The sequence below is a fragment of the Lontra canadensis genome, unplaced genomic scaffold, assembly GCF_010015895.1.
Source record: "Lontra canadensis isolate GAN:19392208 unplaced genomic scaffold, GSC_riverotter_1.0 scaffold151, whole genome shotgun sequence".
In the NCBI taxonomy this organism is placed as follows: Eukaryota; Metazoa; Chordata; class Mammalia; order Carnivora; family Mustelidae; genus Lontra; species Lontra canadensis.
Window position 1 is genome coordinate 678,921 of NW_022631145.1, and position 144,179 is coordinate 823,099.

Sequence of the window (144,179 nt, forward strand, 5' to 3'; positions counted from 1 at the left end):
AATTAATAATTTGAATTATATCTAAGTGAAATTTAGCCTGAAGTAACCCTTCTTCTGAAATATGAGCACAATCCTGATCTCATGATATTATTTCAGTTACCTTAGAGCAGCAGACTGTGTGAAGTGTTTTTTCATCATACTTTCCTCAACCTTGCAGTACATCTGTTTTCAATTGCCCAGTTACTGCAATCATTTGTCTTAGTTGTGTGTGTCACTGCCCTAATATTCAAGGTACGAACCATTAACATTTATCAAGAACCCATTACAGGTGCTAGGCATACATAGATCACCTTATTTAATCTTCTCAATAGTATTAAGAGACAGGTACTGTTATTAGCTCCATTTTAGAGATGAAAAAACTGATACTTACAAAAACTAGAAAACTCATCCAGTCACACAGTTGACAAAAGATCCAGTCATTTGAATTCTATGTCTGTAGGCTAGCCACTGTTCTAGTCTGAAATATAATAGATACTGTTTAGAGAGGTCTATTGTTTGTATTTTCTCTAAGTCTCATTTGATGTTTTGCCCATTTTAGTTGTGAAATGACTAAAGGTTACTTTATATAAAAAAAAAACTTAACTGGACAAAACTGTATCATGTTCTACTAAGCTGTAATATTATCATCGATCAAGGGCCTTGCAGGATCAGGGTTACTACAATATTGTTGACTTGCCACAAGATAATGGAACTAGCACAACCAATAGCTACAGCTTAAAAGGCAACATGGTACCTAAAATCATTATGTGAAATAAACCACTCTCCTACTATTGCATAGAGTCCTGTTACTCATGGAAAATTTCTTATTGTTATGTTCAAATAATAGAACAGAAAATGCTTTCAAGTTCTCTAGGCCTTGTAAAATAAAAGAAACCTAAAGACAACTGTACTGTTGCTTTTGAAAAAATAAACATTTTATTTATAATGTCTATGCAGAAATGATACACTGATGAGAGTTGAAAATGATGATCAGAAAAACATTCCCTGTCTTAGTAGCAAAATCTTCCTATAAAGGTTTCTTTTAGTGCATTTTTTGTTCATGTGTGTAATTTAATAAGAAAGTTAAGAGCCCACATATTCATATGTAACACTCCCACTAAACAGCTGTGGGATTGCAGGCATATGAGGAAATTCCTAGACTTCAAGTTTGTCCTTTTTAAACACAAGTTTATCTTGATACTTCTTGGATTCTGTCCATCTCTAAAGGTTAATAATTCTAGCTCCTGTAAGAGAGCCACAGAAATAATATTGAAGATAAAATCATTTTTACTTGAAGTTAGGTAAGTTGATGAGGACTCTGGAAGGCTAAGGATGATATCATTAAAGATTTATTTTAATCATCAAAAGTAAAAACAAATTAAATTATAAAAGACACTCAGTTCCTCCACCCACATTCCCTCCACCAACCCAGAGACTAAAACTGCATCTTTCATTGACAGTCCTTTCCATGCTTAGGGCTTCTTACCTCAAGCACTTGGGTCTCTCTGACTAAGGACTTGCTCTAGACATTGAAGCATGCCAGCCAGAGGTATTAGAGAGTTCATACTTTGAGACACACGGAAATGGAGGATAAATACCCAAACATCTACACTTATTGGTCAGACAACTCTGAAATATGTTCCATACAGGCACTTAGACAGTTCCGAGGGAGTTTAAGCATTACTGCCCCATAAGAGTACACTGCTCAATAATACAGGCTTTACTGGATTTTCTCCTTTGCTCTTCTCCTTTCCCTACTCTCTTTCTGCATTTCCTGGGATCACATCCTAAGTGAAACATTTCCACCAGATCCTCATCTCAGAACGTGCTCTGGGAACAACCCGATCTAAGATACATGGCATGAAGGGCAGGCCTGAATTCCTTAAAGGTTGTACAATGTTGAAAAGAGTAATGTTTTAAATTCAAGGCAAGAATCATCACTGGCTTCTAAAACTAGTGTGTGAAGTTTGGTGAGTAACAAAATATTTACATAGTCTCAAGCTATCTCCCCCAATACAATTGTCAAGTACAGAAGGGAAAATGGTAACTTTACACTGAAGAAACAGGGCCCCTCACCAACAGTGTCCATGTTCTAATTTCCAGAACCCCTTTCTGTTCCTTACATGACAAAAGGGATTTAAAGATGTGATTAAGATTAAGGAACTAGAGACTGGAGATTATCTTGGATTATCCAGATACACCAATATAATCATAAGAACCATTAAAAGTGGAGAATCTTTCCCAGCTGTGGTCAAAGGGAGATGCTGACCATAGAAAAAAGGTCAGAGAGATGCAGTGTTGTTGGCTTTGAAGATGGAAGAAGAGGCCACAATCCTATTCGCCACCTCTAGAAGCTAGAAAAACAAGGAAAAGAATTCTTCCCTAGAGTGTCCAGAAGGAACACAGCCCATTGACACTAATTTTCATCAGACCTGTGTCTGATTTCTGACATACAGAGCTGTAATAAAATAAATTTGAGTTGTTTGAAGCCACTGAGTTTGTGGTAATTTGTTAAAGTGGCAAGAGGAAACTAATGCAATAACCAAGTACCTGAAGTTAACAAAAGTAATAGAGAAAATCAACATCATGTGAACCCTAATGTGATAGTATCATATCTATTATGTTCCTGCCACAAAATATATAACCTGAATCTCATCACAAAAAAAAAATAAGACAAACTCAAATTGAGAGATTTCCATTAAAGAATTGACCTGTATTCTTAAAAAAAAGGTTCTAAGAGACAACAAAAGACTGAAACATCCAGATTAAAAGACATTTTTAAAAAATAACCTTATAACATCATACAACACATGATCCAGGGGTTTATTTTCCAATAAAGGACATTATAGAAACAGTTGGTGGAATTTGATTAAAGTCTTCAGATGAGCTAATATTATTGTATAAATGGTAATTTCCTTTTTGATAATTACACTATGGTTAGTAGTACCCTTAACATTATATAAATAAATAAATATATATATATATATATATATATATAAATAAAACACAAATGCAGAGGGTACATGCCAATATTTGGAGAATATGATGGAAGAGTATACAAGAATTCTTTGTACTGTTCTTGCAACTTTTTCATATCATGTCTGAATCTATGTCAAAATACTTTTTTTAAAAGATTTTATTTATTTATTTGACAGACAGAGATCACAAGTAGGCAGAGAGGCAGGCAGAGGGAGAGGGAGAAGCAGGCTCCCTGCTGAGCAGAAAGCCCAATGCGGGGCTTGATCCCAGGACCCTGGGATCATGACCTGAGCCGAAGGCAGAGGCTTTAACCCACTGAGCCACCCAGGCGACCCCCAAAATACTCTTAAGGTAAAGTTTTAGATATATTAGCTGATTATAAAAATACACAGGATAACAAAACATGGAAATCTGGGATAATCAAGATATATTCTATTCTAGCCCCAAAAGATAGTGATTATTTTTAAATTAAGTTTTCCAACAAATATGTATTTAGTACATTACTTGTGCCACATCTACTTCTGCATTAGAAATTTAACTCTGAAAAAATGAAAAATTCCAGCCTTTCTAAAACTTACATGTTACGAGAGCTTAGATCTTACGGTGTCAGTGAACTAAGGAAGCCATTTTTCTAAGTGAATCATTTTTCATTACATTTTTAATTACATTTTCAGTAATTTGAAATAGTCTTCCAATGAAAATAACTCAAACAATTGCTTTGGCCTAAATATCATTCCCTCAACCCAATTTCCACAGTTATGACCTATATATGAATCATTTGAAAGATTTCTGGAAGTCTAAACTTTGATCATTTTTTTCAAGTTGATTAATGTGAGAATATATGATTTATTTTCTTCCTTGAATCAGATTGCTAACCCCCAAACACATTTGTTTTTAATTCTACAGTGTTTCATGTATTCGGAATTTTAAAAATTATTAATGTCATTATTAGTTATTATTATTATTTTTATTATTATTGGTACCTTTGAAAAAATTATTTTACCTATCACATATAGTTTAAACATTATCTACTTGGCCAAGAAAAAAAATCTAACTTAATTCAAATGTAATTTAAAAGAAGGGTTTGGAGGAAAAAGTCATTGCTAGGTATAGGGGAAGAATCCCTGACAGAGAACAGTGGTAAAGACTGCTCAGAAAAGAAAATATAAAACTATCTAAGGAAATGACAAAATGATTTTTTTAAAGGCCAGGTAATCCACACATGAGTCACCTGGGTGAAGTACAAGGAGATAATGGACCGAAGAAAGGAACATGGGCTCTAAAGGAAACAAGAAATGCTAATGCCATTCCTGCATTCCTGGTTACTACTTACAGCTTCAGTGCCTATGGTAGACAAGAGAGGGAGAAGCTGGGTACTTTAGTCCCAGACACCAGGCACCTAACATCACCAACAGAATACTAGGCTAGGAGTGTATACTTAGGGGTCACTGTGGCAGGGTACTAATTAAGCTTCAGAAATTAATATGCAACTTTTCAGTGTTGACACATATTGTATGCCATTTCTCTATTTACAGCTATGTCTCCCACAGGACAGAAACATATCAAAGTCCTCTGAATGACAGAGGAATCACCACCATAACCATCATCATCATCATCATCAACCTTTTTTGATAGACTTAAGTGACACCAAGTTTTAAGTACTTTACATGTATATCTTGTTTTTTTAATTTTTTAAGATTCTTATTTATTTGACAGAGATCACAAGTAGGCAGAGAGACAGGCAGAGAGAGAAGGGGGGAAGCAGGCTCCCTGCTGAGCAAACAGCCCAATGCAGGGCTCAATCCCAGGACCCTGGGATCATAACCTGAGCTGAAGGCAGAGGCTTAACTCACTGAGCCCCCCAGGCACCCATGTATAACTACTGTCAAGCTGAAAAGAACATCGTATTTGGTTTTAAAAAGAGAAATCTGAATAGCAGAGAACTAAATTACCCAGGGTTACACACCCACCGAGTGTCAGAGTCAGGAGCCAAACATAGGCACCAAAGAGGTGTTCTAGAGTGGAACTTATTCTCATACACTCTGCTCCAGGATCAGTGTCCTCTGAGGGTATTATAAGAAGCCAAGAGAATCTGAGCCACTGATGTGGAGCCCTGGCATAGCAAGCCTTTATTCTGCCCTCATCTGTGAGCTTCACATTATGTGAGATCATAAATTTGCTTATTGTCTCCCTTTATTTGCATTTGATGCAAGGTTGTTATCACTGGCAGCTGAATAAAATTACTCTTCCTTGATTTTCTTGGTCATACTTCCTTGCCTTCCCTCATCATCATCTTTGCAGAGCTGAAAATATGTGTGGTTCCGATATCTAGTCCGGATTACTGAGAAGAATAATTTTGGTTCTTTCTTTTCATGCCTCACTTTTGAGGTGTATTAATAGTCGGTATGAATGTTTTATGGCATTGCAGAGGGTCTGTCACTTACTACGGACACCACACAGTCGACTTCCATTCCATCTTCAGTCTGTGCTCCACTCTCTAGAATGCCACATGCACATTTAGCTTTCATTATTATTTTTTCCTCTGATTTTATCCTTTGCAAGACCATAAGATTTTACAGTGTTTTAACATTCTACCAGCAAATCTTGAAAAATGCAAAACTCTTCTAAGATGATATAAAAATTTAATGCCTTTTAAATTTTTATTTTATTTTGATTTCTTGGCCGACATTATCTTGCTGGGTTTTGTTACAGATTTTAGTCTTATTCAGTGATACACATTTTGGTTTAGATACTCTTCGTTGCAAAATCCTAGTTAGCAATAGAAACTCACCACACATTTAATTAAAGGATTATAAAAATTTACATACTTTTTATGGGTCACTAACTTCTTCAGGTTTTCTCATAAATGTATGAGACATTGACAGACATATCTTTCAAAGAAGGATTCTGGTTGGGGCCAGGGAAAAAATTTTTTTTTTCCTAAATTTTCACAGCGTCTTACAAACATATAATTTCCTACATTTGGCAAACAAAGTAGAAATATGTGGTTTATTATGCAAATAGCAGTGTCATGCCAGATAATTGCCTTTTAAAGCAAAATCACACCACCTACTTACTACTAACACCTTAGAAGTAAATAAAATACTTTCTCATACTAAGCATTCAAAAAACACTGAAAATTGCTATCAAGTTATTCCTGAGGAAAAGCATGCCTTGGTAACTTACACCCTAAGTATTTAGGTGGCAGTTCTGAAAAAAAGCAGCCTTCAAATTATTTTCTGTTTTTGAAATTTTGATGAAATACTATTTGGCCTAATCTTCTAAAGTGAATTCTGGTAACACAATTATTATAAAGTAAGTTTGTATCGGCTATTTGAAATGCTAAGCTCCAGATCCAAATACTGTTTTAAAGAATTATCTTATAGTGTGTGCCTAGACCAAAGCATATGTACAACTTCTTGCCTTCTTTTAAAGGACTGTAACCATTCTGATCTTCCTGTGAGAGTTGAAAGCATTTATAAGAATGAAAGATGTAAAGTCAGACTTCCTCAGTTCTTCCCAGCACAGTATGATCTAAGCCAGGGGTTTTCAAAGTATGGTCCCCAGACAGCATCATCAGCATTTCCTGGAAATTTGTTAGAAATGGAAATTCTTTGACCCCATCTCAAACTTACTGAATTAGAAACTCTCAGGGATAGAACCCAGCAACCTGTATTTTAACAAGCCCTCCAGAAGATTCTGATGGGCCTCCAAGTTTGAGGACCTCTGATATTAGACAACTGAATCAGTCGTGGTCTGCTGTCTTGACTTGCAAATTTATTTAACTCTGAAAAGCTGTTATAAATCCATAATCTGCATTCAACTTGAGGTTTTGCTGACTAGCTAGACTTCTATAGTATATTTTGTTTCAGTTTTCTTTCTTTTTTTTTTTTTTAAAGATTTTATTTATTTATTTGACAGACAGAGATCACAAGTAGACGGAGAGTCAGGCAGAGAGAGAGAGAGAGAGGGAAGCAGGCTTCTTGCTGAGCAGAGAGCCCGATGCGGGACTCGATCCCAGGACCCTGAGATCATGACCTGAGCCGAAGGCAGCGGCTTAACCCACTGAGCCACCCAGGTGCCCCTGTTTCAGTTTTCTTAGTAGATACCATCTGTATCTTGAATTATTAGTGTTATTTAGTTGCTTTTTCTAACTGCAAGAATTAGTCTCAAATTTTCCTTAACCTTGATATTATCCATATGTTGTACTTTCACTCATATGTCTAAATAAATAGCGTACACATACAATGGATCAATCGCTTTTCCTCCCTATTGTCTGCTTATTAAAGGCAAGTTCATTTGTCATTTTTCTATGAGAAATAGCTCAGAACTGCATTGCATTACATTGCAAAGGTTACTTTTATCTTACTTCTTGCCATATTCCTAATAGCCCAACAGTAGGTCTGAAGTGATGTTATGACTTTCTGAAGCTCTGCCAGGCTACCCACCTTAGGTCCAAGTAGTAAATTCTTTTTATCAGGTTTTGCTTCTTGATTTCGGTCTACCATGTGCTGCATCCTGAAAGTCCCACATATTTTCATTGAATTACCAGCTATAACATTGTACAGGCATTGATTTTACTTTTCCCAGAATGATTTGATCATAGTAGCAATTTATGAGTGTGAAATTGAGGACAAATAGCCTCTTAAAGTGGCAGATTAATAGAGTCATACCTATTTAATTTAGGCATGTTTATTTTTTAAGAGAGCTCAAAATCAATTATGTATAGATTCACTAGGTTAATGCACTTTACTTCTTATTGCAGACTTCCACTTCCAAGAATGATTACATACTAGCAAAGGGTGGCATGTGTTTTAAAATAAGATTCTATATATTTTTTCATCTTCATATCCTCAATAAAAGAGCATTCAAAAGAGTACTGGACATGATATCCAAATATCTAATTGTTTCTCCCATGTAACACACACACACACACACACACACACATACACACACACACACACACCCCTGGCGGCCACTGCTGTCATCATTCTAAAAATGAGAAAAACAAAGTCTCAAAGAGATTAAATTATAGCCTGAGGTCAGAGCTAATACTAGATTTTAAAATGTGGTGATTTTTCTCAAAATTACCTCTTTAAAATATGGGATACTCTTATACTCTAGATCAGAAATTTGTAATTTTTTTCTATAAAGGGCTAGACAGGGAATAGTTTAGGCTTTGTAGTCCATATAATCTCTCTTGCAACTGTTCACCTCTAATGTTGTGTTGTGAAAGCAGCCATACAGAACATGTAAATTAATGGACATGGCTGTGTACCAATAAAACTTGATTTATAGAAATAGATAGTGGACCAAATATGACATGTAGGCCAATAGTTTGCCTACTTCTGTTTCAGACCCATTACTTCTCAATTTTAATACGTATACTAATCTCCTTATGGATACTATTACAATGCACATTCTGATTCAATAGATCTGGGCTGAAGTTCAAAATTCTGGTCCCATCTCATGCTGGATGCTGCTAGTTTGCATGCAAGACTCTTATTTGAGTAGTAACGTTCGACTTTAGAAAGCCTTTTGTACTGTCTCAATAACTTTCATACAACATAGTCATGATCGAAGAAGACAAATTAGCCTGAAACTACCTTAGTCACAACTCCTTTTGGATATTTAAAATTTTAAACAGATTTAGCAAATTATTTAGCATAATCTCACAAGGGCAGTTGTTGGGCATCTTTATAAATAAACATTTTATAACTCACTTTTTAAAGCCCTACAAAAGTGCTTATGTTGTGAAGATCACAAGGGTAGACTTACAGGATAAATAAATTGAAACTCTATTAATGTTGTGGGAATAGATACTTAGGCCCAGGAATAAAAATTCTAGTGACAATATAAGTCATTCAAAATATTTTAGAAGTAAGCCGAGTTGGTATGAAGTAGAAAATGGATGACTCAAAAAATAGTTGCAGTAAAACTGCAGATAACATTTCAATTACCTACTGAAAAACAAACCATCTCTAAATTAAGTTAGGTTGAAACACAACTTTTTATTTTCCCAGGATTCTACAGTTTGCACCATTTTGCTGGGAATGGCTTGTCTCTGCTCCATGTGGCATTTCTTGGAGTTGCCAAGCATCTGGAAGCTTGGCCGGGGCTCTTATATCGAAGATAATCTCTCAACTTTATCATTCATTAGTCTGATGCAAGCATTATTCCAGCATGGCATCTGGCCTCAAAGAGTGAGCGGTCTACTAGGGTAAGCCTGAATATTCACATGTCACATTTTTATCAAGTCTTCAGTTGCATCACACTTGCTAAAGCTCCATTAGCCAAAGAAAGTAAAAAGACCAAGCTGAGAGGTAAATGATACTACACAAGAGCAGGTGGCATGGTATATCAGGGGTCACAAATATAACAGTCTCCCACTGTTAATGACATCTAAGATTTATGTGAGGAGTTGAAATAAACTTCTTTCATAAAATATGAAGGAAAAACTGCAGTATATCTAAGCCAATAATATTTATATAACATGTATTTAAATATGCAATTGAATTATTTAAATATGTCAAATAGTAGAGACAATTTCATCTACAAATTAGGGTATTCACAGTTTTCCAAATTGAAAACATATTCACATTGGAAAAAACGGGGAATTGATTTACATTCAGGATTTCTTTATAGAGTATGCTTTGTTATCTAAGACAAGCTACTGAGTTTTTGTTACCTCATTTCTAAAACAGGGATCATACTGCATTTGAGATGGTGGTGGGGATTAAAAGAAAGGAGGTATAGGAACTAATTAGGAATAAGATGAAGATATAGAGAAGCAGATTTGACAGTAGAACAAAGCGGTGATTTTTTTTTTATTTTGTGTTTCTATGTCACCTTGCTACAGTAGTAGATTGTAAGTAAATTCACTGAGTCTGAGTGATTGTGATAATAAATAGGATAATATTTGTAAATGTTATTTATTACTGCAAAGGGCTATGCAAAAGTAAAGCATTATTATGTAACTTCAGGAAAATGCTTAGAACAACTTTGCGTTAGCCTTGAGCATAATCATACTATGCTCTTTTAGGGCAGGGATGGTCATATTCATCTCCCTCTTAATAAAACATCTGCCAGAGCATGTAGTCAATATTTATTTATTTTCTAGATTGAAAGTAGATACCATAAAACTTACAATACTGTGAATTCATTCTCTTATTCCTAGAAGCACTCATGATTTTTGTGTTCTCATTGAATTATAATTTAGAATTACACACACAAAATTTTGAAAAATATTTCTACATTAGAATTTCCTTTTAAATGTCTAGTCACTTATATTAGCTCATTGCTTATAAAATAATTTAATTAGCCAAATAATAAACATTAGTACTGACAAGAGAATCATGAGGACATTGGTATGTATAAGGATTTTTTTTAGATTTATCTGCAAGGTTCTCATGCATTTCTTAATCAAATAACATGGAGGGATGCTGTCAAATAAACTTGCTAGGAATCATCCCGTTAACTTACACTTAACTCATTTATACCTGCATTATTACTGAGTACTGAAATGACCTCTGTTACTGTTGGTAATAAAAGAGGGCAAGTTTTCAATTTAAAATACAATGGAGTTGATTTTTCAAGAGTAGGTAAATACGAAACTTTAAATTTTGTAAAGTGATATGCACACATGAATAACATACATTCCATATCAAATACCTCAAACTTAGGAGTAAAGAATCCTTTTATTTTGTTTTCAGTTTGCTTTCCAGCACTCTTACATTCCCCAAACATATTCATTACTCGCCTATCAATTTACCACTTACTTAAATCTCTCATAGAACATTTATTGTTATTTCCCTTTCTATTCAACATTTCTTATTGATCCTTGAAATTTGCATATGAATTCTATGTGTAGTTTTAACTAGTCACCACTACTTAAAAGTAGAATAAAAAGAGGAAAATATATTACAGCTGTGAAAATAATTAACAACAGCTTAGTAATAGCCTAATTGTACTATGTCTTTTCTATTTTTATTTTTAAATAGAATTTATTCATTTACTTTAAGGGAAAGCAAATTGATTACAAAAGAAAATGTGTTTTACATGAAAGAAATGATTCTTCTAAGAGTTATCATACCCTAAAAGAGTCCTCTAAACCCAATATATTGTAGAAAATAGTAAGAGGCTGAAGTCATTATTTATTTTTTAACCCATGCTTCTGTTAAGATATTGGTCAACTCCCTGCTTTGAAAGATGAGATGAGTGCTCGCTTTTTTTTCCCCACACATCCTGTGATCATGTTAATACTATCTGACTAAGATTTGTAAATTTTACATTCTATTCTGTAACCCTACCAACTGTTTGGTATTAATTCTATTATAAAGGGATTTAATCATTTTTATCAATTTTATTAATTTCTTTCAGGGATTTTCATTTTAAGTTTTTCAATTGTCTAGATTTCAATAATGTCACAAATTATAAATTAATTTCCCCCTAAATACAAAACCAAACACAAAGCTTTACGGGTATTCTCCCTCACTTCTTTTATTAAAATGGTTGGGGGCACGTGGGTGGATCAGTGGGTTAAAGCCTCTGCCTTTGGCTTGGGTCATGGTCTTAGGGTCCTGGGATGGAGCCCTGCGTGGGGCTCTCTTCTCAGCAGGGAGCCTGCTTCCCCCTCTCTCTCTGCCTGCCTCTCTGCCTACTTGTGATCTCTGTCAAATGAATAAATAAAATCTTTTACAAAAATTTTAAATGTTTGGTTGATACTGTCTACAGTCCCATGCCTGACAATACATTTTTCAGTTAAAATTTTTTTAATCATTTTTTTAAATTTATTTTCAGCATAACAGTATTCATTGTTTTTGTACCACACCTAGAGCTCCATGCAGTCTGTGCCCTCTCTAATACCCACCACCTGGTTCCCCCAACCTCCCACCCCCCACCTCTTCAAACCCTTCAGATTGTTTTTCAGAGTCCATAGTCTCTCATTGTTCACCCCCCCCTTCCAATTTCCCCCAACTCCCTTCTCCTAACTCCCCATGTCCTCCATGCTATTTGTTATGCTCCACAAATAAGTGAAACCATATGATAATTGACTCTCTCTGCTTGACTTATTTCACTCAGCATAATCTCTTCCAGTCCCGTCCATGTTGCTACAAAAGTTGGGTATTCATCCTTTCTGATGGAGGCATAATACTCCATAGAGTATATGGACCACATCTTCCTTATCCATTCGTCCGTTGAAGGGCATCTTGGTTCTTTCCACAGTTTGGCGACCGTGGCCATTGCTGCTATAAACATTGGGGTACAGATGGCCCTTCTTTTCACTACATCTGTATCTTTGGGGTAAATACCCAGTAGTGCAATTGCAGGGTCATAGGGAAGCTCTATTTTTAATTTCTTGAGGAATCTCCACACTGTTCTCCAAATTTTCCTTCAGAAATATCTGGCCATTGGTCTGGATTTTTCTTCTTCAAAGTGACTTAATTTTTCTCTCTAGATGACTAAATAATATTTTTTCATGCTTCCACTTCAATAATTGAAGCACAATATGTCTCAGTGTTTCTTGGAATAAGGATTTTCCCCACTTTAGATTGTTCTCCAATTTTAGAGAAATTTTTATTTGTTTCAATCCGTGTTAATTGGGATTCTCTATTAAATTATTTTTACTTTGAATCATAGTTATCCACATTCTATATCTAATAGTTTTTTTCTAATGGTTTTAATCCCTTTGTTTTCAGTTTGATCCACGTTGACCATGATTGTATCAGCCATCTCTCCAGGTTAGTAATTCCATTTTCCATCATTTTTGTTCTGTTCTCTTCAGGTTATTTATTCTTAATTTATTTGTTCTGAATGGTATTTGTTTTTTCATTAATACATTATTTCTTATGATCTGTAATACTCATTTTAATCTCATATGAATCATCTCATCTTTGAGCTCTACTCTTATTGAATACATATGTTATATTATAGTGCAAAGGACATGGAGGGAATTATCTTTTCTTCCTTGGGTTATGCTTCATTCTAGGCTGACTAATTTATGTATTGCATTACCTGCTCCCCCTTCCTGCCTTCCTCACTTTCTTTTCTCTCCTTCTTTTTTCAATAGTTACCATGCTGTTTCTTTTCATCTTGCTGGTGATTTAGGACCCCCTAGATCTGTTTTTTTCAGGTATGCCCTAGAGGACAGTTTAACTCCATTTTCCCCACATCAGAGACATGTGTGTCACTCTGAGCTGCACCTTGAAGATATACTGCCTTCCCACTCTACCTGGCCACTTCTCCCATAACTTGAAATCACAGAAGAGGGGGGAAAATCTCAGCTTAGACAGTGACTTGCCTTTGTAAAAATATCTTAGACTCAGTTCATTGTTGTGAAAGTTTGTTAAATGCCTTGTTAGGATTTACTCTTTTTAGTTGGAGAGTAGTATATAACACTGATACAGAGGAATAACCCTGTCAAAGATAAAAACCAAACATTTGTTAAAAACCTATTTAGTAACTACTGACAGTAAAGGAGAGCTGGGCTCAGTTCTAATTTTCACAAAGCTTATTGGGTGTTTTAAAGGGAAATGAAGGGGGGGAAGGGGAGCGACAGAGATAAGGGTGTGAGGGGTCACTCAAGTAGAGTCAGGGAAGTAAAAAAATTACAAAGTGTTGGTCAGTGTAACTGTGATTAAGCCAGCTGTGTCTGCAAGCTGGTGATTATCTAAGTTAAGATTCTATCCATGCACAGAGACTGGGATACAGAGGCCCTATCCTTACTGATAGTTAATTTCAAAGAAACCGCTTTCAGATCCAAGAGAAAAATAGTTCTGAGTTATAGGAGACACATACATGTTATAAAAAAAAAAAGGAGGAAGGGTTGTGGTCCAAGATCTCAATGCAGGAACACTCTGATTTCACCTCTTCCATGGAATACAACAAATTACACCTCTTCATAGAGCACTTCTTCTTGAAGAAGAACTGGGGGCTGATGGAACAGCTTTTGTACAACAAAAGATAGAGAGAACAACAAAAGAGAGACAAAGCCTGGTGAAAGAGGAAACCTTCACCCTGATGTGAACTGTGGTAGGTAGGGATAGTACTGAGGGCCTGGGTGCAGATTCCTCTGTCCTAAAACAAAGCCATGATTTAAATGAGCAGCTACTATACAAAAGAACCAACCCTAGAATTCCACCAATGGTGGAGGGCATGCCAGGGAAACCTCTTTGGTTCGGAGGGACTGTAGAATGACATGGTGTATGCTCCCCCCTTCACCTTGAAAGTTCAGACAAGAGAAAGATCCAGATGTTACAGCCAACTTGCTCCTTCAATGAGCCCCCAAGTGCTCTAGCCCACACCAGCCCCAGACACAATGGGGCACAGAAAAAAAAGCCATGGCTTTAAAATGTCAACCAGCATATGAAAAACCAGCTCTAGAACGCTACCAAACTACAGTACAGGGCAGAGAGCTAATAGAACATTCTCCAGAGGGAGGGGCTTGTGGATACCATCTACCTCCCTCTACACCTTAAGAACTGTGAATGGAAGCAGAGCCCATATGCCCTAACCCTCTTGCTGCCTCAGCTAGATCCAAGTTCCCTGGCCCACACCAGCCCCACATGCCCTAGGACAAAGAAAAATGGCTTCAATTTAAAAGAACAAGTAGCGGGGTGCCTGGGTGGCTCAGTGGGTTAAGCCTCTGCCTTCGGCTCAGGTCATGATCTCAGGGTCCTGGGACTGAGCCCCACATCGGGCTCTCTGCTCAGCGGGGAGCCTGCTTCCCTCTCTCTCTCTGCCTGCCTCTCTGCCTACTTGCGATCTCTGTCAAATAAATAAATAAAATATTTAAAAAAAATAAAAAATAAAAGAACAACTAGCATATAAAAGAAGTACCCCTAGAACTCTGCCAAACAAGGAGGGAGGGGCTAGAACTCCCTCCATGTGGGAGGAGCTGATGGACAGGGTCAAGGCTCCCCCCTTCACCCTGAGAGCCCAGACCAGTGCATGGTCTGAACACCCTAATGAACATGATACCCTCATCAGCCCAAGGTTCCTAAGCCACACTGGCCCCAGGCATCCCACCAAGGCAGCCACAAGGCATTGCATACTGGAACAACACTGGGAAGTGCTCACTACAGTTCTTGCTTTCTTCCCAAGGTAACACAGAAGCCCAGCACACCAGAATGCCCAGGCCAACACCACTTTGACTTCAGAAGGCTTGCTAGAGCAACCTAGGTACAGAGCACCCCAGGACCTCCCAGCTGATGCCTGCTTCTGATCCAGCCACCCCACAAGGGTGACTCCTGCACAGGGTGCCCAGGAATCTCTGGCTCATGCCTGCCTTTGTTTGAACCACTTATCCAGTACACCCTCTGTGCAAAGGACCCTGAATATCCCTGCCCATGCCAGCTTCAGCTCCAGTTGTCCAGCCAGGGCACCAAGCACCCCAGCATACCCCTGCTGGTACCTATGTCAACTTTAACTGTCCTGCCAGGGCACATGTTGCATGAAGAATCCAAGGACCACACAGGACTGATACCACTTTGGGTTTAGCTGTCCTGCCAGAGTGCTCCCTATGCTGAGCACCCCAGGATCCCCTAGCCTGTAACCCACCTTGGCTCCATCTGCCCCTCCAGGGCACCCTCTTCCCAGAGAGCCCAGGAGCCCCCAGACTGCAACCACTACAGCTTCAGCTTTCTTACCAGGGTGCCCTTAGCACACAGAACACCAGGCTGCCTGTAGCTAATTCAGCCTGTATCCAGCCTGCACCCAATTCAGTTTCCTCTGTCTATCCAGGGTACCTGCTACACAGAAAGCCCTGACCTCTTGGTGCATACCCCACCTCAGCTCCAGACATAATGCCAGGCACCTTCTGTGCAGAAAGCCCCAGGATACCCCAGAAACATTCATTTGAGCCTCAGCTATGCTGCCCATGTGCACTCTGCATGTAGGGCCCAAGGACCAAACAGACCTGCACCCACTTCAGACTTAAGCCGTCTTGCCAGAACACATGATTCATGGAGAGCCCTGGGACCCTCAGCTCACACCAGCCACAGCCACAGCCAGTCATCAAAAATCGCCAAGCACACCCCTTGTACATAGGGGATGACCATACACAAAACCATTACTTTAAATTTGTCAGACATAGCTGTTCAGCTGAATGCATAGAAACAAACACAGAAAGTCAAGCAAAATTGGGGAAATAGAAGAATATGCTCCAAGACAAAGAACAAAAAATAGAACAGAAAAAAACTTTCCAAATTCATTCTAGGAGGCCAACATTATCCTGGTACCAAAACCAGATAAACACACTACAGAAAAAAAAAAGAAAAAAAAAAAACTACAGGCCAGTATCTCTGACAAATATAGATGCAAAAATCCTCAAACAAAATATTTACAAACCAAATGCAACAATACATTAAAAAAATCATTCACTATGATTAAGTGGGATTTATGTCTGGGATACAAAGATGGTTCAATATTTACCAGTCAATCAATATGATACATCACATTAACAAGACAAAGGATAAAAACTATTTTATCATCTCACTAGATGTAAAAAAGCATTTGACAAAGTACAACATCTAGTCATGATAAAAACTCTCAACAAAGTAGGTTTAGAGGGAACATACCTCAATATAATAAACTCCATATGTGAAAAACCCATAGTTAATATCATACTTATTGGTGAAAAACTGAGAACTTTTCTTCCGAGATCATTAATAAGGATGTCCACTCTCACCGCTTTTATTAAACATAGTACTGGAAGACTTAGCCCCAGCAATCAGACAAGACAAAGAAATAAGAGGCATCCATATTGGTAAGAAAGAAGTACAATTTTGACTATCCACAGATAACACAATGCTATATACAGAAAACCTTGAAGACTCCACCAAGAAACCACTGGAAGTTAAAAATGAATTCAGTAAGGTTTCAGGATACAAAATTACCACACAGAAATCTGTTCCATTTCTGTATGAAGTAGCAGCAAGAGAGATTAAGAAAATAATCCCATATGCAATTGCCCTCAAAAGAATAAAATATTTAAAAATAAACTTAAGTAATAAGCTTAATTTTTATTACTATTTTAATTTAAATATTTAAAAATAAACTTAACCAAGGAGGTGAAAGAACAGTACTCTGAAAACTATAAGGCATTGCTGAAAGATACTGAAGATGACAAAAACAAATGGGAAGATACTCTATGCTCATGGATTGGAAGAACAAATATTATTAAAATGTCTATACTATACAAAGCAATGCACAAATTTAATGTAATCTCTATCAAAATGCAAACAACATTTTTCATAGAACTGCAACAAATAATCCTAAAATTTGCATGGAACTAAATAGAACAAGAATAGCTAAAACAGTCTTGAAAAACAAGAACAAATATGGAACAGAATAGAAAATCCAGAAATGAACCCACAACTATATGCTCAATTAGTTTCTGACAAAGAAAGAAAGAATATACAATGGGAGAAAGACAGTCTCTTCAAAAAATGGTGATGGAAAACTGGACAATTTCTTACACCATACACAAAAATTAATTCAAAATGGATGAAAGACCTGCGAAAAATGCTGGTGGCATTTTGACAGGGATTGCATTAAATGCGTAGATTGTTTTGGGTAGTATAGACATTTTAACAATGTTTGCTCTTCTAATCCCAGATTGGAAGAAATTGGAAGAATGGAAGAATGGAAAAATGCTTTTCTATTTCTTTGTGTCCTCTTCAATTTTTTTTGGAAGTGTTCTATACTTTGTGGAGTAGAGATCTTTTACCTCTTTGGTTAGGTTTATTTATTGGTATCTTATAGTTTTTGGTGGAATCGTAAATGGGATTGATTCCTTGATTTCTCTTTCTGCTGTTTCATTACTGGTATACAGAAATGCAAGACAGACACCTGAGTGGCTCAGTCAGTTAAGTGTCTGACTCATGACCTGAGCCAAAAAAATGTTTCACAAAAACACAACAGATTTCTGTACATTGATTTTGTATCCAGTAACTTTACTGTATTTGTTCATCAGTTCTGGCACTTCTAAGTGGAGTCTTTTGCATTTTCTACATAGTGTATCATGTTGCCTATGAGTAAAATTTGACTTCTTCCTTGCTGATTTGCATGGCTATTATTTCTTTTTGTTGTCTGATAGCTGCAGCTAAGACTTCAAGTATTATGTTAAACAACAGTGGTGAGACTGGACATCCCTGACTTGCTCCTGGCTATAGAGGAAAAGCTTTTAGTTTTCCCCCATTTGAGTATGATATTAGCTGCAGATTTTTCATATATGGCCTGTATGATGTACAGAGCTAGAACAAACAATCCTAAAATTTGTATGGAGCCAAAGCGCTCTTGAAAAAGAAAAGCAAAGCTGCCACATCACAATTACAGACTTCAAGCTCTATTCCAAAGCAGTAGTGATCAAGACAGTATGGTAGTGACACAAAATAGACACATAGATCAATGGAAGAGGATAGAAAAGGACCCACAAGTATACAGTCAACTAATCATCATGGACCCACAAGTATATGGTCAACAAAGTGGGACAGAATATCCAATGGCAAAAAGACATCTCTTCAACAAATAGTGTTGGGAAACCTAGACAGAAAGATGCAAAAGAATGAAAGTGCACCATTCTCTAGACTACCTTCTTGCACCATACACAAAACTAAATTCAAAATGAATGAAAGACCTTAATGTGTGACCCCAATCCTTTAAAGTCCTTGAAGAAACATAGGCATTAATTTCTCTGACATCATCCATAACAACTTTTTTCTTGATAGGTCTCTTCAGGCAAAAGAAATAAAAGCAAAAATGAACTATTAGGACTACATCAAATAAAAAGCTTCTGCACAGTGAAGGAAAAAAACTAAAAAGCAACCTACAGAGTAGGAGAAGATATTTGAAAATTATATGTCCAATAAAGGGTTAGTATCCAAAATATATAAAGAACTTATACTACTCGACATCCCAAAACAATCCAACTTAAAAATGGGCAGAAGACATGAGTAGACATTTTTCCACAGAAGATGTACAGATGCACAACAGACACATCAAAAATGCTCAACATCAGTGATCATCAGGGAATGGAAAAACTATAGTGAGACACCACCTTACACCTGTCAAAATGGATAAAATCAACAATGCAAGAAATAACAGGCATTGGTGAGAATGTGGAGAAAGGAGAACCCTCTTGCACTATTGTTGGGAATGCAAACTGATAACAGTCACTGTTGAAAACAATATGGAGTTTCCTCAAAAATTAAAAATAAAACTACTCTGCAATCCAGCAATAGCACTAAAGGGTATTTATTCAAAGAATGCAAAAATATAAGTTCAAAGGGATACATTCATCTCAGTATTTATGGCAGCATTATCTATAATTGCCAAATTATGGAAACAATCCAATATTCATTTACTGATGAATAAAGACTGATAAAGAAGAAGTGGTATATATACAATGGTATAATACCCATCGATAAGAAAGAATGAATTCTTGCAATTTTAAACATGGATGGAGCTAGAGAGTATTATGCTAAGTGAAATATGTCAGTTGGAGAAAGAGAAATATCAAATGATTTCACTCATGTGTAATTTAAGATACAAAGCAAATGAGCAAAGAGAAAAAAGAGAGAGAGGCAAGCCATGAAACAGACTCTTAGCTATAAAGAACAAAGTGATTGTTCCAAGAAGGGAGCTGGATTTGGGGATGGGTTAAATAGGTAATGGGGCTTAAGGAGCACACTTTTTGTGGTGAGCACCAGATCATGTAGGGCAATGTTGAATCATTGTATTGTACATCTGAAACTAATATTGTACTGTGTGTTGACTAACTGAAATTTAAACAAAAACTTTAAAAAAATTAAAAATAGAATCAAGAAAGAAAAAAAGATTATTTTTCAGAATTGAAGGAAACAGAGTTTCCTAGATAAACATAAATTAAAAAATTTATCACCACTGAACCAGTTCTTAAAAGAAATGTTATTGGGTCATAACATTTAAGTAAGAAACAATGGCCATAATTAGACATCAAAACATTATGAATAAAAAGTTTACACAATAAACATGGAGAAGGGAGGTTTTTTTTTAAATGGGTTGGAATTTACATTACCATCAACTTCATAGGGACTGCTATATACTTACGATGTTTTATGTGAAAGTCTTCTTAACCCACAAATCTGAAATGTATAACAGATACACAAAAAATATAAAGAAAGGAACTCTAGCATAACACTACAGAAACTCATCAGAAAGAAAGAGAGCAAGAGAAGTAACAGAGAACTACAAAAAAAAAAAAACCTCAGAAAACAATGAAATGACAAAGGTACATATATATCAATATTTACTTTAAATGGGAATAGTCTAAATGATCCCTTCAAAAGACATAAAGTGGTGAAATCATTAAAAAAGAGAACCATCTATATAATGCCTACGAAAGACTCACCTCCCAACCAAAGACACATACAAAATGAAAGTGAAAGGGATGGTAAAACATTTACCATGCAATGGGTAACAAAGACAACAACAAAAGAAAAACCCAGGGTAGCAATACTGAGTCAAAAAAGACAGTTAAAAAAAACCTACAACAAGAGGTAAACAAGGTATTACATAATGATAAAAGGATCAATCCAACAAGATGATATAACAATTATAAATATACACCAAACATGGGAACACTTAAACACAATTAACCAATACAAGAAATTGACAGCAATAAAATAATAGTGGGGGAACTTAACACAACACTTACATCAATGCATAAATCATTAAAACAGAAAAGCATCAAGGAAACAGTGGCTCTTGAATGACACATTGGATCTGATGAACCTAACATACACTTAGAACATTCCATCAACAAACAGTGGATTACACATTCCTTTCAACTGGACATGGCATATTATCCAGAACAAATTACATGTTAGGCTAAAAGACTAGTCTCAGTAAATTCAGTAAAGAATGAAATCATATCATGCATCTTTTATGATCATAATGGTATGGAACTAGAAATTAATCACAAGAGAAAATCTGGAAAGAACACAAATACATAGAGACTAAATAAAATGTCACTGAAGAATGCACAAGTCAACAAAGAAATCAAAGGGGAAATTTAAAAATGCATGGAGAAAAATTAAATTGAAAACACAATGGTTCAAAATTTAGGGGTTCAGTAAAAGAAGTTTTAAGAAGAAAATATATAGAAACACTGGTCTACCTCAAGAAACAAGAAAAAAACTCAATCTAACCTCACACTTAATAGAACCAGAAAAAAAGGAACAAAGTCCAAGGTGGGTAGAATAAAGGAAATAATAAAGATCAGAAGAGAAATAAGTGACAAAGAGACTGAAAAAACAATAGGAAAAATGAACCCAAGAGCTAGTTTTTGGAAGAGATAAAACAAAATTGACAAACTTTTAGCCAGACTCATCAAGAAAAAAAGAGAAAGGATTGAAATATTAAAATCAGAAACAAAAGACAAGTAACAAGAGACACCACAGAAACACAATTTTAAAAGAGTACTATGAAAAATGATATGCCAACAAAATAGATGATCTAGAAAAATAGATAAATTCCTAGAAACCTACAATATTAAAAAACTGAATCACGATAAGTTAGCAAATTTGAGCAAACCAATTACTAATAATGAAACCAAGTTAGTAACCAAAAAGTTATCAAAAAATGTTTTAAAGTCCATGACCAACTAGATTCACAGATGAATTCTACCAAACATTTTAAGAAGTATTAATGTTTATTCTCCTCAAACTATTTTAAAAAATAGAAAAGGAAGGAAAGTTTCCATGTACATTTTATGAGGCCAGCATTACCCTGATACTAAAACCAGAAAACCACGCACACACACACACACACACACACACACCCCAAAGCAAATATCCCTGATGAACATAGATACAAAGATACTTTAAAAAATATTAGCAAACCACATCTAACAATACATGAAGAGGATCGTTAACCACAATCAAGCAGATTTATTCTGGGTATGCAAGGATGGTTCAATATTAACAAATCAATGAATGAAATACACTGAAACAACAACAAAAAAAAGGATAAAAATAATATTATCCTCTTAATAGATGCAGAAAAACCATTTAACAAAATTCAACATCTGTTTATGATAAAAGTGTCAACAAGGTAGGTTTAGAGGGACCATAACACAACATAATAAAAGGCAACAAATGAAAAACTCCCAGCTAACATCATATTCAACTGTGAAAAACTCAGAACTTTTCCCCCTGTGATCAGGAACAAGACAGGGATGTCCACTCTCACCAATTTTATTCAACACAGTACTAGAAGTCCTAGCCATAGCAATTAAGCAAACAAATGAAAAGAAATAAGAGACATCCACATTGGTAAAAAAGAAGTTCATCTGTCACTATATGCAGATGACATGATGTTATACATAGAAAACCCTAAGTACTCCACAAAAAAAACTATTACAACAAATAAATGAATTCAGTAAATGTACAGGATACAAAATTTATACCCAGAAATCAATAGCATTTCTATATGCTAATAATGAAGTAAAAGAAAGATTAAGAAACCTGTTCCATTTACAGTTGCATCAAAGATAATAAAATACCTAGGAATAAACTTAACCAAGGGGGGTTAAAGACCTGTTCTCTGAAAGCTATAAAATATTGACCAAAAAAATGAAGACACACAAATGGAGAGAGATTACATGCTCATGGATTTTAAGTAGTAGTATTGTTAAAATGTTAGTACCCAAAGCAATCTAGATTCATTGCAATACCTATCAAAATACCAATAGCATTTTTTACAAAACTTAAAAAAAAAAACCACTACAAGTTGTATGGAATGACTCCAAACAGACAAAGCAATCTCCAAAAAGAAGAATGACTGGAGGTATCACAATTTCAGATATCAAGATATACTACAAAACTGTAGTGATCAAACCAGTATGGTACTGCACAAAAATAGACATTTAGATCAATGGAACTGAACAGGGAATCCAGAAATAAACTGACACTAATATGATTAATATATGACAAAGGAGTCAAGAATACATAATGAGAGGAGGGGAGTCAAGATGATGGAGAAATAGTAGGCTGAGACTACTTCAGGTAGCAGGAGATCAGCTAGATAGATTATCTAAACATTGGAAACACCTACAAATCCAACGGGAGATCAAAGAGAAGAACAACAGCAATTCTAGAAACAGAAAATCAACCACTTTCTGAAAGGTAGGACTGGCAGAGAAGTGAATCCAAAGCGACGGGAAGATAGACCGCGGGGGGAGGGGCCGGCTCCCGGCAAGCAGCGGAGCAACGGAGCACAAAATCAGGACTTTTAAAAGTCTGTTCCGCTGAGGGACATCGCTCCAGAGGCTAAACTAGGGTGAAGCCCAGTGCGGTCAGCATGGCCTCAGGGCCCGCAGGGTCACAGAAGGATCGGGGGTGTCTGAGTGTCGCAGAGCTTGCAGGTATTAGAACGGGGAAGCTGGCTACAGAGACAGAGCCAAGGAGTGAGCCCTCAGCTTGAGGTTACCTTGAACAGGAAGCAGTCTTGGTCAGCTCAGAGCGTGGCTGGAAGCCAGGGTGACGGGAGTAATTGGGCGCTGTTCTCTGAGAGCGCACTGAGGAGTGGGGCCTGAGCTCTCGGCTGCTCTGAGCCGGAGACTGGGAGGCCGCCATCTTCATTCCCGTCCTCCGGAACTCTACGGAAAGCGCTCAGGGAACGAAAGCTCCCGAAAGCAAACCCGAGCGGATTACTCAGCCCGGCCCCTGGTAAGGGCGGTGCAACTCCGCCTGGGGCAAAGACACTTGAGAATCACTACAACAGGCCCCTCCCCCAGAAGAACAACAAGAAATCCAGCCAGGACCAAGTTCACCTACTAAGGAGTGCAGTTTTAATACCAAGGAGAGCAGCGGAATTCCAGAGGAGGAGAAAGCAAAGCATGGAACTCATGGCTTTCTCCCCATGATTCTTTAGTCTTGCAGTTAATTTAATTTTTTTCTTTTTCAATTTCTTTTTCTCTCTTCTTCTGCTTTTTTTTTTAACTTTTTACCCTTTTCTTTTTTAACGTTTTTAACTAGTTATATACATTTCTCTCTATATATGTATATATATATATATTCTTTTCTTTTTTATATTTTTTTTCTTTATTCGTTTTCTTTTTTTAATTGTTTCCTTTTTTTTTTTTTCTTTCTGAAGCGCTTTTTATCCCCTTTTTCCCCCTCATGATTTGGGATCTATTCTGATTTGGTTAAAGCATATTTTCCTGGGGTCTTTGCCACCCTTTTAGTATTTTATTTGCTTTTTCATATACTCTTATCCGGACAAAATGACAAGACGGAAAAATTCACCACAAAAAAAGAACAAGAGGCTGTACCAGAGGCTAGGGACCTAATCAATACAGACATTGGTATTATGTCAGATCTAGAGTTCAGAATGATGATTCTCAAGGTTCTAGATGGGCTCAAAAAAGGCATGGAAGATATTAGAGAAACCCTCTCGGGAGATATAAAAGCCCTTTCTGGAGAAATAAAAGAACTAAAATCTACCCAAGTTGAAATCAAGAAAGCTATTAATGAGGTACAATAAAAAATGGAGGCTCTGATTGCTAGGATAAATGAGGCAGAAGAAAGAATTAGTGATATAGAAGACCAAATGACAGAGGATAAAGAAGGTGAGCAAAAGAGGGACAAACAGCTACTGGACCACGAGGGCAGAATTCGAGAGATAAGTGACACCATAAGATGAAACAACATTAGAATAATTGGGATTCCAGAAGAAGAAGAAAGAGAGAGGGGAGCAGAAGGTATATTGGAGAGAATGATTGGAGAGAATTTCCCCAATATGGCAAAGGGAACAAGCATCAAAATCCAGGAGGTGCAGAGAACCCCCCCTCAAAATCAATAAGAATAAGTCCACACCCCGTCACCTAATAGTGAAATTTACAAGTCTTAGTGACAAAGAGAAAATCCTGAAAGCAGCCTGGGAAAAGAAGTCTGTAACATACAATGGTAAAAATATTAGATTGGCAGCAGACTTATCCACAGAGACCTGGCAGGCCAGAAAGAGCTGGCATGATATATTCAGAGCACTAAATGAGAAAAACATGCAGCCAAGAACACTATATCCAGCTAGGCTATCACTGAAAATAGAAGGGGAGATGAAAAGCTTCCAGGACAAAAAAAATGAAAAAAATTTGCAAACACCAAACCAGCTCTACAGGAAATATTGAAAGGGGTCCTCTAAGCAAAGAGAGACCCTAAAAGTCGTAGATCAGAAAGGAACAGACACAATATACCGTAATAGTCACCTTACAGGCAATACAATGGCACTAAACTCATATCTCTCAATAGTTACCCTGAATGTTAATGGGCTAAATGCCCCAATCAAAAGACACAGGGTATCAGAATGGATAAAAAAACAAAACCCATCTATATGTTGCCTACAAGAAACTCATTTTAAACCAGAAGACACCTTCAGATTTAAAGTGAGGGGGTGGAAAAGAATTTACCATGCTAATGGACATCAGAAGAAAGCAGGAGTGGCAATCCTTATATCAGATCAATTAGATTTTAAGCCAAAGACTATAATAAGAGATGAGGAAGGACACTATATCATACTCAAAGGATCTGTCCAACAAGAAGATCTAACAATTGTAAATATCTATGCCCCTAACGTGGGAGCAGCCAACTATATAAACCAATTAATAACAAAATCAAAGAAACACATCGACAATCATAAAATAATAGTAGGGGACTTTAACACTCCCCTCACTGAAATGGACAGATCATCCAAGCAAAAGATCAACAAGGAAATAAAGGCCTTAAATGACACACTGGACCAGATGGACATCACAGATATATTCAGAACATTTCATCCCAAAGCAACAGAATACACATTCTTCTCTAGTGCCCATGGAACATTCTCCAGAATAGATCACATCCTCGGTCCTAAATCAGTTCTCAACCAGTATCAAAAGATTGGGATCATTCCCTGCATATTTTCAGACCACAATGCTCTGAAGCTAGAACTCAATCACAAGAGGAAATTTGGAAAGAACCCAAATACATGGAGACTAAACAGCATCCTTCTAAAGAATGAATGGGTCAACCAGGAAATTAAAGAAGAATTGAAAAAATTCATGGAAACAAATGATAATGAAAACAAAATGGTTCAAAATCTGTGGGACATAACAAAGGCAGTCCTGAGAGGAAAATATATAGCGGTACAAGCTTTTCTCAAGAAACAAGAAAGGTCTCAGGTACACAACCTAACCCTACACTTAAAGGAGCTGGAGAAAGAACAAGAAAGAAACCCTAAACCCAGCAGGAGAAGAGAAATCATAAGGATCAGAGCAGAAATCAGTGAAATAGAAACCAAAAAAAAAAAAAAAAATAGAACAAATCAACGAAAGTAGGAGCTGGTTCTTTGAAGAATTAATAAGATTGATAAACCCCTGGCCAGACATATCAAAAAGAAAAGAGAAAGGACCCAAATAAATAAAATCATGAACGAAAGAAGAGAGATCACAACTAACACCAAAGAAATAAAATTATAAGAACATACTATGAGCAACTCTATGCCAACAAATTTGACAATCTGGAAGAAATGGATGCATTCCTAGAGACATATAAACTACCACAACTGAACCAGGAAGAAATAGAAAGCCTGAACAGACCCATAACCAGTAAGGAGATTGAAACAGTCATCAAAAATCTCCAAACAAACAAAAGCCCAGGGCCAGACGGCTTCCCGGGGGGATTCTACCAAACATTTAAAGAAGAACTAATTCCTATTCTCCTGAAACTGTTCCAAAAAATAGAAATGGAAGGAAAACTTCCAAACTCATTTAATGAGGCCAGCATCACCTTGATCCCAAAACCAGACAAGGATCCCATCAAAAAAGAGAACTACAGACCAATATCCTTGATGAACACAGATGCAAAAATTCTCACCAAAATACTAGCCAATAGGATTCAACAGTACATTAAAAGGATTATTCACCACGACCAAGTGGGATTTATTCCAGGGCTGCGAGGTTGGTTCAACATCCGCAAATCAATCAATGTGATACAACACATTAATAAAAGAAAGAACAAGAACCATATGATACTCTCAATAGATGCTTAAAAAGCATTTGACAAAGTACAGCATCCCTTCCTGATCAAAACTCTTCAAAGTGTAGGGATAGAGGGCACATACCTCAATATTATCAAAGCAATCTATGAAAAACCCACCGCAAATATCATTCTCAATGGAGAAAAACTGAAAGCTTTTCCGCTAAGGTCAGGAACGGGGCAGGGATGTCCGTTATCACCACTGCTATTCAACATAGTACTAGAAGTCCTAGCCTCAGCAATCAGACAACAAAAGGAATTTAAAGGCATCCAAATCGGCAAAGAAGAAGTCAAACTATCACTCTTCGCAGATGATATGATACTATATGTGGAAAACCCAAAAGACTCCACTCCAAAACTGCTAGAACTTGTACAGGAATTCAGTAAAGTGTCAGGATATAAAATCAATGCACAGAAATCAGTTGCATTTCTCTACACCAACAACAAGACAGAAGAAAGAGAAGTTAAGGAGTCAATCCCATTTACAATTGCACCCAAAACTATAAGATACCTAGGAATAAACCTAACCAAAGAGGCTAAGAATCTATATACAGAAAAATATAAAGTACTCATGAAAGAAATTGAGGAAGACACAAAGAAATGGAAAAATGTTCTATGCTCCTGGATTGGAAGAATAAATATTGGGAAAATGTCTATGCTACCTAAAGCAATCTACACATTTAATGCAATTCCTATCAAAGTACCATCCATTTTTTTCAAAGAAATGGAACAAATAATCCTAAAATTTATATGGAACCAGAAAAGACCTCGAATAGCCAAAGGAATATTGAAAAAGAAACCAAAGTTGGTGGCATCACAATTCCGGACTTCAAGCTCTATTACAAAGCTGTCATCATCAAGACAGCATAGTCCTGGCAAGAAAACAGACACATAGATCAATGGAACAGAATAGAGAGCCCAGAAATAGACCCTCAACTCCATGGTCAACGAATCTTCGACAAAGCAGGAAAGAATGTCCAATGGAAAAAAGACAGTCTCTTCCATAAATGGTGTTGGGAAAATTGGACAGCCACATGCAGAAAAATGAAATTGGACCATTTACTTACACCACACACGAAAATAGACTCAAAATGGATGAAGGACCTCAATGTGAAAAAGGAATCCATCCAAATCCTTGAGGAGAACACAGGCAGCAACCTCTTCCTAGGAACATCGCCAAAGGCAAGGGAAGCAAGGGCAAAAATGAACTATTGGGATTTTATCAAGATCAAAAGCTTTTGCACAGCAAAGGAAACAGTTAACAAAACCAAAAGACAACTGACAGAATGGGAGAAGATATTTGCAAACGACATATCAGATAAAGGGCTAGTGTCCAACATCTATAAAGAACTTAGCAAACTCAACACCCAAAGAACAAATAATCCAATCAAGAAATGGGCAGAAGACATGAACAGTCATTTCTGCAAAGAAGACATCCAGATGGCCAACAGACCCATGAAAAGTGCTCCATATCACTCGGCATCAGGGAAATACAAATCAAAACCACAATGAGATATCATCTCACACCAGTCAGAATGGCTAAAATTAACAAGTCCGGAAATGACAGATGCTGGCAAGGATGCGGAGAAAGGGGAAGCCTCCTACACTGTTGGTGGGAATGCAAGCTGGTGCAACCACTCTGGAAAACAGCATGGAGGTTCCTCAAAATGTTGAAAATAGAACTACCCTATGACCCAGCAATTGCACTGCTGGGTATTTACCCTAAAGATACAAATGTAGTGATCCGAAGGGGCACGTGCACCCAAATGTTTATAGCAGCAATGTCTACAATAGCCAAAGTATGGAAAGAACCTAGATGTCCATCAACAGACGAATGGATAAAGACGAAGTGGTATATATACACAATGGAATACTATGCAGCCGTCAAAAGAAATGAAATCTTGCCATTTGCGAGGACGTGGATGGAACTAGAGGGTATCATGCTTAGCGAAATAAGTCAATTGGAGAAAGACAACTATCATATGATCTCACTGATATGAGGGAGAGGAGATGCAACATGGGGGGTTAGTGGGGTAGGAGAAGAGTAAATGAAACAAGATGGGATTGGGAGGGAGACAAACCATAAGTGACTCTTAATCTCACAAAACAAACTGAGGGTTGATGGGGGGAGGGAGTTTGGGAGAGTGGGGTGGGGTTATGGACATTGGGGAGGGTATGTGCTATGGTGAGTGCTGTGAAGTGTGTAAACCTGGTGATTCACAGACCTGTACCCCTGGGGATAAAAATATATTATATGTTTATAAAAAATAAAAATAAATAAATTAAAGAAGAATACATAATGAGAAAATGATTCTTTAACAAACAGTACTGGGATAACTGTACATTTACATATAAAACAATGATACAGGAACACTTTCTTACACCATACACACAAATAAACCCCAAATAGTTTGAAGATTTAAATGTGAGACCTGAAATCATTGATATCCCTGAAGTGAACACAGGCCATCTGTCATTGGCCATAGCAACATTTTTCTAGGTATGTTTCCTAAGGCAAGAGAAACAAAAACAAAAATAAAGTACTGGGACTATGTGAAAATAAAAAGCTTTTTTATAAGGAAGCAAACCATCAACAAAACAAAAAGACAACCTACTGAATGGGAGGAGATATTTGCAAATGATGTGTCTGATAAGGAGTTAATATCCAAAATATATAAATCACTTATATAACTTGAGAAGAAAAAAAACAATCTGATTAAAAATGGGCAGAGGACCTGAACATTTATAGAATGAATAAGTCACTGGAATAAAAAGCACAGCACAGTGAATATAGTCAATAACACTGTAATAACATTGTATGATGACACATGGTACTAGACTTCTGATGAGCATAGCATAACTTATAGAGAAGTTGAATCACTGTGTTTTACACCCGAAATGAAAGTAACGTCGTTGTCAACTATTCCTTAAAACTTTCAAAAAAAAGCAGGGCACCTGGGTGGCTCAGTCGGTTAAGCCTCTGCCTTCAGCTCAAGTCATGATCTCAGGGTCCTGGGATTGAGCCCTGCATTTGGCTCTCTGCTCAGCAGGGAGCCTACTCCCCGCCCCCCACTACCTGCCTCTCTGCCTACTTGTGATCTCTCTCTCTGTCAAATAAAAAAATAAAATCTTAAAAAAATTCAAAAAAAGCAACAAAAGAAGGATTCATAATTACAAGCCATTTTAGTAAATGTTCTGAAAGAAGTAGGTCAGTGGCCTATCTTTAGGTGTTGGCTAGAAAGAACAGTAAATTCTTTTTGACAACCTGAGTTTTCTGAGACAAGAACCCAAATGTTCCAATTGATCATGGGAAACAAGAGTTCAATTAATGATTTATGAGATAAAGAATGAGAATTCTAGGGGCTCTGTGTCTGGCCTTATAGGTAAATAGGGCAGGACATCTATGAGTTTTTATCTAAGACAAAGGGGGAAGAATGTTTCTTTGCATTAAGCCATTTTCCAGGATACAAAAGACTGGGAGAATTTTTAAACATTGTGGTCTTCACAGGATTATAAGGTTCATGTAAAAGCACGGTATATAACCAAAGAAGTATTTTCCCCTCATATCTTGGTGTGTGTGGGGGAGTATGATTCACATTCATCTATTCTTCTCCCCATCAGACTTTGCACTTGTTTTAGTGTACTGGAATGCTCTTCCTCTAAACAACTAAATAAATGCTCTCCAAATTCTATGCTTAAACATTACTACTTTAGAAAGATAGTTTATTCCACCATATTTAAAATAGTGACATTTTCCCACCAATGAAATTCCTTACTTATTAAAACGGAATGCTTGTGCACTGTTTGTTATAATGTAAATTGGTACAACCATTGTGGAAAACAGTATGAAAATTTATCCCCAAATTTAAAGTAGTGGCACATCTGCCTGGCTCAGTAGGTAGAGTGTGTGACCCTTGATCTTTGGGTTGTGAGTTCGAGCCCCATGTTGGGTATAGAATTAATTAAATTTAAAAAAATCCTTAAAATTAAGATAGAAATACCACAGGATACAGTAATTCCTCTACTGGGTATCTACCCAAAGAAGTTGAAAATATTAATTCAAAAAGAGGCACCCTTTTGTCTACAGTAGCACTATTTATGGAAGCAACCTACATGGATAAAGAAACGGATAAGTAAATGGATTTCTTTATCAATGGATAACGAAAAGATGGTATACATACTGAATGGAATATTAAGCAGCCATATAAAAGAATGAGAGCTTGCCATTTGTAACAATATGGATGGACCTAGAGGGTATTATGCTAAGTGAAGTAAGTCAGTCAGAGAAAGACAGATACCATATGATTTCCACTCATATGTTGAATCTAAAAATAAATATATAAACAAAAATCAAAAATAGACCTATAATACAAAGAACAAACTGATGGTTGCCAGGGGGGAAGGGGTTAGACGGATGGACAAAAGGCGTAAGGGAAGTGGGAGATATAGGCTTCCAGTTACAGAATGAATAAGTCACTGAATAAAAGATACAGCATAAGGAATATAGTCAATGGTATTTTCATAGCATTGCATGATGACAGATGGTAGCTACACTTGTGAGGACAGCATTATGTATAAACTTGTTGAATCACTATGTTGTACTCTTGAAACTAATGTAACATTGTTTGTCAACTATATCCAAAGAATCATTTTTTTAAAAAATCCCTTTCTCCTTTACCATTTTTTATCTAATACACAGTAGGCACTAAATGAATGTTTGTTGTATGACTTCTTTTATACTTACCATCTGTTTCTTTATCTGTAACAAATCTTGTGTGAGTCAAATAAAAAATATTGGGATGATTATACATTTAAATTAGAGTAGTATTTCCTTACCCCATAAGTCCAATTAAAAGTAAAACTTTAAAAACTAAAAATGGTATGTAATGAGAATCTATCCTTAAGGATGATTTAAACCTTAAAGCCAAAATCTAATTTTAACCATATAAAACGTTTATAAAATGACAGGAAAATCTGTGTTTGTAGCAGAGTATCCAGATAGCCAAGAATGAGATAGAGGATTCTATTCAATCTGGGTTTCTCTATTCAACATATTCGTTTTTCCCTTCTGAAATTGATATTTTAAGATCATCTATTTATAAATATAGAAAAAAATCATAGTGAATGAAAAAATTTTTGAAGAGAAGAAAAAGTAGGCTACTTATTTGTTTTTCTTCAAGAAAGACTGGTCACTCATATTAAGCATAATGCATTTCTCTTTTTTTTTTAAGATTTGTTTATTTTAGAGAGAGAGACTGAGCAGGGGGAGGGGAAAAGGAAGAGGGAGAGAAATAACCTGAAGCAGACTCCTTGATGAGCATGGAGCCTGATGTGGGATTTGATCTCATGACCCTGAGATCATGATCTGTACCCAATTCAAGAGTTGGCCTCTTCACTAACTGAGCTACCCAGGCACCCCAAACAATGCATTTCTAATTATAGCTTTTCTTGAAGTAGAGTACATTTTACCTGCATATTTGGAGTCTTTTTTCACTTCTTGGTTAAGTTTACATATTGTATGAAGAGTAAATATGTCATTTCAAATGATGTACAAATATAACACTTGCCAAATTAAAATTGTTGTGTAACACCTTGCCATTTCTATGTTGATATCAGTATTAACTCCTGAAATCTAAGAAGCAGGCAACATTGTAAAATGACTATGCATCTGTTTTTAAGGACATACTTTATTTTTCCCTGAACAAGCCTGTTTTAAGAATTAATTAGGACATTTTTAATGCAATTTGTTCTTCCTCAGAGAAGGTAGTATCTCTTAAAGGAGCATGAATGACATGTAACTCTATTCATTAGTTCCAGTTCTCACAAAAGTTGTGAGAACTGTCCAGACAAGGGTTTACAGAAAGAACATTAAATAGATAAAAGATTTTATATCCCAAAGTGATTGAGGATATAATACAGAGTATGATTATCATTCTTTAATAGGACTTGCCTTTCAGGAATATAAATTCTATATAAATATGAACTAACTAAAACCTTCAAACTGCTCTTAGGAAACTGTCAAGTGCTTTGGCCTTTGTTTAAAGCTATGCAAACTAATGAACTTAAGGCAACAGAAAAATCCATGGCCACTTAAAATATTGCTTCCAAGAATGGTTTCCACTATGTTTTAATACCTTAAAGGAAGTGTACTTACATACTACAAAATTCACCAGTCAACTGATATGATTTAATGATTTTAGTAAATTAACAGTGATGTATAACCATCCAACAAATAGAAACTACCCAGCAAATAGAAATTTCCACTACTCCAAAAGTTTTCCTCATTCCAATCTTACTTAATCTTTACTTCCACACCCAGTCCTAGGTTACCATTAATTTTGTCTCTATAAATTTTCTTTTCTAAACATTTTCTTCAAATGGAATCATACTATATGCAGTCTTGTACTTCTGTCTTCGTTCACTTAGTGTGATGTGTTGTAGCATGTATCAATAGTTTACTTTTGATTGCTGTGTAATACTTCATTACATGAATACAGTACATTTTCTTTTCCCACTCAAGAGTTGATGCATAGTTGGATTATTTCCAGTTTTCACTTACATGTCTTTTTATAGTCCTACGTTTTCATTTTTCTTCGATAGATTCTTAGGGGTCCAGTAGCTGGGATGTATAGTATTTTCATGTGTAATTTTTTTAAAGAAACCCATTGCTTTCCAAAAAGTAGAAACCATCAATGCTCAAGGGTTCCAGTTTTCATATACCCAGTTAATGAATACATCTTTGGCCCTATATGTATTCAAGGAGGCATGAAGTTGTATTTCACTGTGGTTTTCATTTTTGTTTACCTAAAAAGTAATGACGATAATCATCTTTACATTTGCCTATTAGCTACTCCTATATCTTTGGTGAAATGTCTATACAATACAATTTTTTTTGCCCATTTTAGAATGTCTTATTGGTCTAATTACTGAGTCACAAGACTAGATATCTGGACTTAAGTCTTTTATAATACACAGGATTTGAAAATATTTTTCCTAGCCTGTAGCTTGTCTTTTAATTTTCTCAGTAGTCTGTTTTGAAGTATAAAAATTTAGAGTATTAAGTCCAATTTATGAAAATTTTCCTTGTATGGATCATGATTTTGGTATCATAACCAAGAAATTAGTCTAACTGAAGGTCACAACAGTTTTCCCTTACGTTTTCTTCTAAAGGTTTAATAATTTTAGCTCTGAAATTTAGATCTATGTTTCACCTTGAATAAATTTTTATGCACGGTGTGAAGTAAGAGTCGCAGTTCATTTTATGTTTGTGAGTATTCTATTCTATTAGCCCTATTTGTTCACATTATTATTCTTCCCCCAGTGAATTGACTTTATGTGCTCATTAAAATCCAGTTGGCCATAAATATAAGGGTTTATTTCTGGACTTTTAATTATATTCCAAAGTTTGACATAACTACACTTATGCCAATATCACACAGTCTTGCTTACTACAACTTTGTAGTTGTGAAATGGAGGAAAGAGAAGTGTGAGTCCAAATTTGCTCTTCTTTTTTAATATTGCTGTGGCTACTGAGGGTGATTTACATTTTCAAATTAATTATAGGACCAGTTGTCAATTTCTAAAATTATTCTTTTTTTTCTTCCAGAACAGGTAAGGATGTACTTTTTTCTCTTTAATCAAGTATACTTAATATAGTGCTTTATTAGTTTCAAATGTAAAATTAATAATTCCACAATTGAATACATTTCTCAGTGTTTATCAAGATAAACACTTTATTTCATCCATCCTCCCACCTACCTCCACTCTGGCAACAACCAGTTTTTTCTCTGTATTTAAGAGTCTGGTTTTTTTGTGTGCCTCTTTTTAACTCTGTTTTGTTTTTTATTCACACATGAATGAAACCATATGATATTTTCCATTTTCTGACTTATTTCACTTAGTGGTATACCCTCTATGTCCATGTTGTTGCAAATAGCATGATCTCTTCCTTTTTATGGCTAAGTACACACATACACATACACACCACAACTTTATCCATTTACATATTGAGGGACTCTTGGGCTTCTTTCATATCTTGGCTATTGTAAATAGTGCTGCCATTGGAGGGGTACATATATCTTTTTTGAATTAGGTTTTTTTATTGTTTGTTTTCTTTGGGTAAATATCCAGTAGTAGAATTACTGAATCCTCTGGTATTTCTATTTTTAATTTTTTAAGAAAACCCTACACTGTTTTCCACAGTGGCTGCACCAGTTTGCATTCCCACTAATAGTATATAAATAATCTTTTTTTTCCACATCTTCACCAACACTTGCTGTTTGTGTTTTTTTATTTTAGCTATCCTGTCAGGTGTGAGACAATAGCTCCTTGTGGTTTTGATTTGCATTTCACTGCTGATTCATGATGTGGAGAACCTTTTCATGTGTCTGTTGACCATCTGTATATCTTCTTTGTAAAAATGTTTGCTCCTGTCTTTGGCCCATTTTTAAATTGAAGTATTTGTTTTTTCGGTGTTGCATCATTTATGTTCTTTATATATTTTGGATGCTACTCTTTATTTAAAATGTCATTTGCAAGTATCTTCTCTTAATCAGTAGGTTGTGTTTTAGTTTTATTGTCTCTTTCACGAACCAGAAGCTTTTTATTTTTATGTAGTCCCCATAATTTATTTTTGCTTTTGTTTCCTCAGGAGACTTATTTACTAGGAAGAATTTACTATGAAGAATTTACTATGGAAGAATTTACTAGGAAGAATTTACTATGGTAAATTTTAGGAAGAATTTACTATGAAGAATTTAGTATGGCTGATGTCAAAGTAGTAACGTTGCCTCTGTTCTTTTTGAGGATGTTTATAGTTTCAGTCCTCACATTTAGACCTTTCATCCATTTTTTTTTTCTTTTTCAAGTTTTTATTTAAACTCCAGTTAGTTACCATACAACACAGTATTAGTTTCAGGAGTAGAACATTCATTCAGGAGTAGAATTCATTATTTATATACAATGCACAGTGCTCATCACAAGTGTCTTACTTGATACCCATCACCCACTTAACCCATACCCCAGCCTACTGCCCCTCCAGGAACCCTCGGTTTGTTCTCTGTAATTAAGAGTCTGTTTTGTGTTTTGCCTCTCTTCCCCCTCACCAAATGTTCATCTGTTTTGTTTCTTAAATTCCACACATGAGTGAGGTCATATGGTATTTGTCTTTCTCTGCCTGACTGCTTTTGCTTAGCATATACTTTCCAGCTCTATCCACATCATTGCAACTGGCAAGATTTCATTCTTTTTTATGGCTGAGTAATATTTCTTTGTACATACATACTATATTTTCTTTATCCATTCTTCAGTGGATGGACATTCGGGCTCTTTCTATAATATGGGTGTTGTTGATACGTTGTTATAAACACTGGGGTACATGTATCCCTTTTAATCAGTTTTTTTTTAATCCTTTGGGTAAATAACTAGTAGTGTAATTCCTGGATCTTTGGGCAGCTCTATTTTTAGCTTCTTGAGGAACCTCCATACTGTTTTCCAGAGTGGCTGCACCAGTTTGCATTCCAGCAACAATGTAAGAGGGTTCCCCTTTCTCCACATCCTCACCAAAACTTGTTGTTTCCTGTGTTGTTAATTTTAGCCATTTAGACAGGTGTGAGGTAGTATCTCATCCTAGTTTTGATTTGCATTTCCCTGGTGATGAGTGGTGTTGAGCATCTTTTCACGTGTCTGTTACCTATCTGGATGTCTTGCTTAGGAAAATGTCTACTCAGATCTTCTGCTAATTTTTTTAAAATTGATTATTTGTTTTTTTGGGTGTTGAGTGTAATAAGTTCTTTATAGATTTTTGGATACTAACCCTTTATCAGATGTCATTTGCAAATATCTTCTCCCATTCTAAAGGTTGCCTTTTAGTTTTGTTAATTGTTTCCTTCACTGTCCAGAAGCTTTTTCTCTTGATGAAGTCCCAATAGTTCATTTTTACTTTTGTTTCCCTTGCCTCAGGAGATGTATTTAGTGAGAAGTTGCTACAGCCAATGTCAAAGAGGTTACCACCTGTGTTCTCCTCTAGGATTTTTCCCATTGGATATTCTTTCCTGCTTTATTGAAGATTAATTGGCCATATAATTATAAGTTCATTTCTGGGTTTTCTACTTTGTTCTATTGATCTATGAGTCTATTTTTGTGGCAGAACCAAATTGTTTCGATTACTACAGCTTTCATAATATAACTTGAAGTCTGGAATTGTGATGCCTCCAGCTTTGCTTTTCTTTGAAAAGATTGCTTTAACCATTAAGGATCTTTTGTGGTTCCATATAAATTTTAGGATTGGTTATTCTACCTCTGTGAAAAATGCTGGTGGTATTTTGATAGGGATTGCTTTAAATGTGTGGATTGCTTTGTGTAGTATAGATATTTTAACAATATTTGTTCTTCCAGCTGATGAGCTTGGGATGTCTTTCATTTCTTGTGTCATCTTCAATTTCTTTCATCAGTGTTTCATAGTTTTCAGATTATAGGTCTTTTACCTCTTTGGTTAGGTTTAGTCTTTCACCTCTTTGGTTAGGTTTATACCTAGGTATCTTAGTATTATTTTTTAAAGATTTTATTTATTTATTTGACAGAGAGAGAAAGAGATATACAAGTAGGCAGAGAAGTAGGCAGAGGGGGAGGAGGAAGCAGAGACCCTGCTGAGCAGAGAGCCTGATATGGGGCTCGATCACAGGACTCTGGGATCATGAGCTGAGCCAAAGGCAGAGGCTTAACCCACTGAGCCACCCAGGCACCCCCCTCGGTATCTTATTATTTTTGGTGCAATTGTAAATGAGATTGTTTTTAATTTCTATTTCTGCTGCTTCACTATTGGTGTACAGAAATGCAACAGATTTCTGTATGTTAATTTTTTGTCCTATGACTTTACTGAAGTTTTGTACCAGTTTTAGCAGATTTTAGGTAGAGTCTTTTGGGTTTTCTACATACGTTATCACATTATCTGCAAATAGTTAAAGTTCAACTTCTTCCTTGCCAATTTGGATGCATTTAATTTTTTGTTGCTGTTGTCTGATTGTTGTGGCTTGATTTCCAGTACTATGTTGAATAATAGTGGTGTCTTGTTCCTGACCATTGAGGAAAAGCTCTGTTTTTCTCCAATTAGGATGATATTATCTGTGGAATTTTCATAAATGACCATTATTATGTTGAGGTATGCTCCCTCCATCCCTACTTTGTTGAGGGTTTTTATCATGAATGGTTGTTGTACTTTGTCAGATGCTTTTTTTCTGTATTTATTGAAAGATCATATGATTCTTATCTTTTTTTTAATTAATGTGAAGTATCACATGGATTTGCAAATATTGAGCCACACTTGCAGCCCAGGAATAAATCCCACTTGATCATGGTAAATGTGAAGTATCACATGGATTTGCAAATATTGAGCCACACTTGCAGCCCAGGAATAAGTCCCACTTGATCATGGTAAATGATTTCTTTTAATGTATTGTTGGATTCAATTTGCTACTATTTTGTTGAGAATTTTTACATCCATGTTCATCAGAAATATTGGTCTGTAGTTCTCTTTTTAAAAAGTGTGTTTAAAAATAAATAAATAAATAATAAAAAGTGTGTTTATCTAGTTCTGGTATCAGGGTAATTCTGGCCTCATAGAATGAGTTTGGAAGTTTTCCTTCTGCCTATGGGTGTTACATGCACCCTACTGCTGTGGCTGAGCTGTATTTGCCTTCAGCTTAGTCAGTTAATGGCCCATTTTGCCTACTGTGCACTGGGTTTAGCCCCTGTGTTGTTAAGAGGATATTCTGGGGCCATCATGGGCGTGTAGTTGGGCAAAATCAGCACTCAGACGAAATGCCTGCCTTTATCCTGTTCATTAGGGCTGTGGTCACACCAAACTGTAGGTTGCTGTCCCTGCCTAGTCCTCTGAGAGGTTTTCATCAGTGTGTAGGGCTGGCAGTCAGATCAGATATCTGCCCCCAGTGTCTCTCTGGGAGAGCAAATGCACTGATCAGCAGGGCGCTCTCTCTTCATTGTCAGTTATAAGGTTTGGCTGCTGAGTCTGCAGTTGAACTAGTGTGTATGGTTGTCTTCCTTTCTCTCCAGGGCAGGAGTCACGCTATAGTGGCAGCTAGTCCCTACCAGGGTTGCCTGAAGATTGTGTCATGGTAGGAGCTGTTTTGAAGGGACTTCTGCTGAGTGGGGCAGGCTGGATTGAATAGATCCATAAAAGAAAATAGGGGTGGGGCTCTTGGTGTTAGCCAAGTAGATGGAGGGTGTTCTTGCTGATTCCCACCAGTGTGTGGGGGTATCTAGGCTGGAGTTGAGGGAGAGGAATTGCTGCACACCAGCTCTTCTGTTCTTTGAGAATTCTCCTAAATATATATGCCCCTTCAGCATGCATTCTGAGATTAGGAAATAAATCCATTTTATGTGTACCCCAAGAGCTTTTCAAACTGGTGCTTCTATGCTTTGACTTGGTGGGGTTGTTTGTTATGCTGGCTCTTTAAGGGCAGGGACAATTTCCTGTTGCTCTCTGGCTTTCCCATAGTTAAACTTGTTGATATTTAAGGTACCCATGGTTAAGCCCCACTGATAGTAAAAACTAGCAAGTAAATTAAACCCCACTGGTTTTCAAAACCAAATGTTATGGGGATTCATCTTCCCAGGACATGTCTCATATTTCCCATGTCTGGGGTGCCTAGTGTGAGTTCTGCTCTCCCTTCTCCATTCTTGTGGTGTCCCTCTAATTTCTGGTTAGTCTTACCAAGAGCTTGGTCCTTAACTGTGTTTCCACCCCTCCTACCCTTCTTTGTATAGCCTCCTCTCTTCAATTAACTGTAGAAAGTCTGATTTGCCAGTCTTCAGGTTGTTTCTGGGTTGGGTGTAGTGATGTGGCTGTTATCTGGGTGTATCCATGTGACAGGGTGAGCTTTGGATCCTTCTACTCCCATCTTGCATAAGTTGTATCTCCACAGTGATTCTTGCTGGGGCAGTGGTAAGAATTCCAATGAATTTATAAGTCAATTTTTGGAGAACTGCCATCTTTACAACAGTGAGTATTCTTAAAATTGAAACTGAAAAATCTCTTAATTTATTCAGATATTCCTTAATTTTCTCAGTCATGTTTTGTAGTTTTCAGTGTACAAGACTTGTACTTACTTTTTAGAAGTTTATTTCTATATATTTTATTCATTTTGGCATTATGAACAGAATCATTTTCTTCCTTTCATTTTGACTGTTTTTTGCTAGAAATCCAATTGATTCTTTTATTTAATCTTAGATTGTGCTATCTATCATGCTATTCCTATTTCTTACTTCTAGAAGTTTTTGTTTTTGTTTTTTTTTTTGGCTGATTTCTTTAGGTTTTCTAGATAGAAAACATGTTCTACATTGACAGTTATATTATCTGTTAATCAATAGAGCTCTACTTCCTTTCCAATCTGGATTTTATTTTCACTTCATTTTACCTTATTATCCTAGTTAGAACATCCAGTGCAATGTTAAATAGAAGTGATAAGAGCCAACATTCTTGTCTTGTATCCGATTTTAAGGAGAGGACATTTCATCTTTAATGATTAAGTATGATGTTAACTATGGGGTTCTCATAGATGTTCTTTCTCTCCATTATTATTTGAAGCTGCCATAATACATAAAATATATATTCTTGTCCGGATTCACTTTTCTATCTTGTCCTTAAAATCTTCTGTCAATGTCAGCTTAGGCAGGTATTATAAAATTTTTATAAATGGGTAGAAATTTGAAGAGGGAAAAAGGAGACTGCTATAAGGCCAATGGAACAACATTACCAAACTTAAGTACTTCTTATATATTTGGGTATATATCACCGTAATAACTTGTTATATGTCAAAACTTGAGATACTCTGTAAGGAACTTAGAACTTTTTAGAACACTATCCATATTACTGGATTTAGTCATATACCCTACCTAACTCTAACTGAATGTTACATAAGTTAGACATGGTCTTTTCAAAATATGTAGTTATAAATATTATTTGTTATATACAGAAATATCTGTTATTTTTTAAAGATGAAAAATAAGGCAGATTATGTACAAAATCAAATAGGACTTAATTTTCTTTTATAAGACTATAACCTTAATACACACAGATATATACACACATATAGAATATCTATAGTAATTTTTCATGTTCTTAGGTCTATGCTTAAAATGTGTAATTTTAATTGTTTTAAATGATGTGACACATTTTTAAAAAATAAAACATTATGTAAGTGCATACCATGAAAGATAAGTAGATAATGCTAGTTGTTTACCTAATATTCACTCTCATGCTTTTCTTATGAAGACTAACACTTTTATTCAGAATATATATTCATATATATATATATATACATATATATGCTTATATTCTTAAATATATTCTTAAAGCATATATATATGCTTTAAGAATGCATACTTGCCCAGACTTTTTGTAGCTAAATGTGGTCTTGCGTCTTAACTTTCACAAATAAGACCAAAGCAGAATTTGTAGGCAGGTTTCCATGAAATTACTTTCCTGATAAAAGGGAAGAGTCTCCAGTAGCAGGCAAATTTGCCCTACAACTTTACTCATTTTCTTGCTGCCTCGAATGTAAACTGAATTCTTAGCGGTAGAGTAGCCATCTTTGTAATAACAAAGACTAACCCTGCACATGATGAGATGCAAAATAGGTGGGGGAAAGAATCTCAGTCTCCTGAGTATTGATGTATTGGTTCTTGCCTGTCTATTCATTGATCCCTTGTTTTGTAAAACCAAGGAAACATACTTCAGATTTGGCTAAGGTACCATAGTCAGCTGTTGCTACATGTTGTTAAATGCTCACCTTAAATAGGATACCTCTACACAATTGGCTTTCAGTGCCTCTGTCTCTCTTCCCAGAGGTAACTGCAACTACCTGTTATTTCAGTATTCCAAAGAAATTTTATGTATTCGATTCCAGTTTAAAGAGTGGATAAGAATTTAACTTTTTCAAATTCATGATACACTTTCAGGACACTAGATAACCTCCTCCAAATTTTAACACTTAAGCCTTCTGTATTTTCCATACATAATTTAAAGTGAAAAATACAGCAAGTGCCTCTTGATTTGGAATATGATCAATGACATTTCTAGTATTATTTTTTCATCTAAAATGAAGGCTTAATGAATAATTGAGAAAATAGTTGGCAATCCAGAAAACTTTTTTTCAAGACCACCATCTTTGGGAGGATAAATCTAGTACTTACTAAGGACTTTAGAAAATAAATTAATTGCATAATATGTAGAACTTTAGAACATTCTAATAACAAAGATTTCTGCTACTGGCTATGAAAAAAACAGCCTTTATCAAACAACCTTCCTACACATACAAATTATACAGTCTAAATAAAATACAGGAAACAAATTTATCAAAGCATCAAAGAACAATCAAGACACACAGAGTAAAGAGAACCAAGATCCAGGAAAGAAGGGACATGAAATGACAGTGAACATATATCAGTTAACATTTTTCCTCTAGAAGCATGTGCTTATCTTCATTGGATGTAGAGGCTTAACTAGATACAGTGGCTTAGTATTTATAGGAGTCTCACAAGGGTAGAGAGGGAAACATTAGAATTCAGAGCTATAAAGACAGTCAGTACTTCAAGTGCCAAGGCCTCAGAATTTGAGAATATCAAAGACACTCATCTGAAGAGTTGTTGATCAGCATTCAATTTTTCTTAGAAAAATGAATGGAGTGAAAGGCCAAGAAACTAAGAAAAATAAGCAAAATGGGATATACATGAAGGAGACATTGGCTAATTTTAGTGTGTGTGCCTGAGGTGCAAGGATCTATAGAAACGTTCTCTGGGAATGGAAGTGTTTGTAGGTGCCATTTTTTTTTTGCCCTCCTTCAGTCTAGCTGTCCCAATGCCAATGGGAACCTGTCCTGACATTTTCCATTTAACAGGATAGCACTGCTCACCTCACCCCAGTATTCCTCTGTAGCCCCATCTCACCCAAACTGCCCACCCTGGCAGGTACCCCTTCACACATATGCCCAGACAGGCATATGTGGTCAGCATCAGCATCCTTCCAAAGTGATGACTGCCCCAGAACATGTGGTAGGCGACCCAACAGGACTATCACCTCACCAAAATAATTCCAGCCTCAGGAAGGGAGGTGAGGCAGGCCCATCCACCATCACATACATAGCAGTTGCAGCCAGGCCTCTCAGTCAACTGCACCAGGAGCTAATGTTACCCACCAGCATGCCTGCTACAGCTAGGCCTTTCAGTTATATGTGTCAGGGCCAACATTGTCCACAGTGCACCCACAATAGTCACAGCCAGTCATTGGTGGTCATCCCTTTCAAAAACAGTCATACCTCAGTGAAAAGACAAGAGTATATGCAGCCCCCACAGGAATGCCTAGTTCTGGTGATCAGGAGGATTGTGCTAGGCCCTATAGAACACCTACACAAGGCCACTATTTTCAACACCAAGAGATGTAGCTGACCTACCAAAAACAAACAAAGAGAGTAAGACACAATGAGACAGAGGAATATATTCCAAATTAAAGGACAAGGCAAAACCTCAGAAAAAGAACTAAATGAAATGGAGATAAGCATTCTACATAATTAAGACTTCAAAGTAATATTCAAAAAGATGCCCCTGAATTCAGGAAAAGAATGGATGAACATAGTCACAAAGAGATACAAAATATTTTTAAAAATACCAAACAGAGATGAAGAATACAACTGAAATGAAAAATACACTAGAGGAAATCAACAGCAGATCAGAAGACAGAGAAGAGATCACTGATCAGGAATATAGGTTAAGGGACCTCTCAGACAACATCAATCACACTAACAATCACATCATAGGGAACCCAAGAGAGGTCCCTTAACCTATCCTCATTATTTAAATTCTTTTATCTTTTTGCCATTCACTTTCTATGAATGATTTCCACTCCCTATATTCCTGATCAGGAAGCAGAGAGGCTCAAATAAGATGAGCCTCAGAAGGTCTATACCAAAACACATAACAATTAAATTATCAAATATTAATTATAAAGATAGAGTCTTAAAAGCAGCAAGGAAGATATAATAGATGCACAAAATATAAAGAGAAAAAAATCAAAGCACAACATTAAATAAAGTTATCAATCATAAGCAAAGAGAGGAAAAGTAGGAACAGAGAACTACAAAACAACCAGAAAACGATTAACAAAATGACAATAAGTTCATGAATGTCAATAATTATTTTTAAATGTAAATCATCTAAATGCTTCCCTCAAAAAACGTAGGGTGAGTGAAGGCTGAAAAAAAAAAAGACCAATCTATATGTTGCCTATAAGAAACTCATTCCAAACTTAAAAACACAGACTAAAAGTGAAAAGGTAGAAAAAAATATTGTATGCAAATGGAAGCAAAAAAATAAAAAAAAATAAAGCTAGGGTAGCAATACTTAGATAAATAGACTTCAAAGACTATAATAGCCTTTGTTCCAAAGACTGTAATAAGACAGACAAAGAAGAGCATTACATAACAATAAATGCATCAAGTCAAAAAGAGGATTTAATTATTGTAAATAACTATGAACCTAATATAGGAGCACCTAAGTATATAAGGCAAACATTAAGAGCTTAAAGGGAGAAATTGACAGCAATACAAGGATAGTAGGGGATTTTAACACCTCGCTTTTATCAATGAATAGATCATCCACACAGAAAGTCAGCAAAGAACCAGTGGCTCTGAATGACACATGAGATCAGAAGGTCTTAATAGAGATATAACTGAACATAATAAAAAAAAGTTGCTTTGATAACTTATAAATGATATTCAAACATGTTAGGGTTTATTGGGACTTTGTTTCAAATGAAGTAGAAATATCTTATATATTTGACACTCTCCACACTCGGGCATTAAAGTAGATTACATTAAAAGAAAAAAAAATATATGTATAGAACGTTTCATCAAAAGACAGCAGTAAACATATTCTTTATAGGTATACATGGAACATTATCCAGGATAGATCACATGTTAGGCCCACAAAACAAGACTCAATAAATTGAAAAAGATTAAAATCATATCAAGCATTTCCAACCACAAACGTATGAAACTAAAAATCAATTTCAAGGGAAAAAAACTTGGAAAAAAAACACAAATACATGCAGTCTAAACAAATGCTACCAAACAACCAATGAGTCAGCACAGAAAGGAATGAAGAAAAAAAATATCTGGAGACAAATGTAAATGGAAACACTATTATTCAAAATCTTTGGGATCCATCAAAGGTTGTTCCAAGAGTGAAGTTTATAGTGACAGGCCTACTTCAAGAAACAATAATCTCAAAAAACATAACTTCATACTTAAATAAGCTAGAAAAAGAACAAAACACAGAGTTCATAGAAGGAAGAAAATAAAGATCAGAGTAGAAATAAGTGAAATAGAGACAAGAAAACAGAAAAAAAGAAACTAAAAGCTGTTTCTTTTATAAGATAAACAAAATTAACAAACCTTTTGACAGACCAATCAAGAAAAAAAGAGGACTCAAAATCAGAAATAAAAGAGAGGAATTACATCTCACACCACAGGAATACAGGGGATTATAAAAGGGACACATAGGTGGCTCAGTCAGTTAAGTGTCCATCTTTGGCTCAGGTCATGATTCCAGGGTCCTGGGATCAAGTCCTACATTGGGCTCCTTGCTCCATGGGGAGCCTGCTTCTCCCTCTGCCTGTTGCTCCCTCTGCTTGTGCCCTCTCTCTCTCTCCTTCTCTGACAAATAAATAAAATCTTTTTTTAAAAAAACAAAGGATTATAAAAGACTATTAAGACAAACGATATGCTAACAAATTGGACAACCTAGGTAAATTCCTAGAAACTACAATCTTCTAAGGCTGAATCAGGAAGAATTAGAAATTCTAAATTCCTGATAACTAGGAATGAAATTGAGTCAGTTATCAAAACACAAAGAAGAAAAGTCAAGGACCAAATGTATTCACACGTGAATTCTACTAAGCATTTAAATGAGAGTTAATACCTATCCTTCTTAACTATTCCAAACAATTTAAGAGGAATATGATGTTTCTGAATCCATTTTATGAGACCAGCATTACCCTGATACCTAACATCAAAGACATTTAAAAACAAGAAAATTAAAGTACAATATCCCTGATTAACATAGATATAAAATATTCCACAAAATATTAAAATCCAAATTCAACAATACATTAAAAGTGGAACCAAGCAGGATTTATTCCAGGAATGCAAGGAAAATTTGATATCTACAAGTCAATATAATACACCACATTAACCAAATGAAGTATAAAAATCATATAATTGTATCAATAGATGATGAAAAACATTTGACAAAATTCAACATCCATTTATGATTAAAAAAAACTCTCAACAAATTGGAGAGAGAAAGAAGAGTGAGAGAGAACATTTCTCAACATAATAAAGCCCTTATATGACAAACAGAGCTAACATCGTATGGAATGGTGAAAAGTTAAAAACTTTTCCTCTAAGATCAGGAACAAGAGAAGAAGGCCCATTCCTGCCACTTTTATTCAACATACTACTGGAAGTCCTAGCCACAGCAATTAAACAAAACATAAAAGATGTCCAAGTTGGAAAGAAAAAGTAAAATTGTCACTATTTGCCGATAAAATGTCACCATATACAGACTTAACCAAAAATCTATTAGAATAAATGAATTCAATAGAGTTTCAGAACACAAGATTAATATGTATAAATCTGTTGCATTTCTATACACTAATAATGAAGTAGCAAAAAGAGACATTAAGGAAATAATACACTGTATGATTGCATTGAAAAGAATAAAATACCTAAGAATAAATTTAGTTGATGTGAAAGACCTGTAATTTGAAAACTATAAGATATAAAGAAAAGAAATTCAAGATGACACAAATAAATAAAATGATATACCATTCTTATGGATTATGAAAATTAATATCATTATAATGTTCATACAACCCAAAGCAACCTACAAATTCAATGCAATCCCTATCAAAATATAAACAACATTTTTCACAGAACTTTAACAAATAATCTTAATGTGTGTATGGAACCACAAAGAACTCATGAATAGCTAAATTAATTTTGAAAAAGAACAAAGATGGAGGTATCACAATCCCAGATTTCAAATTATACTACCAAGCTACAGTAATAAAAACCCTATGGTACTGACACATAAATAAACACAGAGATCAATGGAACAAAAAAGAAAGCCTAGAAATAAAACCATTCTTTTTTAAAAATATTTTATTTATTTATTTGACAGACAGATATCACAAGTAGGCAAAGAGGCAGGCAGAGAGAGAGCGAGGTGTGGGGTGGGAAGCAGGCTCCCCGCTGAGCAGAGAGCCCGATGTGGGGCTCAATCCCAGGACCCTGGGATTATGACCTGAGCCGAAGGCAGAGGCTTAACCCACTGAGCCACCCAGGCGCCCCGAAATAAAACCATTATTAAGTGGTCAAGTAATCTATGACCAAGGAAGCAATAATATGCAATGGGGAAAAAGAAATTCTCTTCAATAAATGGTGTTAGGAAAACTGGACAGTTATATGCCAAAGAATAATGCTGGACCACTTATATATAAATATATACAAAAATAAACTTAAAAGGGATGAAAATTCTAATTTTAAGACCAGAAACCATAAGACTCCTAGAAAAAATGTAGGCAGTAAGCTATCTGACATTATATAGCAATATTTTGGGGGAGGAGGGTCCTGTCTTCAAGGAACAGCAATAAAAGCAAAAATACACAAACAGGGGATGCCTGGGTAGTTCAGTCGGTTAAGCAGTTAAGCTGCTGCCTTCTGCTCTAGTCAGGATCCCAGGGCCCTGGGATCGAGTTCCACATCAGGCTCCTTGCTAAGAAGGGAGCCTACTTCTCTGCTTCTGCCTGACACTCTTCCTGCTTGTGTTCTCTCTCTCTGACAAACAAATAAGTAAATAAAATCTTTAAAAAAAATACAGAAATGGAACTACAACTACATTGAAGTAAAAAGCTTTTCCTAGCCAAGGAAGTAATCAGCAAAATAAAAGGCAACCTGCTGAATGGGAAGAGGTATTTGCAAATGATGTATCTGATGTGAGTTAATAGCTAGAATTTATAAAGAACACATACAACTCAACACCAAACAAACAAACAAACAAAAAATAATCTGGTTAAAAAATGGACAGAGGACCTGAATAGACATTTTCCAAAGAAGATAAACAGATGGCTAACATACACATGAAAAGATGCTCAATATCACTAATCATCAGGGAAATGCAAATCAAAACCACAATGAAGGGTGCCTATGTGGCCCAGTCAGTTAATCATCTGCCTTTGGCTCAGGTCATGATCCTATGATCCTGGGATCAAGCTCCGTATCAGGCTCCCTGCTCAGCAGAGAGTCTGCTTCTCCCTCTTCCTCTGCCCTTTGCCCTTCCCCCTGTTCTTGTTCTCTCTCTCACTCTCTCAAATAAGTAAAATCTGTAAAAAAAACAAAAAAACAAAAAACAAAAACAAAAAACTGTAAAATATATTATCTCACACTAGTCAGAATGACCACTATCAAAAAGACAAGACACAACAAGTATCTATGTCAAGAAATAGGAACCCTGATGTCCTGTTGACATGAATGAAAATTGGTGCAGTCACTGTGGAAAACAGTATGAAGATTCCTCAAAATATTAAAAATAGAAATACCGTATGATCCAGTAATTCTATTGCTGGGTATTTACCCAACAAAAATGAAAACACTAGTTTGAAAGTTAGATGCACTTCTATGTTTATTGCAGTATTATTTAAGATAGCTAAGATATGAAATCAATCTAAATGTCCACTGATATATTAATGGATAAAGAAGATGAAATGACATATTACAGCAAATGACATATTAGCTATAACAAAGGATGAAGTCTTAACATCATGACAACATGCATGGACCTAGAGGGTACTATGCTAAATGAAGTTAAGTCAAATAAGAGAAAGACAAATATAACAATCTCATATGTGGAATCTGAAAAACAAAACAAACATACAAAACAGAAACAGACTCACAAATACAGAGAACTGGTGATTGCCAGTAGGCAGTGTTGTAGGAGGATGGGTGAAATGGGTGAAGGGGATTAAGAGGTACAAATTTACAGTTATTAATTAAATAAGCCACAGGGATTAAAAGTACAGCATAGGGAATATAGTAATATTGTAATAAATTTGCATGGTGACAGATGTCAGCTACACTTCTGGTGAGCATTTTGCAGTGTATTTATGTGTCGAATCACTATGTTATACACTAAAAACTGATATAATACTGTATATTAACTGTACATCAACTAAAATATTTTTGAAGATAAAGATGCATGTGCGTACAATAGAATACTACTCAACTATAAAGACATGAAATCTTTTCATTTGCAACCACACGAATGGACCTTGAGGGAACAGCTAAGTGAAATAACTCAGAGAAAAACAAATACCATATGATTTCACTGGTATGTGGAATCTAAAAAACAAAACAAGTGGACAAACAAAACAAAACTTAGATACAGAGAAGGGAGTGAGGGTTGGTGGGTAAGGATGGTAGTTGTTGGGCAGGTAAAATGGGTGAAGGAGATCAAGATGTACAAACTTCTAATCATAAGATAAGTCATGGGGAAGTAATGTACATCATGGTGACTCTATTGAAAAATACGATAGTGCACACTTGAAAGTCACAAGGAAAGTAAATCCCAAAAGTTCTCATCCTAAGGGAAAAAAATTAACTTTGTATGGTAATGACTGGTAACTAGACACTGTGGTGACCATTTCACACTATATACAAATATCAAATCATTACATCTCTTGAAACTTATAACGCTATATGTCAATTATAGCTCAATAAAAAATCCATAGCCTCGAGTCATATCCTTATATGAAGAAATCACAATGATCTATTTTGAACTATATATATGTTGAAAGAAAATTAAATTCATTTAGTGGCAGGCATTTCATGGAAAATTATAACTCATTTCAGGAAATAAGACAAAAATGACCAAATGCAAAGAAAAAAATTATATACAAATGGAAAAGATAAAACCCATACTGACTTTAGCAAACACAGATTTTAAGGTAACTAGGATTAATATAGTCAATAAAATAAAGGAAAATTAGAGAATTTTTCTAAAGAGTTGAAATATATATAAACATGAATCAAATAGGAATTCCGGAACAGAAATATACCACAACTAAAATTAAGAAATTAATAGGTGGGTTTAACCATGGAATAAACCATCTAGAATAAAACATGGGTGAACAGAAAGATAAATCATATTTCAGATGGAAGCACAGTGAAGAGTATTATGTAAATACAGAAAAGAACATGAGACTTAAGGGACATGATTTTTAAAAATCTTGTTTATACAAGGATAAAAGAGAATGGGGTACAATTGTTATAAATGAGGTGATTTTTTTTACCCTGTTTCATAAATTAACAGATAAGATTCAAAGAGGTTAAATAATTTTTCCAAGGTAACATGAGATTAGCATCTCAAAAAATGTAGTTTCAAAACTAGGTCTTACTTCAAAGCCTATGCTCTTTTCTGTAAACCATAATAATGTAATACATTTGAAAGTGATCTTTGCAATTTTGCACTCTACCAGACTTTTCTGATGTGTCATACTTTTAATCTGCACATGGAAAGATGCCCTAGGGTAAAAAGCACACACAGAGAAAGCATACTTCCCACTTGCCAAAATGTTCTTTGGCCTTTTAGAAGCATCCTGCCCATCTCTTGCTGCTTTCCTATGTAATTTAGACCTAGCAAACAATTTTATCATTGAATCTTTTCAATATGCTTTAAACTAATGTCTTCAAGTTTGTTTGAGCTCAGATTCAACCCCTCCTACCCCACTGCACACACCTTTTAGGGGAGGCATGATCTAATATGTAAATAATATAGGATGAAGATTATACATTTATCTCTTAATCTATCTGGAGACCTTCCTTAATAACAACATCTTTCCCAGTATAATTGTGTTACTTTACTTCAGATAAGGAATTTGCAAACTTTTCCAGTAAGAAATTACTTTTCCAAGTATTATTTTATCTTGGGGTATAACAGAATGGTAGTTGTAGTGGGGATGGGAAGAAAAATACTGACTATAAAAGTAACTTGGGCAGGGGCCTATAGCTTTATGACTCTTTCCACTGAAAGTCTTAATGGTTGGCAAGGAGAAATAAGGGAGATTTTTTTTTTTAAAGTCCAGCACCAAATTAGACTCATAGATTGCAATTTATTTGATGGTCATGTTTCTCTCAGTCTTCCAACCACCCATTATAACCCCACTGCATTTGTCTCTGTCCCACCCTAAATCTTCCATTGTAATTTTGCATAATCTTTACCTCTTCTGAAAAATCCATTTGAATAATAGAGAATATCTGAAGGTGTTTCTGTATTCCTATTACCTCTCTGTATTTACACACCCAGCCTTTGGATCCCTTTTAACGGATTAGTTTCAAAGAGGAAGAAATTATTTTAAAATATTGATAATGTGTCATAATATTTACATTTAAACATTTGAAATATTTTAAAATAAAGTTATTTACAGGGAGGCTTACATTTTTAAGTTCAATTATCACAAAATAATCCAAAACTTCAAATTAGTCACAAGAGAGGAAATATGGTATTGCCAACATGAGTTTACGATAGAAATTCAGACTTAAAAGATGCAAGTGAAAACCTTTCCAGACAAGAGAAAAGTTAATATCCAAAGTCAGAAGAGGCAGTCATCCCTCAAATATATTTTAAAAAATTTATCAGTCAGGAAAAGGAAAATAGTTTTGAATGCATTGTAATCCATAGGAAAATCATGAGCAGAATCATTCAAATTGACTCCTACCTTTCAACTTATAAGACAAAATAATTATTAGTGATGAATAGTTTGAGTCACCTGTTCCAAATTAAACACAATGTCTTACTTAAGGTATTTGCATACACACACATGCATGCACAGACACACACACATACACTAGTATGTAGCTTTTTAATTCTGATCCATCAATGATAGCAGTAGTGAGGGGTATAATATATGATTGAGTGGTTTGAACATTCAATGAACCATGTCATGATTTTTTATAACAGAACCCCTCTACAATTCATTCTTTCAATTTAATTTATGTGCACTTCTTCAGTAAATGTACTAGTTTATACAAGTCTAGGAAACAAGATCTTCTCAATCAACTTATAAGGATTCTATACTCAACTTTCTTTGTATCTCTATTAACTCAAAGACAATAATATTTAGAAACAGCTATCTTTCAAGCCCCATGCTATCTATTGGGGGATAAAAAGAAAAGGAAGCTATGGATGCTGCCAAAAAGGAGCCAGAAGCCACTGAAATCTAGTGAATTAATCTTAATTGGAATTGAGGTCACACTAAGCTAGAAAATGGTTCAAGAAGATTTTAAAACATTAAAGGAAACTTTCACTTTTGGAAATCTTTTGGGTTTCATGAACATTGTGTCACAATTTGGTTTTTAAACAAGATAATTCACAAGCTTTCAAGGTATGGGTTAGTGCAAGTACATAGTATATTTTGTCATCTGAATTGAAGAGAAATACTTGATTCTTACTTTTTTCTCCAATCTATCATGGTAAAAGGCATTTGAAGGTGAATGACTTACATCATGTAAAAACGCAATTGTTCAGCAGACAGCTCTTTAATTATAAATCTTTAAATGTTGGGAGGACTGCATTTTACTTCACTTCCTTTCACACAATGACATATTTTAAAATACAACTTTTGTATTCTATAATTAAGAGAAGATATTGCTAAAGATATTTAGCAATTTGCCAAATGGCAAATTCTTTCATTTCAAGTGTACATAATGGTACACGTTTACATGTAGTCTTTTCCATAACATTTAAAATCATATTTATGCAGTGAAGATGGCAGAGTCTCTATTAAAAATATATTCTTTCTGCAGTATAGAACACTTTAACAAAGTAATGCTGGATATGTTTCAAGTCAGTAACTCTAATGGCATTCTTCAATTTCTCATATTACCAAGCTCTCAGAACAAAAATGCCACTATCAATAGGGTGCAGATTTCCTCACTAACTCATTTTGATTTTCACTGAAACCTTTTATTCATACTTACATGGACTCTCTAAAAAGTCTTCAAGCTTTTTAAATATTGGATGTGAAGACTAAAGCCAGAAGCTATTTATTTGGGAAATGAATTATCCTAATCTCTTGCAGCCATTTTCACGCTATAAAAATGTAGAAAAGAAATGAAGAATAACAACGGGAGGGACAAATGGGGAGTGGCAAAACTGAAGCCCAGTTTGAAGGAGATAGTTTTAGATGTCTGAATGAGGATTTAAGAGTAGGATTCAAGAGTGTTCAAAACTAGGTATCTAGGGTATAGCTGTTAAAATGTAATGCTCTTGCCTTGTAAAATTGGCTTAGAAATGTATATCAAAGTCTTAAAAATTCAAACCTATATGGGAAATACATGTATTTCTAGTTGACGTAGCAAATGCTTTCCTCTAATCCCTCAATACACACTAATATGTTAATGTTAGGTCAGTAGTTCTCAGACTTCTGGTTGCATCAGAATCCCCTAGAGGGCTTGTTACAACACAATCTCCTTAGCTTCAACTCCAGAGCTTCTGGTGTGGGATGGAGCCCAAGAATCTGAATTTCTAACAAGTAATCTGTCATATTAATCTAGTAGGGCTTCCATGACAAAATACCAGTGACAGGGTGGATTAAACAGCAGAAATTTATTTCTCTCAGTTCTGAAGACTGGGCAGTCCAAATCCAGGTAACCAGCAAGATAGGTTTCATCGTGAGGCCTCTTCTCTTGGCTTATAGGCAGCTTGCATCTTGCTTTGTACTTATAAGACTACTTCTCCATGTGCATTTAGAGTGAGAGATCTCTCATATCTGTTCCTCATCTTGTAAGGTCACCAGTTTTATCAGATCAGTATTCCACCCTTATGACCTTTTTTAACCTTAATTATCACTCTAAAGACTTGATCTCCAAATATAGTCACATTGGGGTTTAGGCCTTCAAGATATGAATTTTGGGGAAACATGTTTCAGCCTATAACATCAGGTGATGCTGTTGCCATGGTTTCAAAACTACACTTTGAGAACTAGTATGTTAAGGATTGTGATGAATATAAAAGTATATTTGCAAAGGTTACTGCTTTCAATAAGTTTCTACTATGTTGAGGAACAAGTCAAATACACAAAATATTTGGGAACTAGAGACTCTGGACTCTGAGAAACAAACTGAGGGTTATAGAGGGGAGGGGGTGGGTGGAGGGGGTAGCCAGGTGATGGGTATTAAGGAGGGCACGTGTTGTGATGAGCACTGGGTGTTATATGCAACTAATGACTCATTGAACACTACATCAAAAACTAATGATACTATATGTTGACTAACTCAAAATAATAAAAAAAAATTTTATGTATGTGTCAAAACATAACATATATATGGAAAAATCAGGTTATTAAGCTTTTTCTTGAGAACACATCACAGAGTTAGTAAAATATTCAATAGCGTTACCATAATCGTTAAGATTTTGAGAAATGAATGTGGAAAACTACATTCTAGGTATAAGAAATTTGGAAAGAAAGAAAGTTTGGAATAAGTAAATTATACCTGGTCGGGGAGGTCGGGGTGGGGGGGTCGGGGAGAGGAGTTTGTTGTCTGAAGAAATTTGTATGAAATGTGGTGTGAGATAAGGTTGGAAAATTGAATCGGACTACGAAAAGTAAGAATTATGGTCTCCAAAAATTCCAAAAAAAAATAAAACAAATTTAAATCAGAATAACAGTGAAAACTGAGTAAGAATAATATCTTGATTGTACAGAGTAGTATCTAAATCTTACCTCCACTTATACTTTGATGTATTTTAGGATTTTTTAAGACTTTAATTTCATAGAGCAGTTTAATATCACAATAAAATTGAAGGGGAAGTTAGAAACTTCTCTTATATGCCCTGCCCTGAGACATATATGGCCTCCCTATTATCAATATTCCCCACCAGATTAAAATTTTGTTTTAAGTAATCTACATTGACACATCATTATCACCTATAGACTGTAAGTTGCCTTGGAATTCACTCTTTGTATTTTACATTGTATGGGTTTAGACAGATGTATATTAACATATCCTTCATTGTATCATACAGAGTATTTTCACTGCCCCCAAATCCTATGTGTTCTATCCATCTCTCTACCCTACCACCCTGGGAAACTATGCACCTTTTTGTTGTTTCCAGAGTTTTGCATTTTCCAAAATGTCATAGCTTGTCAGATTGGCTTCTTTCACTTTGTAATATGTGCTTCAGATTCTTCCATGTCTCTTCATGGTTTGATAGTTCATCTTATTTCAGTACTTAATAATATTCCACTGTCTAGAAGTATAATATTCATACATTTACCTACTGAAGTATATCTTGATTGCTTCCAACTTTTAGCAATTGTGAATAATGATGCTATAAACATCTACATTCAGGTTTTTGTGTGGACAGGTTTTCAGTTCCTTTGGATAAATACAAGGGAGTACCATTGCTGGATCATATCGTAAGAGTACGATTAGTTTTGTAAGAAACTGCCAAACTATCTTCCAAAGTAGTTGACCATTTTTCATTTCCATCAACAATGAGTAAGAATTCCTGTTGCTCTACATCCTCAATAGCATTTGGTGTTGTCAGTGCTCCAGATTTGGGGCATTCTAACAGATGTGCGATAGTATCGTCTTTTCAGTTGCATTGCCCTGATGACAGATGATGTGGAGCATCCTTTCACATGCTTATTTACCATCTGTATATCATCTTTGGTGCAGGGTCTATTAAGGTCTATAGCACATTTTTCATCAGGTTCTTCTCTTAATGTTCAGTTTTAAAAGTTCTTTGTATAATTTAGGTAACAGTCTTTTATCATACTTATCTTTGCAAATATTTTCTGCCAATCTGTATCTTGCCTTTTTATTATTTTGACATAGTCTTTCACAGGACAGAAAATTTTAGTTTTACAGCAGTCCAGCATATTAATTCTCTTTTTCATGGATTGAATCTTTAGTGTTGTATCTAAAAAATCATTACCATGTCCAAGGTCATTTGGATTTTCTCTTATGTTCTATCTGGGTGTTTCATAGTTTTCCATTTTATAATTAGGTCTGTGACTCAACTTAAATTTTTGTGAAAGATATAAGATCTGTGCCTAGATTCATTTTCTCCCATGTAGATGTCCTTTTGTTGTTGTACCAATCTTTGAAAAGATTATCTTTTTTCCATTTTATTGTCTTTACTCCTTTGCCAAAGATCAGTTGACTATATTTTTTAAAGATTTATTTATTTATTTATTGGGGCAGATGAAGAGGGATGGGGAGAGGAAGAGAATCTCTAGCAGACCCCCCACTGAACATAAATCCTGATGTGAGGCTTGATCCCAGGACTCTAAGACCATAACCTGAGCCACAAATCAAGAGAGGGATGCTTAACCAACTGAGCCACCCAGGCACCACCAGTTGATTATATTTATTTGGATCTATTTCTGAGCTATGTTCTGTACCACAGACACATTTTTCTATTCTCCTACCAGTACCACAGTCATGATTACTATAACTTGATAGTAAATCTTTAAGTCAAATATGTCAATCTTCCAACTTTGTTCTTCTCTCTCAATACTGTAACTTTCTCAGTCTTTTACCTCTCCATATAAACTTTAGAAACAGGTTACTTATATGCATAAAATAAACTTTTAGAATTTTGATTGGAATTACAATTGAATTGGAATTTTCACTGGAATCTATAGATCAAATTGGGAAGAACTGACTCTTAAAAATAAAGAGCCTTCCTACCCATGAAAATGGAGTATACTCTCTTTAGTTCTTTTTTTATTTTTTTCATCAGTTTTGTAGTTCTTCATATAAATGTGACGTGATATGTACAAGATATATAAATATTTCACTTTTGGGGCTGGTAATGTAAATGGGCATTGTGATTTCACTTGTTCATTGCTGTTTTGGGGGGTTTAAAATTTTTTGTCATTTATTTAAATTCAGTTAATTAACATATAGTGTACTGGCTTCTGATGTAGAGGTGATTGATTCATCATTTTTGGGATTTTTAAAACTGCAAAATACTGGTGACCAATGACATTTATTACTTCTTAGAACTATAATGCATAAAAATCTTTAACTTCTGGCTTACCAACAAGAATTTACAATCTTACTCCATATTAAAAATTAGATAATGCCAAACAGCAAAGTTCCAACTAATTATTGACAGAATTTTATCATTTCTTTCATGTATTCTATGTATTTATTCACCATCATCAAAAAAATCACTTGCCAGAAATTAGCAGACACTTTAGTAATATATACAGCTTAATTCATGTAAGTTTAATTCTAAGTACTTTTAGTGTACATAAAATATCATAAGATTGTATTTATTTCTTCTGTGTCCATCCTTAGTATAAAGAACATATATTATTTTCCCTATTGTATTTTTAATTGAATGAATGATATTTATGTTTTTATAGTTATGACATATATATTTGGAATTTTTTTAGGTAAACCTGGAGAAAAATATACTAATAGTTGCTAAGGACTGACTCAGTCAACTTTATTTTGCTCTTTGTTCATTTGGATTAATTAGAAGTAGATATATCTCAACTATTCCACTTTGTAATTAAAACACAAAAATCTAATTCCCAAATGAAACCCAAGGCTTTTACTGAGACAAAGAGAACATAACATTACTGTTAATGTACACTGTTAATTTGTGTGCTCTGAAAAAAAAAAAAGAAAACCTCATTTTCAAGGAGACATTTCACAATGCATGAAGAAAGCCTGTGTTTCTTGGCATTCCTCCTGTAATCTATTTCCTAGGGCATTTACCATCCATAAATACAAGTTTCTAGTGAAGAAGCTGTCATAAACATTATGTTTGTAAAGGGATCCACAATGGTATGAAAACATATAGATGTTTATTCAATGTGAGAATACAACTGATGAAATTATTGGCAGAAAAAAGCATAGGGACTATTAGCCCTACAATATCTTTTTATATTTATAAACTCCTTGGTACATGTAGTTATGCTTTTTTTCCACTCATAATCTCACATGCTACATCTTTAGTTCTCGTTGGTTGAGTTTTATGTAATCCATTGTTCTTTTCAACCTCTAGGTTCTATTAATTTACTGTTTTCCAGTTTAACTGTATCATTTCCTCTTATGCTGTTTATAAAAAATTTTACTGTTCTTAGTAATGTGTATTTCATTCTATTTTTAACATTTTTGGAATTAATAAATTTTTAGATGGGTCAAAAATTAAAATTTATATATAGAACAAGTTGTACAGTGAAAAATCTCCCTCCTTCCCATCTGGGTAACAACCCACTTTCTCCTCCTTGAGTAGTGGCTATTAATAATTCATGGGTATCCTTCCAAATATTTAAAACCAAATGCTAGCCAATATGAAGATATATTATCCTCTCTCTATTCTAATAAAATAACTTCAATATACTGGTTTTTGGTTTGCTTTTACTTAGTATTTCTTGGAGATCTTTCTCTCACAATTTATAAAGAGCTTCTGTATTCTTTTAGATAGCTGTATTTTACTTACAGATTTACCATCATAAAATTAACCACTATTTTATTGATGGATATTCATGTTTTTCATTTTTGGTTTTAGTATTTTTTATAAACAATGGATGAATAAAGTCTTTTTACATAGTGAATATACCTATAGGATAAGCTCCAGAAAGGGAAATTGCTGGACCAGAGGGTATAATTCTGATAGATATTGTCAAATTCACTCCAGATAGCTCTAGAAATTATAATTCCAACCAGAACCATATAAGTGCATATTTCCTTATAGTCTTGCCAGAACCATGTGTATTGGCAATTTAAAAAAAATTTAAACTGATAGGTGAAAAATATCTCAGTATTTTAATTTACATCTTTTAGCAGTAAAAAAGAATGTCCCTATATATTTAAGATTCATTTGTATTTCCTATTTTGTAAATCATCTGTTTATGTCCATTAACCATTTTGTGGGGGGTGGTTAAGTATTGAGATGTTAAGGGGAATATCCTTTTACTTGTGATATGAATTACAAATATTTTTTCATAGTCTGTTGTCTTTTGACTTTGCTGATGGTATTTTTTTTTTGCTAGGCAGACAAAATGTATATGTACCTAAATTACCAGTCTTTCATATGTGGCTTCTAAATTTGCCTAAAGTAGGAGATTTTACTCAATTCCTGATTGTACAAAAATTCTCCCAAGTGTTTATCAAATTAGTTTTTTGTTCTATTTTGTACATTTAAGATTTTTTTTTCTTCTGGAAATTGGTGTGTAGTATGACACAGAGAGTTACTTCTTCCCCTACAAAATTACCCAGTTATCAAAACAGTATTTTTACTTCTTTTAATTTATACCAAATTCCTTCTGGCATTTTTGCCATCCTTCCCAATTTCTAGGCTGTGTCTGGCTCCTCCAGTAATAAGCCGGGGAGGGAACAGGTGTAATTAGGGGTCCAGAAATTCTTCACTTGACTGGTATCCATGTGTCACGGGCTTCCTATGGTTGTGTCAAGTACTGGAGTCTGTGTTTATTTGGAAGGTATTTTTTTTTTTGTAGTTGTTCTCTAAGGAAATTACATACTAATAATTCCCTTGAAATTCGTGAGGACTTGTCCACAGCTGTCAACTAAATATCTTTCCCATTGTTCTATACCATATTTCCGCTGAGGTTTTCTTCCTTGCCCATAACGCTCTGTAAATTCTGAAATTCTCTTCCCCTTATGTTGCCCATATCTGTTCCTCTGATAATGTACATCAGTTAAAAAGCAGAACAATTACCTCTTTTTCAAAAAATCCTCTCTGTTACTCAATATACTTTTTGCTTAGTACATGTGCATCAGAAATTATAAGTAATACAACTCATTATTTTTAAATTTCTTTCTAAACCCCATATGGTCATTTTTTGTGACTTACCCTGAACATAACTGGCAGAGAGCTTAAATAGTTCAATTTAATATCCTGTTACATAAACTATTTATCATGCTATTTCCTGTATTTCCTTTTTACTTGTTTTTTTCTAAACTTATTGCTATGTTTTAAATATTCTGTCATGACTGTGGTTTTCTTAATTTCATCTTCTATTTCTCTATTAGTTTCCCATGGCTGCTCTAAAAAATCACCACAAATTTAGTGGCTTAAAATAATACAGTTCCATTATCTTAAGTAAGGGCTAAATAAACTGTAGCCATTATAATGTATGTTTTCCTATTCTCAGACCTTTTCCACTTCAATTCTTTCTTATGTTTGTGGAACTTTTGGTGACTTTTTTGCTTACCTTTGGTTCTCTTTGTTCTCTCTTTATGGAATTCTTATTTTATATATATTGAATTTCCTGGATATGTCCTCCAGCTCTCTTATCTTTTTACTCATCACCTTGATTTCATTAACTTTTTCCTCTGACTTCTGAGAAAATGTCTCAGGTCAGTCTTTTAAATTAATTATATGAACTTTTGCAGTATGGACTTTATTGTTTACTGTCTGTTGCATTTTTAAATTTGATCAGCATGTCTACTGATCTGTAAAGGCTGAAAAAGATATGTTAAAATCTCACTGTGACTGCAGTTTTGTCAATTACTTTGAAAATATTTTGGATTTCTGATTGATTCCTTTCCACAGTTAAAATATGATGGTTCATTTTAAGGCTAAAAATAATAGATTTTGAAAAGTTTCTTCTGTTTTTCAATAGGAGAATATGTTCTTGGGGTTATTAACATTGTAAAATATTTTTATCTTTTTTGTTTCTCCTTGCTCCAGTCTCCTTCTTAACCTTTTTCATCCTTTTTTTTAAGGATTTTATTTATTTTTTTAAGATTATTTTTTATTTGACAGATGGAGATCACAAGTAGGCAGAGAAGCAGGCAGAGAGAGAGGAGGAAGCAGGCTCCCTGCTCAGCAGAGAGCCCGATGCGGGGCTTGAGCCCAGGACACCGGGATCATGACCTGAGATGAAGGCAAAGGCTTTAACCCACTGAGCCACCCAGGCACCCCAACCTTTTTTGTCCTTCAAATTAAAGATAGATTTTACATGAAATCTTGTTTGTATATTCAAATGTTGTAGTACTGGACAAAGGAGAAAGAATAAAGTTCATATTTTGTTTTTATTTTGCTAAAGTGTGATTTTGAAAGCAAACATAGATTATTACTTTGTTGTACAGTTAATTTTCAGCATTTCATATATAGAAACATTGGGTGAAATTCCCTAAACCTTCTTGTGATCAAAATTCCCTTATTGCCAAAGCAAAACTTTGTTTCTTACCCTATCAAATCTGAGATTGGGAGCCCTATATTTGGCCAGAGCACTAATAACCTTTAGAAATGTGGAGGTAACTACCACACAGGGGCAGTATTTTTTACGTTCTCCTATGCATCCACATCTGGCTGAGTGGGTAGCTGAGCATGAAGCTGAGTTCAAGTTACATTTCTTGTAGAGCCTGACATTGACATTGTCTGGGTTGCTACAAGTGCTTCTCTGAGTGAGGTGAGTACCATCATCTATGAATGACGTCTTGGACCACATGGACTGAACAGATACAGAATAATCCATCCCGAAACAGTGGAATGCACATCTATTCAAGTGCATGTGGAACCTTTTCCAGGAAAGATCACATGTTAAACCACAAAACAAGTCTCAATAAACTTAAGAAGACTAAAATCCTACCAAACATCTTTTCTGATCACAATGGTATGAAACTAGAAAACAATTACAACAAAATTGGAAAAAACAAAAACATGTGGAAACTAAACAACATGCTACTTAACAATCAGTCAATGAAGAAATTAAAGAGGAAATAAAAAAGTATCTTAGACAAATGAAAATGGAAATGTAATGATAGAACATTTTGGGACAAAGCAAAAACACTTCTAGAGGGAAGTTCATAGCAGTATAGTACTCAAGAAACAAGAAAAATATCAAAATAATCTACCTGACATCTAAAGGAACTAGAAAATAAAAATAAAAATAAAGAACAAAGTCCAATTTTAGTAGAAGGAAGGAACCATGAAGATCAGAGCAGAAATAAATGAAATAGAGACTAAAAAGAAATTTTAAAAAATCCATGGAACTAAATTGATTTGCCAATACTTCGAAAAGATAAATAAAACAGACAAACCTTTAGCCAGACCCACCAAGAAAAGGAGAGAAAGAGCCCCAATAAATAAAATCAGATATCAAAGAGGAAAAATTACAACCAATAACACAAAAATATAAATGTTCATAAGTTAATACTATAAACAATTACATGTGAACAAATTAGACAATCTAGACTAAATTCCTAGGAAAAAAAATCTTCCAAGACTAAGTCATGAAGAAACAGAAAATCTGAATAGACTGATTACTAGTAATGAAATGGAATCAGTAATGAAAAACTCACAACCAAAAGTTTAGAAATAGATGATTTCAAAGGCGAATTCTACCAAATTTTTAAAGATTTAAAACCTGTCCTTCTGCTGTTCAAAAAATAATAATAATACAAGAGGAAGAAATGCTTCCAATTCATTCTATGATCCTTGCATTATCCTGATACTATAACCGAAGACACTACACACACACACACACACACACACACTATAAACCAATATTCTTGATGAACATAGATGTAATAATTCTCAACAAAATACTAGCAGACCAAATTCAACAATAAATTAAAAGGATCATACATGACAACCAAGTAGGATTCATTCTAGGGATGCAAGCATGCTAACAGCCACAAATCAATAAACGAAATACCCCATGTTAACAAAATATAGGACAAAAGTCATATGACCATCTTAACAGATACAGAAAAACCATTTCACAAAATTCAACATCCACCCATGATAAAAACTTTTAACGAACAGGGGACAGAGAGAATATACCTCATCATAATAAAGGCCATATATGACAAATCCACAGCTAACATAATACTCAGTGGTGAAAAACTGAGAGCTTTTCCTCTAAGATCAGAAACAAGACAAAGTTGTCCATTCTCACCACTTTTTTTAAAAAAAGATTTTTATTTATTTGACAGACAGAGATCACAAGTAGGCAGAGGGGCAGGCAGAGAGAGAGGAAGGGAAGTAGGGTCCCTGCCAAGCAGAGAGCCCGATGTGGGGCTCGCTCCCAGGACCCTGAGATCATGACCTGAGCCGAAGGCAGAGGACTTAACCCACTGAGCCATGCAGATGCCCCCATTCTCACCACTTTTATTCAACATACTATTAGAAGTCTTAGCCATAGTAATAAGGTAAGAAAAAGAATAAAAAGCCACCCAAATTGATAAGTATCTGTCACTATTTGCAGATAACATGATACACAGAAAACCCCAAAGACTTCACCAAAAACCTATTAGAAGTAATAAATAAATTCAGTAATGTTTCAGGATACAAAATTAATACACAGAAATCTGTTGCAATTATATACACTAATAACAAGGTAGCAGAAAAAGAAATTAAGAAAACAATCCAATTTATAATTGCATGAAAAAGAATAAAGTATCTAAGGATAAATTTAACCATGGGGTAAAAGACCTATACTCTGAAAATTATAGAACACTGATAGAAGAAATTGAAGACAAAAGAAATAAAGAGAAAGATATGCAGTGCTCATGGTTTAGAAGAAATAATATCATTAAAATGTCCACACTACACAAAGCAATCTATAGATTCAATTCAATACCTATCAAATACCAATGGTATTTTTCAAAGAACTTCAACAAATAATCCTAAAATATGTACATACCCACAAAAGACCCCAAATACCCAAAGCAATCTTGAGAAAGAACAAAGCTAGAGGCATCATGTTTTCTGAATTCCAACTATACTAGAGTCATGGTAATTAAACTGTATGGTACTGGCATAAAAACAGACACATAGATCAATGGAACAGAACAGAGAACCCAGAAATAAACCCAAACTTATATGGTCAATTAATCTACAATAAAGGAGGCAGGGCAAGTGCCCACACTGGGGATAAGAGAAGCTTTTTAATAAATGGTGTTGAGAGAACTGGGCAGCACATGTAAAAGAATGAAACTGAACCACTTTCTTATACTATATATAAAAATAAACTTAACTGAATTAAAAACATAAATGTAAGACCTGAAACAGAAAAATTACTAGAGGAAAACATAGGCAGTAAAGTGTTTGACATTTTCTTAGCAGTATTTTTTTTATCTATTGCCTCAGGAAAGCATAACAAAAGCAAAAATAAACAAATAGGACTATATCAAACTAAAATGCTCTTGTACAGAGAAAGAAACCATCAATAAAATGAAATAGCAGCCTGCTGAACAGGAGAAGTTACTTGCAAAGGACAAATACTTTAGGGGTTGAAATCTAAAATATAAGAAGAATGCTTGTAACTCAATACATACAACAACAAAAACAACCCAACTAAAAAATGGACGGAGGACCTGAATAGGTATTTTTCCAAAGAAGACCTACAGATGGCCAACAGGTACGTGAAAAGATGCACAACACTACTAATCATCAGGGAAATACAAATCAAAACCACAATGAGATATCATCTCACACATGTCAGAATGGCTAAAACAAAACAAAACAAAACAAAAAATCCCGAAAGAAATAACAAGTGGCAAGGATGCAGAGAAATGGGAGCCCTTGTACCTTTTTGGTTGGAATATAAATTGGTGCAGGTACTACAGAAAACAATATGGAGGTTCCTCAAAAAATGAAAACTACAACTCCATGATCAAGTAATTTCACTTGTGGGTATTTGTCAACCCCCCAAAAAACTCTAATTTGAAAACATATGCATACCCATATGTCACCGCAACATTATTTATAACAGCCAAGATATGAAAACAATGCAAGTGCCCATCTATAGATGAATGGAAAAAGAAGATGTGGTGTGTGTGCATACAATAGAATATTAGTCATAAGAAAGAATGAAATCTTGCCATTTATTACAATAGACTTAGAGGATATTATGCTAAGTGAAATAAGTCAAACAGAGAAGGATAAATACTGCATGATTTCACTTACATGTGAGATCCAAAGGACAAATGAAAATACATACAGAATCAGAAAAAGACTTACAGAGAGAACAAACTGGTAGTTGCCAGATGGGGGGAAGGCAGGCATGTGGGAAACAGACTAAATAGGTGGAAGGAATTCAGAAGTACAAACTTCCATTTATAAAATATGGAAGTCAAGGGATGTGATGTACAACACAGGGAACATTGTCAATAATAGTCTAATAAGTTTATAGAGCAACAGATGATAACTAGACCTATTAAAGTGAACATTAACATTGATTAAAGATATTTAATCAATATTTTATAATCTGAAATTATAATACTGTATGTAAATTATAATTCAATAAAAATCTGTATGTAAAAGAATTAGGCTAACAATTGATCATTATTCTTATCAATTTCTAAGAGGTCAGAAGGACTTGGATAGTTAAATACAATGTATCACGTCTCCACAATAGTGTCAACAGAATAAAAAGTGATCCACACTAATTTGTTTCCTTCTGCAAGCCATTTCATACTCTTCCTAAGCAACTGTATCCTTGACTAAAGTTGCAAGAAAAAATAAAAATTGTATTGGCTCTTGTTCTTTTAATGCTGTTCAGATAGAGAAATACTAAATCATTGTCATTAATAGCAAGAAATATTTATTTCCCCAGTCATCATGGATAGACCACTAAGGTCAATGGAATGGACTTGGATGAATCAACTTACTAGAAATACATTTATTGAGAGCATAAGGTTTTAGTCCAAACTTTCTATGACAATTTAAAAAGAAGATGTATGCCAAGTAAATCATCTCCCCAAAGCTTTCTAAATTTTAAAATAGTATAAGAATAGAGGTATTTGAAATAAACAATGCACACTGGAATTACAGCAATGTGACTATTTGGGAAAGAACAGGTTTCAGGCTAAATAAAACAGTGGGACTGAGGAAAACGACCTGTGTGCAGATACTGGCTCATTATTAAGAGCGGAGATTGTGTCAATGTTTATCAAGGGGCAAGTACAAAAGAGCTTAGAAAACTGTTGTGTATCTAGATATGTATACTTTATCAGTCACTAGGCCCTGTGTTTAAAATTAAAAAAAAAAAAGACAAGGACAATGACAAAGATTATGAGGAGGGAGGGAAAGGAAAAGAATGGAGGCAGAGAAAAATTATGCCCCTTTTCACATTGAAAAGCATATTTTACTATTCCAAGCAATTAGTTATATTTAAAATGACTTTCTGACATTACTGACCAGCTATATTTTTAATTCAACTTCAAACGATAAACAGCTTCCAATCAGAATAAAGCTTGCAATGAAGAATTTGAAATAGGTATCTCTTGGGGTAGTTGCAGGGTCCCACTTCCAATGACTTCCCATTCTCTAAAAACTGCCTGGCTGCTGGGAAACTCGTATTTTGTGACCCCAGGTCTTTAGTTATACCTGAATGAACTTGGGGTGGAATCAGGACCAAAACTAGGCCAGATACTGGTAATTTCGAGAAAGAAAGGTCAGTTAGTTGAGCTATGCTAACTGAATTGCTCATACTGATTACGTTCATGATCTCTTTCTGCAGAGGTCCACTGGCATCCGTGGTTTTGCTCTAAGCTCTTCCTGCATCCTGCTGATGAATTCTCTTATTGGTATTGCTAGCCAGAGCTACTCTCAAACCAGAGTCAGAATTCAATTCGCTTTGTATCACTGACGCTAAGAACATTTGGTGGCCAAACTGTGGACTGTAACTTCAAATTTTAAAATGACAAAGATACCAAGTGGTACAATTTGGTTCAAGGAAATATATAAACTCTAGCACATGTCACTAGCATTTCCAAGAATGCAAGCATTTCCAAGAATATCAAACATTTTGCTTGGGTTCTCTTTGGGGTTTGACAATCTACTTATAAGAGTAATCAATTATTTCTGCAGAGCCAATCAAAATTCATTTCAAATAATTTATAATTGGATTTTTTGGAAGAAAAAGCCATCAACTTTGTATTATGAGGACAACAGAATACATTTTTACATTAAAATTCATATTTTCAAAATCCTTAACCAAAACTTATAAATTAATTCTGACCATATGGTTAATATAGTCTCAAATAAGTAATTTCATACAAGGAAACTCAAGCACAGAGAAGTGTCCTTAACTCAGGTGTTTAATCAACATTGTTGCTAAACCAAAAGAACTCCCCAGCATGCAACTTCTAGGCCTGTGAAATTGAATCTAAATTGTAACAGCTTCCTTAAAACTTGACAAATACCCTAAATTAAAATTTAAGGGCATATACTACCATAGGAGTTACTGGTCCAAATGCATTTTAACATGACCCAACATGCACGTTGCTCTGTGACCATGAGGGTTGTGAACCAAGAGCAGATACAGTTGTGTAAGAATTAAAGCACTGCTGTGTCTCCAGCACTGACTTATTTTCACATCCAGAAAGATACAGACTTCATCTACTACATTCACCATTATATTGGGGAAGTTACCACAGAGATCTCTAAAGATGTTGTTTCCTCTGTGATTTTGTTTTATGAACTTTGAAACTAGATAAATGATAGGTTTATCAAGATATCTAAGTATTAAATACTTGAACAAAACCACGGAACAGGCCATGACAAAGCCGTTGTCCTATCTTTTGCCACACATAACTTTTACTTTTCTCAGCTTAGGAAGAAATATTACTTACGTGACAAGTCCAAATTCTAACTCTTATCTTACACAGTTATGGGTTCAACTATTAGAATTCCAGGATCATCCTTAGACTGACACCCCTTACTCTCCTTATATTCTATAAAAGCTTCTATTATAATTTTATATAATATTCAACTCCAAAATCTCAGTGGTTCACAAAAAGCATTTCCTGACCATGGATCCATAGGTCATTTGCAATGATCCAGGCTCAGTTAGAAGTTACTTTTCATTCTTGAACCCAGGGTAAAGAACATCTCCTATTTATAATGGAGTGTTGTCATGGAAAGGTGGGAATTTAACAAGACTTACAGAAACTTACAGTACTTCTTAAAGCTTCTTTTTGAGACTGCTCCAATTTAAAACTGGCACATTGTCACTCTCGCCCACAGTCCATTGGTCAAAGTAAATGACATGGTATGCCTATCACCAATGGGGTGAGGAAGAATACTCCTCTTATGATGGGGTGAGAGAGAGGAATGCAGATTTTTCTCAACAATACTGTAATCTATTATATATTTTCTGCCCAAGATACTCCAGAAAATTCATATCCTGCTGAGTTTTCAGCCAAGGACTGGGTACCACAGGCCACTGGCAGATTTGAAAGGATACTTTTCAACGAAGAAAAATGAGAAGGTTTGAGACACTCCATGAGCTTTGGTGGGAATATGAAATGTTAAAAGTCAAAGTGATCATCATATGTGGAAATCACTAAAACGTAGTCTCCTTTTGGTATCTTGATCTATTATCACCACTCAATTTAGTATTTATCTTCTTTGACACTTATCAATAGTATCTAATAAATCTTAAGGAATAACCTGAATATATCTTTAAACTTGAATTTTAACTAAAAGTGGCATGTGCTCAGCTCTTGATCATGCTCCCTCTCATCTCTGGCATCTTGCTTAGAAGTGTGTCAGTTGATAGGACATGCATACAGAGCTGAAGTTCAGTATGTTGTTTATTACTTTTTAAAAATTTTTTTCCTGCTTTAATTAAAGCTTTCATCGATGGTGAAATTATTGGTCCTAGAATGATCCTTGACAATGTTTTGGAAAAAAAAAAACAACACTTAAACTCATTGTTATATGGTGCTTTTGAACTAGCTTAGCAAGAGAAGAATAGCTATTACATTGCACAAGACAACTAAATTTTTATTTGTTAATTGCCTCAAGAAATTTAACTCATAAGATACTAACCTATCTGTGGAGCCCTAGTTTTCTGATAATTTATCTTTTGTTTTTTCATGCAGACTACTACTTCTATCAGTTCATTAGAATTTTTACATCTGTAGCAAAGAAACAATACTGTGTGTGATTTCTATTTTGTTGGAATTTTAAGTTTCTTATCTAAACAAGATGATGTTGTTAAACTTAACTTTTTGTCATCATGCAGCATTTAGTTTTCAGTACCTGAAGTTTTCATTTATTAGTTTGGTTTGGTTTGGGAGGGATTGTTCTTTTGTTATGTTTTATGGAGGTTTTTTCCCCACAAGTTTTTTGTTTGATGTCTTTAAAGCCACTCCATGTTAGGGTGCCACTTTTTCCTTTGGTGGGCTTGAGATAGATTTCCTGGCTCAAATTTAAATTCAAAATTCCATCCACCCAATTCGATATATTATTATTAAATATTTCAGTCAATTTCTCTGAATTCTATATATCATCTCTTGAGAATAAAACATGCAAAGCAGAGTTTGCTATTGGATTTGTAGAAAAGCAAAGCAGAATAACTATGGTTTTAAAAGATATATGGAATCGGGACGCCTGGGTGGCTCAGTTGGTTAAGCAGCTGCCTTCGGCTCAGGTCATGATCCCGGTGTCCTGGGATCAAGTCCCGCATCGGGCTCCTTGCTCAGTGGGGAGCCTGCTTCTCCCTCTGCCTCTGCCCACCTCTCTGCCTACTTGTGCTCTCTCTCTCTCTCTCTCTCTAGTAAATAAATAAAATCTTAAAAAAAAGATATATGGAATGCCACCAAATTAAAAGTGGAAGCAGCCAACCTTCTGTTCTGCTTTTCAGAAATATGTGCAACAGGATTATATAAGCTACCATCACCTGAGCGGTTTCTTCTAATTAAGGTAGAAGCCCCACAAGGCCACAAATGGTCGTTTCTGTTAGGAAAAAAAGGAACAGAAAAGCTCTGTCCTAGCTTCAGAATATGGACTTTGTGTTCCACTAAATTTGTTTGGAACCCCATAATTTTGAAGCTTGGCATGACCACATAGCTTGCCTGACAAACCTACCTCTTGCCGAGATTGCTATGGGTGATTTTCTTAACATATTTTTAGTCAAAGTGAAAGGCAAGAAAGTAGAGTATAAAGAAAGGGGTTTGGGCTAAGATCCTGACATTTCCACTTTACATATCCCTTTTTAGCAAACAAGTTGGGGCATAGTTCACAGCTGCAGAATCCAAATGTCTGTTTCGAACCGCTGCTTAATGTATGGGGTAGAGAAAACAGATTCTAAGTTTTACTCTTAACTCTGCCAATGCGTGATCTTTGTCATATTACTTATCTGTACCTCAGAGTCCATGTTAATAGAAGCAACATCTTCATAGTATCCACTTTATAGAGCTATGATGAGGATTCAATGAAAGGATATATAGAGAAAGCATTTCACATAGCATTCAAGTCAAAGTAAGCAGTCAGTAAATCATAATTTAGAAAGATTGTTCAGTGAAACTACAAGTCATCCAGGAAGGAAAAACAAAACACACTAAGCGACAAAAATGTTTATTTCTCATCATAGATTTTACTTAATGAGAATCAAGTTGGTCAGGTTAAAGGACACAAGCAAATTATATTCTTCGTTGACCACCCTTCATCCTTTCAAATATGCTGTTCATAACAGTATGAATGAATTATTTGGGAGGAATTGCAGCTTTTAGGTGCTTCCATTCTGAGAAATAAGGAAAAGACTAGAGCCATGCTGTTCAACAAAACTACAGTGTGAGCCACATAGGCTTACTATATTTTAAATATTTTAGTAGCCACATAAATAAAGTAAAAACAGGTGAAGTTTATTTCAATATATTTTATCCAATCAGATTATGTAAAACATTGTAAGTCATCTAACTCATAAAGATTGTTGAGATATTTTACATTTTCTCCTCTCCAAGATCTGATATGCAATTTCTACTTACAGCATATCTCAATTCTGACCAGCCAGCCACATTGCAAAGTGCTCAATAGCCATATATAGTTAATGGCTACCATACTTAACAGGTAAGGTGTGAAGGATGGGGAAGATGAGAAGAAGAGTTGGATGGGGAAATAGGTTATGAACCTGTCCAGTGGCATTCATATAAATTTTGTGACCTAATTGTTTGCAAGCTGAATGACATCAAAGAATCATTTTCAAGGCTGCAATAAGCCACATTATCTGAAGATGTTGGTATGTGTACTAAGATAACTTTATCATCTTAACAGGACATCAATTGGTTATAAGTTATTAATCAGTTGAGTTATTTATTGAGTTATTTATTAATCAGTTGAGTTATAAGTTATTAATCAGTTGAGAATTTTTTTGTTTCCTACTTAATAAATTTTAAGAGCTCTAACACCTTGAAACTGCTCACTTTTACCATGAAGAGTCTAAGGAAAAGGGAAGATGGTTCTTCAAAATGGTTTACTAAAACTGTGTTGTAGTCTCTCCTAGTCTTATCTTAGCATTCTTCTCAAGATACACCTCTGAGGATGGCTGTAAAACTGAGCCTATGTACAGTGAATAATATTGATCAGTTTTATCTTGGTCTCTTAAGAATTGCACATTTTATTCTATTAATGCTTCTTACAGTAACTATCACATTAAATCAGAAGTTTAACTTTATGATTCATAAATATCATGAAACTTGGCACCCATAAATCAGAGCACTAAATTGAAAGTTTAAAGTTAAGATTTATAAACTAACATACTAAATCACAACTTTAAAATTTAAGATTCATTAATAAGAACTTTTATATGCATGATATATAAATCAAAGCAGTGCACCTGATTCTTGGAAGTTAATGCATGTAAATCAGAATTCTAAAAGTTAATATTAATAAATCAAGGAAAAGCATTTTACTTGGTAAATTTCTTTTTTAAGAGAATAGTTCCTATATTACATAATGGGCACTATCTTCTGAAAAACATGCATCTCAAAATTACTTTGATAGCCATTTCCAGAACATCTTTTTTTTTTTTTTTCTGTAAGAGAGAGAGAATGACAAAGAGCAAGAGCAAGCATGAGCGGGGAAGGGACAAAGGTAGAGAGAGAATCTTAAGCAGGCTCTACACCCAGCACAGAGCCCCACTCAGGGTTCACTCTCATGACCCTGAAATAATGACCTGAGCAGAAATCAACAGTTAGACGCTTAACTGACTGAGCCACTCATGTGCCCCTCCAGAACATTTTTCTTACTTAAGCCCATTGCTCTTATGTGAGCATGAAACTATCTGACATGCACCTTGTTCTTGCAAATGCTCATATATTTGAGGACAGTAATTAAGTCACACTACAGGTTTTCCATTTCTAGGCCAAAAATACCTGCAAAACTTAGCCTTCCTCCATAGGAATCATATTCTGCATCTTTGATCATTTTTAACAAGTGACTACAAGTCCTTTTGAAGGTGATATGAACAAACCTGGACAAAATGTTCTCACATGGGTCCCATTAACACACAGTGTGGTAGATGAATTACCTCTGGACCCTAATATGTCATGCCTGTTTGTAACAGTCCATTTATATCTCACAGCCAAAATACCAGGAACAGCTTGAATTTCCCATAATAATGTGTTACTGTGAGCTCAGTGGTTGAACTGCTTCACACCCTTCATGATTTACATTCCCTGGGCTTCTATGTAGCCTAAAGTAAACTAGATTCTTTTACACTCCATTAAACTGGCTCTTTTTAAAGTTACTAAATACCTACATGCTTTCCAAGACCAAAAACCAAGTTGAGTTCCTATCACAAATGAATAACCACTGTTATTTCCCATATCACCAGTATCTGTGATCCTTCCTTTCTCCTACTTCTCCAGCAGCATCTTCTACTCTTCTTTATGGCACCTCCTATCTTAAGACCTCCTACTCTCAATATTAGTGTTCCATACAGTTCTCCCTTGAAGCATCTATTCCCCCCCCACTATACAACTGCTCATCTTTTCCTACAGGATCTACCACCACTTAAATGTTGATTATTTATGGGACTCTTTTCTAAGATCTAGAAATATTTACCAGTTTTTTTTCCTTATTGCATTACTAGCTTCTCTAAGTTTACATTCTCAAAATGAGATTCCTTATTTCTTTCGCCAAGGCAACTTTTTTCAATCCCCAATGCCAACTCCCTACTCTAAATAGCTAAAACTTCTCTCAAATTTCAACCATTCATTCCATTCCTACAGCTACTGTTTTAATTTAGGCCCTCATTGATTCTTTCTTGGACTGTTCCACAGTCTCCTAACTGCTACTCAGCATTCCACAATGACCCTCTGCTTCTACCTTCTCAACTCTATCTCTCTCCCATCATATTCTACACTTGAAATGAATGATTCTCAATTTGGGGAATTTTGGTCCCCAAGGAACATTCAGAAGTGTCTGAAGACATTTTGGTTTTCCTGATTAGGGGTTTTAGTGCTACTGGCATATAGTGGATTGAGGCTATGGATGTTGTGAAATGTCCTCCAATGTACAGGACAGGACCCCCACAACAAATAATTAGCCAGTCTCAAATTTCAATAGTGTAGAGGTTCATAAACCCTACTTTAGATTAACTAAATATGCCTGTTTCACCAAGAGAATGAAACTGTTGTGTGGATCCTTGAATATGCCATATGGTTACTATATTTTTCACCAGAAGTACCCTTCCTCATTCACACTCAGCCCCAGGAATCTTTAAACAGTAAGTCCCAGTTCAATGTGAGTTTGAGCTGTGAAGAGTTTCCTCCCCTATGTAGAATTTGGCTCATGTGTTTAAGCATCAGTGACCTACCAATATAGTGCTGTGGAAACACATGCATGGGATTCATAGACAGAATGATCTTGCTTTGAAATAGCACTCCACCTTACTAATGGTATGTACCTGTGCAAATTGATTTCTTTGAATTCTAGTTCCTTCTTAGAATTATGAAAATATCAAACCAACAAGTTTATCAGTAGGACTTAATCAGATAATGATACAAGAGAACTCCACCTACATATTTGTCACCCCACTCTGACTACTAAAATTAGTGTGGCTGGTTTTACAAGTTATCACCTACACAGTAAATGGAAAGGGAAGATCATCTCACATAAAGGATGTACATTCTTCAATGAAGAGAATATGAGTAACTTGGCTCCCCAAATAGACTCTCCTAAGATGTTTCAAAATCTATTAGCAGATGAATATAAAAGAATAAATATAATACTAAAATGTATATTATCTATCATGAGGTACACCTGCATAATTGGGTTGTTCCAGCAAGGAACCTGTATGGCACCTGATTCATCTACTTTTGGAAACACACTAGTTTATGTGGATTATATAATGAAACATAAGAATTTGAAGTTTAGTTGGAAAACACAGGACTGGAATTTGAAACTGAGGAGGAAATAGAATGATATAGCTTATCAACTAGTAAAATGATGGCACAGAAAAGCACTATACACTTTTCTTTACAATTTAGGTAGTGAAAAGGTAGTACTTGCAACTAATGTATGAAACTCAAGATAGCGTAGCCATCACTCCATGTGTGTGCATGTGTGCATGCACATGTGTGTTTCCACTCTTCTCCTTCCTCTCCAAAAGATTTTTCCAGCTACTTTTGTAACATGGAAGATGCAATATGCACACTCTAGAGCACTCTTATTTACCAGAGTTGTAAATATAAATTGATTAGAGTGATGTAGAACTTTAAGGAAAACATATACAAATGCATTTGAAATAATTCTCAAAAATGTTGTGATTAATTCTGCTGAAACTCCCACAACAAATGTTTACTTGAGAATTTTTTGAAGCTGTGTTCAGATGAATTCAACATTACAGTAAGCAGAGCCATCCTGTCTGCAATAACGCTCTTGCATCATCTAAGTTATTCCCAGAGGAAATAATGGGTGAAAGGAAAACCAAGTGAAAAATAGCTTTTATCAGATCTACTGTAAAAGGCTTTTCTGACATTAAGGGCATATGCAGATTTTCTTGATAGCCTGATTCTATGTGATTTAGTTTAGTAATTTTCTTACTTCCCATCACTTACTTTATCTACGTAACTTGTCTTCTGAATATATAATTTTATGCATAAAATTACACACATTAAGAGGAAATACAACATTGATACCACTTTGAAAATATCACAATGCATGCCTCTTGAGCATTTAGTAACATATTTGTGATTCTGAGAAAATTATTTGTTCTAAAATTCAAGAAGTTTTAGTTCTCATATTTAGCTACTATTTTATGTCAATTAACTAACTAATTAAACTCTGAAAGACATATAGTATTAGGTGAAACTGTCTGAAGCTGTCTAATTTTTATCTTTAAATGACATTTATTACCAAATGAGAAAAAAATTAAAAGTTTCCCCCCTCAAGATCTAGTTCATATGATAGCATTCTATAGTCAAGGAAGAATCTTAAAACATAAAGGAATGTGCTTTAATGTTAATGTATAAAGACTATATGCCATGAACATTATTTTTAAAGGAAAGAAGAATTATAATCTAAAAGAAAAATTAAGCATTAGGAGAAGGCATTACTAGTTTAATACATAAATGTTCTCATAAATAAAATTGGATAAATTACATTTGTAGAAACATGATAAGAGATAAGAAGAGGTTTTTTTTTTTTTTTAAATCAACACAAAATAGAGATGGCCAATAATGTAAAAATAGCATTAGGTTTACCAGTTATTAAATAAGTTACAATTGAAGAAATCACATCATTTATCTTCCACGTGGTTCATCTTTCAATGCACTGTTACAAACCAGTACTGATGGGCATGTAAATAAAAAGGAATGGTAGTTTTATGCACTTCTGGTAGGTATATAAATCCATACAACTTTCTAGGGATAAACGGGTCTTTAAAATGGTGTTATCTTTTGATATAAAAAGTTCCTAGGAATTTATCCTGAGAAAATACCTACAACTGCAAGACTGTCCCATTATTTCATATCCAAAATCAGAAATAACCTAAATATCTGGTTATGATTTTAAAAAATTATGGTATACCCATAAGAAGGATTACTATGCAGCCATGAAAAAGTATCCAGGAAATACATTTACTGGTGAAAAAAGATGTTTGTAACTCATGGTTGTGTGTATGTGTGTGGGGGGAAGCTTCCCAAAAAATGCAAACCACCTTTTAAAAATGTAAAGCATGATCCTGTGTTAGAACTTTTTAGCCATAAAGATTGCTTAATTTTACATAGGTAATAAAGTTTTATTATAACATGTGTCATAGAAAACCCTGCCCAAGAGCTTTCTGTTTAGGACTCATGAATAAACAAGGTAATAGTCCTTCACAACTCAAGATAGGAAAGCAGTTCGGAGGATCAGTTATTCCAACATCCCTCCATGAGGAGGTACTTATTGTTGTCTTCTCCAAGGAGTCTCCTTTTCTTACCTTCCCTCTCCCTTTTTATTTCTATTTCTCTTGTTTCTTATTCATCATTTGTTTCTTTTTCTATGTACTCTACTTCTGTTGTTGTCACTGCTTTGGTTTCTTTGTGTGTCAAAAAAAAAAAACCCTCCCTAAGTGAGAGGATCTTATTGAGCCTGGTATCCAGGAGGGTGTGCCATCCCCACATTGGGTAGAGTTCTTATGGTAGGCTACGTCTTGAGCTCCTGGTCCAGTCTTTAGTTGGTTATCTTTGCTTTTGCAATTGATTCATGATCCAAGCAGTTTTGTCTGGGACAGTGGAGTCACATGGTACAAAACATGGTGACTTATGCAGAAGAAGCTACTCCTTCTTGCTTACTTCAAAAGGGGGTGATAGACCTGGAGGACACTTAGGGCTACCTTTCTGTGATGAAATTTAAGACTCCATAACAGAATCTATAGCAAAAATCATTTTATTTTGTTCCTATTAATGGTTCACTTTTTATATTAAATATTTCCATTATCTGCCTATAAGAAAAAAATGAAAGTAAGTTCTTTGATCCAGTCTCTTGCCTAAAGGATATTATAATCCTAAAAGCAATTATTTATAAACATAGGCTTCTTTAAAAAATCAATTCTATCTCACTTATCATTCCATCAGCTATCCTTGCTCCTATTTCAATCCTGATTCCTATAAGAACCTTGTTAATTATGTTTAGGAAGGTCAGTGACTTCTAAATACTAAAACACTCCCATTATCAACTTTATGTTTCATTTCATCTTTCTCTAAAAAAAATTATGTGGATATTGCAGTTAAGTTATTACTTACACGTTATGCAGAATCTTATAGAACTCGGTTTTGAGGCCATATGAGCCAGGAGTACATTGTCTTTCTAAAACTTGGTGGTGTTTTTCTATCTTAACAATTTCTTCATTCTCAAAACCTTTGTCTTTCCAACTTGATTCTTTCCTAGCTTCAGAAATAATTCTCTAAAAATTCCTATATCTCTGTAGGTGTATTATTTAATATCTTATTTTATGTCACCCTGTTCTATTTTCATTTCTTAAGCCTGCTGCTATGGTTCATTTTCTTCATAGTGGAGGGTTTTTTTTTTTTTAACTTTTTTATTCTATCATCAATTTGAGCCTATTCTTTATAGACTATGATATAAATTGTGTATATTATTATCACTATACACAAAACTTTGTGCTAGAAATTCTGAGTCATATATGTCCCCTGCTTACTGGTAGAGGGAAGGAATGTATATAGTTATAATATGGGGAAAGGAGACAAAGAAGAGAACAGAGAGCTAAAGACTCAACTACAGAGGCAGCATAAGGAAAATCTGAGGAGTACAGAAGTCATTGATTAAGGGTACTATATTTTTTCCTTTGTATCTCATGTACATAATGAGATCATTATTAAATAAATCATTTCAAATAGAAATCTAATGATTCAGAACAATGTAATATCAAGGTGTCCATATGGGGAGGTGGTATAGAAACTTATTCAGGATAGAATGAGTCATGGTCAGATGCAGTAGAATGAAGACTAAGTAAGGAAAACTCTTAAGAGAAGCCATTAAGAAAAAACTTCAGGAATGCTCATAAAGTAGGATGCAGATATTCAAATGTCATGTTGCAAAGAGAATGTTGGAAGGATTGTTACCCAAGCAACTGAGCATTTTGGTAATGAAAAGAGACAAGAAATCAGAGAGGAGGAAATACATAAATGGCAGGGGAATGCCCAGAGAATAAAAAATGATTAATAGCAGGGTGACCAGCACCTCGAAGAACAATATTGGCCAGCTCAAAGTATGACTTGAGATTTTTTTTAAAGTACTGTAAAAAAAAGTACTGTCAACACCAAAAACTTTCAGCAATATTCAAAAGTTTACATGAGCCAAATATTTAAAAAGGAAAGAGAAAAATGTATCTTTCAAAAACCTTTACATGTGTTGTTAAATAAAACAACAACAATAACAACAATAAATTATGGGGAAAGGAAGGTCTTCCAAACACATATAGTTGGGAAAAATGGATATCCATACCCAAAAGAATAAAGTTGCGCCTTACTTTATATACAAAAATTAACTCAAAATGGACCAAAGACTTGAATGTAAGGGCTAAAACTATAAAAATCTTGGGAGGAAACAGAGGAAAACTTCTTGACAGTTTAGCAATGATTTGAATATGACACCAAAGCAAAGATAATTTTAAAAAATATATAAATATTACAGTTTAAAATTTTGTCTTTCAAAGGAGAATGTGAAAAGGCAACCAGAGAAATAAAAAAAAAATCTATAAGTCATTTATCTGATAAGGAATATCCAGAATATATTAAGAACTCCTATATTTCAAAACCAAAAACAAAAAAAAAATGGTCAAATGACTTGAATAGACATTTCTTCAAAGACATACAAATGGCCAAAAAGCACATAAAATGAAGCTCAACATTAATAATCATTAAGGAAATGTAAATCAAACCACAATGGAAACCATCTCACATCCTTTAAAATGTCTAGTATCAAAAAACAAATGGAGGAGGAGAGGCAAGATGGTGGAAGAGTAGCAGACTGAAATGCCATCAGGTCACAAGAGTTCAGCTAGCTAGTTATCAAACCATTCCAAACACCTACAAACTCAACAGGAAATAGAAGAGAAGAAGAGCAGCAATTCTAGGAACAAAAAAATCGACGACTTTCTGAAAGGTAGGACGTGTGGAGAAGTGAATCCGAAGCAATGGGAAAACAGACCATGGGGGGGAGGGGCCAGCTCCCAGTAAGCAGCAGAGCAGCAGAGCAGCAGAGCACAAAATCAGAACTTTTAGAGGTCTGCTCCACTGAGGGATATCGATCCAGAGGCTAATCGGGGGTGGAGCCCTCTCAGGGACAGTGTGGTCTCAGGTCCCAAAGGGTCACTGAAAGATTGGGGGTGTCTGAGTGTGGCAGAGCTCCCAGGTATTGGAACAGGGAAGCCGACTACAGAGACGGAGCTGAGGAATGAGCTCTCAACTCAGGGTTACCTTAAACCATGATCCACAGTACTGTCGAGCCACTGCTCTTTGAGCGGGGACCCCACAAGTGACAGATCCGGGGACCCCACAACTGACAGATCCAGGGAGACTCACCTTCCCCCTCTGGAGGCAGGAACCTGCTGGGTTTGGAGACTCCAAATGGGGCTGTGTGCCAGAGACAGAAACGCTTGGTCACAGGCCGGGTGAGCCCAAAGCGCAGCCAGAGACCAGAGAGACAGGAGTGATTGACCCATTTTCTCTGAAGGTGCACTGAGCAGTCGGGCCCCAAGCTCTTGGCTCCTCTGGGCTGGAGATTAGGAGGCTGTCATTTTTGTTCCCCTCCTTCAGAGTACTACAGAAATCATTCAAGGAACAAAAACTCCCAAGAGCAAACTTGAGCATATTTCTTAGCCTCCTGTCAAGGGCACTGCAATTCCACCTCGGGCAAAGACATTTCAGAATCACTACAACAGGCCCCCTCCTCCAGAAAGGAGCCAAGACCAAGAACATAGCCAAGACCAAGCTCACCAATCAAGGAGAACAGCTGAACTCCAGAGGTACGGGGAAGCAATGCATGGAATTCATGGCTTTCTCCCCACAATCCTTTAGTCTTGCAAAATTAAATTAAATTTTAATTTTTTTTCTTATTCTAATTTTTAAATTTTTCCTCTTTCCTCTTTTAATGTTTTTTTAACCAGTTTATCTTAACAATAACTTTCTAAAAAAATCTTTTTAAACCTTCATTATTATACTCATGGATTATCCTTCATTGTATTTAACCTTATTTTTTGTATACATATAGGTTTTTTTTTTTCTAAAAGATTTTGGAATACAATTTCTTCTAATAGATCAAAATATAACCTAATTCTAGCACAGGGTATTGGTCTAGTCTCCAGCCTGAGCACATTCACTCCCCCACTTTTTTTTCTTCTTTCTTTTTCCAACCATCTTATCAATTCATTTTAGAGAATTTTTTTTAAAATTTTCTTGTTTTCAGTCATATTCCATCCCTTCATTCTGTTTACCCTTATTTTTGTATATATATAAGTTTTTCCTTCTTTAAAATTTTGGGAGGTAGTTTCTTCTAAGAGAACAAACTATACCCAAAATGAAGTGGGTGGCTCTGTTCTATTCACCAGTCTAATATAAATATATATGTTTTATTTTTTTTATTTTAAATTTTAAATTAAATTAATTTTTTTAATTTTATTTTTTATAAACATATAATATATTTTTATCCCCAGGGGTACAGGTCTGTGAATCGCCAGGTTTACACACTTCACAGCACTCACCATAGCACATACCCTCCCCAATGTCCATAAGCCCACCCCCCAACATCCTTCCCCCATCAACTCTCAGATTGTTTTGTGAGATTAAGAGTCACTTATGGTTTGTCTCCCTCCCAATCCCATCTTGTTTCATTTACTCTTCTCCTACCCCCTTAACCCCCCATGTTGCATCTCCTCTCTCTCATATCAGGGAGATCATATGATAGTTGTCTTTCTCCGATTGAATTATTTCGCTAAGAATGATACCCTGTAGTTCCATCCACATTGTCGCAAATGGCAAGATTTCATTTTTGATGGCTGCATAGTATTCCATTGTGTATATATACCACTTCGTCTTTATCCATTCATCTGTTGATGGACATCTAGGTTCTTTCGATAGTTTGGCTATTGTAGACATTGCTGCTATAAACATTCGGGTGCATGTGCCCCTTCGGATCACTACGTTTGTATCTTTAGGGTAAATACCCAGTAGTGCAATTGCTGGGTCATAGGGTAGTTCTATTTTCAACATTTTGAGGAACCTCCATGCTGTTTTCCAGAGTGGTTGCACCAGCTTGCATTCCCACCAACAGTGTAGGAGGCTTCCCCTTTCTCCGCATCCTTGCCAGCATCTGTCATTTCCTGACTTGTTAATTTTAGCCATTCTGACTGGTGTGAGGTGATATCTCATTGTGGTTTTGATTTGTATTTCCCTGATGCCGAGTGATATGGAACACTTTTCATGTGTCTGTTGGCCATCTGGATGTCTTCGCATTAATGGCTGATCATGTCTTCTGCCCATTTCTTGATTGGATTATTTGTTCTTTGGGTGTTGAGTTTGCTAAGTTCTTTATAGCTTCTGGACACTAGCCCTTTATCTGATATGTCATTTGCAAATATCTTCTCCCATTCTGTCAGTTGTCTTTTGGTTTTGTTAACTGTTTCCTTTGCTGTGCAAAAGCTTTTGATCTTGATAAAATCCAATAGTTCATTTTTGCCCTTGCTTCCCTTGCCTTTGGCGATGTTCCTAGGAAGATGTTGCTGTGGCTGAGGTCGAAGAGGTTGCTGCCTGTTTTCTCCTCAAGGATTTGGATGGATTCCTTTCTCACATTGAGGTCGTTCAACCATTTTGAGTCTATTTTCATGTGTGGTGTAAGGAAATGGTCCAGTTTCATTTTTCTGCATGTGGCTGTCCAATTTTCCCAACACCATTTATTGAAGAGGCTGTCTTTTTTCCATTGGACATTCTTTCCTGCTTTGTCGAAGATTAGTTGACCGTAGAGTTGAGGGTCTATTTCTGGGCTCTCTATTCTGTTCCATTGATCTATGTGTCTGTTTTTGTGCCAGTACCATGCTGTCTTGATGATGACAGCTTTGTAATAGAGCTTGAAGTCCGGAATTGTGACGCCACCAACTTTAGCGTTCTTTTTCAATATTCCATTGGCTATTCACGGTCTTTTCTGGTTCCATATAAATTTTAGGATTATTTGTTCCATTTCTTTGAAAAAAAATGGATGGTACTTTGATAGGAATTGCATTAAATGTGTAGATTGCTTTAGGTAGCATAGACATTTTCACAATATTTATTCTTCCAATCCAGGAGCATAGAACATTTTTCCATTTCTTTGTGTCTTCCTCAATTTCTTTCTTGAGTACTTTATACTTTTCTGTGTATAGATTCTTAGTCTCTTTGGTTAGGTTTATTCCTAGATATCTTATAGTTTTGGGTGCAATTATAAATGGGATTGACTCCTTAATTTCTCTTTCTTCTGTCTTGTTGTTGGTGTAGAGAAATGCAACTGATTTCTGTGCATTGATTTTATATCCTGACACTTTACTGAATTCCTGTACAAGTTCTAGCAGTTTTGGAGTGGAGTCTTTTGGGTTTTCCTATAGTATCATATCATCTGCAAAGAGTGATAGTTTGACTTCTTCTTTGCTGATTTGGATACCTTTAATTTCCATTTGTTGTCTGATTGCTGAGGCTAGGACTTCTAGTACTATGTTGAATAGCAGTGGTGATAACGGACATCCCTACCGTGTTCCTGACCTTAGTGGAAAAGCTTTCAGTTTTTCTCCATTGAGAATGATACTTGCGGTGGGTTTTTCATAGATGGCTTTGATAATATTGAGGTATGTGCCCTCTATCCCTACACTTTGAAGAGTTTTGATCAGGAAGGGATGCTGTACTTTGTCAAATGCTTTTTCAGCATCTATGGAGAGTATCATATGGTTTTTGTTCTTTCTTTTATTAATGCTCTGTATCACATTGATTGATTTGTGGATGTTGAACCAACCTTGCAGCCCTGGAATAAATCCCACTTGGTCCTGGTGAATAATCCTTTTAATGTACTGTTGAATCCTACTGGCTAGTATTTTGGTGAGAATTTTTGCATCTATGTTCATCAAGGATATTGGTCTGTAGTTCTCTTTTCTGATGGGATCCTTCTCTGGTTTTGGGATCAAGGTGATGCTGGCCTCATAAAATGAGTTTGGAAGTTTTCCTTCCATTTCTATTTTTTGGAACAGTTTCAGGAGAATAGGAATTAGTTCTTCTTTAAATGTTTGGTAGAATTCCCCCGGGAAGACGTCTGGCCCTGGGCTTTTGTTTGTTTGGAGATTTTTGATGACTGTTTCAATCTCCTTACTGGTTATGGGTCTGTTCAGGCTTTCTATTTCTTCCTGGTTCAGTTGTGGTAGTTTATATGTCTGTAGGAATGCATCCATTTCTTCCAGATTGTCAAATTTGTTGGCGTAGAGTTGCTCATAGTATGTTCTTATAATTGTTTGTATTTCTTTGGTGTTAGTTGTGATCTCTCCTCTTTCATTCATTATTTTATTTATTTGGGTCCTTTCCCTTTTCTTTTTGATAAGTCTGGCCAGGGGTTTATCAATCTTATTAATTCTTTCAAAGAACCAGCTCCTAGTTTCGTTGATTTGTTCTATTGTTTTTTTGGTTTCTATTTCATTGATTTCTGCTCTGATCTTTATGATTTCTCTTCTCCTGCTGGGTTTAGGCTTTCTTTGTTGTTCTTTCTCCAGCTCCTTTAGGTGTACGGTTAGGTTGTGTACCTGAGACCTTTCTTGTTTCTTGAGAAAGGCTTGTACTGCTATATATTTTCCTCTCAGGACTACCTTTGTTGTGTCCCAGATTTTGAACCGTTGTGTTTTCATTATCATTTATTTCCATGAATTTTTTCAATTCTTCTTTAATTTCCTTGTTGACCCATTCTTTCTTTAGAAGGATGCTGTTTAGTCTCCATGTATTTGGGTTCTTTCCAAATTTCCTCTTGTGATTGAGTTCTAGCTTCAGAGCATTGTGGTCTGAAAATATGCAGGGAATGATCCCAATCTTTTGATATCAGTTGAGAACTGATTTAGGACTGAGGATGTGATTTATTCTGGAGAATGTTCCATGTGCACTAGAGAAGAATGTGTATTCTGTTGCTTTGGGATGAAATGTTCTGAATATATCTGTGATGTCCATCTGGTCCAGTGTGTCATTCAAGGCTTTTATTTCTCTGTTGATCTTTTGCTTGGATGATCTGTCCATTTCAGTGAGGGGAGTGTTAAAGTCCCCTACTATTATTTTATGATTGTCGATGTGTTTCTTTGATTTTGTTATTAATTGGTTTATATAGTTGGCTGCTCCCATGTTAGGGGCATGGATATTTACAATTGTTAGATCTTCTTGTTGGACAGATCCTTTGAGTATGATATAGTGTCCTTCCTCATCTCTTATTATAGTCTTTCGCTTAAAATGTAATTGATCTGATACAAGGATAGCCACTCCTACTTTCTTCTGATGTCCATTAGCATGGTAAATTATTTTCCACCCCCTTACTTTAAATCTGGAGGTGTCTTCGGGTTTAAATTGAGTTTCTTGTAGGCAACATATAGATGGGTTTTGTTTTTTTATCCATTCTGATACCCTGTGTCTTTTGATTGGGGCATTTAGCCCATTAACATTCAGGGTAACTATTGAGAGATATGAATTTAGTACCTTTGTATTGCCTGTAAGGTGACTCTTATTGTATATTGTCTCAGTTCTTTTCTGATCTACTACTTTTAGCGTCTCTCTTTGCTTAGAGGACCCCTTTCAATATTTCCTGTAGAGCTGGTTTGGTGTTTGCAAATTCTTTCAGTTTTTGTTTGTCCTGGAAGCTTTTCATCTCCCCTTCTATTTTCAATGATAGCCTAGCTGGATATAGTATTCTTGGCTGCATGTTTTACTCTTTCAGTGCTCTGAATATATCATGCCAGCTCTTTCTGGCCTGCCAGGTCTCTGTGGATAAGTCTGCTGCCAATCTAATATTTTTACCATTGTATGATACAGACTTCTTTTCCCAGGCTGCTTTCAGGATTTTCTTTTTGTCACTAAGACTTGTAAATTTCACTATTAGGTGACGGGGTATGGACCTATTCTTATTGATTTTGAGGGGGATTCTCTGAACCTCCTGGATTTTGATGCTTGTTCCCTTTGCCATATTGGGGAAATTCTCTCCAATCATTCTCTCCAATATACCTTCTGCTCCCCTCTCTCTTTCTTCTTCTTCTGGAATCCCAATTATTCTAATGTTGTTTCGTCTTATGGTGTCACTTATCTCTCGAATTCTCCCCTCATGGTCCAGTAGCTGTTTGTCCCTTTTTTGCTCAGCTTCTTTATTCTCTGTCATTTGGTCTGCTATATCGCTATTTCTTTCTTCTGCCTCATTTATCCTAGCAGTCAGAGCCTCCATTTTTTATTGCACCTCATTAATAGCTTTTTTTATTTCAACTTGGTTAGATTTTAGTTCTTTTATTTCTCCAGAAATGGCTTTTATCTCTCTGGAGAGGGTTTCTCTAATATCTTCCATGCCTTTTTCGAGCCCGGCTAGAACCTTGAGAATCTTCATTCTGAACTCTAGATCTGACATATTACCAATGTCTGTATTGATTAGGTCCCTAGCCTTCGGTACTGCCTCTTGTTCTTTTTTTTGTGGTGAATTTTTCCGCCTTGTCATTTTGTCCAGGTAAGAGTATATGAAGGAGCAAGTAAAATACTAAAAGGGTGGCAACAACCCCAGGAAAATATGCTTTAGCCAAATCAGAAGAGATCCAAATTGTGAGGGGGGAGAAAGGGGATAAAAATGTTCAGAAAGAAAAAAAAGAAACAATTAAAAAAAGAAAACTAATAAAGAAAAAATATAAAAAGGAAAAAAATATATATATATACATTAGATAAACTAGTTAAAAAACCTTAAAAAAGAAAAGGGTAAAAGTTAAAAAAATTTAGCAGAAGAAGAGAAAAAAAAATTGAAAAAGAAAAAAAAAATTAAATTAACTGCAAGGCTAAAGAATCATGGGGAGAACACCATGAGTTCTGTGCTTTGCTTTCTCCTCCTCTGGAATTCCGCTGCTCTCCTTGGTATTGAAACTGTACTCCTTGGTAGGTGAACTTGGTCCTGGCTGGATTTCTTGTTGATCTTCTGGGGGAGGGGGCTGTTGTAGTGATTCCCCAGTGTCTTTGCCCCAGGCAGAATTGCACTGCCCTTACCAGGGGCCGGGCTGTGTAATCTGCTCAGGTTTTCTTTCGGGAGCTTTTGTTCCCTGAGTGCTTTCTGTAGAGTTCCGGAGGACCGGAATGAAGATGGCGGCCTCCCAGTCTATGGCCCGGAGGAGCCGAGAGCCCGGGGCCCCACTCCTCAGTGTGCCCTCAGAGAACAGCGCCCAATTACTCCCGTCACCCAGGCCGCTGGCTGTGGTCCAAGCTGACGAAGCCTGAGACCAGTTCAAGGTAACCCCGAGTTTAGAGCTCACTCCTCGGCTCTGTCTCTGTAGCCGGTTTCCCCGTTCTAATACCTCTAAGCTCTGCCACACTCAGACACCCCCGATCCTTCTGTGACCCTGCTGGACCTGAGGCCATGCTGACCCCGCGTGGGCATCACCCTGGTTAAGCCTCTGGAGTGATGTCCTTCAGCGGAACAGACTTATAAAAGTCCTGCCTGCTTTTGTGCTCTGTTGCTCCGCCGCTTGCCGGGAGCCGCCCCCCCCCCCCACGGTCTATCTTCCCGGCGCTTTGGATTCACTTCTCTGCCAGTCCTACCTTTCAGAAAGTGGTTGATTTTCTGTTTCTAGAATTGCTGTTGTTCTTCTCTTCCATCTCCCATTGGATTTGTAGGTGTTTGCAGTCTTTAGATAAGCTATCTAGCTGATCTCCCGCTACCTGAAGTAGTCTCAGCCTACTTCTCTGCCATCTTGACTCCTCCCCTCTAATTTCTAAATTTTTTAAAAAACTTCTGTTTACCCCCTTTTACCCCCATAGAATGGCTAAAATTAACAAGTCAGGAAACAACAGATGTTGAAGAGGATGTGGAGAAAGGGGAACCCTTCTACACTGTTGATGGGAATGCAAGCTGGTGTAGCCACTTGGAAAACAGCATGAAGTTTCATCAAAAAGTTGTAAATAGAGCTACCCTATGACCCAGCAATCACACTACTGGGTATTTACCCTAAAGATAAAAATGTAGTGATCCAAAGGGACACATGCATCTGAATTTATAGCAGCAATGTCCACAATAGCCAAACTATGGAAAGAAGCAAGATGTCCATCAACAGATGACTGGATAAAGAAGATATGGTATATATATATATATATATATATATATATATATATATATATACACACAATGGAATACTATGCAGCCATCAAAAGAAATGAAATCTTACCATTTACAATGACATGGGTGGAACTAGAGGGTATTATTCTGAGCGAAATAAGTCAATCAGAGAAAGACAATTATCACATGATCTCCCTGATATGAGGAATTTGAGAGGCAGAGTAGGGGGTTTGGGGGATAGGGAAGGAAAAATTAAACAAGATGGGATTGGGAGGGAGACAAACCATAAGAGACTTTTAATCTCACAAAAGAAGCTGAGAGTTGCTGGAGGGAGGGTGGTAGGGAGAGGGTAGTGGGGTTATGGACATTGGGTAGGGTATGTGATATGGTGAGTGCTGTGAAGCATGTAAACCTGACGATTCACAGACCTGTACCCCTGGGGCAAATAACACATTATATGTTAAGAAAAATAATAAAAAAATTAAAAAACAGACAAATAAAACATGTGTGGGTGAGGTTGTAGAGAAACTGGAACACTTATGTACTGCAGGTGGGAATATAAAATGGTACAGGTATTATGACAAACAGTAGGAGGTTTTCTCAAAAATTAAAACCAGAATTACAATCTGGTCTAGCAATTACACTTCTGGATATATACCCAAAATAACTGAAAGCAAGTTCTCCAAGAGGTATTTCTACATTCATGTTCATAGCAGCATTATTCACAATACACAAAATGTAAAAGCAACTCAAGTGTCCATTCACTGACAAATGAGTAAGCAAAATATAGTACATGCATACAACCAAATATTACTCAGCCTTAAGAAGGAAAGAAATTTTAACACATCTTACAACATAGATGAACCTTAAGAACATTATGCTAAGCGAAATAAGCCAGTCACCAAAAGATAAATACTGCATGATTTCAGTTACATGAGGTATGGAATAGTCAAATTCATGGGGACACCCTGCCAAAACATCAAGGAGTTCCCTGCCCAACACTTAGGCAAAATCTTCATGGCCCAGGATCTTTAAGAATACAAAACTGAGAAAAGGAAGTTTCCAGAAAAGGAGTTAAGATGGACTCTTGAAATCACAATGGGACAAATCTTGGAAGAAATACATTTCCATAGTGAGAAGTCTTTCATGCTAATAATAAAAACAAAACACCAAAAGAAAGTAAAATAGTGATTGTGAGGTGAGAGAGAAATGGGGAGTTATCTTTAAATGGGTAAAAATTTTCATTTGGGGAGATGGAAGTTTTCATCTTCTGGAGACTGGTTGCACATAAATTTGTATTTAATACTACTAAACAGTACACTTAAAAGTGGATAAGATGGTAAATTTTATGTGTATTTTACAACTAAAAATAAAAACATATGTATACATATAAATGATTAAGATGGTAAATTTCATGTTATGTGTATTTTATCACAATTAAACAGACAGTGCTCATCATGTCCTGGAAAGCCTATCTACCCTCCCTTAGCCACATACCCTTTTACAATCCCATGAAGGTTCCAGGAACTTTCTCATCTCCCATCTTTGTTCTTGTTCTCTTGGCCTGTAACCTTCCTCCCCACCCCCTATCCTTTTCTTCTCCTTCCCTGGCTATCCTCAAAGCTTTCATATCATGTTACTCTTTGAGAAGAAAAAATAAACTTTTCTTGACCATCCAAATCAAAATTATACTCCCATTGTGATGATTGTTTCTCACAGCCTATCTTCTTTTGAGGACAGGGACTACTGTCTGTCTACTCAATATATAGCTGCATCCCCAACAGGGAACTTGCCTGGCTCCGAGTGAGTTTTCAATAAATAGGTCTGAGAGTAAGGGAAGCTACTTGCTAGTAAAACTGTTTAGTATTTAGTTTAAATATAGCAAAATAATTTATTGTCAAAGCTGACAGAACTCTAAAAAGGTATTAGTAACATTTTAGGGGTAGAAGTGAAATCAATACAGTTGACTGACAGCTTTCATTTATTTACATTCCCTCATATATGCCTTCATATACCAACCACAATGCAGAAGACTAAAATTACATTCTAACTCTCTTCAAGTTAGGTCTCTAAATGTTAACATGTTTCCACCAGTGAGACCCACTCTGAGGATCAAATGGCACAGAAACCATCTTTTTACTATGGCTATTGTCAATACTTGCAAAGCATTCATAAATATATGTCTATCTGTGGCCTGATACAGAGTCATAGGGACCAGTCAGTAATGTGTAGGTTTGAGAGGCAGATGTGACACAGCAAGTATAGTGCCAACAGCATCTTCCTCCTCTTTGGATCTCAGCTATGGTGAGTCCAGTGGCAGGCTGTTGACCATTGTTCCTCCATTTTTAAACACCTAAATCTCTGTGTTAAACCCCTTTCTGCTGAAAATACACAGAATGGTCAGTGCACTACACTGAACCTAGAAAGATGCATATGAAACTTTGAAAAGATCAGAACTGGAAAAATGTTAAGTTTTCCTATTATTGACATACAGCTATAACCTCAAGCCATGGCAAAATTTCAGTACAACAACTAAATCAACAAGAGGTGATCATTTTCAAATGGAACCAAAGTGATCATACAAAGCTAGCAATAAATTACTAAATGAGTGTCATGGCATGCTAACATTAATTGTTTCTTGACAGAGCCTTTACAGTAGAAGATCAGTTCAACACCACACACATAGGGTATTTGCCGTCTCAGGAAACATTTAACAAAAAGACCCTCATGCAACTTCCTCTGAGAATCCTGTCCTGATCACTGAAGTATACCTGATAACTAACTTCTCTGCTCCTATATCATTGTGTTTATTCTTCTATTAGAATTATCATCATATTGTTCGCAGTTACATTTTACATGTCTGTCCCTCACCCTGCTGCATTTGGAGGTTAGAATGTCAATAGATGTATTTTTTCCATAGAACCCTAAGACCTAGTATAATACTTGTCATACTGTAGGTATGTTCAGTAAAATTCAATTTTTGATATTGCATTATGACATAGGTAAACTTAACTGACTGAATAATATTAACCACAAATACACTGACTAATAGGTCATACAAACTGAAGATCGTTCTCCATTAGAATCATCCAGGCCTTTTCATTCTGAGTAACTTTTTTAATCCTAGAAAGTAGTGTTGCCTTGTCTTGTGCCACTGTGTCATAATGTATTAAATTGGTACAGTAGAATTTTTGTTTTGCTTTAAAATTGAGCTCATCATTTTGTGTGGGTGGTGCTCAACCTCATTAACTGGATTTATAAATTTGTGACAAGTTTAGGCTTTATCTACATCTTTCCCTCTGTCTGCTTCATTACCTTCAGAGCTACACCCACAGTGGGTGTGCAGTGGGACCTTTTTGAATGACCATATTCTTGTTACTGGCTCCCTCCCTCTTAGGTGATACCTCTGCTGGCCTCTAAACCTTTATGGCAGGTCTTCTTTCAATTTGAGAATTAGTAGGGGATCGACAGAAGCTATTGTATACTGCCTCTCATTTCATCCTTTAGAATAAACTGATTTTTTTGGACAACACCCATATACTTAAGACACCCACATATTTGGAGTAAATCACTGTAAATAGGAGATCAGGAGAAAACAACAGCCTGTAGAACACATTACCAAGGAGCAGCAGGCAGCCAAGTTTTTCTTAACTGGGCTACTAGCCACCAATTTAAAGCTTTCATCTGAACACACTTTCACCACACAGAAGTCTGTTTTTCTGCACAACATAAATGGAAGGGGACAAAACACTGCTGCTCTAAGTTATATTAAATTGATATTGTTAAAAACAATTCTGGCTTTCAGTCGGTAAACATGTTTTCAAAAATGTATCTTCAAAAAATCAACGATGCTAAAAATAGAAGAATATATATAAATATACAGGAAGAGGGGTCTTTCTTGTAAATTACTCCCACCCTCACCATCACCCTTTTATTTCTTAAGATGAGCTTGAAACTAACTTGTTGGGGGAGGTATTGGAGTCAGTCCTTACATAATGCCACTGAATGTTTTCTGTCATTTAGTCTCTAACAATACTTGCTGCCAAAACGAAGGCAAACAACTACATTCTACTTCATTTGAACGCTGGAGAGCCTTTTTAAATCTTTGATATTTTCAGTTCCAAACTGAAAATAAGCATATTTGAAGCAAAAAAAAAAAACTATTTGGAGGTGAGTTATTGAGAGTGTTCTATACTAATGATATTCTACCAGAGAGCAATGAATGTGAGCTTATAATCATAAAAATACTTGATGGTGCCTTTTTATCCAAATATCCCAGAGCATTAAAGGAAATTAAAATTCTATCCATTTGCATACTACTTCTGATAGAGAATAAAATAAACAGGCAGAAAATTGTTTAAGGAGTTTATGTGCAATTCACAGTACCAAAATCATTGCCAAGAATATTTCTGTTTCCCTGCCACCAAGAGTAACCAAACAGACCATTTTCCACAGAAAACTTACATGCGACCTAAAACCCATATTCTGGTTTTAATTGTCAGCCCACTATGCACATTTTGCTCCTTAAAAAATTCTTCATAGATACTGTTTCCTTCATATCCCTTTCTCTATTCCTGTACTTCCAGAACTTCAAAACCTTGTCCTAAGTTGCACCTTCAGGGGCTTTACATGAAAAACCTTCGGGGATTTCAAAGAAGCAGTTAACCCATTCGCTATTCTCCCTGTGTGCAAATAAAATCTTTCCAAATTACTACAAAGATATACTTTGTTGGAGAGAAGCCAAAGCACCATCACAAATGGCAACTTAGCAGCCCCAAAGAAGGTCAATCTTGTGGGTCTGGGAGCCAGGTGGCCCCAATTCTGCCCCAGGAGACCTGCTTTTGGTTTTGTTTCCAAACCCTTAATCCAGAGAAAAGAGATAGAAAACTTCCTTCACTCAGACAGGATGCATTCTTTCTCTTTTTTACTCTTTTTTAAGCTTTCACTTGAATTCCAATTAGCATACAGTGTAATATTAGTTTCAGGTGTGCCCTATAAGGCAGGATGAATTGTTGTAGTTCTTACTTGTAACAACTGGAGCTGGAAGACTTGCAAAACACCAAGGCCTGAAAAAACTACCAAGAGTAACTCTACAGTAAGAAGAGCTTAGAAGATCGGAAAGCTCTTTCAGTCTCCTCGTTGAGGCCAGTCATTCCGTTTAGCTCTTCTCCAGGCCCTTGCTTCTTAAACTGTTGTTCAGCAGCACTGGAATCATCTGGGAACTTTTTCAAAATGACCCAACCTCTGATCTCCAAACAAGAAACTATGTTTTAACAAAATTCCCAGGCAATCCAAATTCACAATACAGTTAGGCAGCACTGGTCTCAGTGTGTTCAGCTTCTGATATGATTTGGCAAAATGGTCCTTAGACCAGAAGATATTTAAAGAACTTTTTAGGGGTGCTTGGGTGGCTCAGTCAGTTAAGGGTCTGACTCCTGATCCCAGCTCAGGTCTTGATCTCAGGGTTGTGAGTCCAAGCCCCATGTTGGGTTCCCACACTGAGCATGGAGCCTACTTAAAAGGAAAGAAAGAAGGAAAGAAATTTTTAGCTCTCAGAGATTTTGGTAGTATACATTCAAGCCTTAGATGGTGGCAACACTCTGCAATGCTCTACAAAGTCTTTGGCTTTGTAGAGGCTGAAGGGTGAGGGCCAAATGGTCTTGGTAAGTTTCCCTGGCCTTGCTTCTAATTCACAGCTCTCCAATTCAGACTTTTGGACAACAGTTTTCAAAAAATTTCAGAGCTCACACACCAAGAAACAGCCTCACGTGAGGGAAGGAAAGAAGACACAATGCCCAGTGCTTACTGGCGTCTAATCGATTACCCCCACTCACTTTTAAACACATGGACTGAAAGTGTGCTCTTCAAGCAGTGAGGAGAAATGTGTCTGGCATAAGACCAGAAGTGTTACCCAGGAAAAATCCCTTCCAAATGAACTTCCTGATGTATTTTAGGATATCTTCTTCATTTAAAAAATAATTTATCAATCTGTATATTCAAATGTACAAAAATCCAAATTCCACCAGAAATTATAATGGATTATTTAATCATTTTGCTTAGAAATATGCTAGGAACACATGCACACATGCCTAAGTTTTGTGTAGTTCAAGACATCTCTACAGAGGACAAAATACATATTTTTGTATCAAGTGGGTAATTAAGTAATTGAAATGCACATGATAGTAAAACAGAAAATTAAAAGATGTTAGTATACCCTCATCCAGAGGTTTAAATATAGTTACAGATGGTCTGGGAAAGTCACAGGAAGAAAGTCACAGAAAAGTCACAGGAAAGTTACCAAGAATGACTATGATTTCTAAATATTTAAGTTGGGCCTTGTGAATCAAAAGAATGGTGGACTAGAAATACAGACATTTCAATTCCTGTTCCACCTTTACTGCTCACTGACTGTCTGACCTTGTCATGTTTGCTGTTTTCCTATCTGTCTCTGAAGAAAGTAAACTAGCTTAGGAAAGATTTCCCATTCCAGCCTGCTATAAAATTGTTTCCAATGGCTTCAAAGACTTAAATATTATTAGCCATATTATACATAAAAGAATGAACATTAGTAATTTGCTTTGCTTGCTTTGTTCATTTCTTTTTAATTTTGGACAACTAACAACTGCCCCTAAATTAGCATTATGGAAAAGTACATGTAGATGATGACTTCATCTTATTAAAAATTCCATCAAAGTTTTAACAAAAACTTTTCCCAAGAAGTTTTCCATAAAACTGTAGTAAGTGCTGTGCTTAAAAAATTGATTCCACTGTCAAATAAGTTGGGAAATACTGGGTTAAACAAGAGAAAAAGAGCTATGCACTGGTATTTAGAGCTTTAACATGTTCATGAGAGCTGAAGTATGGTACAGTTGCAAAATTCCCCACATTTATGTGGCCAATGGAATACTTTTCAGGTGAAATATCCCAAGGGACTGGTATTCTAAGGGAAGTGGAAGTGGAAACTGGGCCCTTGTATTTACAGTGTCTGTCAAGTGGGGCACCTAACAAAACAAGGAAGAAAAAAAGCTATCATACTCTAAATCTACTGTATGCCTGGAGAAGTCTTCTTGCCCATGTAGAAAAACTGACCTTTCTCAGCATGAAGAAAAGGATCACCATGGGGAATTTCTTGTCTACTTAAAGGGACACACTGCAGAGGATTTATCCTTAGTGGCTAAGCTGAGATCATTCCAATACATAAGAAGAAGGATGACCGGCAGAATTGGGACCTTAAGAGTGGAGATATTTCTAGATATAATTCAATATTTGAATTAAACACAAAACATAGCTGACTATATAGAAGTGTTGAAAGCTCAGCATTTATACTCAAGTAAGCAAATTGCAGCATTCTGCACCAGCATCAAATTCGGAATGCTTTTCACCTAGATATCCTTCTGCAATTCAGCTTAAATGATAGAAAATTACATATTCTCAAATAAGGGTGGACACATAAGAAGCCAAGAATGCCAAAGAGATGATCAGAAAACCAGGATGACCAATAGGTTACATTATATCAAAATTGTTATTTCTCAATAAGCCATAATTTTAGATAAACAAATATTTATGACATGTTAAACATTTATGCACTCCTTTAGAAAATGAAGAGTTTGTTTACAAGAAAACCTACTGAAATGAAATCATATGTTTTGATCTTTGCTGGGTAAAAAAAATTTAAAAAATTAAAATGTTGCCTTAAGGCCCCAAAGACAGCCATATGCTTTTGCATACATTTTCACAACTCAGCAGCTGCTCACTGAACCTCTTCCATTTCAAGTTTTCCTGTTGACCACTCTCTTCTGCAAGGCTTCTGTGACTGCCGGATGGAAATATTTATGAAAACACTGGGGCAGCCAGGATCGTCCAAGTGTTTTCAAAATGTTTGCTTGGCAAAGAGTTGCTGGCAGGCAAAATGTGCTCCTACAAGGGTTTCAGTAAGTGTTTATGCCTCCTCAGTGTATTCCATTTGTAAATGTGGGCAGAGACCTAAACTGTGATCTCTAGAAGCTTTAAATGAAGAAGCTGAAATTCACTTTGCCTTAAAAGTCTTCGCACCTGCCAATCCTACCCTTTACAAATCATGTTAATGGATTCATAAGCAGGCTCCATTTTTAACCACCTCTATAATCGCAGGCACAAACTGAGAAATTTGAGGCTCCCCATGATCTCCATGAAAGAAAATTTGTTTCGGGAGAGTTGCTTCTTGAATGCTTGACATATAACTTTAAGTGCTAAGAAAGGGAATGACATAGATGGGGAGAACAGGAGGTTTCACATAAGAGGGTAAAGACATAGAAGAACTAGAGAGGATGATGCATATAAGGAACTACAATAATATGCAATGACTATTAGAACATTGGTCATCAGATGGGTGAGCCAGAAGATTAATCTAGAGAAATAGGCAAGACCCACATCATAAAGAACTTTCTAAGTCATATGCAGGAAACAACACCAGCATTTCTCACAGAACTAGAACAAATAATCCTAAAATTTGTAGAGAACCAGGAAAGACCCTGTATAGCCAAAATCATCCTGAAAAAGAAAAGCAAAGCTAGAGGCATCACAATTCTGGACTTCAAACTATATTACAAAGCTGTAATCATTAAGACAGTATGATGCTCACACAAACCAGAAAGACTGGACCAAAAAATTGCCAGAACTAATACATGAATTCAGCAAAGTTGCAGGGTATTAAATCAATGTGCAGAAATCTGTTGCATTTCTATATACCAATAATGAAGCAGCAGAAAAAACAGTCAAGGACTTGATCCCATTTACAATGGCACTAAAAATAAAAAGATACCTAGGAATAAACCTAACCATAGAAGTAAAAGATTTGTAACCTGAAAACTATAGAACACTTATAAAAAAATTGAAGAGGACAAAAAGAAATGGAATAACATTTCATGCTCATGGGTTGGATGAACAAATATTGTTAAAATGCCTATGCTATCCAAAGCAATCTACACATTTAATACAATTCCCTACCACAATACTACCAACATTTTTCACAGAGCCAGAACAAACAATCCTAAATTTGTGTGGAACCAAAAAAGAGCCAAATGGCCAAATCAATCCTGAAAAAGAAAGGCAAAGCCAGAGGCTTGATGATTTGGGACTTCAAACTATATTACAATGCCATAGTCATCAAGACAGTATGGTACTGATGCATAGATCAATGGAACAGAATGGAAAACCCAGAAATGGACCCACAAGCATATGATCAACTAATCTTTGGCAAATCAAGGAAGAATATCCAATGGAAAAAAGACAGTCTCTTCAACAAATGGTGTTGGGAAAACTGGACAGCAACATGCAGAAGAATGAAACTGGACCACTTTCTTACACCACACACAAAAATAAATTCAAAAATCAAGGAACAACCAACCATCAAAATCCTAGAGGAGAACAGAGGCAGCAACCTCTGTGACCTTGGTCACAGCAACTTCTTATTAGAAACATCTCCTGAGGCAATGGAAACAAAAGCAAAAATGAACCATTGGGACTTCATCAAGATAGAAACCTCTGTATGGTGAAGGAGACAAAAAACAAAACTAACAGGAAACGCTCAGAATGGTAGAATATACTTGCAAATAACATATCTGATAAAAGGTTAGTATCCAAAATCTATAAAGAACTTATCAAACTCAACACCCAAAAAAACAAATAATCTCATTAAGAAATGGGCAGAAGATATGAATAGACAATTTTCCAAAGAAGAAACATCCAGATAGCTAATAGACACATGAAAATATACGTTATACTGGAAGGATTATAATGGAACATTATAATATATATAATGGACTATTACTCAAAAAGAACAAAATATTGCCATTTGCAATGATGTAGATGGAGGTACGGTATCTTAGGCTAAGAGAAATAAATAAGATAAAGACAAAAACCATATGATTTCCCTCATATGTGGAATTTAAGAAAGAAAACAGATGAACAGAGGGGAAGGAAGAGAAAAAGAGAGGGAGGCAAACCAGAAGACACTATTAACTATAGAGAACAAATTGAGGGTTGCTGGAGGGGAGGTGGCTGGGGGATGGGCTAGATGGGTTATGAGTATAAAGGAGGTTACTTGTTGGGATGAACAGTGGGCATTATATGTAAGTGATGAATCACTAAATTCTACTCCTGAAGCTGTCATTCCACTATATGTTAACTAACTGGAATTTAAATAAAAACTTGAAACAAAAAAATCATATACAAGAACCTGTAGCATCATTGACATGGTTGAAGCAATTTTCTGGTATGATTTTATTTTTATTTTTAAAAGCCGTTTGCTTCAAATGGGCCAGAAACTATATTGGAAACTGGAGCAACACTGGACTTGAACCAAATAAGAAAGGACTGGAAAGTTTAAATGAAGCATGATAATGTTATACAGATGACATCATACAATGTGCAAACTTTTGAGAATAGGCTCTTTTATTCAGCATAATATTATAGGATTCATCCAAGCTGTTGATTGTATCAGTAGTCCCATCCTTTACATTACAGAGTAGTGTTTCATTATATGGATATACCACAATTTGTTTATCCATTTGTCCATCTAAGGGCATTTGAAGTTGCTTCCAGTTTTTGGAGATTATGAATAGAGCTACTTTAAACACTCATGCACAGATGGAACTGTTTTGTTTTCTGATTACTGTGGTGGGTACACACACAAGATGCAAGTCCATTCATGGTTTAATATTTGTAGAACTATATACCATAATGTTAATTTTACTGTACATTAATTTAAAAATAAAATTTTAATAATTGATAATGAGCGGAACTAAGTAGCAATGAGACTAAAGAAGATTTTATTTATCTATTCATTTATTTATTTTAAATTTTTTATTTAAATTCCAATTAAGTAACATACACTGTAGTATTAGTTTCAGGTGTACAATGTAGTAATTCAGCACTTCCATCTATCACCCTGCTCTCATCATGACAAGCACACTCCTTAATCCCCATCACACATTTCACCCTTGCCCATCCCACCTCCCCTCTGGTAACCATCAGTTTGTTCTCTATAGTTAACATTCTGTTTCTTGGTTTGTCTCTCTTCCCCTCACCCTGCTTGAAAGATTTTGAACAATTCCAAGGTTGATTCAACAGATTCAGTTTTACTAGACCACAGAAATTTCAAGGAAGTAGATTTCAGCAACTGCAGGGACAATAGTGAGCTTCGGCCATTTATTCATCATTTGTTTTCTGCATTTGATGAGATCTTAAGAACAACAATAAAAATAAATAAATAAAAACTAACCCAAAAGGCTCTTAGGGAGTTGGTGTTTCTGTTGTCAAGGCTTCCTGGGAGAAACAGCTTCACAGTTGATCGAGTCACAGCTGCCACACCAACCCATCTGGACTCTGGAACTTGCATGATGCAGGCCCAATACTTCTTTGATTCTAATAGGCATCTGCATATGTGTCTATACAATTATTGCTTTAAAATCAAGTAACACCTGGATAAAGAAACAGAAAGGAAAAATCTTATGTAGAAAAAGCAGTATGCAGCATATGATCTTTTTGTCCTCAGCTAAGCTGTGTTAGAAAGAGTTCAGAAAACTTGAGATCACACCCCATTATTAATTCCACATGGGTGAGGCTTGTTAAACCTGGACTCACATATTGAAAAAGCAATTTGGCAAAAATTTTTAGACACTTTGCTATTAAAAAATCAATTTAGAAGAGGGTTGGACAGGGGCAAATTTCACCAGGTAAATAGCTATGAATTTGAATGAATTCATTAATCAGATTCTTTCTTTTTTAACCAGATCTTTTAAAAAATGAAGAGCCAACAGTGGGTTGTCAGCAACTTGTCAGTATATGGGTGTTATACAGAGAGAGGAAATTATGAAATGTTTTAGGGGGTGGCCAAGCGCAGGAGCTGAGAAATCAGGTGAAACTCAAGATAGATATTTTTCCAAGAGTGTGTGGTATGTTGATTACAAAAATAACTCAAATTCTTCACCTATCTATATCCACACCCTTTACTATAGGACAGAAACTTCACCCACTATGAAGTGAAATCTGTTTGACTAACCACTAAAACCTGGCCTTGTGACCTGCCTTGGCCAATAGACTGTGGTGTACATGACACTGTGTCAGTTCTAAGCTGAAGCATCAAGAAGTCAAGCATCCTTCCTGTTGTCTGTCTTGGAAATCTGCCAACCCACCATTTGAAGACTCTTAAGCTAGTTTTTCTGGAGAACATGTGAAACAGAGACGAATCTCCCCTCCCCAGCTAAGGCCTCCCTAGACCAGGCAGCAGCTAGCATATCTGGCAATGTGACCTCATATGCATGAGTAAGCCCATCTGAGATCAGCCAATCCCAGACCAGATCAGCAGAACCCTATAGCTTGCAATCCAAACACTTGCAAGCTGAATAAATAGATGTTATTTTTAGTCACTGCGATTTAGAGTTGTTTATTACATAAGCTAGCTAACAGATATAGACCTCAAATGACTTCATCTCTACCTGCATTAATTTATTGTTGCCACTCTAAAAAAACTACCACAAACTCAGTGGTTTTAAGAAATACAAAATTACACCTGGATGGTGTAATTGGTTAAGCATCTGATTCTTGATTTTGGCTCAGGTTGTGATCTCAGGGACATAAGATTGAGCCTTGCATTAGGTTCCACACTCAGTGCAGAGTCTGCTTAAGATTCTCTCTCTCTGAATACGTTAAGTGAAATAAGTCAAACAGAGAAAGCCAATTACCATATAGTTTCACTTATTTGTGGAACGTAAGGAATAGCATGGAGGACATTAGGAGAAGGAAGGGAAAAATGAAGGGGGGGAATCAGAGAGAGAGATGAGAGACTATGGACTCCAGGGAAACAAACTGAGGGTTTCAGAGGGGGGTGGAGTGAGGAGATGGGTGAGTCCAGTGATGGGTATTAAGGAAGGCACATATTGCATGGAGCACTGGGTATTGTATGCAAATGATAAATCATGGAACTCTACATCAAAAATTATTGATGTACTGTATAGTGACTAACATAACATAATTAAAAAAAAGATTCTCTCTCTCTACCCCTCCTCTTCCCTCTCAAATAAATAAATCTTTAAAAAATTAACCACAAATTTATTCTCTTATAGTTCTGTAGGTCAGAAGTCTGAGATCAGTTTCAATGAGTTAAAGTCATTAAAGGTGTTGACAGGGGTGGTCCCTTCAGAAGCCTCTAATGAAGAATCTATTTCCTCATCTTTCCCAGCTTCTGGCGGCTGCCTATATTCATTGGCTTGTGACCCCTTCCTCCATCTTCAAAGCACATCACTCCAATCTCTGCTTCTGTCATTATACCATCTTGTCCTCTAAATCTGACCCCTCCTGTGTCCTTCTGGCAAGTACTCACATGAATATATCAGGCCCATCTGGATACTCCAGGATCATCTCCCAGCTCAAACTGCTTCATGTAAACAGATATGCAAAGTCCCCTTTGCCATATAAGGCAACATATTCAGAGTCTGGAGATTAGGATATAATCATAGTCTAAAACCATTATTCAGGTTTCCCGCTACCTTTTCCTTAAACCCACTACAGCCCCTTTTTCCTCTTTTAAATTACCAGTAAAAAGTTCACATGTGGGAAGAGAAATGAATACCACATTCAGTTTTAGCAAGATGAAGGAAAGAAAGAATTATAACATCAATTTTAGTTGGTAGAAAACTCAACTTAATAATAACAATAACTACCACTTACTGACATCCTACTATGAACTGGAAACTGTGCTGGGCATTTTACATTTAATTTCTGTAATTGTTAAGTAGCTGCTTGCCTACCTGAAGCCAAGACTAGATATTTAAATAGAACTTGTCTGCACCTTCTAAGTGGCTGAGCTGGGATGTGATCTCAGATCCTTCTGCCTCCAAATTATATTATCCACATTGCTTAATTAAAATGTCCCTTACTCCTTGATACTGGTCCCTCAATTTGCAAATCTAATAGTCTACAGGCAAGATTCATACAATAGAAATGTCTCAAGGCAAGAATGAGGAACATTCTCCAATTCCAGGGTAGTGAGGGTTCTACTACAGTTTAATATAACTAGAAACCAAATGTATCTTCAGTCATCTTTTAATGTTACTAGATCTTGGTCTTACAATCAGTAACTAAAAGTTCTTCTCACATTTTTAAAAGATTTTATCTATCTATCTATCTATCTATCTGAGAAAATGCATGTGTTTGACCTGAGGGAGGGGGAGAAATGGAGGGAGAAGGACAAGCAGACTCCTGGCTGAGCACAGGGCCTCATCTCATGACCCTGAGATCCTGACCTAAGTCAGATGCTTCACTGACTGAGCCACCCTGGTGCTCCTCTTCTTCTGATATTTTAAAACAAACTTTCAAATTTTGACCCATGGCATTAATTATTTCAATTGTCCTATGAATTATGTTTGGTATTAATAAAAAATTGCACTCAGCTTAATTTATTTTCACTTTGACCTAATTTTTGTTCAGGCAACAAAGTTCTAAGTTTGGGTTACTTTACAATTTCTCTGAAATTTTTACTTTGAGAAGTAAATATGAAGAATCTTTCTGTGAATGAGGCAAAACTGCTGCTTTACTGAAAAACATTTCATTTGTAACTGAAAAGTTAAAAGCTTTTTTGACTGGGTATATGTCAGTGGCAAGGAACACAAAGTGCAAATGCATGGTTAAATGAAAACAATTTAAATATGTGCATACTAAATGCATCCTTATTTGAAATATTTGTTAATAAAATATTCATGCACAATTGTTACCAAATACCTGACCTCGGTGTATTTTTAAATACTTGAAGCTATTTTGGAATTTTAAGATCATTTTAAAGGGAAAAAGTACCTTCTGTTACATTGCAAACTAAAACCCACTGATTTATTTTCTGGTAGGGTCAAGTTCATTCACATCTCTTGGTGTACTAGTTTGGTAGTCCTACCATAACAAAGTATCAAAAACTGGATGCTGAAACAAACAAACAAAAGAGTACGGTCTCACAGTTCTGGAAGCTGAAAGTCTATGATCAAGGTGTTAGCAGGGGTGATTCCTTCTGAGGTCTATGAAAACTAATCTGTCCCCTGCCTCTCTGCTAGCTTCTGATGGTTTTCTGGTGGTCACTGACATTCCTTGACAAATCATCTCAATGTCTGCTTTTATGTTCATATAACCTGTTCTCTGTGTGCATGTGTGCCCAAATTTCTCCTTTTTGTAATGACACTAGTCATATTGGATTAAGAACCCACCCTACTCCAGTACCACCTTATCTCAACTAATCACATCTGCAAATATCCTATATCCACATAAGGTCACATTTTGAAGTACTGGGACTTCAGCGTATGAATTTGTGTGGATGGGAGATAAAATTCAACCCCTAACACTTGATAGTAAATAAGTTTCAGAGTTGAAGCTTGAGTGTAGCTTTAAAAAAGCAACTAGGAATAAACAAAGACCTACCATAATTATGAGAAAACCCCTGCTGCTCTTGCAAAGGAAAGGGACATTTCAGAAACAAAATGTTTTAATTTGGGCACAGAAGGAACCAAAGAAGTCTGATGGTGAAATTCCAAAACATTTTCATTACATAATGGTGATGTAAATTTATAAACTTCATGGTCCAAGTTTCATGCATGCTAGATAGTATATCCATCTAAATGAAGATGAAAATTACTAATAGAGAACAGCATAGTGTCAGGGATATTATATTAGAATGAGTGGCTCATCTATTTCCACTTTTTAGTCCTCAGCTTCTATTTCTTCAAAAATCTTTAGCTACCTGTCTATTTTAATCATTAACAAATCTCCCACCAATTCACAGGACTAAATGCAATGATAGAAAATCTTCAAGATGTGGGAGTTTTCATAGAAGAAAAGAATCCTTGATTTGAAAGAAACATGAAAACTTATCTAGTTCAAATTTCTTCCACTTGCCAAAATCCCCTTAGAGAACCTATGACAGAGTCAGGAATACCTCCACTGAAGTTCTTCCAAAATTGATTCCTGCCAAAGATAAGTCATTTTACTTGTGACAGTTCATATTCTACATAGTGAAAATTTATATCTTTATAAATGTACCTATTGGAACTTCTACTGCACTTTCTAATAAGTTACAGTAAGTTTATTCGTGTTCCATACAGCAGTTCATAGAACATTTGAAATGATTGGCATGTGCCTATAAGGTTTCTTTTCTGGAGTTAAGCATCTTCATTTCCCCTCTCATATAATGTTCCATTTGATTATGTTCCAGGAGCATCTCTCCAATGCAACATACAGTAGGACTGTCACTACAATTGATTGTTTACTCTTCATCAGTGCACACCAAGATTAAAATAGCACTAGCTCACATTCTTGGCTTAATCTAACATATATTAGAGAAAAGAAAAGTCAACTCAAAGAATAGTTATGATTTAAGCTAGAAGCCCTAAAAGTAGGAGAAGTGTAGTTAGATGTTCTGGTCTTTGCTTTGGAAGATTACCCTCATAAGGCTATTAGAGAAGATACATTTGGAAGGCAGGAAATAAACAAAATGCTCTGCATAACCAAGAAGCAGAAATTTAGAGCTAGTCCTTTGGCAATTCAAGAGGGAAATCATTAAGTCCTTCATGAAAAGATAACAATTAAGATTAAGCAAAAACAATACTCTAAAATCACTTGGGAATCCTGGCTATAACAACAAAAAAGTTAAAGCTAATATAGCTGATCTCATAAGAAAGAGGAACTCATATGTGGAATTTAAGAAACAAAACTGATGAACATAGGGGAAAGGAAGAAAAAATAAAATAAGTTAAAAACCAAGGGAGGCTAGATGTCCATCAACAGATGAATGGATAAAGAATAAGTGGTGTATATATATACAATGAAATACTATGCAGCCATCAAAAGAAATGAAATCTTGCCATTTGCAAGAATGTGATGGAACTAGAGGGTATTATGCTTAGCGAAATAAGTCAGTCGGAGAAAGACAACTATCATATGATCTCCCTGATATGAGGAAGTGGAGACGCAATGTGGGGGGTTTGGGGGGTAGGAAAAGAATAAATGAAACAAGATGGGATCAGGAGGGAGAAAAACCATAAGAGACTCTTAATCTCACAAAACAAACTGAGGGTTGCCAGGTGGAGGGGGGTAGGGAGAGGGTGGTGGGGTTATGGACATTGGGGAGGGTATGTGCTATGGTGAGTGCTGTGAAGTGTGTAAACCTGGTGATTCACAGACCTGTACCCCTGGGGCTAATAATAAACTATATGTTTATAAAAAAATTTTTAAAATTATTAAAAAAAACAGAGGGAGGCAAACCATGAGACTCTTAACTCTATGAAACAAACTGAGGGTTGCTGGAGGGAGGTGGGTGAGAGTAACTGGATGATGGGCATTACAGAGGGCACTTGATAGAATGAGCATTGGAGGTTATATGCAACTGATAAATCACTAAATTCTACCTCTGAAACTAATAATACAGTATATATTAACTAATTTGAATTTAAAGTATAAAAAAGGGGGAAATGAAGGCGGGAAATCATAGGGGGAGATGAACCATGAGAGACTATGGACTTCAGGAATCAAACTGAGGGTTTCAGAGGGGAGGAGAGTGGGGGGATGAGCCTGGTAGTGGGTATTAGGGAGGGCACATATTGCATGAAACACTGGGTGTTATATGCAAACAATGATGTACTGTATGGTGACTAACATAACCTAATTTTAAAAAAAGAGTAATCCCCCATTCCAGTTGTCAGAAATAAAGAGAGAAATGAAAGCACTATTTGGTTCAGTTGTTATTGCTACTGATACTCTGTAAAAGGGTGATTGGATATAAAAGAGGAAGGTCTTTGTTTCTTATTTCTTACATCACATAGGAGACAACATGCAGGACCTATTCAAGAGAGGAAATTGGAAGCAAGGCCCCAAGAAATATTCAGGACACCCAAAAATCTGCATCTTTGTTTAAACTATTAGAAAAACAAAAATTACTAACCAGCAATGAAACTTTGGCTGTCTAGTGGATGTTAGAAAAACACCCCCTCTAAAAATTCAAAACCTGTTCCTTGGGTCAGTACATATTTGGAAAAATAAAAACAAAAATAAAATTATATTAACTTATATTAACTTTTTATATCAAAAGTATGATCAATGAAATGCATGTGTTTGTGTTCCAGAGCAAATTAGATCCAGCTGAAAAGTGGTGACCTGAGTAATATAAGTGAAAAATAATTGCTCTAAATACCATGTAGAGAAAATCAAGATGAAAAATAGAAGATATGCTTAAGAGTAATTGGAGATAAAATATAAGTCCAGGGGTGCCTGGGTGGCTCGGTCATTAAGAGTCTGCCTTCGGCTCAGGTCATGACCCCCGGGTCCTGGGAGCCCTGCATTGGGCTCCCTGCTCAGTGGGAAGCCTGCTTCTCCCTCTCCCACTCCCCTGCCTGTGTTCCCTCTCTCACTGTGTCTCTCTCTGTCAAATAAATAAATAAAATATTAAAAAAAATAAGTCCAATATATTTTTAGTATATTTTCCTGAAGGAAAAAAGAGCAGAGAGAATGTGCATTAGGCAATATTAGAAGGTAAAATGTCTGAGACTCTTCCAGTATTGACTGAACGTATTGATATTTAAGAAGAGAAAAGCATAAGTCCTCAGTGGAATAAACGAAAATTACTCCACATTTATATGAATAATAGGGAATTTTAGACTACCACTGAAAAATCTATGTATCAATACTTAGAATGAAGCAAAAAGCACTTGGGGAGGAGAGACAAGATAGTGGAGAAGTAGGAGACCCTGTTTCAACCGGTCCCATAATGTGAGCTAATTATCTACCAGAACACTCTGAACATGCATTAAATCAGCCTGAGATGTAGGATTATACACTTCTAGATCTCTGCAGGGGCAGAGGACACCACTGGAGAGGTATAGAGGAGTGGGAACTATCAGACTGATATCAGAGGATAAATAGAAGGGGGAGGGAGCCACCAGAAGTATTTCCACCCTTTGGAAAGTAATACCCCAATAAGAAAGTGCCTTGCAGTTGGGCACCAGTATTAACTTGGAGTCTGGTTAAAAGCACTCAAATAGAGCAAAAGATCTTAAAGGGCAACTGGTGGAATTGGGTGGTCAAGGGCATGGGCCTAAACCCATGGACCCAGGATAGCCTCCACTGGTGATCACCCATGCCAGAGAGAGTATGGCAGAGTTGCCAATTCCTGGTCCCTGAGCCTCCAGTGCTGCATGGCTTGCACCATTGCTCGGCCAGGGCACATTTCCACCCCACATGAGGGAGTCTGGTGGTGCTATCTAGAACCACACGCTTTTGCACTCTGCATTCACTGCATGACCAGGGTCTAACCCACTCCCCACCTGAGCCTGAGAAAGCTCCCTGCAGGCACTAGCTGGTGGTCTCTAGGACCAGCCAAAGGTCTGGACTCTCCCACCCCCAGCCTAAAGGAACTCAGTACAATCTCTAGTCCCGATCCCCCGGTGGCAACCTGTGCAACTGTGAGGTCTGGACCCAAGAGAGCAGTCCTGGCAAAAGTACTGGTAGTGGGCTCCCTGAACCAATATCACTCATGGTTTTAGTGGCATGGTGGTACAGAGACAAGCGGGCACTTCGGGCGACCCCTAAGAAAGTGGCTGGGAACATGCATTGCCAATGGGAAGCTGCATGGCTCAGCAGAGTTTGCAGAGGGGGAATCTGTGTGTTCTGGACCAACCAAAGGGGAGCATACTGAGGTTTCTCTCTCAGATGGAGGTCTGGGTACAGTTAGCTTTTCACTAAACCTCCAAAAAGCCGCAAAAAGCCACCAAAGAACAAAAACCTCCAGAGAACAAAAGCCTGAAAAACTGGTTTCCACAGAGACCAGCCCCTTAATAGGGGGCAGGAGAACTCAACCCAAGCAAGACTGACTGAAAAACAACACAGCAGTACTCTCCACCCAAAAGCCGGCCAAAAGAATGAGAAGACAACCACCACAGGGTCCCCATAAAACTGTAAAACCCCAACATTGGGAGAAAACAATATATTATGCTCCTGGTATTGCCCTAAAACCTGTGTATTTCATAGGTACAACTTTTATTTTTAATTCATTCTCACTATTCTTGTTCTTTTTAATTTTTTTGACCAACTTACCATTACAACTAGAGGTTTGATACATGTTCCATAATAACCTTTTAACTTGAACTTTTTTCATACATATACCTGTGTTTTTCTTTTTCTTCTCTATTTTAAAAAATATACATACAGATATAAGATTCAAGGTAATCCCCTTTCCCTAATCAATACTACCTCTATATATAAACCAGTTTTGATCTCCCTTTATACATAGAAAGTTGAGTCTTTTAACAAAGATATCAAGATACACCTAGGAAGAAACAAAATAACCTTCCTCACCCACATTGAAGATTTATAATCATCCTCCCATCTTTTTCTTCTGTCAGTGTTTCTGTGTATTTGTTTTTGTTCTGGTATTATATAAATCTTATCCTTGGGGATCATTTCGGCTGGGTTCCTTTTTTTTCTTATCATTTACTTTTGTTGGTCTTTTTGTTTGTCCATTTTTTTTAAAGATCTTATTTATTTGACAGAGAGAGATCAGAAGTAGGCAGAGCAGCAGGCAGAGAGAGAGGGGGAAGCAGGCTCCCTGCCAAGCAGAGAGCCCGATGTGGGGCTCGATCCCAGGACCCTGAGATCATGACCTGAGCCGAAGGCAGAGGCTTAACCCACTGAGCCACCCAGGTGCCCCTGTTTGTCCATTTTTGTTTGTATACCTTACAAATCTTACCATTAGGGTCCATTCAGGCTAAGTCTTCTCTTTTGTTTCTCTCTCTGTTTTTCTCTACCTTTTTTCTTTCTTTTTGGTGGTGACTTCAATTGCTCCAAAGCATTCCAGGGTGCACCCTGCCTGGATTGTGGTTGATATATTCAGCTATTCATCCACTCAACCACCTCTCACCAAAATGACTAGGAGGAGGAACAGCCAACAGCAAAAAAATTCAGAGACTGTGCCCTCTCCATTATAACTATTGGATATGGACATAAACAGTATGTCAGAAAGGGAATTCAGAGTTACAATTATCCAGGCAATGACTAAGTTGGAGAAAACCATTAGTGACAACATAGAATCCCTAAGGGCAGAAGTAAAAGCAACTGGGAAGAAGTTAAAAATGCTATCAATGAAATCCAATCTCATCTAAATACTCTAACAGCTAGGGTAACCAAGGTAGAAGATAGAATTAGTGATCCAGAGGACAAACTGAAAGAGAAAAAGGATCAGGAGGAGGCATGGAAGAAACAGCTTAGAAATGATGAAAACAGAATTAGGGAAATAAATGACTCCATGAAACGTTCCAACATCAGAATTATTGGGTTCCCTGAGGGGGTGGAGAAAGAGAGAAGACTAGAAGACATAGTTGAACAAATTCTGGGTGAAAAATTTCCCAATCTGGGGAATGGAACCAGTGTTTGTGTATTAGAGGTAGAAAGTACACCTCCCAAGATCAATGAATCTAGAAAGACTTCAAGGCACTTGATTGTGAGACTGATGAATCATAATTTTAGACAAGAGCTTCTGAGGGCAGCTAGGGGGGAAGAGATTCCTTACGGACAGAGAAATTCCATCAGAATAATGCCAGATCTGTCCACAGAAACCTGGCAAGCCAGAAAAGGCTAGAAAGACATATTCAGGGCACTGAATGAGAAGAACATACAGCCAAGAATACTTTATTCAGCAAGGTTGATATTCATAGTGGATGGAGACATAAAGAGCTTCCAAGACCGGCAGGGTTTAAAAGAGTATGTGACCACCAAGCTGGCACTACAAAAATAATTAAGGGGGAGTTCTATAAGACAAGAACAACCCAAGAGAGACATAGAACAGAAATTTACAGAGACAATCTATAGAAACAAGGACATCACAAGAAACATGATGTCAATAAAAAGATTATCTTTCAATAATCACTCTCAACGTGAATGGACTAAATGCTTCCATAAAACGGCACAGGGTTGCAGACTGAATAAAATAACAGGACCCATCCATGTGCTGTCTACAAGACACCCATTTGGAACCATAAAGATACATTCAGACTGAAAATGAAGGGATTGAGAAGCATCTTTCATGCCAATAGGCCTCAAAAGAAAGCTGGGATAGCAATACTCATTTCAGATAAATTATATTTTAAACTAAAGACTAGTCAGAGATAAAGGGTCTATCCACTAAGATCTAACAACTGTAAATATTTAGGCACCCAATATGGGAGCTGCCAACTACATAAGACAACTGTTAATCAAGAGAAAGAGTCATATTGATATGAATACATTAATCATAGGGGATCTTACCATACCACTCTCAATAATAGATCATCGAAGCAGAAAATCAATAAAGAAACAAGAGCATTGAATGACACATTGGACCAGATGGAACTCATAGATATATATAGAACATTCCACCCTAATAGAAAAGAATACTTACTCTTCGCTAGCACACATGGACCTTTCTCCAGAATAGACCACATACCGAGTCACAAATCTGGGCCCAACTGATACCAAAAGATTGAGATTAGTCCCTGCATATTCTCAGACCACAGTGCTTTGAACGTGGAACTCAACCACAAGAAAATGTTTGGAAGGAATTTGAACAGTTGAAAGTTAAAGACTACCTTGCTAAAGAATGTTTGGATCAACCAGGAAATCAAAGAAGAACATAAACAATTCATGGAAGCCAATAAGAATGATGACACATCAGTCCAAAACCTATGGGATACAGCAAAGGTGGTCCTAAGGGGGAAATACATAGCCATCTGAGAATCACTCAAAAAACCTGAAAAATCCAGAATACAACAGCTCTCTTTACACCTTAAAGAACTGTTAAATCAAAACAAATTAAGCCAACCCCACACACAAGAAGGGAAATAATCAAGATTAGAGAAGAGATCAATGAGATAGAAACTAGGGATACAGTAGAACACATCAACAAAACTAGAAGCTGGTTCTTTGAAAGAATCAATAAGATCGATAAACCAATGGCCAAACTAATAATCCAAAAGAAAAGAGAGAGGACCCAAACTAATAAAATTATGAATGAAAAGGGAGAGATCACGACTAACACCAAGGAAACAGAAATAATCATCAGAAATTATTATCAACCAATATATGTCAATAAGTTAAGTAACCTAGACGAAATGGATGCATTCATGGAAACTTATACACTTCCAAAACTAAATCAGGAAGAAATTGACAACCTGAACAGACCAATATCTAGTAACGAGATTAAAGTAGTGATTAAAAACCTCCCCAAAAAACAAGAGCCCAGGACCTGAAGGAGTCCCTGGAGAATTCTACAAACATTCAAAAAAGAAATAATACCTATTTTAATGAAGCTGTTTCAAAAAATAGAAACAGAAAGAAAACTTCCAGACTCGTTTTATGAAGCCAGCATTACCCTAATGCCCAAACCAGGCAAAGACCCCACCAAAAAGGAGAATTTCAGTCCAATACCCCTGATGAATATGGATGCCAAGATTCTCAACAAGATCCTAGCTAATAGGCTCCAACAGTACATTAAAAAGATTATCCACCATGACCAGGTGGGATTTATCCATGGGATGCAAGGGTGGTTCAACATTCACAAATCAATCAACGTGATAGAACAAATCAATAAGAGAAGAGAAAAGAACCACATGGTCCTCTCAATTGATGCAAAAAAAGCATTTGAAAAGATATAGCTTCTGTTCCTGATTAAAACAATTCAAAGTATAGGGATAGAGGGAATATTCCTCAACTTCATAAAATCTATCTATGAAAGACCCACAGCAAATATCATCCTCAATGGGGAAAAGTGGACAGCCTTCCCTTTGAGATCAGGAACACGACAAGGATGTCCAACCTCACCACTGTTGTTCAACATAGTACTAGAAGTCCTAGCAACAGCAATCAGACAACAAAAAGAAATAAAAGGTATTCAAATGGGCAATGAAGAAGTCAAACTCTCTCTCTTCACAGATGACATGATACTTTATACAGAAAACCCCAAAGACTCCAACCCCAAACTACTAGAACTCATACAGCAATTCAGTAATGTGGCAGGATACAAAAACAAGGTACAGGAATCAGTTGCTTTCTTATATACTAACAATGAAAATATAGAAAGGGAAATTAGAGAATTTATTCCATTTACTATAGCACCAAGAACCATAAGAGACCTGGGAATAAACCTAACCAAAGAGGTAAAGGATCAGTACTTGAGGAACTTCAGAACACTCATGAAAGAAACTGAAGAAGACACAAAAGATGGAAAAGCATTCCATGTTCACGGATCAGAAGACTAAACATTGTTAAAATGTCTATACTGCCTAGAGCAATCTATACTTTCAATGCCATCCTGATCAAAATTCCACCGGCATTTTTCAAAGAGCTGGAACAAACAATCCTAAAATTTATATGGAAGCAGAAGAGACCCCGAATCGCTAAGGAAATGTTGGAAAAGAAAAACAAAACTGGGGGCATCATGTTGCCTTATTTCAAGCTTTACTACAAAGCTGTGATCACCAAGACAACATAGTACTGGCACAAAAACAAACACAGACCAGTGGAACAGACTAGAGAGCCCAGATATGGACCCCCAACTCTATGGTCAAATGATCTTCAACAAAGCAGGATAAAATATATAGTGGGAAAAAGACAGTCTCTTCAATAAATGCTGCTGGGAAAATGGGACAGCTATGTGTAGAAGAATGAAACTTGACCATTCTCTTACACCATACACAAAGATAAACTCAAAATGGATAAAAGACCTCAACGTGAGGCAAGAATCTATCAAAATCCTAGTGGAGTACATAGGCAGTACCCTCTTCGACATCAGCCACAGCAACTTCTTTCAGGACATGTTTCCAAAGACAAAGGAAACAAAAGTGAAAATGAACTTTTGGGACTTCATCAAGATCAAAAGCTTCTGCACAGCAAAGGAAACAGTCAACAAAACAATGAGACAACCCATAGAATGGAAGAAGATATTCACAAATGACAGTACAGAGGGCTGATATCCAAGATCTATAAAGAACTCCTCAATCTCAACACACACAAAACAGATAATCATGTCAAAAAATGGATAGAAGACATGAACAGATACTTCTCCAAAGAAGACATACAAAAGGCTAACAGACACATGAAAAAATGTTCATCATCATTAGCCATCAGGGAGATAGAAATCAAAACCATGTTGAGATATCACCTTATACCAGTTAGAATGGCCAAAATGAGCAAGACAGTCAACAACAAGTGTTGGAGAGGATGTGGAGAAAGGGGAACCCTCTTCTACTCTTGGTGGGAATGGAAGTTGGTGTAGCCACTTTGGAAAACAATGTGGAGATTCCTTAAGAAATTAAAAATAGAGCTACCATATGACCCTGCAAATTCACTACCAGGTATTTACCCCAAAGATACAGATACAGTGAAAAGAAGGGCCATCTGTACCCCAGCATTCATAGCAGCAATGGCCATAGTCACCAAACTGTGGAAGGAGCCAAGATGCCCTTCAACAGACGAGTGGATAAAAAAGATATCTTCCATATATACAATGGAATATTATGCCTCCATCAGAAAGGATGAATACCCAACTTTTGTATCAACATGGACAGGTATGGAGGAGATTATACTGAGTGAAATAAGTCAAGCAGAGAGAGTTAATTATCATATGGTTTCACTTACTTGTGGAGCATAAGGAATAACACAGAGATCATTGGGAGATGGAGAGAAGTGAGTTGGGGGAAATCGGAGGGGAAGACACACCATGAGAAACTGTGGACTCTGAGAAACAAACTGATGTTTGGAGGGGCAGGGGTGGGGGGTTGGGTGAGTCTGGTGGTGGGTATTAAGGAGGGAACATATTGCATGGAACAGTGGGTGTGGTGCATAAACAATGAATTTTGGAACACTGAAAAAATAAAATAAAATAAAAAATTTTTAAAGTTGAGTATAAATAAATAAATAAAATCTTAAAAAATAAAAAAATGAAAAATGCAAAGCACTGGGAAGGACATTTTAAAAATTAAACATACGGGAGGAGTCAAGATGGTGGAGAAGTAGCAGGCTGAGATGACATCAGGTAGCAGGAGATCAGCTAGATAGCTTATCAAACCATTGTGAACACCTACAAATCCAACAGGAGATCGAAGAGAAGAACAGCAACAATTCTAGAAACGGAAAATCAACCACGTTCTGAAGGGTAGGACTGGCGCAGAAGTGAATCCAAAGCGATGGGAAGATAGACCTTCGGGGGAGGGGCTGGCTCCTGGCAAGCGATGGAATAATGGAGCACAAAATCAGGACTTTCAAAAGTCTGCTCCACTGAGGGACATGGCTCCAGAGGCTCAACCAGGCTGAAGCCCACATGGGGTCATGTGGTCCCAGATCCCGAGGGGTCACAGAAGGATGGGGGTGTCTGAGTGTTGCAGAGCTCACAGGTAGTAGAGCGGGGAAGCCAGCTACAGAGCCAGAGCCAAAGCCAAGGAGTGAGCTCTCAGCTCAGGGTTATGTTGAACCGGTCACATGCTGGGTGAGCTCAGAGCACAGCTGGAGGCCAAGGAGACGGGAGTGATTGAGCGCTTTTCTCTGAGGGCGCAATGAGGAGTGGGGCCGAGAGCTCTCAGCTCCTGTGGTCCAGAGATTGGGAGGCCGCCATTTACATTCCCATCCTCCACAACTCTTCGGAAAGCGATCAGGGAACAAAAGCTCCCAAAGGCGAAACAGGGCAGATTACTTAGCCCGGCCCCTGGTAAAGGCAGTGCAATTCTGCCTCCGGCAAAGACACTTGAGAATCACTACAACAGGCCCCGCCCCCAGAAGATCAACAAGAAATCCAGCCAGGACCAAGTTCACTTACCAAGGAGAACAGCAGAATTCCAGAGGAGAAAGCAAAGCATGGAATTCATGGCTTTCTCCCCATGATTCTTTAGTCTTGCAGTCAATTAATATTTTTAATTTTATTTTTTTTCTTCTGCTAAATTTTTTTAACTTTTACCCTTTCCTCTTTTAACGTTTTTTAACTAGTTTATCTTAACAATAACTTTCATATAAAAAATAATAATCTTTTTTGAACCTTCATTATTATAGTCATATTTTATCCTTCATTGTATATAACTTTATTTTTTGTATACACATAGGGTTTTTTCTTCTAAAAAATTTGGGGTACAACCTCTTCTAATAGATCAAAATATACCCTAAATCTAGCTCTGGGCTTGTTCTAGTCTCCAGCCCAAGCAATTTGTCTTCACTTTCTTTTTCTTTATTCTCCCAACCAACTTACTTTGTCAATTCCCTTTTTAGAAATTAAAAAGTAAAATTAAAAAAAAAAATTTTCATCTTTATAGGCATACTCCATCCCTTCTTTGTGCTTAGCATTATATATGTTTTTCATTCTTTAAAATTTTGGGAGGTAGTTTCTTCTAAGAGACCAAAATACACCCAAAATTAAGTGGGTGACCCTGTTCTAGTCACCAGTCTAATATAATATATATATATATTTTTTTTTATTTGTTTTCTTTTTTTAATTTTTTTTTTCTGAACTACTTTTTATCATCTTTCTCCCTCCCATGATTTGGAGTCTCTTGTGATTTGGTTAAAGCACATTTTCCTGGGGTTTTTGCCACACTTTTAGTATTTTATTTACTCCTTCATGTATTCTTATCTGAACAAAATATCAAGGTGGAAAAACTCACCACAAAAAAAAAAAAAGAACAAGAGGCAGTACCAAAGGCTAGCGACATAATCAATATGGACATTGGTAATATGTCAGATTTAGAGTTCTGAATGACAATTCTCAAGGTTCTAGCCAGGCTCAAAAAAGGCATGGAAGATATTAGAGAAACCCTCTCCAGAGAGATAAAAGCCATTTCTGGAGAAATAAAAGAACTAAAATCTAACCAAGTTGAAATTTAAAAAAAGCTATTAATGAGGTGCAATAAAAAATGGAGGCTCTTACTACTAGGATAAATAAGGCAGAAGAAAGAATTAGTGATATAGAAGACCAAATGACAGAGAATAAAGAAGCTGAGCAAAAGAGAGACAAATAACTACTGGACAATGAGGGGAGAATTCAAGAGATAAGTGACACCATAAGACGAAACAACATTAGAATAATTGGGATTCGAGAAGAAGAAGAAAGAGAAAGGGGAGCAGAAGGTATATTGGAGAGAATTATTGGAGAGAATTTCCCTAATATGGCAAAGGGAACAAGCATCAAAATCCAGGAGGTGCAGGGAAAACCCCTCAAATCAATAAGAATAGGTCCACACCCCATCACCTATAGTAAAATTTACAAGCCTTAGCCACAAAGAGAAAATCCTGAAAACAGCATGGGACAAGAAGTCTGCAACATACAATGGTAAAAATATTAGATTGGCAGCAAACTTATCCACAGAGACCTGGCAGGCCAGAAAGAACTGGCATGATATATTCAGAGCACAGAACGAGAAAAACATGGAGCCAAGAATACTATATCCAGCTAGGCTATCATTGAAAATAGAAGGAGAGATAAAAAGCTTCCAGGACAAACAAAAACTGAAAGAATTTGCAAACACCAAACCAGCTCTACAGGAAATATTGAAAGGGGTCCTCTAAGCAAAGAGAAACCCTAAAAGTAGTAGATCAGAAAGGAACAGAGACAATATACAATAAGAGTCACTTTATAGGCAATACAATGGCACTAAATTCATATCTCTCAATAATTACCCTGAATGTAAAGGGGCTAAATGCCCCAATCAAAAGACACAGGGTATCAGAATGGATAAAAAAAAAAAACCATCAATATGCTGCCTACAAGAAACTCATTTTAGACCCAAAGACACCTCCAGATTTAAAGTGAGGGGGTGGAAAACAATTTACCATGCTAATGGACATCAGAAGAAAGCTGGGGTGGCATTCCTTATATCAGATCAATTAGATTTTAAGCAAAAGACTATAATAAGAGATGAGGAAGGACACTATATCATACTCAAAGGTACTGTCCAACAAGAAGATCTAACAATTTGAAATATCTATGCCCCTAACAAGGAAGCAGCTAATTATATAAACAAATTAATAACAAAATCAAAGAAACACATCAGCAATAATATAATAATAGGGGGCCCCTCAGTGGCTCAGTGGGTTAAAGCCTCTGCCTTTAGATCTGGTGATGATCCCAGGGTACTGGGATCGAGCCCCACATCAGGCTCTCTGCTCGGCAGGGATCCTGCTTCCTCCTCTCTCTCTTCCTGCCTCTTGTCTACTTGTGATCTCTGTCTGTCAAATAAATAAATAAAATCTTTAAAAATATATATAATAATAGTAGGGGACTTTAACACTCCCCTCACTGAAATGGACAGATCACCCAAGCAAAAGATCAATAAGGAAATAAAGGCCTTAAATGACACATTGGACCAGATGGACATCACAGATATATTGAGAACATTTCATCCCAAAGCAAAAGAATACAATTTCTTCTCTAGTGCACATGGAACATTCTCCAGAACAGATCACATCCTGGGTCATAAATCAGGTCTCAATCGGTATCAAAAGTTTGGGATCATTCCCTGCGTATTTTCAGACCACAATTCTCTGAAGCTAGAACTCCATCACAAGAGGAAATTTGGAAAGAACCCAAATACATGGAGACTAAACAGCATCCTTTTAAAGAATGAATGGGTCAACAAGGAAATTAAAGAAGAATTGAAAAAAATTCATGGAAACAAATGATAATGAAAACACAATAGTTCAAAATCTGTGGGACACAGCAATGGCAGTCCTGAGAGAAAAATATATAGCGATCCAAGCATTTCTCAAGAAACAAGAAAAGTCTCAAATACACAACCTAACCCTACACCTAAAGGAGCTGGAGAAAGAACAACAAAGAAAGCCTAAACCCAGCAGGAGAAGAGAAATCATAAAGATCAGAGCAGAAATCAATGAAATAGAAACAAACAAACAAACAAAAAAACAATAGAACAAATCAAGGAAACTAGGAGCTGGTTCTTTGAAAGAATTAATAAGATTGATAAACTCCTAGCCAGACTTATCAAAAAGAAAAGAGAAAGGACCCAAATCAATAAAATCATGAATGAAAGAGGAGAGATCACAACTAACACCAAAGAAATACAGACAATTATAAGAACATACTATGAGCAACTCTACGCCAACAAATTTGACAATCTGGAAGAATTGGATGCATTCCTACAGACATATAAACTACCACAACTGAACCAGGAAGAAATAGAAAGCCTGAACAGACCCATAACCAGTAAGAAGATTGAAACAGTCATCAAAAATCTCCAAACAAACAAAAGCCCAGGGCCAGACGGCTTCCTGGGGGAATTCTACCAAACATTTAAAGAAGAACTAATTCCTATTCTCCTGAAACTGTTCCAAAAAATAGAAACAGAAGGAAAACTTCCAAACTCATTTTATGAGGCCAGCATCACCTTGATCCCAAAACCAGACAAGGATCCCATCAAAAAAGAGAACTACAGACCAATATCCTTGATTTTCACAGATGTGAAAATTCTCACCAAAATACTAGCCAATAGGATCCAACAGTACATTAAGAGGATTATTCACCACAACCAAGCAGGATTAATTCCAGGGCGGCAAGGTTGGTTCAACATCTGCAAATCCATCAATGTGATACAATAAATTAATAAAAGAAAGAACGAGAACCATATGATACTCTCAATATGTGCCGAAAAAGCATTTGACAAACACCTTATACCTTCCTGATCAAAACTCTTCCAAGTGTAGGGATAGAGGGTACATACCTCAATATCACAAAAGCCGGTTATTCATCTCTATGAAAAACCCACAGCAATTCTCATTCTCAATGGAGAAAAGCAGAAAGCTTTTCCCCTAAGGTCAGGAACAGCAGGAATGTCCACTATCACCACTGCTATTCCACATAGTACTAGAAGTCCTAGCCTCAGCAATCAGACAACAAAAAGAAATTAAAGGCATCCAAATTTGCAAAGAAGAAGTCAAACTATCACTGTTTGCAGATGATATGATACTATATGAGGAAAACCCAAAAGACTCTACTCCAAATATGCTAGAAGTTGTCCAGGAATTCAGTAAAGTGTTAGGATATAAAATCAATGCACAGCAATCAGTTGCATTTCTCTACACCAAAAACAAGACAGAAGAAAGAGTAATTAAGGAGTCAATCCCATTTACAATTGCACCCAAAACCATAAGATACCTAGGAATATACCTAACCAAAGAGGCAAAGAATCTATATTCAGAAAACTATAAAGTACTTATGGAAGAAATTGAGGAAGACACAAAGAAATGGAAAAATGTTCTATGCTCCTGGATTGGAAGAATAAATATTGTGAAAATGTCTATGCTACCTAATGCAATCTACAAATTTAATGCAATCCCTATCAAAATCCCATCCATTTTTTTCAAAGAAATGGAACAAATAATCCTAAAATTTATATGGAACCAGAAAAGACCACGAATAGCCAAAGGAATATTGAAAAAGAAAGCCAAAGTTGGTGGCATCACAATTCCGGACTTCAAGCTCTATTACAAAGCTGTCATCATCAAGACAGCATGGTACTGGCAAAAAACCAGACACATAGATCAATGGAACAGAATAGAGAGCCCAGAAATAGACCCTCAACTCTACGGTCAACTAATCTTCGACAAAGCAGGAAAGAATGTCCAATGGAAAAAAGACAGTCTCTTCAATAAATGGTGTTGGGAAAATTGGACAGCCACATGCAGAAAAATGAAATTGGACCATTTCCTTACACCACACATGAAAATAGACTCAAAATGGATGAAGGACCTCAATGTGAGAAAGGAATCCATCCAAATCCTTGAGGAGAACACAGGCAGCAACCTCTTCGACCTCAGCCGCAGCAACTTCTTCATAGGAACATCACCAAAGGCAAGGGAAGCAAGGGCAAAAATGGAATATTGGGATTTCATCAAGATCAAAAGCTTTTGCACAGCAAAGGAAACAGTTGACAAAACCAAAAGACAACTGACAGAATGGGAGAAGATATTTGCAAACGACATATCAGATAAAGGGCTAATATCCAAAATCTATAAAGAGCTTAGCAAACTCAACACCCAAAGAACAAATAATCCAATCAAGAAATGGGCAGAGGACATGAACAGACATTTCTGCAAAGAAGACATCCAGATGGCCAACAGACACATGAAAAAGTGCTCCACATCACCCGGCATCAGGGAAATACAAATCAAAACCACAATGAGATACCACCTCACACCAGTCAGAATGGCTAAAATTAACAAGTCAGGAAATCACAGATGCTGGCGAGGATGCGGAGAAAGGGGAACCCTCCTACACTGTTGGTGGGAATGCAAGCTGGTGCAACCACTCTGGAAAACAGCATGGAGGTTCCTCAAAATGCTGAAAATAGAACTACCCTATGACCCAGCAATTGCACTACTGGGTATTTACCCTAAAGATAAAAACATAGTGATCCGAAGGGGCACGTGCACCCGAATGTTTATAGCAGCAATGTCTACAATAGCCAAACTATGGAAAGAACCTAGATGTCCATCAACAGATGAATGGATAAAGAAGATGTGGCAATATATACAGTAGAATACTATGCAGCCATCAAAAGAAATGAAATCTTGCCATTTGCAAGAATGTGGATGGAACTAGAGGATATTATGCTTAGTGAAATAAGTCAATTGGAGAAAGACAACTAACATATGATCTCCCTGATATGAGGAAGTGGAGATGCAATGTGGGGGGTTTAGGGGATAGGAAAAGAATAAATGAAACAAGACGGGATCAGGAGGGAGAAAAACCATAAGAGACTCTTAATTTCACAAAACAAACTGAGGGTTGCTGGAGGGAGGGGGGTCGGGAGAGGGTGGTGGGGTTACGGACATTGGGGAGGGTATATGCTATGGTGAGTGCTCTGAAGTGTATAAACCTGCCAATTCACAGACCTGTACCCCTGGGGCTAAAAATACATTATATGTTTATTAAAAATTTTTAAAAATAATTTAAAAAAATACATATTAGAAAAGAAGAAATATCAAATAAACAGAGCAATCAAGTCAAGAGTTCAAAAAAAGAAAAAACAAATGAAACAAAGAAGTGAGTAAAATAATCATTTACAAAAGAGAAAAACCAGTAGAAAAAAAAACAACCAAAAAAGTCTATAAACATTGATTAAAAATATAAAAAGTTCTAAAATGTTTGCTCCATTTGGTAGAAGTTGTAGTGTGTGTTTGTTGGGAGGAGGTTAGTGGTACATACCCACTATTAAAATATTAAAAGTAAAAAGAACACAGGACTGCAGTGGTTATGGCAAAAATTTTTAGCATGTAAGAGTATACCATGAACACAATCAATAGAATAAAAAGACAACCTATGGAATAAGTCAAAATATTTGCAAATCATATATCTGATAAAGCATTAATATACAGAATATACAAATAATATACTCTTATAACTCAACAAAATCAACAACAAAAAAAACAGTCTAGTTAAAAAAGTGGGCAAAGACTTGAATAGACATTTCTCAAAAGATGATATACAAATGGCCAAGAAATTCATAAGTACATACTCAGCATCTTTCACCATTAGGGAAACCCAAATCAAAGCCACAGTGAGATACTCTCTTTCATCCTTTGGGATGGCTACAATCAGAAAACAAAAATTTAAAAAAAATAAAATATAATGTAATATAATATAATATAATATAATATAATATAATATAATATATAAACCCCGAGTGTTAGTAAGGATGTGGACAAATTGGAATCCTTGTGTGCTGCTGTTATGAATGTCAAATGATTCACCTTCTATGGTAAACTGTATGGCAGTTCCTCAGAAAACCAAAAATAGGATTACCATATGATCCAGAAATTCCACCTCTGAGTATATCCAAAAGATTAATATGCAGGAACTTGAAATTATATTTGCATGCCCAAGTTCACAGCAGCATTTTTCACAGTAACCAAGTAGTGGAAGCAACCCAAGTGTCCCTTGGCAGGTAAATGGATAAGCAAAATGTGACATTTATACACAATAGAGTATTATTCAGGCATGAAAAGGAAGGAAATTCTGGTACATGCTACAGCATGAGTGAAACTTAAAGACGTTATTCTAAGTGAAACAAGCCATTCACAAAAAAACCCACAAATATTTTATGATCTCACCTAGTTGAGCTATCTTGAATAATCAGATTCATAGAGTCAGAAAGTACAAGGGTGGTTGGCAGGGGCTAGGGCAGAGGGGGAATGGAGAGTTGTTTTTTAATGACATTCAGTTTTAATTTTGCAGGAATTAGTTGCATGACAATATGAGTATACTTCACATTACTGAACTGTACACTTAAAAACAATTAAAATGGTATGTTTTATGTTATATATTTTTTACAATAAAAATAATAGTCAAAAATACACCATGTGCATCTTTATGTCAATAGTCAAAAGGTGATAAAGTGGACAATTTCATATAAAAAATGTAATGCAAAAAAAAACTCGTATAAAAAATGTAATGCACTACAATCCATTCAATAAGAAAATTTTAAAAACCTAAACCAGTCCAGAAGTTTTCACATGATGGTATAACAAATTTTCTGGGACTGGTTCAGACTTATTTTAGACAAACAATTCCCAAGAATAGAAAATAGACAAATCACCTAAATCATCCTATCAAGTGACTATAACTCTCATACCTAAATCAGCACTGGCAGTCTGAGAAAAAAACAAACAAACAAAACAAAACAAAACAAAACAAAACACAGAGATCAAGAGTTGGCATGTAACTCTTGATCTCAGGGTTGTAAGTTCAAGCCCCACACTGGGTATAGAGATTACTTAAAAATGAAATCTTTAAAAAAAAAAAAAGACAAATCTTGCTTATGAAAATAGACAAAAATAAAATCAAACTCAGCTATATTTTTAAATAAACCAAAGTTTTTAACAGTTTTATATGAAAAATACAAGGGTGATTTAAAATTAGAAATTTTGACTATAATTCACATTCCTATTTCAAAAATAATTATTGAGTCAAAAATTTGCACATGAAAATAAATAAATGATAAAATTTCCTAAATTATTAAATGCAGAACAAAAAAGGATATATTTGTATGGATGCTTGCATTTGTAGTAAAAGGAGAAAAAGATATTTGGAAAGAATATATAATAACTTCAGGGCAGTGGTCAAGAAAGAGGACAACAAAAGAGAGGTTTGGGACTTAAGTTGTATATATTGCAATTTATTTCTTTAAAAAAGAGAGATCTGAAATAATAAAGTAAAATGTCATTTTTTATAGGTCATATGCATCTCTATTGTAGGAAAAATTACGTCTCAAAGAGAACTGTATATTTTCCAATAGACACTTCTGAGTTATCAGATTCTAGCTCTGTTCACCTTCTTTGAGCTTTGTTGCACCTCTTCATAATCTGCAGGTAACTTCTTGGTGCAAGGCACAAAAAAAGTTTGATATTATCACATTAATTTCTGCAATCTATTAAATAAACTGGTAGAGATTTAACTGACCTCCTCTCCCATTGCCAAAAATAAAAACCAGTTTTTTTCTCCATTTACAGTCTCTACTTTACCCTGTATAAATGGTGCTACTTTGACTTTTTAAAAACCACTTTAGTGAGGCATAATTGACATATAAAAAGCTGTGCAAAAAAAGCTGTACATATTTAATGTATAAAACATGATGAGTTTGGAGATAAGTATACACCCATGAAACCATCAATACAATCTATGCCATGAACTCGTGCATTGAACTAGTTATAACATCTGTCTGGTTCCCTCATAGCATATGAATCCAATAAATTATTGAGCATGTGTTCACTTCTCTATCTGTATAAGAGTCATGATTTTAACTTTTCTGAAAATCATCTTTAACACCATTTCCTATGTCTGTAACATTTCACAATTTTTAAAAATTAAATGACAGAGGTTTGGAAAGACCCAGAAGAAGGAGGAACCAGAGTTATCCTAGTGGCAAGGAGCACTGGACAGAAGGAAAAGCACAGTGAGAAGTTTCTCAGAATGGGGAGTCACAAAGAAACTTTGGGACAATGATTTTATTATATATTTTAAATTTATTTCCTCTTCTATTTTCTGTTTTACTTTCTCTTCATTTTCCCCAAACCTTTAACAATATATTTTACTTCAAAGACCCTTGTGAAGAAGGAGCAAGATGGCAGAAGAGTAGGAAACTGAGATCCCAGAAGTTCACCTAGATAGTTATCAAACCATTCTGAACACCTACAAACTCAAGAGGAGATAGAAGAGAAGAAGAGCAGCAACTCTAGGAACAGAAAATCGACAACTTTCTGGAAGGTAGGATGTATGGAAAAGTGAATCAGAAGTGACAGGAAGAAAGACCACGGGGGGAGGGGCTGGCTCCCAGCAAGTGAAAGAGCAGCAGAGTACAAAAGCAGAACATTCAGAAGTCTGCTCCACTGAGGGATGTCGCTCCAGAAGCTAATTGGGGGTGAAGCCCTCATGGGGACAGTGTGGTCTCAGGACCCATAAGGACACAAAAATGCCAGGGGTGTCTGAGTATGGCAGAGTTCCCAGGTTTCAGAGTGGGAAAGCCAGCTGCAGAGATGGAGATGAGCAATGGGCTCTCAACTCTGGATTACCTTAACCATGATCAAAAGCATAGTCGGCTACTGCTCTTCAAGCAGAGACCCCACAAGCAACAGATCCAGGGAGACCCCCTCCTTCCTCCTCCGGGAGGAGTGGCACTGCAGGAATCTGCTGGGTTTGGATACTCCAAACAGGGCCATGCACCAGAGATAATTCTCAGTCACAGGCTGGGTGAGCTTGGAGTGTAGCTGGAGACCAGGGAGATAGGAGTAATTGACTGCTTTTCTCTGAGAGCACACTGAGGAGTGGGGCCCTGAGCTCTCAGCTCCTATGGGGCCGGAGATTGGGAGGCCACATCTTCATTCCCATCCTCCAAAGCTGTAGGGGAAGTGCTCAGGAAACAAATGCTACCAAGAGTGAACCTGAGCAGATTACTTAGCCTGGCCCCTGGCAAGGGTGGTGAAATTCCACTTAAGGCAAAGACATTTAAGAATCACTGCAACAGACCCCTCCCCCAGAAGATCAGCAAGAACAACCAGCCAAGACCAAGTTCACCAATCAATGAGAACAGCGGAATTCCAGAGCTAAGGGAAAGCAATGCATAGAATTCATGGCTTTTTCCCCATGATCTTTTAGTCTTTCAAAATTAATTTTTTTAAATTTTATTCTTTTCCTATTCTATCTTTTTAATTTTTCCTCTTTCATATTTTAACATTTATTAACTATTTTACCTTCCAAATACCTTTTTAAAAATCTTTTTTAATTTTCATTATTATACTCATATTTTATCCCTTCATTGCATTTAACCTTATTTCTTGCGTACGTATAGGTTTTTCTTTCTTTAAAATTTTGGGATGCAATTTCTTCTAACAGATCAAAATATACCCTAAATCTAGTGCATGGCTTTGTTCTAGTCTCCAGCCTGATCACATTCTTTCCTTTTTTTTTTTTCTTTTTTCAACCAACTTCTTATCAATTCCTTTTTTAGAATCTTTTAAAATTTTCATCTTTACAGTCATGTTCCATCCCTTTATTGTGTTTACCCTTATTTTTGTGTATGTATATGTATATGTGTATGAGTTTCTCCTTCTTTAAAATTTTGGGAGGTAGTTTCTTCTAACAGACCAAAATACAACCAAAACCAAATGTGTGGCTCTATTCTATTCATTTATTCTATTTGTCAGTCTATTATATATATATATTTTTTTTTTCTTCTTTTTCCCCCCTTTCCCCTCGCTAGTTTCAGGTCACTTCTGATTTGATTAGTGTATATTTTTCTGGGGTCTTTGCTACAAATTTAGTGTTTTGTTCTCTCATTCATCTATTCTTACCTGGATAAAATGACAAGGTGGAAAAGCTCACCACAAAAAAAGAAAGAAACAAACAAAAAAAGGAAAGAAAAGAAAAACAGTACCAACTGCTGGGAACCTAATCAATATGACATTAGTAATATGTCAGAACTAGAGTTCAGAATGATGTTTATCAAGGTACTATTTGGGCTCAAAAAAAGCATGGAAGATACTACAGAATCCCTTTCTAGAGAAATAAAAGAACTAAAATCTAACCAGGTTGAAATAAAAAAAAACTATTAATGAAGAGCAATAAAAAATGTAGGCTCTTACTGCTAGGATAAATGAGACAGAAGAGAGAATTAGTGATATAGAAGACCAAATGATGGAGTATAAAGAAGCTGAGCAAAAGAGAGACAAATCACTAATGGACCTGGATGCGAAAATCTGAGACATAAGTGATAACATAATATGAAACAATATTAGAATAATTGGCATTCCAGGAGAAGAAGGGGGAAAAAGAGGGGCAGAAGGTATATTGGAGCAAAGTACAGTAGTGAATTGTGCTAATTTGGCAAAAGGAACAAACATCAAAATCCAGGAGGCACAGAGAATACCCCTCAAAATCAATAAAAATAGGTCCACACTCTGTCATCTAATAGAAAAACCTACAACTCTCAGTGACAAAGAGAAAATCCTGAAAGAAGCTCAGGGCAAGAGGTTAGAAATATAGAATGGTAGAAATATTATATTGGCAACAGACCTATCCACAGAGACCTGGCAGGCCAGAAAGAACTGGTATGATATATTCAGAGCACTGAACGAAAATAATATGAAGCCAAGAATACTATATCTAGCTAGGCTATCATTGAAAACAGAAGGAGAGATTAAAAAGCTTCCAGGACAAACACAAATTAAAAGAATTTGCAGCACCAAGCCATCCCTACAGGAAATATTGTGTGTGAGAGAGAGATTCTAAAAGTAACAGACCAGAAAGAAACAGAGACAATATATAGTAACAGTCACCTTACAGGCAATACAATGGTACTAAATTCATATCTCTCAATAGTTACCCTGAATGTAAATGGGCTAAATGCCCCAATCAAAAGACACAGGGTATCAGAACGGATTAAAAAAAAAATCAATATGCTGTCTACAAGAAACTCATTATAGACCAAAAGACATTCCAGATTTAAAGTGAGGGGGTGGAACACAATTTACTATGCAAGTGGACATCAACAGAAAGCTGGGGTGGCAATCCTAATATCAGACAAATTATATTTTAAGCCAAAGACTATAATAAGAGATGAGGAAGGACACTATATCGTACTCAAAGGGTCTGTCCAACAAGAAGATCTAACAATTTAAATATCTATGTCCCTAACATGGGAGCAGCCAACTATATAAACCAATTAATAATAAAGTCAAAGAAACACATCAACAATAATACAATAATAGTAGGGGACTTGAACACTCCCCTCACTGAAATGGACAGATCACCCAAGCAAAAGATCAATAAGGAAATAAAGGCCTTAATGACAAACTGGACCAGATGGACATCACAGATATATTCAGAACATTCCATCCCAAAGCAACAGGATACACATTCCTCTTAAGCACACATGGAACATTCTCCAGAATAGATCACATCCTGGGTCTCAAATCAGGTCTCAACTGGTACCAAAAGATTAGGATCGTTCCCTGCATATTTTCAGAGCACAATGCTCTGAAGCTAAAACTCAATCACAAGAGGAAATTTGGAAAGAACCCAAATACATGGAGACTAAAGAGCATCCTACTAAAGAATGAATGGGTCAACCAGGAAATTAAAGAACAATTTTAAAAATTCATGGAAACAAAAGAAAATGAAAGCACAACTTTTCAAAATCTATGGACAGGACACCACAAAGGCAGTCCTGAGAGGAAAATATATAGCCATACAAGCCATTCTCAAGAAACAAGAAAGGTCTCAAATACACAACCTAACCCTACACCTAAAGGAGCTGGCGAAAGAACAGCAAATAAAGCCTAAACCCAGCAGGAGAAGAAAAATCATAAAGATCGGAGCAGAAATCAATGAAACAGAAACCAAAAGAATGGTAGAACAGATCAACAAAACTAGGAGCTGGTTCTTTGAAAGAATTAATAAGATTGATAAACCCCTGGCCAGACTTATCAAAAAGAAAAGAGAAAGGACCCAAATAAATAAAATCATGAATGAAAGAGGAGAGATCACAACCAACAACAAAGAAATACAATTATAAGAACATATTATCAGCGACTATATGCCAGCAAATTTGACTATCTGGAAGAAATGGATGCATTCCTAGAGACACATAAACTACCAAAACTGAACAAGGAAGAAATAGAAAACCTGAACAGACACATAACTAGTAAGGAGATTGATATAGTCAGCAAAAATCTCCCAAAAAACAAGAGCCCAGGACCAGACAGCTCCCCAGGGGAATTCTACCAAACATGTAAAGAAGAATTAATACCTATTCTCCTGAATATATATAAGGTATTTTTTTGTTCCAAAAAATAGAAATGGAAGGAAAACTTCCAAACTCATTTTAAGAGGCCAGCATTACCTTGATCCCAAAACCAGACAAAGGCCCCATCAAAAAAGAGAATTACAGACCAATATCTTTGATGAACACCAATGCAAAAACTCTCACCAACTATCAGCCAATAGGATGCAACAGTACATTAAAAGGATTACTCACCAGGACCAAGTGAGATTTAATCCCGGGCTGCAAGGTTGGTTCAACATCTGCAAATCAATCAATGTGATACACTATCTTAATAAAAGAAAGAGCAAGAACCATATGATACTCTCAATAGATGCTGAAAAAGCATTTGACAAAGTACAGCATCCTTTCTTGATCAAAACTCTTCAAAGTGTAGGGATAGAGAGTACATACCTCAATATCACCAAAGCCCTCTATGAAAAACCCACCTCAAATATCATTCTCAATGGGGAAAAACTGAGAGCTCTTCCCCTAAGGTCAGGAAAACGGCAGGGATGTCTACTATCACCACTGATATTCAACAAGTACTAGGAGTCCTAGCCTCAGCAATCAGACAACAACAACAAAAATACTAAAAGGCATCTGAATCAGCAAAGAAGTGAAACTCTCACTTTTTGCAAATGATAAGATACTTTATGTGGAGAACCCAAAAGACTCCACTCCAAAACTGCTAGAACTCATACAGGAATTCAGTAAAGTGTCAGGATATAAAATCAATGCACAGAAATCAGTTGCATTTCTCTACACCAACAGCAAGACAGAAGAAAGAGAAATTAAGGAGCTGATCCCATTTACAATTGCACCCAAAACCATAAGATACCTAGGAATAAACTAACCAAAGATGCAAAGAATCTGTACTCAGAAAACAATAGTGTACTTATGAAAGAAATGTCTCGTATATTCTATCTTCCAAAGAAAGACACAAAGGAAGACACAAAGAAATGGAAAAACGTTCCATGCTCCTGTATTGGAGGAACAAATATTGTGAAAATGTCTATGGTACCTAAAACAATCTACACATTTAATGCAATCTCTCTCAAAATACCATCAATTTTTTTCAAAGAAATGGAACAAATAATTGTGAAATTTATATGGAACCAGAAAAGACCTTGAATGGCCAGAGGAATACTGAAAAAGAAAACCAAAGTTGGTGGCATCACAATTACAGACTTCAAGCTCTATTACAAAGTCATAATCATCAAGACAGTATGTTACTGGCAAAAAAAAAAAAAGACACATATATCAATGGAACAAAAGAGACCCCATTTCTGGGGTCTCTCAACATAATGGTCAACTAATCTCCAACAAAGCAGTAAATAATGTGCAATGGAAAAGAGACAGTCTCTTCAACCAATGGTGTTGGGAAAATTGGACAGCCACATGCAGAAAAATGAAACTGGACCATTTCCTTAAACCGCACACAAATACAGACTCAAAATGGATGAAAGACCTCAATGTGAGACAGGAATCCATCAAAATCCTTGAGGAGAACACAGGCAGCAACCTCTTCAACCTCAGCTGCAGCAACTTCTCCCTAGAAACAGCGCCAAAGGCAAGGGAAGCAAGGGCAAAATGAACTATTGGGACTTCAAGATCAAAAGCTTTTGCACAGCAAAGGAAATAGTCAATAAAACCAAAAGACAACTGACAGAATGGGAGAAGATATTTGCAAATGACATATCAGATAAAAGGCTAGTAACCAAAATCTATAAAGAACTTATCAAACTCAACACCTAAAGAAAAAATAATCCAATCAAGAAATGGGCAGAAGACATGAACAGACATTTTTGCAAAAACCTCCAAATGTCCAAAAGACACATGAAAAAGTGCTCCACATCACTCAGCATCAGGGAAATACAAATCAAAACCACAGTGAGATACCACCTCACACCAGTCAGAATGGCTAAAATTAACAAGGCAGGAAATGACAAATGTTGGCAAGGATGCGGAGAAAGGGGAACCTTCCTACAATCTTGGTGGGAATGCAAGCTGGTATAGCCATTCTGGAAAACAGTATGGAGGTTCCACAAAAAGTTGAAAATAGAGCTAGTCTATGACCCACCATTCACACTACTGGGTACTTAGCCTAAAGATATCAGTGTAGTGATCCAAAGGGGCACGTGCACCCAAATGATTATAAAAGCAATGTCCACAATAGCCAAGCTATGGAAAAGAACTAGATGTCCATCAACAGATGAATGGATAAAGATGATGTGAGATTATATATATATATATATATATATATATATATATATATATATATAATGTAATACTATGCAGCCATCAAAAGAAGTGAAATCTTGCCATTTGCAATGACATGGATGGAACTAGAGGGTATCTATAAGCAAATAAGCGAAATAAGTCAATCAGAGAAAGACAATTATCATATGATCTCTCTGAAATGAGGAATCTGAGAGGCAGGGCCGGAGGTCATGGGGGGTAGGGAGGGAAAAATGAAATAAGTTAGGATTGGAAGGGAGAAAAACCATAAGAGACTCTTTATTTCATGAAACAAATTGAGGATTGCTGGGGGATGGGTGAGTATGGATAGGGTTGCTGGGTTATGGATGCTGGGGTGGGTATGTAATATGGTGAGTTCTACGAAATGTGTAAGACTGATGATTGACAGACCTGTACCCCTGGGGCAAATAATACATTATATGTTAATAAAAATAAAGAAATAAAAATAAAGAAATAAATAGCCTTGTGGAAATGGTTTAGGAATAAATAAAATTTGGGCAAATCTAAGTAGAGAACACAGCAAACACTACACAAACCCTCCTCTAGGCACATTGGTTATTTCCTCATATTAAATTTCAAATGTTGTTATTCTTGCCAATTATCACTTTGGTTTTGTCCATGGGGATGATTAAATGACAGGTAAAGTATTTTAAGCCAAAATTTTAAAATAACTTAGCTCCTTTTTAGTAAATTATTTCACAGTATTAATGGTATAAGATTTACTGGATCATTATAGAGTTATATTAATTTTTTTCTGATAAATATCATGAACCACGATAGTGAAGGGGTTATTTTCTATTCAAGAGCCCTTGCTCTTGCCTATGAAATAAAATGTATCACTTTATTGGATCTTGATATTTGTGAAAGAGAGATGCACAGGACAATTAAATAAGTGATTTTATTCAGACTATTATAATAGGGAGCATGTTCATTAATGAGAAACATCTCAAAAAAAAAAAAAAACAGAGGCCTGGGATTTTTATAGAGGTAGGTAAACAAAAGAGTCATTATTGAGGTGCTTTTTTTTAAGACTGTGAAAACTATTTTTTATTTCTATATTACCAGTGAAAAACAAAATACAATGACATCATACAATGTTTTCCCTTATAACATAGAAATGGTAACACATGGTGAGATCATGATAAATAACTTTGAAAACACAATCATAGTAAATATTAATGTATTTTTCTTAATGAGTTTTATGAAAGTCATAGGAAGGATGGAGAGGGATGACTCTTAACTGAGTCAATGAGAAAGTGTGGAAGTGGTCTTATCTCAGAATGTGGGAGAGCAGGGGTGTCTTTATGGTTAGCCTATTCTCAGAACACAAAAGTGTTGGGGATTTTTTAATCTTCACTGCTTCCCAGGAGCATAAGGCTCAGATATATTTCAACATTGCTAGTTTTTTTTTTATTCTTGATGAATGAGTATCATTGCTGTTGAATAACTCAGAAGCGTTCATAAACCTGAGTGGGGCAAATCAGAGTTTAAGACAATAGTCTCCCAAGGATTCTTGTTGGCATTGCTCCTGTAACACCAGTTGAATGATCTTTTGAGAGTTAGTGACAGAGGTCAGTGGTTTTAGGGTTGGGAAACAGTCATCTTAAAAGATTGTCTAAATGAAGAAGGAGAAATATATAAATGGTTGCCTTTAAGTAAAGATGCAGAAATTGAACTCTGAGAGTTAACTAGTCTAGTGCATTCCAAGAGGCTAGTGGAAGAAAATCTTTCAGTTATGTAGCACCACTCCCTGAATTTCCTGAAACTCTTAGCTAGGATGTTAATGTTCTTAATGAGGTTGTCTACAGTCCTGCTTACCTCTCATAAAGGACATGTATGACCAAACATCTTGCTAGAATTCCTTAGTGGTCCAGATAGTGGTTTTCCCAGAGAGAATTCCAGCTCATGCATAGTCTGGTGTGGTGATGAGTTCTTCAAAGTTTACAGCAAGTCACTGAATTTCAGCTGGCAAGGCTTCTTCAGATCTTGGGGGAAAGGATCAACTTCAAGCAAACCCAGAGTTCCAATGATGGTCTGGGTGGTGATATTTTAGTTCTTACTGACTCAAAGTCAGGTGGCCGGGGGAAAAGTCATAAATATTAGTTTCAATGATTGTAACCAGATATTGAAGGAGACACAAAGAATTAAAAAATTGATTATGTACCACACCCAGTGTTCCATGCAATATGTGCATAAGCAATGAATCTTGGAACAGTGAAAAAATAAAATTAAATTTAAAAATTTGATAAGGTTTGACAATTTGGACAAGATACAAAATGGTCCATTTCAAATTGCTGCTAGATACCAAAACTGGGTTTTGCATAGTGGGATAGTCAATACAGTCTCTACCAGGAAAATGAGTTAGGTATCTATCAGTTACCTACAATCTACAAAAAGCTCGAAAATAGCTCAAAGACAATGAATATTATTATTAACATCTGATAACCCAGAAGACTATACTAAAGATACTGCATAGTTTTCCATTGAAACTCAAAATTCCTATCTCTACCTTTTTCATCAAAAAAAATCAAAGAAAGATTATTCTTGATCACAGAGTAAGACTGTTCTCATTAATCTCATTAATTATTTACATAGGTGAAGTAACATCGTTAATTTACTATATAGGTTTCTTTAGTTTTTTTCTTTTCCTGGAAACTGGAATTGGACTTTAAAAGCCCTTGAGGCTGAGGTACCAAGCCAAGAACTCACCAAAAGTTTCCATCTGCAGTAAAATATAGATTTGAGCAAATTCCTCTCTTCTTGTGGTCCCCCAAAATGTCCTAAGTTTCTTGGCCCTGCCTGGAAGTAATCCTCCTTTCTCACCTGTAAGCGACAGAACCCTATAAGCCAGGCACCAAACCAGTTTTCCCAATAGGACTTTGTAAATATTGGCTCCATAAAGTGAGCCTTAGTTCATCAGAAGCATCTGGTAACATTTGATTACATAAGTATCATTCTTAAATATGACCATCCAAGCAAGGTCTTGATTATATAAGCACTGTTTCCATATATGTCCTGTTGTTGTCTAATATCAATCAAAGTATTGGGACTACAATAAATAGAAACATATTATGGACAGGTGGGGCATTGGTAATTCTCTAGAATTCTCTAGAAAATTTTCATACTGCATACACCATCTGAAATACACTAATAATGTTTTAGCCATATATATTTAACCCAGAAAAGGCAAAGTCATTGTTATACATTATCATCATGCTGCACATTATGTCCCCATGAACTTAATTATGTTATAACTGGAAGTTTATACATTTTGACCCATTTCATCCATTTCCCCTACCCTCCACCCCCCAACCTCTATCAATATCCAATCTGTTCTCTGTGTCTATGAACTTGTTGTAAAATGTTATTCTGTATTTTCTATGTAAACTGTTTGTATAGCAAAGAGTCTGTGTCATAACAGAATAACCATTTATGGTTCGTGTTGACTTTATTAAATTCTTAATTACTTAAGAAAACAAAGATTTCTCAGAAAAGAGCTAAGGTTCTTTATCTCCTATGTTTACTTTTAAAAATATATTATTGGCAGGACACAAAATTTATTATTTTCAGGTGGAATAGTCAGTTAAGCATATGACTTTTGAATTTGGCTCAGGTCATAATCTCAGGGTCATTAAATGGAGCCCCCATTGGGCTCCATGCTCAACACAGAATTTGCTTGTTCCTCTCCGTCTGCTACCCAACCACCTCCCTGCTCTCTCTCTCTCAAATAATTATGTTATACATCTGAAACTAATACAGAGGTGTGTATCATTTATACTTCAATTTAATAAAATATTTAAAAAGAAAAACATTTTATAGCTTCTGATTAAAAGCAAATCAATAATCTAAGAAATTTTTGTCATTTTAACAGAAAGAAACCAACCTCTAGTTTTGCATCAATATAACATGTAACACTAAACCTATTTGAATGGAATATATTATGTTAAAACCCCACTAAATCTTTGCCAGCTTTGAACACAACATATAAAATTCCTTTTCTGAAAATCTCCTACAGATTTCTATATCCATAAATATCCCTTCTCATAGTGACAACAATCAATATATTCATTTGCTGATCGAAATATGTATAACTTTTCAGTATATGTATGTATGTATATATATATATACACACACACACACATATATATATGTGTGTGTGTGTGTATATATATATAACCAAATATGTATAACCTTTCAGCTGATCCAAATATGTATAACCTGGGGCGCCTGGGTGGCTCAGTGGGTTAAAGCCTCTGCCTTCGGCTCTGGTCATGATCCCAGGATCCTGGGATCGAGCCCCGCATAGGGCTCTCTGCTCAGCAGGGAGCCTGCTTCTCTTCCTCTCTCTCTGCCTGCCTCTCTGCCTACCTGTGATCTCTGTCGGATAAATAAATAAAATCTTAAAAAATATGTATAACCTTTATATATATATATATATATATATATACATATATATGTGTATATATATATACATATATATATATATAATGAAGCAAAAGTACATAAACTAAAGTTATTTTTACTAATTAATATCTCAGTATTCCATTTTACCTCGGAATGAAATAGATACACAATTGATATCCACTTAAGTAACCCAAGTTAGCATCAGTACAAGACATTTTGTTGTTGTCAGAACAAGACTTTAAATTACTAGAGATCTTGGAAATTTTGTTCAAGCTAACATAATACAAAACATAATTTCTGTTGAAATAAAGCTTGTCAAAATAATGATATGACTCACTTAAATACAAGTTTACTTTTTTCATAATCTTAAGCATTTAGTACAAGAAATGCTAGCCTATTCAATAAGTAAACCTGTATAATTTAGGAGTAATATACCCAAGTAGAATAATAGTCTAGCAGTGTACTATATTTAACACTCATAAATCAGAGAAGATAAAAATTTTTATTAAACAAAAAATGTCAAGTTAGAGTCATTTTCCAAATACAGTGGTGAGTTCATTTCCGGGATTCTGTTCTGTTCCACTGATCTATGTGTCTATTTTTTTGCCAGTACCATATTGATTTGATCACTACAGCTTTGTATTATAACTTGAAATCTGGAATTGTGATGCCTCCAGCTCTGCTCTTCTTTTTCAAGATTGCTTTGGCTATTTGGGGTCTTTTGTGGTTCCATACAAATTTTAAGAGTGTTTGTTCAACTTCTGTGAAAAATGCAGTTGGTATTTTGATAGGGATTGCATTAAATGTGTAGATTGCTTTGGGTAGTAGTATAGATGTTTTAACAATAATTTTTTTCTTCCAATCCATGAACATGGAATGTCTTTCCTTCTCTTTGTTTTGTCTTTGATTTCTTTCACCAGTGTTTTATAGTTTTCAGAGTACAGGTCTTTCACCTCTTTGGTTAGGTTTGTTCCTAGGTATCTTATGGTATTTGGTGAAATTCTAAATGAGATTGATTTCTTAATTTCTCTTTCTGCTGCTTCATTATTGGTATATAGAAATGCAATAGATTTCTGTACATTGATTTTGTATCCTGTGACTTTATTGAACTCACTTATCAGTTCTCACAGTTCTTTGATGGAGTGTTTCAGGTTTTCTATATATAGTATTATGTCATCTGCAAGTAGCGAAAATTTGACTTCTTCCTTACTGATTTGTATGCCTTTTATTTCCTTGTGTTTTCTGATTGCTGTGGCTAGAACTTCCAGTACTCTGTTAAATAACAGTGAGAGTGGACACACCTGTCTTGTTTCTGACCACAGAGGAAAAGCTCTTAGTTTTACCTATTGAGGATGATATTAGCTGTGGATTTTTCATAGATGGACTTTATTATATTAAGGTATGCTCCCTCTAAGCCTGCTTTATTGAGAGTTTTTATCAAGAATAGATGTACATTGCCAAATGACTTTTCTGCCTCTAATGAAAGGATCATATGATTCCTACCCTTTCTTTTATAAATATGATGTAGCATGTTGATTGACTTGGGAATATTGAACCACACTTGCAACCCAAGAATAACTCCCCCTTGATCACAGTGACTTATTTTTTATTGTATTGTTGAATATAATTTGCTAGCATTTTATTAAGAATTTTTGCATCTATGTTCATCAGGGCTATTAACTTGTAGTTCTGTTTTTTAGTGGTGTCTTAATCTGGTTTTGGTATCAGGGTAATGTTGGTCTCATAGAATGAATTTGGAATTTGCCTCCCATTTCTATTTGCTTTTTGAATAGTTTGAGAAGAATAGATATTAACTCTCCTTTAAACATTTGGTAGAATTCCCTTATGAAACTGTATGGCCCTGGACTTTTGTTTGTTGTGAGACTTTTATTACTGATTCAATTTCTTTACTGGCCATTGGCCTGTTCAAGTTTTCTATTTCTTCCCGTTTCAGTTTTGGCAGTTTAAATGTTTGCAAGAATTCATCCATATCTTCCAGGTTGTCTAATTTGTTGGTATATTGTTTGTCATAATAGTCTCTCATAATTTTTTGTAGTTCTGTGGTGTCAGCTGTTATTTCTTTTCTCTCATTTGTGATTTTTATCTATTTGAGTCCGTTCTCTTTCCTTTTTCATACATTTGGCTAGGGTTTTATCAATTTTATTAATTTTTTCAAATAACTAGCTCTAGTTTTGTTGATCTGTTCTATTTTTTTAGTTTCTATATCATTTATCTCTACTGCAATCTTTCTTATTTCCTTCCTTCTGCTGGCCTAATTTTCATTTGCTGTTCATTTTCTAGCTCCTTTAGGTATAAGAATAGGTTGCTTATTTGAGATTTTTCTTGCTTTTTGGAGTAAGCCTGTATTGCTATATACTTCCCTCATAGGACTGCTTTTATTGCATCCCAAATCTTTTGGACCACTGTGTTTTCATTTTCATTTGTTTCCATGTATTTTTTATTTCTTGCTTGATTTCCTGGTTGACTCATTCATTTTTTTATTAGCATGTTGTTTAGCCTCTATATATTCATGGTCTTTCCAGAATTTTTTGTTGTGGTTGACTTCTAGTTTTATAGTGTTGTGGTCAGAAAAGGCACATGGTATGTTCTCCATCTTATTGTATTTGTTGAGGACTGTTTTGTGACCTAATATGCAATCTATTCTGGCAAATGTCCTATGTGCACTTGAAAAGAATGTGTATTCTGCCGCTTTAGGATGGAATGTTCTGAATATATGTTACATTCATCTGGTCCAATGTGTCATTCAAACCCATTGTATTCTTCAAGATTTTCTATTTAGATGTTCTGTCCATCGATGTAAGTGTGGTGTTAAAATGCCCTACTATTAGTGTATTAAAACCAATGAGTTCCTTTATGTTGTTATTAATTGTTTTATTTATTTGGGCAAGCCCATGTTGGGTGCATAAATATTTACAATTGTTATATCTTCTTGTTGGATTGCCCCCTTTGTTATTATATAGTGTCTTTCTTTGTCTCTTGTTACATTCTTTGGTTTAAAGTATAGTTTATCTGATATAAATATTGCTACTCCAGCTTTCTTTTGAACTTCATTTGCATTTAAATATTTCTCCATCTCCTCATTTTCAATCTGCAGATGTTTATAGGTCTAAAATGAGTCTCTTCGCCTGAGTGGCTCAGTGGGTTAGGCCTCTGCTTTCGGCTCAGGTCATGATCTCAGGGTCCTGGGATCGAGCCCCGCATTGGGTTCTCTGCTCAGCAGGGAGTCTGCTTCCTCCTCTCTCTCTGACTGCCTCTCTGCCTACTCGTGATCTCTCTCTGTCAAATAAATAAATAAAATCTTTAAAAAAAATAAATAAAATAAAATAAAATAAAATGAGTCTCTTGTAGGCAGCATATAGATGAATCCCATTTTTTATCCATTCTGACACCCTATATCTTTTTTATTGGAGCATTTATTCAATTTACATTCAAAGTAACAATCAATATGTATTTATTGTCATTTTATTACTTGTTTTATGTTGTTTCTGGAGATTTTCTCTCTTATTTTCTTATCTTTGTGGACTTTTGGTCTCTCCTTCCCACTCAAAGAGTCTCCTTTAATATTTCTTGCAGTGTGGTTTAGTAGTCATGAACTCCTTTAGTTTTTGTTTGTCTGGGAAACTCTTTATATCTCCTTCTATTCTGAGTGGTAGCCTTGGTAGATTTTTTGCATTTAGTACTTTTGTCATATCATACCACTCCCTTCTGGCTTGCCAAGACTTTGTTGAAAAATCTCCAGCCAACCTTATGGATTTTCCCTTGAAAGTTAAGGACTTCTTTTGTCTTGCTGATTTAAAGATTTTTTTCTTTATTGCTATATTTTGCAAATTTAATTACAGCATGTCTTGTTCTTGGCCTGCTTTTGTTTGATTTTGATGGGAATTATCTATGTCTTCTGGATCTGGATCTCTGTTTTCTTCCCCAGATTAGGAAAGTTTTATCTTCAAATAAATTTTCTGCCCCCTTTTCTCTTTTCTTCACTGGGATTCCTATAATACAAACGTTATCACATTTGATCAATTCACTGAGTTCCCTAAGTATGTTCTTGTGTTGCATAATTCTTTCTCTCTTTTGTTCAGCTTCATTGCTTTCCATTACTTTGCATTTGTCTTCTAGGTCATTAATTCATTCCTCTGCTTCTTTCAAGCCTACTATTCATTGTATCAAGCCTATTTCTAATGTCATTTATTTCACTCTTTATCTGTGATCCATTCTTTTTTAAACTCTTTTATCTCAGTGGTAAGGGTCTCATTAACGTCTTCTATTCTTTTCTCAAACCCAGGGAGTATCTTTATTGTTGTTGCTTTGAATTCTCCACTGGGTATGTTACTTATATCTCTTTCCTTTAGATCTCTGGCTGTGGCCTTATCTTGTTCTTTCATTTGGGATAAATTCCTCCATCATTGCATTTGTTCAAGTCTCTGCCTTCTTCTATGTGTTAGAAAAAGCAGTTAAGTCTCCTTCTCCCTGGAGCTTCAGGGAGTCTCTGGTTTTGTGGTGCTTGCCTCCTGCTGTTGTCCTTTGACTGTTCTTTCAGGCCAGTCATCCACAGAAGCTTTCTTTGTCTACAGTGGGCAGGGTTTAGTCCTTAACCAGAATGTGGTGAGTTTTAACTAGGTGTGCTCTGGTCTGCCTGTGTAATGAGACCTGATATTAATTCTACTAAAACTGGGGCCCTGCAGAACTCTCTGGTTGGGAGATATGGTGTGGGCAGGGGTTTCTGCTGATCTTCTGGGGAAGGGGCCTGCAGCATGGGGACTGAGGCATACTTGACCAGGAAGGATGGTCCCACAAGAGTGCAGGAGCATGGGACGTGGTGCAAGCAGGTGAGGCAACCAGTGTCAAGGCATAGCTGCCCTCTGCAGGTGGCTCTGCATTTATTCTGAGAGGTGGGGGTAGTAAATGGCACTAGCCAGCAGCACCTTTCTCCCCAGAGAGGTATATCCATGAATGCTACTTCTCAAGGACGTGCTGTAAGAAGAGGGAATAATCTTCCCCCTGTGTGCTCCAGGTGTTCCACAGATCTCTCTTTCCATGGCTGTCTTCCCCTGGAGTGTTTGCCTGCCTTCTCTCCAAGAGCAGGGCTACACCCTCAGGGCTTTATCCCAACCAAGCCTGCTGACCTTTAGAACTCTAGTTTTCAAGACTCACTGGTTGCAATAACTCAGGAGATTCCGACCTTCTCATTTTCCAAGCAAATGGCTTTAGGAAAATGTTCTCTTTTTCTGTTCCCCACTATCGCCTTTCTCCACAACCATAGCTCCCTCCCCTTTGCAGCACATGTGATCCATTTCTCCCCAAAACCACATCTCCACACTTACTACCTTCCTTCATGTGGTCTCTTCTCTCCTTCATGTTGTGGAGTTTGTTCTGTTAGTCCTCAAGTTGATTTCCAAGGTATTCAAAATGATTTGATAGTTATATAGTTGTGTCTGAGGGATAAGACTAGCCTAGAGTCCTACTACTCTACTGCCATCTTCCTCTCACAAATTTTTTTCAACCTAATTACTTTAAAATTTGTTTACTACCCAAGAAGAAGAGCATTTTTGCCCACTCCATGGACCTTATACATCACCTAAGAGGTACTTCTACCCTAAGGGCCCAGGTTTCAGTCTTCAAAATTTGGGACATATTCTGGTTCTCATTATGGGACACCATTCAGTCTAGAAAAAGAAAGATGATGGAGGGACCATGCATTTTCTACCTATATGGAATCATTAAAATTAATTGCATTTATTTTAAAAATTATTTATTTGACAAACTTCCTTTATACGGGAGATAAAGGTAGGATGATGAAAAGTAGGAAAGTAGAGGGTCAAAGAAATCCAAAACATAAATTGTCAGTCTTTGAAGAAGTAAGTATATACAAACCTCAAACTCTCAAATTATTTTCCAACTCTTTAAATAGTAATTAGATTTATGAAAATCCAGTTTTTTTCCTTTATAACTCTTTCAATTGACTCTACATAAGTTAATTAATTCAATTTGTGATTTGTTTGATCATAGAAAGATCAGTTTAACAACAATTTATCATTTTCAAACCTTCCCAAGATGCCCTCTGGATAGATAAATTGGGAATTTACGATATGTATCATCTTTAATACAAATGCACTTTATAAGCTTCAGATGAATAAAAATATTCATAGTAAACCTCTATAGTTTTTCTGTCAAAAATTGTTTCAATAGTTTCAATAATGAGTGAAATATAAACTCATATATGGATTTTCTCTTTTTATGCATGATACATATTTTGTATCCACATTAAAATTGCTCCTTTAGGAAGAAAAATATACAATAGACTGGTATTCTGTCTTTGTACTTCTATGAGAAATCTTTCTCTACAACTATTCTCAGAGATTCTTGCCAGTATAAATATATGGTTTCAGGATATAGTGGAAAACTTAGAGTAAGTCAAAAATTTCTAGAACTTTTCTTTTTCATGGTTCCTACTTATGGTTTTGCATTAATAAACTCTGTCTTTGAAATTCCTGAGTGTATTATGAGTTTTACCCCTCCCAACCAGCTTAATGAGTTAATTTAAAATTTTCTCACCTCTTTGGCATAGTGGCCAGGATCCATAAATTTTGTGGTGATGTGATTTAATCCAATTAAAAGGTCCCTTTTTTCCTGCTGTGAGGTAAGCTGCACCTCTTTTTTGTTCCAGTTTTCTGGTATTCTTCCCAAAGGGTGCCAGCCCTAGATTAATTAACAACTTTGTAAACCCTTCCTCACTGAAGTGACTTCAGGACAACATGCTGAGTCTTTCTAAGGTCAGCAGACCAAGATTCCATTCTTTTTCTTTCATATTGGAGTTGTATATGTGTGTCTTTTTCCTCTCATTGGACATCATAAGTCTATACATAAAGATTATAAAAACATGTCATGAAACATCTCCCCTAATATGCCATTAAATTTATTCAATAATATTGTGAGGCATTTCTGGTTTATGATGATGAAGGGGGACCTTTCCAGGACCTTATCTTAGAGCAGTATTTTATCTAGATTAATTGGTTGAGTTGTAGCTTTGGTATGAAAACCTGTGAGCATTCAATGATTCACAGATGTGGATGTTAACTGTTCCATTTATTCTATCTGAATGGAAGATAGAGCTCTACAAAGCATGAGATTTGAAAACCTGATAGGTCTCTGTTCCTTAGAAAGGTATGATCATCCCTGTAGCGGTAACTCCTTAGACAAGGATGAAGACTTTCTCATGTCCTGTGAAAGGTGAGAATGCATTATAAAATTATCCTCTCCTCAGGGCATCTGGATGGCTCAGTTAGTTGAGCATCTGCCTTTGGTTCAGGTCATGATTCCAGGGTCCTGGGATCCCAGGATTGAGTACCACATCAGGCTCTCTGCTCAGCAGGGAGTCTGCTTCTCCCTCTCCCTCCAGCCCTCCCTCTGCTCGTGCTCTAGCATGCTCTCCCTCTTTCACTATTTCTCTCAAATAAATAAATAAAATCTTTTATGCACCATTTCAGAACCTGTGCATGTCTGAAGCATCAGCCCTTATGTGTGGAGTTAGAACAGAAGTTTTTTTTTTTTTTTTACCCAATTAGAAAGTGTTCTAATGCCCCCCCTTTCCTTGCATATTACCTGCTACTGTTATAACAGAAATCACATAGACACAGATGCACTGAAGCTTGGCCATAAAACATTCTCCTCCACAAGAAGCAGAAACTTAGATCCAGATATATAGGTAAGGGCCCTAGCATGCACATTAAGTGAAAGCCAGCTATATACTGGCTTTAAATTTCTTCACTGAATTCTGGGGAGAAGTGAGTCCAATATGTTAACAACCACTTGAGTTATTTAGAATTTCTCAGCGGGGGTGCTATTGGCATTTTGAATAGGACAATTCTGTAATATGAATCATCTGTGATCTAAATATTGCATGATATTTAGCATCCTTGGCAGTTGGGCAGTTAATGTCAGTACCACTCAAGTCATTGTGACATCCAAAAACTTCCTACGTTACCAATTGCCCTGGGGTTGGTGGGGGGGATGTATCACATCTAGTTGAAAATATTACCATCTACACAGTAACATTATTCATAATAGCCAAAAGGTGGAAGCAACCCAAATATCCATAGACAGATGAATGGATAAATAAAACATATTATATCCATACAATGAAATATTATTCATCCTTAACAAGGAAGGAGATACGCATAAAGGCTACAACATGGATGAAATTTGAGGACATTATGCTAAGTGAAATAAGCCAGTCACAAAAAGACAAATACTATGATTCCATTTATAGAATTATCTAGAGTAGTCAAACTCACAGGAACAAAAAGTATAATAATGGTTGTCAGGAGCTAGGGGAGAGGGAGAAGTGAAGATTTGTTGCTTAATGGGTATAGTGTTTCTGTTTTGCAAGAGGAAAATTTTTTGGAGATTAGTTGCATGATAACATGGAATATACTTAACACTACTGAACTTTATACTTAAAATGGTTAAAGTGGTAAAATATATGTTATATGTATTTTATCATTTTTTAAAAATGTTACTACCAATTTGAAATTTTAAGCAAACGTTATCTTAATGTATATAATATTATATAGCATTATGTAATGGGACATCCAAATAGTGAGTTTTTTTCAATAAATTATAACTTAAAAATTTGCAAGGGAAGGTAAATAATCATACTTTTCAAGACTTCAAGAAAGATTTCTTTTAAATATGTCCTTTACAATAATACCAGTTCTTTACTTCCTGGAATGGACTAGAGAAATATTCTATTGAAGTTCCAGGGATTTTTAATACAAGTTATTTCACAGAACTTTTGCCAAATAAATGTACCCAGGCCTAGCTCTGGAGAGACATGTGAAGTTGTGTTAAAGTTAAAATCTATTAACGTAACTTTCAGAACTTAAAAAATAACTATACAGGATTTTAGACTCTGAAAAATCTTGTATAATTTTTTTCATGTTTCCAATCTTATCACAATTATGTATGTACTTACAAGCTAGCTCTGCATGTATCATATTGCTTGTATAGAAACATGTTAAGGAGTGATATTTCATTAGGATGGAACATATTCCTCAATTCACCAAATCATGTCAAATCTTGAGTTTTCTACATGTCACATTAAGAAAGAAACAAAGAACACATTTAAAAGACAATAAATGAACCTGAATCAAGAGATTCAAATTTACTTAAGTAACACTAGGTTACATTAAAGTTTAAGCTATAAGTAAATTAAAGGCTAACCTAAGATGTCAGTGTCTGAGTGAGATAGAGCCAAGAGAGTTCCATAGTGTTCAATATTGAGATATGAATTTGGCCATAACATAGTACTAAAATGTGTACCACTTTTCTAAAAGAAAATTTTTTATTTTATATATCTGGTTCCTGTCCTTCACTGATGCATAGAATGTCCTTCTTCATGTCTCCCCAGTATATTTCCTTTATTACACTCCTCTCTTCATGGAGTAGTACAAAACTGTAGATGTAGGAGAGGAGAGTTGTGATCATAAATGTTATTTATAAGAAGTCATTAAATTAAGAACAGGAAGTCAATGTGGTGTCAAATAGCAAACAACTAGGGATTTAGGTAAAGAGATACTTTACTCAAAGAAGAAGATTTTTGCAATAAGAGGAGGGGAATTATTACAATAGGGAGAACACTGGCCCCATGGTTGGTAAGCATCTCAAAGGTCAGGCACATGGATTTTCTTTTGAGGGGTGGAGTAAACAAGAAAGAACCAGTCAGGGGGACTTGGGATAAGCAGGTGGAATGATAGGGCAGTTAAGCAGGAAATATTTTTCTTTGAGCTCAGCCAATTCTCTGGGAGGGACCACTAACAAAAGTGGGTTATGCATTCAATGTTTGCTTTAGCTCAAGGGTGGGCCAAAGTTCAGTGGTCTGGGGGAAGGAGAGAAGCCTAATAAGTTTGTTCATGTCAAGTCAGCAGGCATCTGTCCATCTGTAAGCTGTTACAGACAGTTCAGCTAATCATTTATGATACAAAGAATGGAAATTCAAAGG